The sequence below is a fragment of the Meriones unguiculatus genome, chromosome 3, assembly GCF_030254825.1.
Source record: "Meriones unguiculatus strain TT.TT164.6M chromosome 3, Bangor_MerUng_6.1, whole genome shotgun sequence".
Taxonomy (NCBI): Eukaryota; Metazoa; Chordata; class Mammalia; order Rodentia; family Muridae; genus Meriones; species Meriones unguiculatus.
The window spans coordinates 26,367,229-26,490,669 of record NC_083351.1 but is presented as its reverse complement, the minus strand read 5'-3'; the positions used below and the strand labels follow the sequence as shown (position 1 = coordinate 26,490,669).

The 123,441-nt window shown below is 46.2% G+C and overlaps 4 protein-coding genes across 16 annotated transcripts in view; 3 read left to right on the top strand and 1 right to left on the bottom strand.

Moving 5' to 3' along the window:
• Window positions 1–10,414: 10,414 nt before the first annotated feature.
• On the top strand, window positions 10,415–72,756 carry Inpp5b (inositol polyphosphate-5-phosphatase B). Of its 12 annotated transcripts, none has more exons than XM_060379575.1 (25): window positions 10,415–10,563; window positions 11,101–11,316; window positions 11,615–11,735; window positions 13,076–13,173; window positions 13,320–13,349; window positions 15,076–15,186; window positions 21,546–21,686; window positions 40,263–40,373; window positions 47,824–47,926; window positions 51,089–51,256; window positions 52,852–52,953; window positions 53,980–54,094; window positions 54,413–54,529; window positions 55,080–55,267; window positions 56,455–56,566; window positions 57,421–57,530; window positions 58,123–58,258; window positions 61,843–61,953; window positions 62,544–62,706; window positions 66,170–66,405; window positions 66,992–67,105; window positions 69,068–69,152; window positions 69,500–69,627; window positions 70,786–70,897; window positions 71,976–72,756. In XM_060379575.1, exons 2-25 carry the CDS (start codon window positions 11,193–11,195, stop codon window positions 72,089–72,091), a joined length of 2,952 nt encoding a protein of 983 aa, XP_060235558.1. In that variant the 5' UTR covers window positions 10,415–10,563; window positions 11,101–11,192; the 3' UTR covers window positions 72,092–72,756. The 12 variants fall into 12 exon arrangements, with proteins under 12 accessions (XP_060235558.1, XP_060235559.1, XP_060235560.1 ...); XM_060379577.1 differs by having other exon boundaries at window positions 10,445–10,563; window positions 11,123–11,264; XM_060379576.1 differs by lacking the exon at window positions 40,263–40,373.
• A 998-nt stretch (window positions 72,757–73,754) lies between these two features.
• On the top strand, window positions 73,755–116,281 carry Mtf1 (metal regulatory transcription factor 1). Of its 2 annotated transcripts, none has more exons than XM_060379572.1 (11): window positions 73,755–73,894; window positions 75,767–76,222; window positions 92,888–93,126; window positions 93,988–94,119; window positions 97,348–97,421; window positions 98,160–98,296; window positions 102,800–102,877; window positions 109,703–109,805; window positions 110,293–110,891; window positions 113,437–113,497; window positions 115,528–116,281. In XM_060379572.1, the coding sequence occupies exons 2-11, from the start codon at window positions 75,818–75,820 to the stop codon at window positions 115,722–115,724; spliced, it is 2,025 nt and encodes a 674-aa protein (XP_060235555.1). In that variant the 5' UTR covers window positions 73,755–73,894; window positions 75,767–75,817; the 3' UTR covers window positions 115,725–116,281. The 2 variants fall into 2 exon arrangements, with proteins under 2 accessions (XP_060235555.1, XP_021482628.1); XM_021626953.2 differs by having other exon boundaries at window positions 113,434–113,497.
• A 4,757-nt stretch (window positions 116,282–121,038) lies between these two features.
• On the bottom strand, window positions 121,039–121,979 carry C3H1orf122 (chromosome 3 C1orf122 homolog). The gene is made up of 2 exons (XM_060379574.1): window positions 121,761–121,979; window positions 121,039–121,508 (listed from the first exon to the last, which is right to left on the bottom strand). Exons 1-2 carry the CDS (start codon window positions 121,806–121,808, stop codon window positions 121,413–121,415), a joined length of 144 nt encoding a protein of 47 aa, XP_060235557.1. The 5' UTR covers window positions 121,809–121,979; the 3' UTR covers window positions 121,039–121,412.
• A 214-nt stretch (window positions 121,980–122,193) lies between these two features.
• Window positions 122,194–123,441, top strand: part of Yrdc (yrdC N6-threonylcarbamoyltransferase domain containing) — a 4,379-nt gene continuing 3,131 nt past the window's right edge. Inside the window, exons 1-3 of the mRNA XM_021626980.2 lie at window positions 122,194–122,698; window positions 123,185–123,299; window positions 123,389–123,441. The exon at window positions 123,389–123,441 is cut by the window's right edge and continues 67 nt beyond it. Of these exons, the coding sequence (XP_021482655.1) occupies window positions 122,307–122,698; window positions 123,185–123,299; window positions 123,389–123,441 (560 nt within the window). The 5' untranslated portion in view covers window positions 122,194–122,306. The remainder of the gene's footprint in view (window positions 122,699–123,184; window positions 123,300–123,388) is intronic.

Below are 123,441 nucleotides of genomic sequence, written 5' to 3'. Positions count from 1 at the left end.
CAACGTGGCCTCAGGGTTTTCCTGTTTTATTTGCATAAAGAAATTAGCTGCAGTTGGGCTTAGTGGCACTAGCCAATAGTCCCAGCACCTGAAGACAGGCAGGTCTCTGAGTCCAAAGCCAGCCAGGGTGACATGTGAGACACAGCACAGTCAGACCTGTGTTCAAAGCTTCTGGGCGGCTCAGGCAAGAGGGTGGCTGCAAGAAGGTGCCGCTCTGGTTTCTGAATCTGGTATTCCAGATGTCAGAGCTAGGAAGTCCTGTCCTACCTATGAGGATGGTCATTGAGGCTGAATAGAATTCCCCAGAGCCCTCAGCCTGGCAACCCTAAGCTGTTTTGTTTTTCAGCCGTTGCCTTGAAAAACCCCAACTCTGGCTGGCAATCTTCCTCCACATACCTGTTGTCCTTGTCATGCACGTCACAGCAAAAGTCTCATCAAGCCTACTGCATTAGCAGTACTCTGGCCAACAGGTTCTCTGTATGGCACCTTGTGCATTGGCGCTGCCAGCCCAAGGGCCAGATGAGCAGCCTCCCCTGGGCTTGTGCAGCAAGGAACCTGTAATCAGGTCTAATTGAGTCAGAAACATTACTGGGGGCCGGAAAGATGGCTCAGAGGTTGAGAGCACTGACAGTTCTTCTAAAGGCCTTGAGTTCAATTACCAGAAACTACACGTGGTGGCTCACAACCATCTATAGTAAAATCTGGTGCCCTCTTCTGGTGTGCAGGCAGAATGCTCTATAAATAATTTTAAAATTAAAAAAAAAAGAAACTGGTTACTGAAAACTAGGCCAAGGTGAAAGGAGACATTGCCATGTCAGGAGAGAGCTAAGCAAAGCTTTGAAATGGCTGCAACAGTAGCCATCAAGGAATGCCCCACTGCTTTGTAGCTGTCACAGCCCTAGGAGCAGGTGCCTGAACTCCAGGGTTAATGAGGTGCCCTATTACGGCATGGAGGGGAGGTGAGATCAGAGCCTGAGTCCTATGAAATATACCAAAAATGCCTTGCAGTGAATCTGAGCTCACCTGTTGCAGCAGAGGCTGCTTTTCCCTTAACTTATAGTTCACAAGTTAATTTTTTTTGGACGAAACTGTTAACTATCATATGACCTGGATGTACACTCCTGGGTACACACCCAGAGAACTCAAGTCAGCAAAATACAAATGTTATTTGCACATCTGTATTTATTGCTAAGACAGAGAATCAAAATTGCCAAGATAGGGAATCAGTCTGGATGTGTGGTAAAAGACAAAGTATTCCAAATGCACAGTGAAGATTTATTCAGTTGTAAAAGAAAGTGACATTCAAGGGCCAAAGAGATGGCTCAGTAGGTAAAAACAAACATGAGCTCAGTATGGTGGTGCAAGTCTTTAAAACCAGCACTTAGGAGGCAGAGGCAGATAAATCTCTGAGTTTGAGGGCAGCTTAGGTCACATAATGAGTTCCCGGACAGAATGTAGATTTAAATATCTATATGCATATATATATTATATGTATGCATATATAACAAAAGTAGGGGATGCGAATGAATGGGGGGGGTGTTTTTGTTGAGACAGGGTTTCTCTGTAGCCCTGGCTGTGCTGGAACTCACTCCATAGACCAAGCTGGTCTCAAACTCACGGAGAGCCACCTGCCTCTGCCTCTCAAGTGCTGGGATTAAAAGCATGTACCACCGCCACCTGCCCTGGGCCTTTCTGGGACTATCTTCCGGGCTCGTCTTTTCACAGGATATATATGATATAAAGGGATTTTTGAAGGGGAAGAAGGGAGGGAGTAGAGAAGGTTAGTGGAGAAGGATAAAGGAAGTATGAGTACTGCATTAGAGTGCTTGCTGCTCTTGCAGAGGACCTGGATTCAATTCCCAGCACCTACATGGTTGCTCACAACCATCCATAACTCCAGTTTTAGCACACCCAAAACTTTCTGAGCCCTGCACATACATGCATGTAGGCTAAATAGTCATAAAATAAGTCTTTTTTTTTTTTTTTTTTTAAGAATAAAGTGATCCAGGCGTAGTGTCACATGCCTTTAATCCCAGAACTCAGGAGGCAGAAACAGGTGGATCTGAATTTGAAACCCACCTGGTCTACAGAGTTCCAGGACAGTCAAGGCTACACAGAGAAACCCTGTCTTGAAAAAGAAAAATGAAGTATGAAGTGTATATGTATGAAAAGATCACAATGAATTTTTAAATTTTTTTATTTTTTGGTTTTTCGAGACAGGGCTTCTCTGTGTAGCCACGGCTGTCCTGGAACTCACTCTGTAAACCAGGCTGGACTTGAAGTCACAGAGATCCACCTGTTTCTGCCTCCCCAGGTGCTGGGATTGAAGGTGTGTGCCACCACCACCAAAAAGATTCTTTTGAAAATGAGTCCCATCTGTGCACCAGGCACTACCAGGTTTGCAGAGCTTGAATTATATGGCAGTGAAATGGTTGAAGCAGAAGCCCCAGGCAAGGAAGCTCGATGCAAACTCCACAGGGAGGTGGGAAAACCATATGGCTGATTCCATTCATCCGGCCCTAAGGGACACAGGTGTTAGCCAAGGCCAGGCAGAAGTGGCCAGGAGTCCTCAGAGGTGTCTCCCTGAAGTCTGGAACAGAGTGCTCTGTAGAAACAGAGTATTTCAGCTGAGTTCCCTGACTAAAGTAGGCTTTCTGCCTGCTGGGTGAGCTCTCTATTTTTAAGCTGCATCTCTAACCTAGACAAATTTAAGATTGTTTTTCCTCCTTTTCTACATTTTTCTTGTATTTGCTATGATAACTTAGCTCTTTCCTCATCCCTTAGATGCCACCGTCACCCTATGAACTTGGGGAGGACCCTGACTGCTCTCTTCTGAGAGTCCTCCCCAATTGTCATTGTCACATTTCCGATATTGTCAAATAGACACCTTCCCATTGCAGTGGGATCCTGGGATGTTGCTCCTCTGATCTGCCGGAACTGCCAGCTGGCTTTATTTTCTCCTGAAGACAGTATAGACGTCAGCTGTGCTTCCTCTTTTGGCTTGTAGTTTGAGTGGCCAGGGGCACCGAGTCAGAGGGCATTCCCCAAACTGACAAATGGAGGGAAGAAAAGGCCACTGGCAGCTTCCAGCAGCTGCATCGGAGCCTCCCTGAATTGTGCATAGATAAAGGCCCTCTACATCGTCGGGTGTGCAGGTAAGTCTACAGCCGGCATGGAACAGGCACTGAGAACATTCCCTCTATCCATGGAAGGGTGCATAGACCAGAGTTGGTAGGTAAGAAGCTCTGTGGACAGTCCAGGGGCTCACCAGATAGACACGGACTATGTCTGATTCTCCTAAGCACCACCCATCATACTCCTGAGAGGTCCCTACAGGCACATCTGTTCAAACTAGAGAGGCAGAAAAAACTTTACTTTGGAAAGTTGGGTCCCTTTCTTTCCTTCTTTCTCTCTCTTCCTTTCTTCTTTCCTTTCTTTCCTCCCTCCTTCCTCCTTCCTTTCCTTCCTTCCTTTTGTTTGTTTCCTTTGGTTTGGTTGGGGGGGGTTGTTTGTTTTTCAAGATAAGATTTCTCTGACTAGCCCTGGCTGTCCTGGAACTCACTCTGTAGGCCAGGCTGGCCTCAGAGATCCACCTGCTTCTGCCTCGTAAGTGCTGGGATTAAAGGCATTTGATGCATCTTTCTTTTTAAAGTCTAGACTCTAAATCATTACAGTGTGGAACTATCTTCTTTTCACAGGATCCAAAGGCGCTGGGTAGAACATTGGGCCCTGGCCTCTATTAGCCTTTGAAATCTGATGTCTCTTGGAGAGATACTGACCACATAACTATCTTGTTTTTTGAGACAGGGTGTCTGTAACCAAGGCTTCCCTTGGTTACAGAGACTCCACTTCCAAAGTGATGAAATTACAAATGTGTGCTACTGCACTCAACTAAGAACTATTTGTTAAATTGAGGAAATGAAACAGTGGGGAGGCTGAGGGTCTGGTCATGAGAGGCGAAGGTCGAGAGAAGAGCTCCATTAGCCAGGCTGCATCTTAGCACTTCTTAAATCCCGAGCATGGCTTCATCCAGGCAGGAAACAGAGGATCCTAGTGCCTGCTGTAACCCATCACCCTGGAAGATGTCCCCAACAGATAGATCTGAGGATTTAACAGAGGAACAAAAACCTTGATGGTCCTGGGAGTGGTGGGGACTAGGCTACGCTCCATTTCACAAGCATATAATAATGGAAATAATTTCTCATGCCCATCTTCTGCAGTTTTATACCCAGCACAGAAAACCCCAAGCCCAGGTTTCACGGATCCCACAGAGGCTGGGCCCCTGAACACAGGAGCAGAGATGGCTCAGTCAGATCTACCTTAGTGATGGGGAGAGTCTCCATCCTGAAAACCCTTGAATCTCGGTGTAGCTTTTGAGTCCCTCTGTGAGCTAGACTTTCCCTGGCCTGGGCACCATTCCTCCATTTTACCATCCTCCCCGCAACTTTGGATGTTGGAGGCAAATGATACCAGATCAGAAGCATCAGACTGTAGTGATATTTCTGAAAATTCTGGAATTGTATTTTTAAAACACACACACACACACACACACACACACAAAAAAAAAAAAAAAAAAAAACAACGGTCTGGAGAGATGGCTCAGAGGTTAAGAGCACAGTTCCTCTTCCAGAGGTCCTGAGTTCAATTCCCAGCAACCACATGGTGGCTCACAACCATCTATAAGGAGATCTGGTGTCCTCTTCTGGTATACAGGTGTACATGCAGACAGAACATTGTATACATAATAAATTAAAAAATAAAAATAAAATGTAAATTTAAAACAAAAACACAGAAATATAAGAATGTGTTTTCCTTTTACCTTTTATCCCAGGTGCAGGGATGAGCTGCTGCGAACTGCTTGCAGCAGCTGACCGTAATTTGTCTGGTGATTTTTCTAGCTGCAGATAATCTCTGTGATTGTGTGACATTTGGAATTCTGGGAATTTTTCAGAGGGTACATAAATTCGAGGGCCCCCAAGAGGCAGAGTTGAGGGTTGTTGGTCATTTAGGGAAATTGTGGTTTGCTCATGGCTGTGGTTAAAGAAGAAACAAAAGGAAAGAAATCAGATTCAGGGATTTTCCTAATTCCTCTCTCCCCTCTGTCCTTCTTTCTCTCCTATCTATTGTTAGTGAGTGAAACCAGGGAGATAAAGGCTGGGAAAAAGAACTCACAAAATACAAAAGACCAGCTACACTTCCTGTCCCTGTAAATGCTGTCTCTCCTCAGGCCTGAGATGCTGCTGTTGTCATGCCAACACTGATTCTCCGAGGGGCTGTTGCTAGAATGCAGGTCCCCTTAGGCTTGTCTCATACCGTTGCTTTGATAGCATGACTTTCAGGGAGGAAACAGACTTCCTGGGACCTCTTATTCCTTATAGGCTGCCCCCCTGCTCCCTCCCAGCCTCACTGTATAATACAATCACAAGAGCCACTGCAGCCTCTCCTGGGCTGCGCAGGACTAGTGCTCTACTCTCGCCAGTATTCGTAGTACCTACTCAAAATGTCCTTGGCTGATGGTCGACGGTCACCACAGGACTGTTTTGCTCCAAGGTATGTTCTCAGTCCAGAGATCCTGGCCCTTCCTGGAACCCGAGATCAATCCTAGTCTCCGGCTTGTTGCTGACCCAGATGTTCCTGTTTCTCCTGACCTTGCATAGCTTCTCCTTGACCTTTGACCTGGCTACTTCCTGCTGTGTCTCCGCTCTTCTCTACCTCATGCCAGTTCTACTGCTGGTCTTCCTGGAAGCCCAGAGTGTGACGAGAGGGCAGCTGACCCCTGTGTGCTCAGGTTCAGGTAAGCATGTGAAGAAGATACTTTCCTGACTGATGCCCTCCACTTAGAATAGGGCCACAGCACTCAAAGCCATCCGTAGACCTGCCACAGCCTCCACTGCTTTGGAGTCAGGTCCAGCCAGGAGGCGAGGGTCTCCCACCAGGCAGCAGGGTACCTGTCTGGGAACCAGGACTGCAAGGTAGGGGGCAGGGCAAGATGGGACACAAAAGGAACAGCGCCCTAAGGTGAAGGGGAGTGGGGGGAGCATTGCAAGGGCTGGGGATAGAGATTCAGAAACAGGAGAAAGAAGAGTCCCTTTTATGGTGCTGGGAGAAACGGAGACAGAGCCTAAGACTGGCACCAGCCCCACACTCCTGCCAATCTTTACTCAGCTGATTCACCTTCCTTTCTTTTTTCTTTCTCTCTTGCTCTTTCTTTCTTTCTTTCTTTCTTTCTTTCTTTCTTTCTTTCTTTCTTTCTTTCTTTCATTTTGTTTTTTCAAGACAGGGTTTCTCCGTGTGTAGCCCTGGCTGTCCTGGACTCACTTTATAGACCAGGCTGGCCTCTGTCTTCCTGAGCACTGGGATTACAGGTGTGCACTCCCAGCTCAGCTGATTCAACTTGATGCTCAGTTGTAGGTTGAGAGATGAAATGAATCCTAGCCCTTCCCAGCCATCCAAGGACTCTGTGTCGAGCCCTGAGCCCTGGCCTTTGCACAGTGCAGTGCTACAGTGGAAAGCCGCTCTGCCTAGTGCTCAAGAAACTTCAGTCTCTGGGGAGAGCTCCCGACTTCCACTGCCGCTGACCCACGCTACCCTTTGAGAGGTCTTCAAATCGCAGCCCAGTTTTCACTAGTTCCCTAATCTCTACGAACATCCTGATCTTTAAACCATCTGGCTGGCCCCTACCTTTGAGGTCTTCATCATCTCCCCGAAAACTGGATTTCCCACTCCCTCAGGACCCTAACATGTTCCTTCCCTTAGCTCAGCCCTCTTTCCTCTCCCCTGCAAGCTTCAAAGAGACATGGAGCAACCACCTGTCCCCAGGTGCTCGTCCCCAGGGTGACAGCCTAGAGGGGTGTCGGGTTGTGAGCTGCCTATACATCCTAGAGGGGCAAGGTGGGGCTGTGGCTTCGCAGAGGTGCTGCACCCCCACACGAGGGTGTCACAGCACTTCCCCAGACCAGAGTGCTTTGCTTCCTGAAGCAGGGCCTCTGAGCATCCCAGCAGACAAGTAGCTCCCCACGACACCCTGGAGCCTACACTCGAATCCATGCCCTAGAGAAATGTGAGTTGTGAGTATGCACCAGGAAGGGGAAGGGAAAGGGGAAGGTCATGGTGCAGATACAGGAGGGCCCCCACCTCATCTCCCTGTCTAGCCTCAACCCTTCAAACCTCCCATTTTCTTCCATTTTGTACCTCCTTTTCCTGCAAAGGGAATGCCTGCCTCAAAGGGCAGGTCACTCCAGCCATGTTGCCCAGGGCTCCTTGAACTCCTGTGAGGTTGGCCTGCAGTGCTCCCTCAGAGATGCAGGCCTGGAGTAGCTCAGCAGTGGATTATACAGGGAGCCACATTCGTGGAGAGCAAGCTGCCTGGGGTTGAGCAAGTCTGACCCTCTCTGCATAACACTTTAAGGCAGGGCATCAGGTGGAATTTTCCAAGTCTCCAGAACGCAGCCCCTTGTTTCTGACCTACTGGTTTTCTGGCAACTGACTGAACGACCTCATGGGGGAAGCTAAGCTCAGCTTGGTTCTAGTTTCATTAAGTTTCTCACCTTCAAGAGCTGGGGGAAAGGCAAGAGGAACATGAATGGTCTATCTCAGGCTATACTGCAGGCTGCATCGAGTCCTGCATGGCAGGAACACTCCGGTGTCATGGAGCTGGGGCTGGACCATGGAGTACTTAAGCCTTGGCCTCAGGCAGCTGTCTCTAGTGGGATAGGACTTTTCACTTTTAAAGGCCACTCTAGGAGTCACCAGGAGGCCCCTGCCCTGCATCCTGATTGTAGCTACACTGCTGTTCCTCAGTTTCGTTCTCCTCCTGTCCCCAGTGGACCTGGGTTCAGTGGAATCAGAGAGCAGCATTCAGGAAGACTGTGTGATCCCTGTGGACCTCCACTTCGCCCATTCTAAATTCCACAGCTGTGTCTTTAGTGAGCATGACTTACCAAGTCCAGCTTCTCCCTTCCCTACTCACAGGGCTAGGGCTGAACATGGGTTCTCCAAGGTCAGGGACAAGGTCACTGTCACCAATTCCAAGGAGAGGCTTATGCTTTTTGGGGGAGGGGTAATACCTGCCTGACCCACATTTTGTGGGAAGACCCCCCAAATCCTACAGGGAAAGTTTTTTCCTTTACAGAAACTGTTAAGTCTGAGAGGAAGACCTCAGACTCAGGTAGTATGCAAAAGCAAGGATCATTTATTCTGCAGACCTTTTCCAGCATGCAGGGGCCACCATTCCTTCAAAAGCTGACCACGGAGTGAGCACGTAGGCTCAATTTATAGGCAATTAGGGGGATTTCCAGAAGGAGTGAGGTAACCTTTTGTAGTGATTCAGGAGGTAGAGGGGGGTGGAATTTAGGATTGGCTAAACTTTTAGGAACTTCCCAGAGTTGCTAAGGACTCTTCCTCACATTTGCTGAATTATTATACTTAGCTCAAGCCCACACGTTAACCTTTAAGCTGATTGGCTGCCTGTGACCTACAGTTTTTTTCAGAAAGTGTTTTTCTGTGTACTGAAAAACAGAAACTCAGGCCTCAGTTAGGCAAAGTTGAAAATGAAGCTTGTCATGGAGTCACATTAGCCACATAGATTGGGGCCTTCTGGGAGTCCCTCTGAGGCTTTGGCGTTATTAGACCCCTCCTATTTTCCCAGACCCTCCTCTCCAGCTTTCGGCATTACGTGACCTCCACTCCCCTTCATCTCTACTCAATTCCCTTTCCCCTTGTCCCCCATGTGACTCTGGAATTGCACTTCAATAAACTTGAACTCCTGTTGTGCTGTGCATGTTTCTAGGAAAAGACAAGCAGGAAGACATACCTGTTTCTTGAAGGGGTTTACACATGCAAGTCGAGCTGGTTATCAGAATGCAGTTCACAACAAAAAGGAGGGGGACAGGTTAAAAGTTACAGTGGTGGAGAGAGGGATGGTTTGGCAGGTAAAAGTGTGTGCCACTAAGCCTGATGACCTGAATCTGATCATTCAGTCCCCATCCTCATGGTGGAAGGAACCAACTCCCACAAGTTATCCTCTGACCTCCACACACGTGCTGTGGTGTGTGTGTAAACCATAATCTACAAAAACATTGAAAAGCATTTTTTTTTCATTTTTATACAGAGTTTTTTTGTATAGCCTTGGCTGTCATGGACTAGCTTTGTAGAGCAGGCTGGCCTGGAACTCACCGAGATCCGCCTGCCTCTGCTGGGATTACAAGTGTGCACCACTGTGCCAGGCTTGAGCTATATTGTTGTTTTGGTCTTTTTTGGGGCAAGGGAAGAAGGGTTGAGACAGGGTTTTTCTTTCTTTTTTTTTTTTAAGATTTATTTATTTTATGTATATGAGTGTTCTATCTGCATTTACATCTGCCAGAAGAAGGAATCAGTTCACATTATAGATGGTTGTGAGCCACCATGTGGTTGCTGGGAATTGAACTCATGACCATTGGAAGAGCAGACAGTGCTCTTAACCACTGAGCCATCTCTCCAGCCCCCGAGACAGGGTTTTTCTGTAGCCTTGGCTGTCCTATATTCTTAACCTAGATGGGAACAATGAAGCCATCGGGGCAGACAGTCAATAAAATATGAGGAAGGAGCTTGAGAACAAAACCTACTCTAAGAAGGCCTGGAGGTTGGGGAGAGATGGCTCCGTGGTTAAGCGCACTTAGTGTTCCTTCTGGGACCCAGGTACAGTTCCCCCACCCCCATACCAGGCACTTCCAGGTTCCTGTATCCAGCTCTGAGGATCTGATGACCTCTGTCTGGCCTTCTTGGGCACCTGCACACACGTGGTGCAATAAACTTATGCAAGCATACACATAGACATAAATATTAAAACTAACTGAATAGATCTTTAAAGAATCAAGAGGGCCACATTCTCCTTTGCTTTAAGAATAGAGTCCTCCACACAGCCTGGGGGTAATCGTCCTCATGTCACAGATAAAGATGCCACATACTTCATATTCCATGAACAGAAGAGCTAGATGGGCCTGAAGAACATTTGGCAGTTCCCAGCTGAGAAAATGAGACAGGAATTGGAGTCAGACTTCCCTCTGAGCCCCCAGCACTGGTCGGCTGCAGATTTTGTCACACAGCTTCGTTCTTTCGCTTCTTCACCTGGGGAGTGGACTATTTTTCGTAGTCTTACATTAAGTCAGGGCAGGGTAGCTGTTACTTGGAAGAGTTTCCGGAGAATACAAAGCTGTCCCTTCCTGAATGTGAAGAGTTGAGGACGGAATTAACTCGGAAAAAAAAAAAAAAGTTAACCTCACTTTTTCCGTTAGAGTAACATGACCGTCTTTCCTTCCGCCTTGGGTAGGAGCCCTGGCGCCTTGATTTGGTGGGCTGAGAAAAGGGTCCCTCGGGAAGGCTTTCCAGAAGTATGATGGGATGCAGACTCCAGATTCTAGATTTTTAATGAGTTAAGGGCGGGAAGGCCCACCCACTCACCCATGATTGACTCGGGCATGCTGGGACTTGCAGGCTGGCTGTGGCGCCCGGGCCGCTGGGAAATGTAGTCTCTGACCTGATGTGGGACGTCGGTGTCCCGCGGGCCCAGGAGTGACAGCTAGGGAGGTAGGCTGCAATGACAAGGGTCTGAAATAGGTGTAAAGTGGGAGGGAACCTGCAAGCTGGCTGCTGGGGCTCCTGTCCTGTGGGTGCCAGAGTGGACACCCCCGTCCTGCTGCTGATGCAACGGGGCCTGTTGGGTGGGGTGAGGGCCAAGGAGCAACGGGACACTTTTCAGGGCTCCAAGGAAAGAGGACCGGGACTGGGTTATTTCTCCAGAGTAAGACCCTCCGAGCTGAGATTAAGGAGAAGTTTCCTCTCCATCCCTATTTCCACACACCACTACTAACCTTTCCCAGAGAAGCACCAGATGGATCACAACAGCTCCCTGAAGAGGGCATCAGAGCTATGTCCCGAGGCAAAGGTACTAGCAAGTATGCTGGACCCCCTGGGAACATCTGGTTGCCCTCCCGAAGGGAGATCCAGTTAGCAGCAAAGCGGTGGAAACCCATTTTTTGGAAACATAGAGAGGGCCATTGTAGGAAAGAAGGTAAGGACCGGGAAAAGCGGGATAACCAGGCTCTCTCCTTTCTCTCCACAAAGGCCTCTTCTTCCTTCCCCACAGCCTTGTGAAGCAGCTCTGTGACGGCATGGGAGCTTCCCAGCTGCCCTCTCCTAGAGTTTGACAACTTAGCATGGACCAGTCTGTGGCAATCCAGGAGACCCTGGCTGACGGGGAATACTGCATCATCATATCCTTTCGAGCTGTAGGTTGCCACCTAGCTCATGCCTGCCATGGCCTTGAGCGGTGGGATGAAGGTTGTGGAAAGTTCTGTTCTCTTTCTCTCTCTCTCTCTCTCTCTCTCTCTCTCTCTCTCTCTCTGTAAGCTATATGCGAGGGTAAACCAGCATTTGCCGAGCATTCATTTGGCTCAGGACTCTCCACCAGGTGCTTTAATGCAGCTCTCCTCCCAACCCGCTGTGAAGTGGGAACTGTTACACCCATTTTGCAGATGAGGAAGACTCAGAGAGGGAAAGTAATTTGCTTGTGGGGGGAGGGGAGGGAAGGCAGCCGTGGTGGAGTGGGCTGGATGAGAGGTTTGTTCTTGGCTTTCAGTTTCCCTTCACCCTGCGGAGCAGGCAGTACAAGGTGTGCTCTGTAAGGGAGAGAGCAGGCAGAGCCGCCTGTTGGGGCTGGTGAGGTACCGGAGGCTGGAAGATGATGTTCAGGAGCATGCGTAAGTAGGCCTCAGACTCTGCCGGTCTGGACCATGGGTCGTTCTTCAGTATCCTCCAACTCAGTCATTCTGCCTGAGTCTCCTAGAGTAATTAACATAATGATAGTATCTTTGGAACACGGAGTTCCAAGCCCCTTATAATCAGCAAGATGGTACACGGAAGCTTCCAGAGAAGAGGCAGTTATCACACTTGGCCGGATTTTGAGCTTGTGTGAGTGCCTGAGTTTAAATCCTGACAACCGTGATCCTCAGCAAAGTGCTCTTCAGAGCTCTGATAACCCAGAGTAAATATCAGAGGGAGGGGGGCTCACACCAGCAATCCCAACACTCAGGAAGCCGAGGCAGGAATGCCACAAGGTCTAGGCCATCCTGGGCTACAGAGTGAGTTCCACGACAGCCTAGGCTAACAGAGTGAGAACCTGTCTCAAAAAGAGAGGGGATGGGGCTGAAGAGATGGTTCAGTGGTTAGAATGTACACTGCTCCTTGAATTTGGTTCCCAGCACCCACTTTCAGTGGCTTACAACCCCTGTGACTCCAGTTTCAGGGGATCTGAACCCTCTCTGGACTCTGTGAGCATGTGTGCTCATACACACACACACACACACACTGAGTAAAAACTAAAATACTTAAAAAGAGGGGAAGAGATGGAGATGGTTCAGTTAGTGAGGTGCCTGCCATACAAGCAAGAGGACCTGAGTTCAGATCCCAAGAACCCATGCAAAAAGCCAGGTGTGGAGAGATGGCTAAGTGGTTAGGAATCCTTGCTTTTGTAAAGGACTTACATTTGGTTCCCAGCACCCACATCAGGCAGCGCACAGCTACCTGTAACTCCAGCTCCAGGGTTCAGATTTTTTCTTCTGGTCTCCATGGACATCCGAACACTTGATGCATCAACACACACACATAACACACCACCACTACCACCACACAGACATATACACATAACTAAACATAAAGTAAATCGTAAAGAAGCTAGGGGAGGTAGTGAGACAGGTGGATCCCTGAAACTGGTCTAGCTGAATGAATGAGTTTCAGAGTCACTGAGAGAATTTCACTCGGTGGGTCTAACTTGATAGGTGGAGAAACGGAAGTTCAGGGAGATGAAGGGACCATGTAAGGACACATGGTTCCTGTCACTCACAAGCTAGATGGCAGCAGATTGGCTTTTCTTCCAACTGTGAGGAGTTAGTTATGCTTTGATGACATCATCCACACATTATAGCTTCCTTGGGCACTGTGGATGGAAAGGGCCTGAGGCATGCTAGGGTACTGCCAGCAGAGCCTTGGGACCCACAGGTGACTGCAAGCACTTCTACTCATTTCTGCTTTCTGCCCCTAGGCTCTTTCTGTATACACACCGGAGGATGGCCATCACGGGAGACGATGTATCTCTGGACCAGATAGTCCCAATCTCAAAAGACTTTATGCTGGAAGAAGGTGCTAGTCAGGCTGGGTGGTCTAAACTCCTCTCCCCTGGGCGCCCCCCAGCCATCTCTGCCCTTCCTGTAGGGGGACGTGGCAAGAGCGGATGATGGAGGCAGGGATGTTTATTTGCTAAAGGCATTCTCATTTCCGTCCCTCAGTGACCCCAGATGGTGAACTCTACATCCTTGGTGAGTAGTCCTTTCAATCCGGGTCCCTGTTGGGGCAGTGAAACAGAATCTGAAGACAGAAAGATGTGAATAAGAACATGCCTGGGTGGCCATGATACTATGTACCTGTGATCCTAGCATGTGTGAGTCTGAGGTTGGGGGGTTGTTTTGAGTTTGAGGTCTGCCAGGACTACAGAGTGAGTTCTAGGCCAGCCAGAGCTACAGACTGACAACAAACATAAAAGGGAGACTGTTGGGTTGGTGGGATGGCGTAGCAGAGAGAGGCGCTTGCTGCCCAGTGAGCTGAGTTTGAGCCTCAGAACCCACATAGTTTAAGGAGAGAACCAGGCTGGGCATGGTGGCCTTTAATCTTTCACTCCGGACGCAGAGGCAAGTGGATCTCTGTGAATTTGAGGGCAGCCTGGTCTACAAAGTGTGGCCAGGACAGCCAGGGCTATTATACAGAGAAACCCTGTCTCAAAAACCAAGAGAGAGAGAGAAAACACCAGCTCCTGGAAGTTGTGTTCTAAATGTGGTAAACTATGTTTATTTGTTTGCACACACAAACCAATAAATAAATGCAATAAAAAAGAAAACTCTCCTGACGTGCATGCTATGGTAAATAAGAACCTGAAGAATCAGACCTGCCCCCTCCACCAGCTAGTTTCCATTATTCACCCCTTTTGTTATTGCAGTTAAGTCCTCCCGGTGGTCTCCATCACACGAGACATCATAAGTTGTCACCTTTTTTTTCTCCTCTTCTTTTAAATTTTTTAAGACAGGGTAGCCCTGGCTGTCCTAGAACTCACTCTGTAGACCAGGCTGTCCTTTATTTAGTGTATGTGTGTCTGTCTGTCTGTCAGTCAAAGGACAACTTGTTTAGGCTTTGCAGCAAACACTTACTAGATAGCTGAGCTATCTCCAATGGCCCAGAGTCCCCTCTTCTTGGAGGCTTCACACCTTTCAGCTTGGCCCTTTCCTATGCATGGTCTTCTCTCTTCACCACGGCATTCTCAATGCCTGGCTCTCCTGTGGACCAGCTGATAGACAGGGCACTCCAGTCCACTTCTGCATACTCTTCCATCTCCCAGGACAGGGAGGAGACAAGTCTGAAGAACCTACCTCTGCCAGTTCTGGTTATGGTGGTGATGAGGCTGATGGGCATTCAGAGCTTTGGACTATCCTCTCTACGACACGGGGAAGATGCTTGTTTGGATGAGGAGGCACACAGGCCTCCTTTTCTGTTCCATCAGCTTAAAGTCAAAGGAGCATGGGGAGCCTGTGCTTTCTGATTGGCCATTTTGCAGATTCCACTCCTTTATTTATTTATTTATTTATTCATTTATTTTTAATTTTGAGATATGGTTTCTTTGTGTAGGCCTGTGTGTCCTGGAACTCACTCTATAGACCAGGCTGGCCTTGAACTCAGAGATCCACTTACCTCTGCCTCCTGAGTGCTGCTACCACTGCCAGGCAGAGCCCACATTTTTTTTTAAAGATTTTATTTTAATATATTATGTATACACTGTTCTGCCTGCACGTGTGCTTGCATGCCAGAAGAAGGCACCAGATCTCATTATAGATGGTTGTGAGCCACCATGTGGTTGCTGGGAATTGAATTTAGGACCTTTGCAAGAACAGCCAGTGCTCTTAACCTCTGAGCCATCTCTCCAGCCCCAGAGTCCACTCTTAAAGTATGTTTCAGTATTAGCTCCTGGTGGCTTCATTTCTTGCCTTCTCTCTACAGGCTCTGATGTGACAGTACAACTGAATACAGCTGAGCTCAGGCTTGTATTCCAGCTACCCTTTGGTTCACACACCAGAATGTTCCTCCAGGAAGTTGCCAGAGCATGCCCAGGTAGGTAAGAACCAGGTTTCCTGGGAAGGCTGTGTTGGCTGGAGGCACTGGCCTACTCTCTCCATAGCTGACTTTCCAAACCCACTGCACCATCCCAAGGCTGTTGGCATAGAGTCAGAGTGTCTTAGCTGCCAGCCAACTACTGTGTTTGCTTTCCTTTTCTGAGATGAGGGTCTTGCTCCCAATTCCTCATCTTTCTGCCGCAGCTTCCCTCCTGTGTGTTGGGATTACAAACAACTGTCACCACACCTGGCCCGCATTTGCTTTTCTGTTTTGGTTTCTAAACCTGAGTGTTAACGGGGCTGTGACCCTCAGGAATTCAGGGCTTCTTCCAAATTAGCGTGGAGGTTCAAATTCCAGTATTGAAGGCTACAAGCAAGAGAAGTTTGTCAAGTGGATTCTGCCCTCAGATCTTGCTCTCTTCCCCACTGTAGCTGGGAAAAGAAAAAAAAAAAAAGTCTAGCTTTGGCCCAGCAGAGAGAAGTTAGCTGATAAATTAGTTTACATGGGAGGTCAGCCAGGCAAATAGAGTCGAGTCTGTATACAGAGCAGAGCCCCAGTGACAGAACATGCAAATTCATGCCATCAGGTGCTGGGGTTCAGGTGTTCACCAGCGCCATTATGGAGGAGTTCCTTCAAAGCTAATGTCTTTGTCTCTGCAGGAATGTATGGAAGGTTTGTCTCCTATGATAACTGTCTATGGTGCCTGACCTTCCAGTTCCAAGCATTTCACTAGGTGTGTCAGGAGCAATTTGGAGGCAAATTGGCTTTGGGGTAAAAGGAAATCAGGACAAGAATTACAGAGCTTTGAATGGTTAAGGAGCTTAAGTGCTATTTCATAAGCAGGGAAACTTTACCTATAAATCATAAAATAATAAAGATAATTTATGATTGTTAGTCATGGTTGTAGGCACGGGAATTACTAATTATTATTAAAGTTGGGCATCCATAACATGGAAATACCAAACTGCAAACCCTCCAAAATCCAAAGTTTTTTTGTTTGCTTTTCAAGACAGGGTTTCTCTATGTACCCCTGACTGTCCTGGAACTTTCTCTGTAGATCAGGCTAGCCCTGAGCTCACAGAGATCCACCTGTTTCTGCCTCAAGAGTGCTGGGATCAAAGGTGTGCGCCACCACCACCCAGCTTAATTTCTTTCTCTTTTCTTTTTTTAAAGATGGGATCTTATGTAATCCAGGGCTGTCTTAAACCACTGTATAGTTTGGGATGACATTGAACACTTGATCCTCTTGCCTCTCCAATGAATTCAAAGAGTACAGGGCCAAACTTATATACTTGCTTAATTTTCTTTGGGCAGGGTGTCATAAAGACCAGTTTTGAACTGTGTATTCAAGGATAACCTTCATTTCCAGATCTCTCCTCTCTACTTTTCAAGCGCTAGTGTAACAGACATGAGTGTCCAAGCTTGGGTTTTATAGTGCTGGGGTTCAAAACAGGGCCTTGTGCATGCTAGACTGGTTCTCTACTAAGCTACAGTCCCATCCCTTTCATTGTTAGTTTTATGTGAGAGTGTCTCCTATAGCTTAGCTGGCTGGGTATCTGTTTGGTACACAGCCAAGGTTGGCCTTGAACTTCTGATCCTCCTGTCTCTGCCTCAGTTGCTACAATTGCAGCTGTGTTCTACCTTGATCAGCTTCAAAAACCAGAAATTTTTTTTTGGAGTGACAATATACTGCAAATGGAAAATACCACATCATAAAATTCTGTTTTATGATCAAAATTATTAAATATCGCATATAATCAACTCAGTCTATGTGTGTAAGATATACAGGAAGAATGCATGAATTTTTCATTTAGACTTGGGTTCCCTTTCTAAGGTGTGTCAGCCTGTCCCAAATATCCCAGCATCTGAAGTCTGAATCCTTCTGGTCCAAGTAAGTGAAGAGAGATTCAATCTGTCAAGCCAAAAGCAGGGCTGTACAACTCCATAGTGCCTGGAGCCTGGCCAGTTCCTAGCAGTGTGAAAACCATCTATGAATCACTGTTTCTCCTCTTCCTCATTTTTCTTCCTCCTCCTCCTCCCACCTCCTCTCTCCCTTTCCCCCCCCCTTGTTTTTTTTTTTAATTATTTTATGTACATCAGTGTGAAGGTATCTGATCCCTTAGAGCTGGAGTTACAGACAGTGTGAGCTGCCATGTGGGTGCTGGGACTTGAACCCGGGTCCTTTGGAAGAGCAAGACAGTGCTCTTAACCACTGAACCATCTCTCCAGCCCCTCCCCCACCTTGGTTTTTCGAGACAGGGTTTCCCTGTGTAACAAGAGCCCAGCTGTCCTGGACTCACTCTGTAGCCCAGGCTGGCCTCAAAACCACAGAGCTCCACCTGCCTCTGCCTTCCAAATGCTGGGATTAAAGGCATATGCCACCATGGTCGGCTTCCTTCTCTTTTTTGGGGGAAGGGGTTTAAAACAGAGTCTCTCTATAGAACAGGCTGGCCTCAAAGTCACAGAGATTCTCCTGCCTCTGACTCCTGGTGCTAGGATTAAAAGTATATGCTACCACTTCAAGACTGTTTTTGCAGTCTAATGTATGTAAATGTATCTTCCTCATGGGGGTTGTGGGAATAAAAAGAAATAACACCCATAAAAATGGCTAGTACAAAGAAGTCCAGAAAATGCTTCCTCTTTCTATACTTGTAGAGAACCATCTAAAGGTTTTTTTTTTTTTTAAAGATTTATTTATTTATTTTATGTATATAAGTGGCAGACAAGGGCACTAGATCACTTTATAGATGGTTGTGAGCCACCATGTGGTTGCTGGGAATTGAACTCAGGACCTCTCGAAGAGCAAACAGTGCTCTTAACCACTGAGCCATCTCTCCAGCCCCATCTAAAGGTTTTTATTTTTATTTATATTTATTTCTTTATTCATTCATTCATTTGATTTTTCTTATTTATTTATTTATTTATTTATTTATTTTGCATATGTGTGCTCTATCTGTAGATCATTTGCATAACAGAAGAGGGCATCAGATTCCAGTATACATGGTTGTGAGCCACCATGTGGATGCTGGGAATTGAACTCAGGACCTCTGGAAGAACAGACAGTGCTCTTAACCTCTGAGCCATCTCTCCAGCCCCATTTGATTTTTCAAGACAGAGTTTCTCTGTGTAGCCCTGTCTGTCCTGGAACTCACTCTGTAGACCGTGCTGGCCTCAAATTCAGAGATCTTCCTGCCTCTGCCTCTGGAGTATAGGGATTAAAGAAAGGCATGTGCCACCACTGCCAGGCATCTCTAAAGTTTATTGTTGATTAATCATGCTTTAGACTCTTCCTTCCTTCCCTTCTTTGGCATTTTCGAGACAGGAAACAGGGCTCACTATATAGATCTGGATGTCCTGGAACTCACTATGTAGAACAGGCTGGCCTCGAACTCACAGAGACCCATATGCCTCTGCCTCCCAGACACGATGCCCAGGTAGACTCTTTTCTAAGACAGTTAACCCTTACCATAACCTTACAAAGTAGGTATTATCAGTATCTCTTTATCAGCGAAGGAACTCAGGCTTAGTGAGGGTAAGGGCCCTCCTGCCTGTATAGCTAGCAAATACTGGGTTGCATCCTAGCTGAAACCAGGATTTGCTAGATGTCCTCTGAACCCTGAGGCTCTGCTCCAGAGCTTCCTTAGCCTGTGCCTTTCTTTCCATGTTAACAGTTTGGAGAAATCTTCTTGGAGGAGGTGTTGAAGCTCAGACTATAAGGAAGAACAAGCATTTTTTTCCCCCTAGTCAGGCAAAAGGAGGGGAAAGGTCATTGGGACTAGGGGAGGAGTGGTTGGTGGGACTGAACTTGGATAGGTGTGGAGAGAGCTGAGCCAGAGAAGCTGGCAAAGGGCAGCTCACTAAGAGTAGCAAAGTACAGAAAAGCTTGGACTCTGCCCTGTAGCTTTCGGAGAAACCTTAAAAGAGTTTGCAAATGTTTCCAGGAAGATTTGAAAGTTTGAGAAGCTCCTCTGGCAACTGGTATGGAAGTCAGTGAGAGCCTGGAGCAGGGACAGCAGTAGAGCTCTAAGAAGGTATGTGTCACCATGGTTCAGGCATAAAGAATAAGCCTTAGGCGGCTGAAGAGTTGGCTCAGCAGTTAAGAGCACTGGCCGCTCTTGCAGAGGCTCTGGGTTCAATGCCCAGTACCCAGCTTATAACTCTCTGTAACACCAGTTCTAGGGGACTTGTCTAGCCTCCTCAGGTACCAGCAAATGCATGGTGCACATGTATAGATGCTGGCGGAACATTCATTCACATAAAATAAACTGCTTTTTAAAGACGAGGCTTTAATCCCAGCACTCGGGAGGCAGAGGCAGACAGATCTCCGACTTCAAGGCCAGCCTGGGCTACAGAGTGAGTTCCAGGACAGCCAGGGTTACACAGAGAGACCTTGTCTCAGGAAGAGAGAGAGAGAGAGAGAGAAGAGACTTAGACGAAGGATGTGGCTATGAGACTGGGGAAGAAGGAAAAGAGAGACAGTGAGATCATTTGAGAGCAAAGATACCAAGGGAGCCATGAGTTTGAGTTGTGTTGACAACTGATTTCAACTGATTAGAACAGTGCCTGTACATATCAGACATGAAAAAAAATTGCTGAGAGGATGAACGGAGTGTGGTATTGGTACCTGAGGTCAGGGGCTGGGCTGGGTGTTTCCAGGTTCTTGGCCTCTTATCCAAAGAACTGAAAAGAATGGCTCACACAGATTTGCTAAAGAAGCAAGCTAACCTCAGTGGAACAAAGCTATATTGCAAGTTATAGAGGGAGAGCAAGATTGACAGTGAACTGCCTGCGGGAGGCTACCCAAGGGTGCTGGCTACAGCCTACTGTGAGAAGGGATTTGTTACTAAGGAGTGTACTTTGGGTGGGTTCTCTATTTTGATTGGTAGGTTAAGTCATGTATCCATTTTTTTCTTCGGTGGGTACCCCTTCCCATAATGATTTTAATCATATTATACATAGACATAAATGAATTATTTATTTTATTTAATTAATTAAACTTATTTAATTATTTAATTAATTAAAGTAGTTTAATTAATTAAATCATATTACACATGGATATACTCTATAATAGCATCCAAACCAGTTTAGGCTGGGTCAGCCTTTCTATTCCTCATACATGAATCCATTGGGAATAGGATTAACTAGAAAACCGTCTAAATTTGGTTGCTATCAGAGGCAGGGAAGCTAACACTATTGTTCAAAGGTGGGAATATGTGTGGCTCAGACATACTCAGGATATGGATGGTTCTTTTACTTCTTCAGACCTTAGTTTTCTGATCTAAGAAATAGAAAGATAAACTTGCCTAGCCTACTCACCTCAGGGTGAGAGTGGGTATGGGCTAGTAGTAAGTAACATTGACAATAACTGGAGAAGCAGGGTCCTTTCATGCCACAGCCCAGGATTTGAGTTTAGGTCTCCTCAATATGACCGTCTTGCAGATCCAATTTAGTTGGATCTGGTTCATGCGGTTCTACAAGCTGAGCAAGCAGGACAAGAAGGGTTTAGCAACAAGGGTTAATGCCAGGGTTTGGGAGTCAGATCTGCCTGCGGTTGAGTGAGAAGCAGAGGTGGCTCAGGAACTTCTGGAGGGGAGGGGTGCCCACTGGGTTAGAAGTACCAGAAGGCTGTCTTTTTTTTTTTTTTGACAAGCTTTCACTATGTTGCCCAGCCTGGCCTGAAATGCTCAGTCTTGTGCCTGGGCTTCCTAAATTCTGAGATTACATGAGTGCAGCCCAGACTGATCCTGAATTTCTGGTCCTCCCACTTCCACCTCCTGAGCTCTGAGACTACAGGTGTCCCTGTCTTTCCCCATCCCCACCGCCCCTCACCCTCAGCTTTATGTGGTTGGTGCTAGGAATCCACAGCTTGGTACCATGCTAGGCAAACACTCCTAACCAGCTACATCCCCAGACCTCAGAGGGCTTGTCCTAATAGTATATTAAAGAGAATATAAAACAGAGTTTATTCCTAGTTTGTCTGGAGTGGCCAGGAAGTTGCAGGTGGAGGATGGGGTGGGCGTGGAGGGAGTTAAATCCCCCAGCCTATTCTTCAGTGCTGGCATGCTGGGCGTCTGGTTACGTCTCCTACTTTGCCATTCCACTTCGTGACCTTGCTTTTAGCCTTTCTGAACTTAGTTGCCTCCTCTATAAAATTAGGATAATAATTTCCTACCTAATAAAGTTTGCTGGATGATGAAGCGGTCCTGATTTTAGCAGAGAACTACTGTTAATTGCATTTGGATTTCAGATCCACGCCGAGCAATAGGGAAGCGGGCTCCACTACACACAACCTTACAGAAGGGCAGCTGGCTTTTCAAACCCGTGGCTCAGTCCGTCCTCCGTTGTTCCTCCCACAGGTTTCGACCCTGAGACGCGGGATCCGGAGTTTCTGTGGCTGTCTAGACATAGGTGCGCAGAGCCAGATGCCCAGTCCTGGAAACCGCGCGAGTGGAACTCAGACCCGGGTACCCGGAGCAGGTTCCCGCCCATTGGAGGAGGCAGGTATCAGTCTCGGAATGCACGGCGAGGATTGGAGAATGTCCTGCCTGAGGGGCCCTGGCTAACTTCAGATTGGGGGCAGGGCCAAGAAGGAGCCTGAGTTCCTATTGGCGGAGGAGGTGCAGGGGCGGGCCCGTGCAAAGACGGAGCGCGCGAGGCGGGCGGCGGGATGAAGCGCTTGAGGAAGCAGACTGGGAAATGTCGGCAGGCGGCGGCCCTCGGGAGCGCGACTGTGCAGGTCGGGCGGTCGCTGCGGAGCGGGGCTGCGGTGTCGGGCCTTCGGGAGGACTGGCGGGTCGGCAGATGGCTGCGCGGGGCGAAGGTCGTGGTCTTGGCCGTCGGCGAGGCGGGGATGCTGCGGCTAAGTTCTACCGCGAAGTTACTCTCCGCCAGGCGGGAGGGCAGCAGGCCGGTGACCAGCGGGTACCCGGGTATCCCGAGGCCGAGGGGTTAGGGAAGCCTCGTGGGTGACCCGCTGTGTGACCTCGGGCTGCTTGCTGCCGCTCTTGGCGTTTCGGTTTCTCTAGCCAAGGTAGTTCCTCAGTCCCTGCCTTTCGAGGGTGGTGAGTGTCTGTGGGGGTGTGCGCGGCTCTGACAGGGTTGGCCTCAGAGGAGGTGCGGTTGGGGCCGGCGCTCCCTGGGCTCCGCAGCCGCCGGGACGGAGTGGCCTGTGCACGTAGCCGGAGTGCAAGGGGGCCCTGGCTACAGTGAACACCGGAGGCCTTGGGGATGAGGTTACAGGAGAACCCAGCTAGGTTTTTGCTGCTCGTGCCTTGGATAATGTGCAGCACAGAAGGCTGATTGTTGAACACGGTGTTGTGCTTTGCAGGGGGGGGGGGGAGGAGGCGCCGGGCCGAAATTTGGGTCAGTCCCTGTGATTTAGGGCTCCCAGGCGTTTGTTTTTTCCAGGGTGTTGTCCACGAAGCACGGGGCTCCTGAGGGCTTTGGCGATCGCTAATACCCATTTGTACCATTGCTGTCCGTCCTTTGCTAGCGATGCAAGTCTTCCAAGTAGCCTTGTCAAGTATGGGCCAGGACGTTCGCATAAATTCCGAGGCTTGAAAAATATGAGGAGTGGGGCGCGGTGACCTGTTGGGCAAGAGTTTGTAAAACGAGAGGAAACTAGGCAGCAGAGGACTTCCTCAGTTTTTCCTTCCTAGAAACTACCACAAGATGCCGACGAAGCCCCCGATGGTGCAGATAGTGGGCAACTTTCTTGGACTTATCTCAAAGCTTGAAGCACAGCCGTTGCTTCAGTTTCCATGACCTTCTGGTTTGTGGTACTGGCACTGGTGAGCGTTTAAGATGAACACCTCTTCCTTGCCCTTAACACGAGGCTTTCAGAAATGCAGTTAAGTGGAGAACTGGCCCACTGGCCGCACAAAGAGGTGGGTCCCGTCTTCTGCCCACATGCCAGAGCTGGCTTTTTGGGCTGCTGGTGGAGAGATAGAGACGATGAGAAAATCAGGGCAGCCGGCTCTGAAAAGAGTTATCCGCCCCAGGGTAAGAAAAGTGCTCCGGTGGCAGAAGCATTCATTTTGCTTCACAAAGGAAAAACTGGCCACATGCTGGAGAGGAATTACTGTCAAGGTTTTGCTTTGAGTTTTAATTGAAAAGATTCATCCGCATCATAATGCCCAACAGTGGGTGAGATTACGTGGGTAACTCTGCTAAGTTGCTGCTGTTGAAATTGGAAAGAATGGCAGCCCCCCATTTTTGTTCCGGTCACCTCTGGCCTCAACAGAGTTGCTTCTTTAAGAAATGGAAGGAACCGTCTGCACCACCTCTGGACGCACCAGTTAGGTCCAGCCCTAGTGGAAACAAGTAGTGGATTTTGATTCCTCCCATGTGTGGACCCTCAAAATCCCCAGTTCTCCAAAACCTGGGGAACTAACCCAAGGCCAAACGCAGCTTCCCAGGGCTGTTTTTTTTAGCCAGGTGTGGTAGCAATTGCCTGCAATCCCAGCAGTTGGAGGAAAGTAACAGGGCTAGGGGTTTAGCAGTGTCTTTTATTTTTATTTTTTAAATATTTATTTACTATTTATACAACATTCTGCCTGCACACCAGATCTTACTATAGATGGTTATGAGCCACCATGTGGTTGCTGGGAATTGAACTCAGGACCTTTGGAAGAAGAGTGAGTGTTCTTAACCTCTGAGCCATCACTCCAGCCCCTAGCAGTGTCTTTAGGTACACCAGTGAGCCCAAGGCCAGTGGCCACTTGAGCTACATGACATGAGACACTCTCACAAAAACAACAGCAATGGATTAAAAAACAGACAGCTGACCTTGGATGGAGAAAGGTCTGCTATCGAATAAATAGAGCTGAGGGGGCACAGGGTCAGTCTAGCAGCATGATGGTCCCTGTAGGGTTAATAAGGGCATCGTGAAGGTCCAGGTGTGTGAGGGTGAAGTTAATCTCGTTTTCATCTTGTTCTTTTGCCTTGTTAGAGGAAGATCTCACTTCAGTGATTCTTTCCCCCATTTGTCTCAGCTGAATTCAAGAGTGCCAAGGTGAGGTAGGGGAGGTAGCTCAGTGAGTAAAGTACTCACCTTGCAAGTACGATGACCTGGGTTCTTATCCTTGGATCCCATGTAGAGCCAGGCACCATATTGTGGGCATCTGTAATCCCAATTCCTATCGTGGGATGGGAGGTGGGGACAGGACAACCTCTGGAAACTCGAAGGCCGCCTACCATGCTGTATTCAGGGATGAAAAAAAGACTTTGTCTCAAATGAGGTGGAAGGTGAGGATTGCAGACTCATCCCTCAGACTTGAACAAGAGAGTTCCAGGGTGATGAGGTGGGACTGTAGTGGGAAAATGAGATGGAGCTAGTTTCTGACTAAGACTGTGTCTTCAGGGTCACAGAGGTGTCAGCGCTGGGCTGTGGCATGGAATACAGTGGCAGATGCTCTTGGTCTCTGGAACATTATATAGTCTTGCTTCGGACAGTAGCTGTTCTGCTTTGTTATTTATTTTATTGTTTTTAACTTTGGGATGCTCCTTCCTTCCTTAATGAGAACAGAGTGTGGCTTGGGAGGAATGTCTCGTTATTGCTGTTAAGGGCTTCTTTTTTTTTTTTTTCAATGCAGTTTATTCAGGAACATTGAACAATCCTCGGACCCCGGGGAAAGCCAGCCCACAGCTTAAATAGCCTCTGGGTAGCCAACCCAGGCGTGCCACGGGGGCAATGCAGATAGGTCCACATACATGGAAGCAAGCCAGATCCTCGGCCTTAGCCAAATGTGGAGTTGTTCCTGACAGAGAGCACTCACCATCGGGAAGGTGGAAGGCGGAAACCAGCTCCATCTTTAAGGCATAGCATTCTGCAGCTCTCTACAGTTCCCCCTTTTTGTTTTAGACGCATCAGGCAAGAGTAGAGGTCTGATCTCTGATATTAGAAATAAATTGGGACTTTGTACAGATGTTCATTTAGGTGTCATCCACCCAAAGAGCATCGGACCCGTCCGATACCTTTTTCTCAGAGGCGGGACCTGGGGCATCAACCCGCATGCAATCAGACACGCTCTTCTCTGGGTCCAAAGCGGCTGACCCTGAGTGCAGTGCTTAGCCTCGCATCCTGAGCGTATCATTTTAGCTTTTTATGGTATCCAACCATGCTTGGGGAGAATGTCTTGCTTCAATGGCTGTAAAGGCCTGAATGATCATGGCTGCATCACACTGTTGTGAGACTCTAATCTTGCATATATACCACAGGCAAACCAAGGAGACCAACACCAGAAGGCCTGCTAACACTCCCATGCCCGCCCATTCCTTCAGATGATTCATGGCTGCAGCAATCCATGTTGATAATCCTGTGGCTAGTCCTGCGTCCACTCCGGTAGAATTTACTGTGACAATGGCCACTCTCAGCTGCTCCATCGTAGTATCGAATTCTCCAGTCCAATTACCTAAAATATAGCTCGACAATTGTTTAGACAGATTTGCAGCGCAGGAAAAATTCTCATGTTGTATGCTAGTGACACAAAGTCCAGCATACTTGTTAAGGGCTTCTTAACTCATACAGCCATACTGAGCATGGGGCTCAGTACCGTCTGAGTCATTTCGCAAAAAAGTTCACTGGCACTTCAGTCTGGGTTCACAGCAGAGACCTGGAGTTGCATTCTGGAGGGTTCTGAGCCATACACGGGAAAGGAAACGGCTCAAGCCCTGTCATTTAACTAAATGGCAAGAACAGGAGCTGGGGTCCAGGAAAATGGCTCATTGGGTAAAGGCACTTGCCACCAAGCCTGATGACCTGAGTTTGACTCCTGGAACTTATGTGAAGGAGAGAACTGACTCCCACAAGTTGCCCTCCGACTGTCACACATGCACCATGTCATTCGTGTGTGTACTCACTTCACACACCCATTCCCACACACAAATTCATAGTAAATAAAGGAGTGAATGTAATTAAAAAAAAAAAAACAACAACAACAAAGTGATAATGACATTATTTTCCAAGACAGAGTTTCTCTGTGTAGCTCTGCTGTCCTGGAACTCACTCTGTAGACCATGCTGGCCTTAAACTCACAGAGGTCTGCCTGCCTCTGTCTCCCAAGTGCTGGGATTACAGGAGTCCGCCACCAGTGCCCTACACATTTTGGTGTTTTCAAGCAGGTTCTTTTTCTTTTCTTCTAGCTGATTTGAAGTTAGGCAGCTTTTTAGTAGCTGGTGCGTGCGTGCGTGCGTGCGTATGTATGTATGTATTTGTGTATTTGGAGGCCATAGGTCACCTCAGGTATTGTTTCCTAGGAGCCATCCATCTTGTTTTTTTGAGACAGGGTTTCTCATTGGTCTAGAGTTCTGAGTAGTCTAGGCTGACTGGTTATAGAGTCCCAGGAATCTTCCTGTCTCTGCCTCTCCAGTCCTGGGATTACAGGTGAAAGCGTTTTATATGCCTGGCTTTTTATATGGGTGCTTGGGATCAAACTCAGGTCCTCCTCATGCTGATGTAGCAAGCACGACTGAGCTCTGTCTAGCCCTGCAACCCAGTTTTCACTGTAGTAGGTTTATGAATATTTTCTCCTGGACCCAGGAAGCAAGGCATTAAACTCTGGCTGGCCTGTGAAAGGAAATGACTACTATTTATATCTCAGGGTAGCATAAAGGGTAACCTAGATTACCAGAGTCAGAGCCAGAGAAAATGTTAGAAAAAATAGCCTGGGGGTTTGTTTTCTGTTTCTTTCATTGGGTTTCATGTCTGTGTTAATAAGTAAAACCTGCGTGACTGATGTATTCTTTCATTGTGGAGAAGATGAATTTGCCTTTTGTTTATCTTTGAGGTGGAAATCCTGCCCATCATGTCCGACGCTGTAGGAAGTTCTTCAGGCTCCCAAGCAAATTAATTTGAGTCATTTGTTTCTTTACACAAAACAAAACGGTATTCACTTTTCTTCCTTTTGTTGTTTCTGTCTCCATTTTTTCTTCCTTGTCCTATCCAACCTCTTGTTTCTACAACAGGCTAACCTCCTTAATGATTGTTTTCTTAAGAAAATAGTTGGTTTTGGAAGTCTGCAATGTCTTGTCTGGAACATGAAAGGTGACCCACAGACACTCAATTAGGAGTGGAGCTTTGCGCAGAAATCCTCAGGGCATTGACAGTTCAGGAAGTGGGAAACATCAATATTTATTAGAGGAAGGACAGTGTTGAGGCAGAGAAACTGTGTGTATTATTTTGTTATGTTGTTTAAAATATACAGTAACAACAATAACAACAACAACCCAAACAAAAAAGACAAATAATCCCAACAAAAACAAAAGCAGCTAGGCATGGTGGTGCATGCCGCTCATCAGGAGGGGGGCTGCATAGATCCTAGTTTGCTAGTATATGCAAGGCTCCAAATTCCCAGTACTAGAAAAAAAGTGGGGAAAAAATCAATTAATAATTGTGTAGACTTTACTGAAGATCCATGTATGAACTGAAGCTAGCAAATATAATAGAAAGAGACTCTCATTCTTGGCATTTTGATAAGGATTTAAACAAAGTGTGTATCTGAGTGGCCTGGATGTTTTAAAAATGAAAAGCTGTTGCTTCCACAACATTAGGAAGCTGTCTTGATTGTTCTTTTCTTTCTTTTTTCTTTGTGAGCATGTGTTGTACTCCTGTGTGGGTACACAGATGGCTTCTGTAGGTGTGTGGAGGCTGGCAGTGGGTGTGAGATGCCCTCCTCCATCACTCTCTGTCACATTCTTTGAGACAAGGGTGCTCACAAACCTGGAGCTTCACTGGATTTCTGCTAGTCTGGTGGCCACTGAGTCCCAGCAATCTTTTCTGGGCCCGCAACCCCTTCTTGCCAATGCTGGGCTTCTCTGTAGCCTTGGCTGTCTTGGGCTCTTTTTATGGACCATGCTGGCCTCTAACTCACAGAGATACACCTTCCTCTGCCTCCCTGAGTGCTGGAATTACAGGGGTGCGGTGCACCACTACGCCCCGCTACTTGACTAAAATAGGAGTAAAAGTTTGCTTCCTGGGAGGAGGAATTCCTTACTTAGGGGAACTTTTGCTTAGGAAACAGACATTGTATATGCCCACTCACAAGAGCTTAGACTTTGGTGGCCCCCTGAGCCTCTGCAGGAATGGTTTCTTCCCAGTGAGAGCTGCAGATCTTTTCCTCCAAGTCCTGGGATTACAAGTGGTGTAGTGTGCTGCTACGCTCAGCTACTTTTTCACCTGCTCCTCTCTCCCCTTTGTTTTTTAGAAACAGAGCTTCACACAGTCCAGGCCAGGCTTGAGCTCCTGAGGATGTCCATGAACTCCTGGTCCTCCTGCCTACACTCCCCACCTGCAGGGAGTACAGCCCTTGCCAATCTGCCTGCTGTCACAGCCTCTCCTCTTCACCCCTTCTCCTCTTTCTTTTCTTTCATTGCAGCCACTGAAAGCCATGGTCATTTTTATTGTTACAGTTCTCTCTCTCTCTCTCTCTTTCTTTTTCTTTCTCTCTTTCTTTCTTGAGACAGGGTTTCTCTGTATAGCTTTAGCTGTCCTGGAACTCACTCTGTCAACCAGGCTGGCCTTAAACTCACAAAGATCTGCCTGGCTCTGCCTCCCCGGTGTTGGGGTTAAGGAGTGCACCACCACTGCCTGGCATTCAGGTTCATCATACCTAGACAATTGCAGTGACCCCCTCCCTCACTGGTCTCTCCCTTCTTCTTCCCCCCTTTCTGGCTATCAAGCCTCGTGTCCTGCTAGACAGTTACTTTCCCACTGAGCCATACTCTCAGCCCTTGCCTTTCTTCCTGTACTTAGATTCACCCTCTCTCCCAGATCTCCTTAGAGCACACTTTGTATCACATCCTACTTGAGTGAATATTACTCCACACCCCAGTGCCTATGGGATAAAGTTCAGATCCCTAAGTGCTCCTTTCAGCCCTTACACGGCTCCACCACAGCTGGCCTCCAGTCTCACCAGCACCACAACCCACCTTTATTCACTTCAAATGATTATTGTTTCTGGATAAAGCCCTGTACTTTCTCATCTCTTCATTGATAGCAGTTTTTTGAGATAGGGTCTTCAGTATGTAACCGTGGCTGGCCTTGAAGTTACAGAGATCCACCTGCCTCTACCTCCCAGTGCTGTAATTAAAAGTCATGTTTACCATGGCCATCTAGGCTACATTTTGAGCAATTTATTTATTTGTCACACATATATACACATGTATCTGCATGTACCATGGAGCAAATGTGGGTTCTGGGGATTAAACTCAGGTTGTCAGGCTCAGCAACAAGAGCCATTTCTTCAGCCCTGGTTTCATTTTTTTATAAGCTTGAACTTGAACTTTTGGACTTGCTGTTCTTGGCATTTTGTTTAAGTAGGTGCTCAAAAAGCAAAACAAAACAAGGTCTGTCTGAGCCAGCAAGGCGTGGTTCATGCCTGTAATTGTAAACACTTGGGAAGTGGAGGCAGGTGGATCAGGAGTTTGGGTCCAACTGGGCTACTTGAGGCCCACTCTCAAAGGGGAAAAGAAAAATCTGCCTTTGGTTGAGCTGAGGAAACTGTACAAATTGTAGACTTCACAAGCAGAGGACTCCTCCCCCCCCCCCTTCCTGGCTTGTTCTTCCCACTTCTCTTTCAGCTTTATCACCAGACCACAGACAGTTCACAGAAGGACCGCTGAAGAGACAGCCTGGAGGAAAAGTGAAGTCATCTCCAGTAGCCCATCACCACTGACCTGTTGTCGAGTGACTGTACGGGAGTCTCTCTCCTTGAAAGCTTGACTGGTTGTTTTTCAGTCCTGGTTTACCTAATTAAGTTTGTACAAGGTACAAACCAGATTTTTAATTCAGGACTCAGGACAAAAAAATGTGGTTTTTAGGCTTGGGTTTCTGCCTCCTGTTCCTGCCTCCTTGAACATTTTAATCTTTATTTGTGTGTGTGTGTGTGTGTGTGTGTGTGTGTGTGTGTGTATCCCCCTCCCAAGTGCTGAGATTAGGAGCATGGTTTTGTAGTACTTTTTTTAAGGACACAAGATACTGGCCTCAATGTTAACAAAATGGACAAAATCAAACAATTGAAGCAAAGTTACTTGATTTAGGGGAACTTGCAGGAAGTGCTGCAGACCTGGCCACCTCTGCCACCTAAGGAAAGCTGAAAACAACTAAGCCACTTGTAGTGGTGCACACCTTTAATCCCAGCGCTTGGGAGGCAGAGACACTCAGACCTGTGAGTTCGAGGTAGGCCTGTTCAACAAAGCGAGTTCCAGGACAGCTGGGACTACACAGAGAAACCTTGTTTCAAAAAAAAAAAAGAGAGAGAGAGAGAGAGAGAGACAAAAACCAAGCCCAAACAAACAATGCCGAGTGCCTTCTGTTATTAAGTTCACTCACTAACGCCTAGCTTTGAGTCCTGGGTACTATGTAACACTTTGTTCTGCTTTGCTGTACGAATAAACTGAAAGCCTGGCATGGCGGTAGAAGGACTGGGAGTTCAAGCCTAGCCTGCAACTGGAAATAATCATGTGAAGTGTTATTATGTCATTCTCAGAGGAAAAAAATATTCAGGCTTGGGGAACAGCTCAGTCCTGAAAGTCCTTGCTGCATAAGCAGGAGTTTGTTCTTTGGCACCCAGTAGAGCCGGGTTGGTGGCATGCCCCTGTAATCCCAGTGCTGGGGAGGCAGCGGCAGAAGGACCCCTGGGGCTCACTGGCCAGTCTGGTCTAATCCACAAGCTCCAGGTAGTTGAGATAACCTATCTCAAAAAGCACAAACGTGAGCATGACACACACAAAGTATTACATGTTCTTTTCTTCTCAGTTGTGCTTCCTAGATTTATGTGGGTATATAAAGTCGTACGTGTGTAGATGATGTGCAAGTAGAAATGAAGCCATCTAGGGGAATGAAGAGGACTAATGGGAAGGGGAGGGGAAGAAAGAAAAAGGGGCATTGTGTGTGTGTGCTCAGAGTGTCAACTTTTATGGAAATGGCCTTATGTAACCCAGCATAATATAATAATAAAATAATTAACTAAAAAAGTCCTCTTACCCTCCAAAGGAGAAGAAGAAAAAAAGAGAGAGAGAGAAGTTCAAGGTTTATGTGAAGTTCAAAGTCTTACCATTTGGCTCAGAATGTATCACAACTATTATTAGGAGTTGCAATTTATTAAGCAATTACTGTGCTCTCTGGACCTTAATGTGCTGTAAAAGTTCTAGGAGCCAGGTGTGGTGGTACATACTTCTAAGGTAGAGGCAGGGGGAACAGGAATTCAAGGCCATCCTCAAGTATGCAGTGAATTTGTAAGTTAGAGACTATTCTACTGTCCACCATGAGACCCTATCTCAAAAAATAATAAGGGTTCTGGAAGGACATCTTTATTTTTCATTTTGGGAGTATATTAAGGTGTTTTGGTTTGCTTTGTTTTTGTTTTGATTTTTTTTGAGACAGGTTTTCTCTGTGTAGCCCTGACTGTCCTGGAACTTGCTTTGTAGACCAGGCTGGCCTCGAACTCATAGAGATCCTTCTGTCTCTGCTTCCCAAGTGCTGGGATTAAAGGCATGCGCCACCACTGCTCAGTAAGTTTTGTTTTTTTGTTTTTTTTTTTTTTAATACCATGACAAAAATACCAGAGGAAAACAACTTAAACTGGACCAGGAGATGGTTCAGTAGTTAAGAGCCCTTGGTGCTCTTATAGAGGACCTCAGTTCAGGTTCCAGCACTCACATTGGCAGCTCACAACCACCCGAAACTCCAGCTCTAGGGGACCCAATTCCTTCTAGCTGCTGAGGATACCCGCGATACCCACACACATGTACACCCCCCTCTCTACCTACCCCCACCCACCCCCACACACATACATACACACACGAATTCATTTTGGCTCATCATGCTTTCAGAGATTTAAGTTCAGGGTCATCTGCCTCTATTGCTTTCTCCCTGCCCCCTTCTTTGTTGTTTTTTCTTATTTCTGTTTGCTTGTGAAACCACCCTACTGAAAGAACATGGTAAAGGAAACTTGTTTACTCCCTGGCATCCAGGAAGCAGAGGGGTCCTGGGGCAAGATACATCCTTATGCCAGTAGAGGGTGTCTGGTCTCTTGGAGCAAGAGTTACAGGTGGTTGTGAGCTGCATCTGTACAAAACCCTGAAGCAGGTGCTCGTAAGTAAACCCAGATTCTCTGCAAGAGCAGCAAGAACCTTTGACCATTGAGCCATTTCTCCAGCCTGTAAGGAGACTAGACACTCCACTAAGCAATGTCGGGATTATTACTTCTGGAGAAGAAGGGAAAGAACAGAGCAAAATTTCCTAGTTCCAACTACATACCAGACAGTGCTTTATTTTGAGATGGGTCTTATTCTGTAGCCTCGTCTGAGTCTGGTACACACACTGCAGGGCTGGCTTTAAAGAGTCTTCCTGCATCAGTCTCCTGTGTGCTGGGGTTACAGCTATGAGCTGTGGTCATACTTTTCAAAATGAGGAAACAAACTGTCTTTTGCCTGAGGTTTCATATGATGTAATGGATGGAGCCAGGAAAATGTTCAGCTTTATTTATTTTAAAACCTGAGGTTTTCTCCAAAGTTCCTCTAATGTTTCTTAAAGTACTAGATGACGCTCTCTGGATTCACAGAGACACCTGCTGAAGGCTCATGAGGGTGAGCAGAGCTTAGTGAGAGGGCAAGCAGGAGTTGAGACTGGGTTACAGGTAAAGAACCCAGAAAGTAGGAGGGACCTCATGTGGAAGTGGGAGTGAGTGCAGCATGTGTGGGAACCTGTCCTTTTAGACTGAGATGTCTGGGTGGTGGATTAATGAGGGAGAAGAAAGCCAATATGCAAAGGGCCTTGGATGCCAGTTGAACCAGTTTTGGTCTTAACCTACAGGCATTGTCTAACCCTGAAAGTTTTGGAACAGAAAGATGAAATCAGAGTTTCATGTGGCCAAACCAGAGACTACTTTGGGTAAGGAGAAGTGGGCGGATCTCCTTGGCTCTTGTAGCAGCAAATGAGGAGGTGGCAGCAGTAGTGAAAATGAACAGACACTTGACTGATTCAGTCTGGGGCCCCCAGAAGGTGAGTGGACGGCAGGGGAGTGATGGGGGTGCTGCTGACTGCAATGAGAGCTCAGGCAAAGACCATAGTTTTACCTGGGACCCACCTGAGTATAGAACACCCTGTGGAGGCTCGCAGGAGACAGGAAGGCTGAGCTTACAGCGAACCATGATGTCTGGCCATTCCTCGAGAAGGGTCCGGGCCTGAATCATCAGAGATAGTTATGATAGCTATCACGTTTATACAAAGTGAATTTAAAAACTGAGTTGTCGGGCTGGCTCAGAGGTTAAGAGCACTGGCTGTTCTACCAAAGGTCCTGAGTTCAATTCCCAGAAACCACATGGGGGCTCACAGCCATCTATAATGAGATCCTGTGCCCTTTTCTGGCATGTAGGTGTATGTGCAGGCAGAATAATGTATAAATAATAAAGAAATATTAAAAAAAAAAACCCTGAGTTGTCACACTGTAGGTGTTTTGTGTATTTAATGGTCATAATTTTGGACAAGGCATTTGTCCTCAAAAGTCTTTTTTTTTTTTTTTTCTCCTGAGACAAGATCTCACTATATAGCCTGGGTGGCCTTAAACTCAGAGATCTACCTGCCTGTGCTTCCCAAGTGGTAGGGTTAAAGGTATGGTACCAGCATGTTCAGTTTGTTTGTTGTTATGGTTGGATTTTGTTTGTCTGTTGTTGTTTTTCGAGACAAGGTTTCTCTGTGTAGCCCTGGCCCTGGCTGTCCTGGAACTCACTCTAGAGACCAGGCTGTCCTCAAATTCACAGAGATCTGCCTGCCTCTGTGTCCCGAGTGCTGGGATTAAAGGCCTAAGCCACCATTTGCCTAGCTTTTTGTTTCAGTTTTTTTAAAAAATACTTATTCATGTGCATGAGTGGGTAGGTATGTCAGTGAGCCTTGAGAGGTCAGAGGACAATATGGAGTCAGTTCTGTCCTGATACCTGTATATGGGTTCCAGGGCTTAAACTCAGGTCATCAGGCTTGCAAGTGCTTTACCTTAATGAGCCATCTTACAAGCCCAGAAATAGGATTTTTTAATTTGAGTTTCCACTTTTACTCTCTTGTAAAAAGCCTAGACTCTACATGAGTGGTAGGCTTGGTGCTGAGAGTTTGAAGCTGAGGCCTAGTCTCCTGTCTTCATTTTGTAGGTTTTGGCCTTGTTTGACTTCTAGAGTACCTAGGCTACTGAGGTGAATGATGGCTTCCAGGTTAATTGTGGAAAAAGACATCAGCCGGAGGAGGAAGGTACGATTGATTTTCTTCAGCTGAGGGAGCAGAGACTTCAGGTCAGATAGCTTGTTCTAGGTCATGCACAGCTAGAGGCAGTAGAACAGAAGCTTCTGACTCCAAAGCTTGTGTCTTTATGTAATGCGAAAACCACAGATTAGGGCTGGGATATGGCTCAGTTGGTCGAGTGCATGTGCACAGAGCCAGAGGTTTGGTCCATAGCCCGCTACAAACTGAGTGGGCACAGTGGCTCACGCCTGTAGTCACAGCTCTCAGTAGATGAAGGCAGGATGGTCAGAAGTTCAAGTCACTCTGTTCTACATACTTGAGTTTATGACTAGCCTAGACTACCTGAGGCCCAGCTCAAAAACAAAGCCAAAAAGAAAAAGAAAAAGAAAGCAGAAATAAGCAAAAAGAACATTACCATAGAGAAATGACCACTATTAAGTATTTGCTGCATACTCTTCCAAATTTTCTTTGTTTGTAGATCTTTATTTTCTGATGCTATTAAAAGATTCCTGGTTGGGTGTGCTGTCACCAACACATCTTTAGTCCCAGCACTCAGGAGGCAGAGTTAGGCAGATATGTGATTTGGAGGCCAGCCTCGTCCATTTACTGAGCCTCAGGCCAGCCAGGGCTACATAGACCCTGTTTCAGAAAACTATAACAAAAACAAAACCCCCAAACACCGATGCTGCATAATGTATAAAGAAAAAGAGACTGTGTTTGAAAGAAAGAAAGGAGTAGAGGTGGGGGAAGGGAGGTCAGATGGAGGGTTTGGAGGGAGAAAAGGGAAGGGAGAATTATATAATTTATATATATATATATATACACACACACACACACACACATACACATATATATGTATTTCCTGGTTTTTCTTTTTTTAATTAATTTATTCACTTTACATCCCAATTGTAGCTCCCTCTCTTCTTTCCTCCTGGTGCCATACTCCCTCCTTCTTTTTCCCATACCCCCTTTCCTGTTTCTCAGAGAAGGGGAGCCTCCCTTCTTACCAACCCACCCTAGTTTATCAAGTCACATCAGGACTGAGCATGTCCTCTTTCCCTGTGGCCCGGCAAGGCGGCCCCACCAGGGTGACATAATCAAAAGGAGCTAATAGAGTCCATGTCAGAGACAGCACCCGCTCCCATTACTAGGGAACTCACATGAAGACCAAGCTGCCCGTCTACTACATCAGTGTCAGGGGGCCTAGGTGCAGTCTATGCATGGTCCTTGGTTGGTGCTTCAGTCTCTGCAAGGCCCCCATGGGCCCTGGTTAGTTGGCTCTGTTGGTCTTGTAGAGCATCTGTCACCTCCAGGTCCTTCTATCCTTCCCTCCTCCCCCCTTTTCCACGAGTCCCTATGCTTCACCCAATGTTTGGCATGAGTCTCAGTATCTGTTTTGATCCACTGCTGGATGGAGCCTCTCAGAGGACAGCTACTCTAGGATCCTGTCTATGAGCATAGCAGAACATCATTAATGGTGTCAGGGTAGGCTCTCTCCCATGGGTCTCAGGTTGGGCCAGGCGTTGGTTGCACCTTCCCTCCATCTGTTTTGTCTTTATCCTTGAACATCTTGTAGGCAGGGTAAATTTAGGATTGAAGTTTTTTGTGGGTGGGATGGTGTTCCTTTCCCTCCACTTGGAGTCCTGTCTAGTTAGTGTCCTCTTCAGTCTCTATGACCCCTCTACTAGTAGTCTCAGCTTTTCTACAGTTTTTCAAGACAGGGTTTCTCTGGGTAGCCCTGGCTGTCCTAGAACTCACTCTGTAGTCCAGGCTGGCCTCAAACTCACAGAGATCCGTCTGCCTCTGCCTCCCAAGTGCAGGGAGTGAAGGCGTGAGCCACCACTGCTGGGCTTTAGTTAATTTTTTTTTTTAATGTTTCTTTAGCTTACAGTTTTGGAGGCCAGAGGTCCAAGTTTGAGGACCCCATCTTTTGACAGTGTGGCAGTGTGTGTGGCAGAGTCACACTGTGAAGCCAGAAGGGATTAAGGGCTGGGGTTCTTTTTGGAATGACTTGCCATTGAGGGAACTAACTGGTATCCCACAAGAATAGCCTTAATCCTTTCTGAGACTGGCATCCCCAGCTGACCAGATCACCCACCTATAGCCGCCTGAGCTATAGAAGTCCCACCACCACTTGCCATTGCTAAATGAAGGCTAACCTTCCAGAAAAGCGTTGTGGGCAAGCTGCATCTAAACCAGAGCCGTGTGTGTGTGTGTGTGTGTGTGTGTGTGTGTGTGTTATACGGATGTGTGTTGCTTTATAAGGGCCGTATATGTGAACATAGATTCACAGTCCTTTCTAGCATATGGTGATGTATTCACCCTCAGCACCACCATCTTCAGGGCTTCATCAGCAGTTCTGAACTCCCATAAACTTTGAGAGCTGAAAAGCTGAAAAGAATTTTTCTTTGGCTCAAGCTAGATTTGGCAGTGAAACTTCCTTTTACCAATAAAAGTCTATTTATAGGCTTTATTTATCCAAGAGTTGCTATTCATAAGCTGTACTGCATCTCAGCCCCTACTGGGATTGTTAATGGCAATGGTGTAGGTAATGTCTTATTCTAAAGGGCCCCATTCTGAATTCCAATATACATGGGGCTTGGAGGTTTTAAAGTCAGGCTCTGTGGGTCTGTGGCTCTCTATTGCCATTCAGTCTAAGAAGAAACCTTAAAAGGCAACAGTATCTGTTAAGCAAAGTTTGTGTGGGAAGTTTTTTGTTTTTTTGTTTTTTTTTTTTTTTTAATAAGATGTGAATGCAGAGTCAGAATTTAAAAAGAAGCTCGGCAAAGTTGCAAACGCCTGTTATCTCAGCACTCGGGGAGGTAGAGGCAAGCAGATCTCTGTAAATTTGAGGTCAACCTACAAAGTGAGTCTAGGACAGCCAAGGCTTCACAAGAGAAACTCTGCCTTTAAACAAACAGACAAGAGCGAGTGAGCATTCCATACTACTCCACACCCAGAATAGGCTGCAGGTGTTAGGACTGACTGATGCTGCTCTTAGTGGGAAATGACTTCAAGTGTAGGCGTGGTAGGAAGTCACTAGGAATGCATTCAGAAATCACCCCTGAGAAATGGCCCCAATGAAGAGAAAACAGACTGTTTTGTTCAATATTCATTATTGGCTACCAAGGATGCACCACTTGTTATGGGGCCACAGGGAAAAGAATCCTCTCTGTCCCCTCTCAAGAAGCATGTGGTCTAGCTAAAGAGATAGGACATCTAAGAGCTCTGATGTGATGAGTACCTATACAGATGCAACCCCGAGAGCAGGGTGTGCTGGGATCCCAGAAACTGGAAGTCAGAAGCAGCAGGTTTGGCTAGCTTGAGTTGGTCAGCAAGTCTCTGTCTCAGAAGACAAGGGTGCTGGAGAGGTGACCCAAGTTTAGTTCCCAGCACCCACAGGTAGCTCACAGTCACCTAAAACTCTGGCTCCAGGGGATTGATGCCCTCTTGTGGACTCCTCAGGCACCTCTACTCACATATTTATATACACTCACACAGATTCTCTCTCTCTCTCTCTCTCTCTCTCTCTCTCTCTCACACACACACACACACACACACACACACACACACACACTTAAGAATAAATCTTGGTGCTAGAGAGATGGCTCATCTGTTAAAGAGTACTGGCTTCTCTTGCAGAGGACCTGGCTTCATTTTCCAGCGACCACATGATGTCTTACAGCCATTTTGTACCCCAGTTCTAGGGGATCTGATACCTTCTTTTGACCTTTTTAGGCACCAGGCATACATGTGGTGCTGGCAAACACTCATATATATAAAGTAAAAAAGAATTGAAAAAAATCTTTAAGGCTGAATGTGGTAATGGTAGTACATGCCTTTAATCTCAGCACTTGGGAGGCAGAGACAGGCAGATCTCTGTGATTTTGAGGCTAGCCTGGTCTACAAAGTGAGTCCAGGACAGTCAGGGCTGTTACACAGAGAAACCCTGTCTTAAAGTTGGGGGGGGGCAAGAAGCTGCCCAAGCAGAGAAAGCACTTACTGTATAAGCCTAGGAACCTGAATTTTACCCCAGAACTCACATAAAGGTGGAGGAAAGAACCAAGTCCGCAGAGTTGTCCTCTGACACCCTCCCAGTCATAACAGAGACCCACGGGAGTGTGCAGGAGGAGAAGTAGCAGAATAAGTGGGGCTATAAGGAGAGGACTAGAGATGGCTTGAGAAGTTGAAGGGTGATTGTAGTTTAGCAGGTGCTGATGGGATTGGTGGGTGGGATTGGATATAGACAGGGTCAGGGGTAAAGGGGTAAAGTTTTGGTGGGAGTGGGTTAAGGGCTTATAGAGAGAGGTAGGGGTGAGGGTGAGAAATGGGGCTGGAGAGGCATTTTGGGGTTATTTATAGAGAACTTTATGTGCTAACTACACAGGTTCAAGGTTCTATTTCAAAGGTCACTTAATACATAAATGAGCTATTGAGAATGATGCTATCTTTTAGCTGTTGATTGAATGGGTTGGAGGAGGCGAATGCAGGCATGAGCCTTGCAGAAATCAAGGCTGAAACTAAGGCATGGCAGGAGGAATGAAGAAGAGGTTAAATATAAAGGTATTTAAGAGAGCTTGATGTGGCACATGGCTTTAATCCTAGCAGTCCAGGGCGGAGGTCAGTGAATCTCTGAATTTCTGGTCTACGTAGGGAGTTCCAGGCCAGCCAGGATTGTATCTTTAAATAAATCAATAAGGATAATATTCCTAGACCTGGTAACTGAACAGAAGAAGGAAGGAAAAATCTTGTCACCTCTTAGACTGGGTGACAAAGGAGGACTGAGGCTGGAGAGGAGCAGAGGGGAACTGGGGAAGCTTTGGCAGAGGTGAAGGAAGGGAAGTTGTGGCCAGAGAGGGAAGAGTGGGGCTGTGGAGTAGTAAATGCAGTAAAGACCTGTTGACAACCAGCTTCCATGCCAGCTCTGGGGAGAAAAGGTTCCGAGAACTGCTCGTAGCTGGAAATCCCCCAGTGGTGCCTTAAAGTTTCCGTCCATGTCTTGAATGGAGACAGTCCATCCCACAGAGAGGGTTGGCAGGATGGAGCACTGCAAGACAGAGTCCTCAGCACACTACCCACCTGTGGGGCAGAGCACACTAAGAGGCCTTGGAACTCATAGACATTGTAGTCACAGCTTCTTAGGCTGAGAGGCTCACTCTGCTGTTACAGAGCCCCAGGCACTATACTGTTAGTGTCCCTATGTTATAAATCAAGAAAGGAAAACAAAGAAGGAAGTGACTTGTCATTTACCAGGAAGAGAGTGGTGGAGAAGGCCTTCAACTCCGGTTCCCTGCTATATCCATTCCGAGACCTCAGTACATGCCTGCTGCGTACCAGTCCCTGCATCTTGGAGTAGCCCAGGGAGAGCCAGCCCTGCCTCTCAAGGTTTATCTTGGGAATGGCATCTGGTCTGGTATACACGAGTGATTGCAAATCTTTTAGGACTTTTGTGAGACAGCATCTCCTGTAGCATAGACTGTCTTTGGTCTTGAACTTACTCTGTAGCTGAGGGTGTCCTTGAGCTTCTTGACCCTTCTGCCTCCACCTGCTGCATGCTGGATCACAGGTGTGCACTGCCATGCACAGCTTCATGCAGTGCTGGGGTGGAACCCAGGGCACAAGCTCTCAGGCTGATAGAAATAGTATATGAATAAAATGGCTTGATACTAAAAATGGTAGTACTAATCGGTAAACCTTTTTGTTTTTAGGTTTATTTAGGGTGTGTGCGGTTGTGACATAATGTATGTGTTTCTCTGTGTGTGCATGTATATGGAAGCCAGAGGTCAAGATTGGGTGGCTTTATCAATTGCTCTCTTGTTTTCTCTCTCTCTCTCTTTTGAGATAGGGTTTCTCTGTGTAACAAAGCCCTGGCTGTCCTGGACTCTCTTTGTAAATGAGGCTGGCCTCGAACTGTCAGAGATCTGCCTGCTTCTGCTCCAAAGTGCTGGGATTAAAGGTATGTCACATCCAGCTCTTTTATTTTTAAAATTTTGTTATTAGTGTGTGAGTCCATACATGTGTGTGCATCCTGGCATGTGTGTGGATGTGAAGAACAGCTTTGTGGAGTTGGTTCTCCTTCCATCTTTACTTGGGGAGCAGGGCTAGAATTTGGACTTAAATTGTGCAAGTGCCCATACTCACTGCACTGTCTCACTGGCTCTCCCCATTCTTTGGAGTCAGGTCTCTCCCTGAGCCTGGAGCTCATCAGTTGGGCTAAGCTGGATGGTGATGAACTCTAGTCCCATCCACTCCCAATGCTAATGCTAAGGTTACAGATAAATGTACCACAATGCTGAACTTGCATGTGTGCTGGGGATCTAAACTTGGATCTGCATGCTTGCTTGGCTGCACTTTACTGACTGAGCCATCTCCCCAGTGCCCAAGAGAAAAACGTTTAAAAGTTGGTTGTGTTTCTCAAACTTTTCTGAAGCATCCAAGGACTAAGTATTATAGGGACATGGTGGGAGTATAACATTTTCAATGAGACCACAGATCTGTTGAACAGATAAAACTTCTAGCTCAGGGGAGTTGGCAGTTTCAACAGTAGATGGTGCTGCATTCCTTGAGATGTGATTCTTTATGTGGGTTTGGAGACTTTGTGATTAAAAACAAGTAAACAGTGTGAGTAAGCAGCCCTTTATCAAAATGCTTGGGACCTGAAGGGTTTGGGAGTGTAGACTCTTTTTTTTTTTAGATTTGCCTTATACATAATAAGATCCCATGGAGATGATGCCCAAGTATAAACCTGACATTTATTATACACAGCTTATACATACAGCCAAAGGTATATGTTTGTGTGTGTGTTCATGTTTGTATGGGAGTGCAGGTGCATGTGTGAAATAATGTATCATGGTGGAGTTTTCCATTTCTGATCATCATATTAGCACTCAGAAAATTTGAGACTTACCATGGTGGCACAGGCTTGCAATCCCAGCACTTGGGAGGCTGAGGATGGAGGGTTGCTGGAAGTTTAAAGTTAGCCTACGCTAAATAGTGCAATTCTGTCTCAAAAGACAAAAAACGGGGGTGGAGAAGGGGAGATGGTTCAGAGGTCAAGTGCTTGCTACTCTTGCAGAGGACAGAGTTTCCTTCTGGCATCTATGTTGGGTACATTTTGGATCCAGTGCCCTCTTCTGGCCTTCATGTGCACACACACTCAAGCACGCTTATCGCCCCACAGACTCACATACAAACACACAATTAAAAGTAAAATAAGCCTTTAAAGTGTGTGTGTATTTGTGTGGGTATTTTGTTCCTGAGGAATTGAACCTACGGCTTCATACATGCTAGGCAAGTGCTCTACTGAGGACCAAACCTAGGGCCTTGCTCTTGCTAGGCAAACACTCTACCACTGAGCTAAATCCCCAACCCCTTGTTTTGTTTTAAAAACAGAATGGTCATTCTGTAGCTTAGGTTGACCTTGAATTCAGGGCAGTCCTTGCACTTGGTCCTCCAAGTGTCAGAATTATGTGTGTATGCCACCACTCATAGATAGAACTTCTGGATAATTGTTGTTTTGGTTTTTTTGTGAGACAAGGTCTCTATTATGTAGCTCTGGCTGTCCTGCAACTCACTCCTGGGTATCTTTTTGACCTAGAAGTAAAAAGATGAGGGCTCAGTGGGTGAAGATGCTTCCCCCAAAGCCTGATTACCTGAGTTTGATCCAGGACACACATGGTAGAGAAAACAAACTCCTTCAAGTTGTTTTCTGACCTCCAGAGCATACTGTGACATACATGTCCTGTTGTCCGTCTGTCTCTGCCCACACCCACCCCCTGTCCTGCAATAAAGAAATACATATTTTGATTGTAAGGGGCTGTGAGCTGAGGAAATTTCGGAGCTTCAAGAGTAGAGGTAAAGGGATATTGAGAACTTGCTTGGGGCGGTGGGGGAGTTGGCTACCACAGTGTCAGGGTGAAGCTCTAACACCTGAGCCCAGGCTTGGATGGAAGGAGGAGTGGGCAATGTGGGTGTCAGGAGGAAGTGAATCCCAGAGGGACCAGCAAGAGCAAAGCCCTTGGCATTCAATGAGCTTGACAGGTTCCAGGAACTGTGGAGAAGGAAACATGATGGGGCCAGAATGTGAGGGGTCCCAGAGGCTTGAGATGCCCAGGGCACGGCCTTCTTAACTTTTGCTTCTGAGGGTGAGTTTTATTTTCAGTGTGATGGGAAGTTATTTGGAAAATTTAAGCAGAGAAATGACCCCATCTAAAACTCTTGTGTACTTTAAGGTTTGCTGTGGCCGCTCTCTGGGAACCTAACAATAGGCCTTATGTAAGGAAGCACACAAACAGGAAGCTGCTCCCGTAGTCCTGAGACGTTCTGGGCACGGTTTTGAAGGCAGAACTTGCTTCAGTTGCCAGTGGATTAAATGTACGTGTGAGCGAGGAAATGGGCAGGGCCAGGAGAAGGCCTTGGTGTGTTTGTTTGCTGGTTTTAGGTAGTTTTGTCTATCTCAGGCTGTCCTTGAACAGCAGTGGTAGTCCATGTGTTGAGATTGTAGGCGTGCCCCATCCTGCTGGTTGTTTTGTCAGTTGGACATTGTAGCCCAGGCTGGTCTCACTTGAGGGGGTTCTGCTGCCTCAGCCTTCCAGGCCCTGGGATTACAGGCTTGTACCTCTGTGACCAGTGAGTGTGAGGTTTTGATTCTGATCAGCTGGTTGAATGCTGGCGCCATTTACTGGGATAGAGAAGATGAAGCTGGGACGTGGGTGTAGGAACTGGAGATCAGGTGGAAGGTGTAGAACAGAAATGTAAATCAGTCCTTGTTTAGTGTTGAGTTGTTTGCATGCTGTGAAGCAAGATCTATTTTCATTAATCATACTGTTTTTCCATAGCATCCCAGGGCAAACTGGAGCTGTCTGACCAGGGGCCCCCTAAAGACCCACACACAAGTCAATGGCATCGCACAGATGACCTGGGTTCACAGTGCAGCTTGTGACTTGTGGCTTTTCCTCCAGGGGGATCAGATGCTGTAGATGGAGATTCTCTCTCTATCTCTCTATCTCTCTTTTAATAATTTATTTATTTGTATTTTATATATATTGGGGTTTTGACAGTATGTATGTCTATGTGAGGGTGTCAGATCCCCTGGAACAGGAGTTACAGACAGTTGTGAGCTGCCATGTGGGTGCTGGGAGTTGAACCTGGGCCCTCTGAAAGAGCAGACAGTGTTCTTAACCGCTGAGGTGTTTAGAAAACTTCACTCTGCTTTTCCTGCTCATTAGTCTCTTTGGTGGGCAGGACATTCTCCTGTGTCTCTATTTTATTTTATTTTTATCTGTCTTTGAGGCAGGGTTTTTTTACATAGCCATAGTCCTGGCTGTCCTGTAACTCACTATATTGACTGGGTAGGCTTTGAATTCACAGAGATTTGCCTACCTCTTTTTTTTTTTTTTCCTTTTCCTTTTATTTAATTTTTTTTTTCTCTTCTTTGAGACAGGGTTTCTCTGTGTAGCCCTGGCTGTCCTGGAACTCACTCTGAAGACTAGGCTGGCCTTGAACTCAGATATTCACCTGCTTCTGATTCCAAGTGCTGGGATTAAAGGTATGCTTGCGCCACCATGCCCGGCTAAAACAAAAATTTTTGAAGCTGGATATGGTGACGTGTTTTTTTACTCTTAGCACTTGGGAGGCAGAGGTAAGTGGATCCTTATGAGTTTTTGAGGCCAGCCAAAGCCACTACTTAGGGAAACCTGTAAGTAAACATGTAGAAGTCAGAGTACAATTAGGGAGACTTAGTTCTCCCTAATTTTACCATGTGGGTGCTGGGGACTGAAATCAGATTGTCGGGCTTGGTGTTGAGTGCCTTTACCTACTGAGCTTTCTCACTGGATGGTGAATCTCCATTTTCCTTATCGAGGTCTCACCAAAGCTGACAGTTGCCCCATGTCCAACTTGTCTGCTATTTTCCTAAAGTGGTCCACAGAGTCTCGTGGCTAGCCTGGTCTCCTTGTGCCCCCATTTGCATTTACGTGGCAAGAGGCCCACGTGGAAGTGCTAGAGAGATGGCTTAGAGGTTAAGAGCACTTGCTGCTCTTGCAGAGGACCCAGGTTTACTTTCTAGCACCCATATGGTAGCTCACAACCCAAACTCTAGTTCCAGGGAATGCTCTGCTATCTTCTAATTTTCTCAGGCACACAGGTAGCGCATACACATGTAGGCAAGACCTTCACACACAAAATAAATAAATCTTCAGACAGTGGAGGGAGGGGGGAAGAGGGAGAGCCATGGGTATAGTTTTTAAAATCCTGAGATTAGGGCTGGAGAGATGGCTCAGTGGGCAAGAGTTTGTGAAGCCCAACAGCCACATTGAAAATAAAAATAAAACTCTGAGGCCAAATGAGGTTAGGAGCTGAGGAAGAGAACAGCTAGGAGGGAAGGGCTGTGCTTAGGATTTTACAAGGGAAGGAGAAAAGGAGGGACCCTCCAAGGGCTAGTTCCCAAGGAAACAGTGACATCCATCAAGTGCTCACTTCAAGGAGGTGAGAGTGGACAGAGCTGCAGCCTGCTCTGACTGGGCCTCATGTTTATCAGTTACCATAAGCAGCAGTTAGTGAAAGATTGCAGACATAGCCAAGGCCGGGCTCCAGAGGGCTGAGATGAGGCTGGACTGCCAAAGGTTGAAAAGACACAGGACAAGAGCAGAGGCTGGATAGGGATGAGCTCTTCATGGGGTTTTGATCTAAGGTTCTAGTACTAAAATCTTTTACAGTTTAGAACTTTTCCCCCCCTTTTGAGATGGGTTCTCTCTGTAGCGGTGGCTGTCTTGGAATTTGCCCTGTAGATAAGCCCAACCTCAACCTCAAGGATCTGCCTCTTGAGTACTGGGACTAAAGTGTATTATCACATATCCATCAGAACAGTTTTATTTTCCTATGAAAACAGTACAGAAAAATTTCCTAACTTTATATCAGTTTCCTGTATCACCTGTCTTGCACTAGGGATGGCACATTTGTTATCAGTATTAAACCCATGTTGATAGATTCCTATTGACCAAAGTCCACACTCAGATTTTTACCTAATGATTTTTCTCTGTCCACTCTGTCCACGGTCCCATCCAGGACCCCCATGACACTGAACTGTCATGTGTCCACTTAGTTTCCTCTGATTCTTGCCTTGTATTTGATGGCCTTGACAGGTTTTAGGAACACTTCCTTTTCTCCTTAGAGGGAGAAAACATTCTAGAAAACTCTAGAGGGAGGGAACATTCTATCTGTCAAGGCTGTAGGTTATCAATATTACTTATCACAGGTGAACCTTGACCACCTGGCTGAGGAAGTGCCTGTCACATTTCTGTCCCACAAAGCTTTGATTTTCCTCCTTTGCATACTTCACGCTTTGGAAGGAAGTCCCTCTGCACAGGCCACTCTGTGGAGTAGGGACTTGGCTCCCTCTCCGAAGGGAAAGCTGCTGTGTGAGCTTTTTGCAATTCTCCCTGGGAGAGTCATGTCTTGTTTTATCATCCCATGATTATTTATTATTATTTTTGTGTGTGTTTTTAGTACTTTCCTGCTTTCTAGCACTGTCAGAGATTTCAGGCTCATTTCGTGTGTTTCTTTTCTCAGTCCCCAGATAGCCATACTTCTCAGGAGCCCAGTATTAGAAAATTGTCCTAGACTCACATCAAGTGTGCTTTTGCTTTCAGACGACAGCAAAGCAGTATGTGTGTCTGTGTGGTGGGGGTCAGTTTTTTTTTTTTTCTTTGAGAAAGGGTCTCATGTAGTTTAGACTCAAACCCCCTATATATTTGAGGGTGAATTTGAGCTTCTGATCTTCCGGCTTCCAGCTCCCTAGTGCTGGGGTTGGTATAGATTACTGTACCCAGTTTATATGGTGCTGGGGATTGAACCCAGGGCTTCATGCATATGAGACAAGCACGCAGTCTCCCAGCTGAGCTACATCACCAGCCTTATGTGACTAGTCCTTTTTTAAAATTTATTTTAATTTTAATCATGTGTATATGTGGGAGTATATGACGTGTCGGGTCCCTGAGAGGCCAGCAGCAGAGCTGGAGCTGGAGTTGTAGGTGGTTGTTTCCATATCTAATCGCCTGTGTTAAGCTAAATGTTAATCCACATTGATAGTCCTAAGTCTCATCCATCACCACTTGGATCATTCTAGCTCTCTTTCTTTGCTCATCTGAACTCTCCTGCTTCAATAGTGGGTCACTTGTCTTACATCATTCACCATCCCTTTACTCTGTGCTCATGTGCAGTAGTTGCCCAGCTGTTAATCTGTGCCATATGGTAGGCATATTCTGAACTGGAGCACAGTGCTTGCATGGCTTCCCACTTGTCCACTTGGGCTTACAGGCTACACATTTTTTTTTAAATATTTTTTAAAGCTTTATTTATTATTTATACAACATTCTGCCTGCACACCAGATCTTACTATGGATGGTTGTGAGCCACCATGTGGTTGCTGGGAATTGAACTCAGGACCTCTGGAAGAACAGTGAGTGTTCTTAACCTCTGAGCCATCTCTCCAGCCCCAGGCTACACATTTTTAAAGTTTTGTGGTTAACACTTTTTCCCTTACCCCATGTCAGTATGGTTCCATGTTGTAATGGTTAGATGCCTTTGTCATTTTCTGTATGTCACTCCAGGAGTCCCTGAGATCTTAAGTGACCTTATTCATTTATTTTTGATGGTGTCAGGAATCAAATTCAGGGCTTCGCACATGTTTGATAAGCACCCTACCACTCAGCCTCATCCTTAACCCATGAGTTGTTTTGTTTATTTTGCTTTTCTGAATCTGGGTCTCACCATGTAGCTCTAGTTGGTCTGTAACTCACTAAGTAGACCAGGCTAGCTTCGAACTCACAGATATCTGCCTGCCTGTATTCTAAGTGCTGAGATTAAAGGCGTGTATTTGCCCTTGTTTTTTTTTTTAAAGATTTATTTATTTATTATGTATACAGTATTCTGCCTGAATGTATGTGTGCAAGCCAGAAGAGGGTACCAAATCTCATTGTAGATGGTTGTGAGCCACCATGTGGTTGCCGGGAATTGAACTCAGGACCTCTGGAAGGGCAACCAGTGCTCTTAACCTCTGAGCCATCTCTCCAGCCCCCTTGCCGTTGTTTTTTGAGGCTGAGTCTCATCATGTGTCTTAGGTGGGTCTTGATGGGTGTGTATATGCAGATCCAGGTGAATATGGAGGACAGAGTTGGGTGTTGAGGGTCTTCTGCTATTGCTGTTCCCAGAACGGGATAGAATGGCTAGAATAGCTTTGTTTTCAGTGGCAAAACCATCCAGGTGAGCTACCTTTCTGCCTCTGCACGTGCCTTGTAAGACCGTACCTGCATGCCAGCTTGGGCCGTTGATTCCTTGGCCACTGCCTGAGTAGCTATGCTCTGTGTACTCAAGCACACTAGTATGCTTTAATTCCTTCTCTTCTTTAGGTGGTTCTAACCTTGACAGCTCGAAGCCAAATGGGAGAGGCCTGCTTATGGACCAAAGCTCTGGAGCCAGGTGTGCGGATAAGCCAGAAAACTGGGTCACAAGGTACTGCAACCCTCCCTTCGTTTGTACCTGAAGACTGTCTTCATTAGAGACTCCCCCATTGTGTACTCCAAGTAACTGAAGGCAAGAACGGTTTCTACTGTGCGGGCCATGGGTGCTCCTACTGTGTATGCCAAGCTGCAGCCTCTTACAGGGACTGTTGTTTACATCAGAGTTTCGCACTTTACTGTTTTAGAGCTAAGGAGCCCCAGGTGACAAGGAATTACATAAGGGGGTGGAGAGATGGCTCAGGAGTTAAGAACACTGGCTGCTTTTACAGGGAACCCGTTTCATTTCCAGCAACCACAGGGCTCCAGGGGATTTGACACTCTCTTCTGGGAATTGCACTCATGTGTACTTTCCCTTATGGAGACACACACATAGTTAAAAACAATATAATAAATCTTAAATAAAGAAAAGAGACTTCATAGGTTGGGTAGAGAGAAGATGGCTCAGTAGATAAAGCATTGCCCCATAAACTTGAGGACCTGAATTCAGATTCCTAGAACCTGTGTTATTTATTTGCTTACTTATTTTATTATTTTATTTTTATTTAAGGCACTCAATGTCCTGCACTAGCCAGGAATCCTTTTAGAACATGGACTTGCAAGTACCCTAGCTCTCCCGTAGAGATTTAGAAAGTGGTCCGGAGAACGCTGTGCAGTTCTGAGAACCATATCCACATCCCAACACCTGAGTAACTAACAAGCTGCTCTCACACGTTCGTGACCCACTTCTCCGGGCAGGGGGTGAGGCACGGAGACAGGAAGATCCTAGCGACGTGCTGGCTTCCATCCTAGCTTAACAAGCAGGAGCCCCATGTTCAGGGAGGAAGCTAGTCCAGCTTGCCTGAAGGGCTAGACAGGAGCACAGCCAGCATCCTCTGGTGCACGCACACACCATTTGAAAAGTTAAACCTGGCAAGGTGGCACATTCCCTTAATCCTAGTGCCAGGGAGGCAGAAGCAGATAGATCTCTGACTTCAAGTGTACACAGTGAGTTCCAGGCCATTCCTCCACACAGCAAAACCCTGTTTCAAACAAATAAACAGACAAATAAGCAAAAATACAGGAAATTGAAAATGTTTAATTCCCCCCCCACATTCTTTTTATAATTTTCTGACTTGGAAAACACTTATTTTTTTTTTTAAGTCCTTTCCCCCACATTGCACAATTATTTAGTGTGTTTTCTAGTGTCTTCTAGTAGTGGTAAGTAGAATCATATGGTAAAAATAAAACACTTTTTGGTCAATAGTTTAATTACACCCTTAAGCAACAATGAGTGTATTTGAGAATCCATCATTCTTGAGAACCATTTTGGTGTCTATGTCATATATTCTTTACAAAAAAAAATTTCTTTTTAAGATTTATTTTATGTGAATGAGTGTTTGCCTGTGTGTATGTGCCACAGGTGTGTCTGATGCCCTCAGGGGTTAGACGATGGTGCCAAATACCCTGGAACTGGAGTTACAGATTGTGAACTACCATGTGGGTGCTGGGAACTGAACCTGGTTTCTCCACAAAACTGACAAGTGCTCTTAACCACTAAATCCATCTCTCCACTCACCCTTCCCCACTTCCTTATTTTATTTTGTTTGGAGATGGTATTACTATGTGGCCCTGGCTAGCCTAGAGTTTGATACATAGAGGAGAATGGCCTTGAACTTAGAGGTCTGCCTGCCTCTGCCTCCCTAGTACCGAGATTAGTGTGTGCCACTGTGGTGGTTGAAATAAAAATGGCCCCCACAGGCACGCGGGGAGTAGTACTCTTAGGAGGTGTGGCCTTGCTGGAGTAGGTATGGTACTGTTGGAAGAAGTGTATCACTGCGGGGGGGCTTTGAGGTCTCAGATCCTCAAGCCTGGCCAGTGTGTCACTGTTTCTTCCTGCTGCCTACAGAGCTGGATGTAGAACTCTCATCTACTTCTGCAGCACCATGTCTGCCCGCATGCCACCATTCTTCCTGCCATGATTATGATGGACTAACTTCTGAACTGTAAGCCAGCCCCAATTAAGTGTATTCCTTTATAAGAGCTGCCATGCTCAAAGCGTCTCTTCACAGCAGTAAAACCTTAATTAAGACAGCTGGCATGCTCTACAGTCTGACATAGCCTTACTTGATGTGTAAATACCAGTGGCGCTGTTATTACTTACGCGGTACCTTAGTCAGTGTTCTGTTGCTATGAAGAGACAGCATGACCACAGCAACAAAAGAGAGCATTTCATCGGGGGTTACTTTCTGTTTCAGAGTAATGGTGGCATGGAGGCTGGCACTGGAGCAGTAGCCGAGAGCTACATCCTGATCCACAAGCAGCAGGAAGAGAGCCTGGGCCTGGCATGGGCTTTTGAAACCTCAAAGCCCACTTATAACTTCCTCCAACCAAGCCAGACCTCCTCCAACAAGACTATACCTCCTAATCCTTCTACACCTTTTGCATAGTGGAACTAAGCATTCAAATACATAAGCCTGTGGGGGCCACTCTTCTTCAAACCACCACCAGTGTCATTAGTCACTGCTGGGATGGCTTTCACAGCCTTACGTACTTTAGTTCATTAAGGCACCTTTAACCTGTCTTTTGGGTTGTAGCATAGGACCCTGTTAGGCAAATATGTCATATTTTTCTTACATTAGCTCTTGAATAATTTCTATCCTAGCTACAGATACTACATGATAATATAGTCTAAATTTCTATGGACTTTTTATTTGGTCTTACTACAAGAGGTCTGGAGGACCTTACAGTCTTGTTCTGTGAGGCACAAAGATGCAGAAAAACGCTCACATCAGAGTCCCAGCCGCACTCCACTCCCTCCAGCAGGATGAGCACATTCCACTTTCGTAGTACTAGGGGTTGAACCGGGACCCTGTACATATGAGTCAAGTGCTCTGCCTGTTGAGCTATATGCCAAGTTTTCCTTCTTTTTTCTTTTAAGGTCCGTTTGTGACCTAAGAGTCTTTGAATGTATTATCAGAAAAATTTCTAGACCAGTTATACTGTGTAATCAACATTTCAGGTTGCTTAATCTCCCATTTGTTATTAGCAAATAAATTTAACGTGGCCTCCTTTACTCTTCTGTGATTCAGGTGCTGATGTGTGGGAACATCTAGTTTTATATTTCTTTTCCATGCCAGACTCAAAACATCATTAAAATGCTTTCATTTTTCTCTAGACAGCCTAAATCCAAGTCTGAAATTACCGACATGGTTCGCTCCTCCACAATCACGGTATCAGACAAGGCTCATATTTTATCCATGCAGAAGTTTGGACTGCGAGACACAATTGTGAAATCACAACTCTTGCAGAAGGAAGAGGATTACACCTACATCCAGAACTTCAGGTAGCTAACTAGGTTCTCCACAGTTTTATTTCTTTTGAGACAGGGTATCACTGGGTAGTTCTGGCTGGCCTGGAACTTGCCATGTTGACCATGATGACCTCAAATTTACAGTAATTCTCCTGCCTCTGCTTATGGAGTGCTGGGATTAAAAGTGTGCATCAATGGTTTTTCAAGGCAAAATGACCATTCTGCTCTCTGGAATTTCAGCATCTGTTTCATGTACCTTGGATTCGGAAGCAAATTATTCTGTTTGATGTTTTTCCTTTTCAAAAGTATCATTGCATTCACTTTTTGGGGGTTGTGTGGGGAAGGGCATAAGGTCTCTCTGTTACCCAGCTTGGTCTAGAACTTAAGGGATCAAGTCATCCTCCTGTATCAGCTGTACAGATGCCAGGGTTATAGATACATGCTACTGTGCCCACCTCTGGGTGCTCTTCATTGACAGGTGTCCAGCAGTCTGTCCTCTGGGCAGGCGCTGGTTGATAGACTGCAGTGGTCGGTGCAGCTTTCGATGGCTGCAAAATATTCACAGGGATAAATGAGTATAGAACACAGAGCAGTACCCTGAGTATCTGCCTGAGGTTTTCTGTCCCCTTAGTCATTCCAGGCCTTTGAAGAAAACCATTGAAAATGAAATTTGTTGACGTCCGGTAATCCTGTTAGCTGGCTTCACAGAACATTAAATGAATAAAGCTTTCAGAGTTCCGCTGAGCTTTAAAAATCATTGCACTGGGACTATAAGGTGAAATAATATTGTTTCTAGGCATATGGTGAAGAAATAACCTCTGACCACTGGTGCCACTTTCTTTCCAAAAGGAATTATTAAGCGCTTTTCATTTTTTTTCCCTTCAGAGCACACAGGGCAAACATTTTGTGGCTTATGACTCGTCAATAGTTATTTAATGGAAGGAGGAATGTTCAGAGCAGGCTGGCTTGCTTTTCATTCATTCATTCATTCATTCATTCATTCATTCATCTATCTATCTATGAGTCAGTCTATCTGTCATTTGTCTGTCTATCTATCTATCTATCTATCTATTGACACTCTTTTTTAAACTCTTGTTTTATTTGGGATTCCTTAAAGCCTCTCCCTTCCAACCCTCTAACCCTAAGTAGGAGAGAGAAGGTTAATGGAACCACGTCCTGCAGGAGACAATTATCAGCTGTGGACAAGCTAAAGCCCAACTAAAATCCCACACTTGGGATTAAAACAAAAAAATATTTATATAACATAACTGAATTTACAAAGTAACCAAACCTTTCTCTACATCTATCTATCTGAGACAGTCTCTCACCGTGTAGCCATGGTTGTTGTAAACTCAGCATGCAGCTTACACTGGTCTGGAACTCACAGCAGTCCTCCTGCCTCACTGTCTCAGGTGCTGGGATTACAAGCATGTACAACCACATCTGGCTCAGAGAAGACCTACACTGTTTGCAGTTATCACAAATGCAGGCTGCTGGTCCCTCCTTGGTGCTGTAGTCATTGGTCTAGGTTAAACAGGACATTTCCTTTGTCTTAAAATGCCATTCCACAGAGACTGAACCCCAGACTTACTGTTTCCAAATCACTTATTGAGTCTCTTTGGTGACAGGTTTTTTGTGGGAACATACAATGTCAATGGACAGTCCCCCAAAGAATGCCTCCGGCCCTGGCTGAGCCACAGCACCCAGGCCCCCGATGTGTACTGTGTGGGGTGAGTGCTCCTCTTCTGTTCCTCTCAGTTTTTAAAAGAAGAGAGCCATGCTGAAGGAATGGGGACATGAACTGAGCCGAGTCTCCATGGCAGGTGAAGGAATTGAAACATGAGCTCCACTCAGGGACAGCTGCTTCTCTGTTCCATGTTCTTCCTGATACACAGATGTCTGGCCACATACTGTGCTTGGTATTTAAATGCTAATATTAATTTAGTATAACCTTCTGTTTGAAATTGGTGTGTCATTACTTGACATTCAACACATTTTTGTTCACACAGCAAACAAATATTTTTGCCAGGAAAGGAAGGTTTGCTAAAGTTTCATCAGTTAGTTGGTTTTGTTTATGTGTGTGCGTGTGTGCGTGTGTGCGTGTGTGTGTGTGTGTGTGTGTGTGTGTGTGTGTGTGTGTGTGTGTGCATGCATGACTATGTAAGCCAGAGGTCAATTTGTCATTCCCCAGTAGAGAGTTTGAGTGTGTGTGTGTGTTTAAGCGAAACAGAGAGACAGCAGATAGACAGGGTCTCTCTCTTTCTAGTTTGGGGTTCATTAAGTTAGGCTAGATTGGCTGATTAGCAAGCTCCACAGATCTATCTGTTTCTGCTTCTCAGCACTGGATGTGGATCACCATGCTTGGCCTGTGTTTTTTGTTTGTCTGTTTTTGTTTTTGAGATGGGGTCTCACTGGTATAGTTCTGGCTTGCTTTGGAGTTTTGTGTAACAGGTGTGTGTGTGCGAGTGTGTGCGAGTGCGCGCGCGCGCACACACACACACACACACACACACACACGTGCTTCCAAATGATTCAGTGGCTGTTTCCTGGAGAGGAAATGAGCTTATGTTCAGAGAAGCACCCAGTAAATCCCAAAATCCCACGGCATCTTATTCTCTGGTTCTCTTTGTTTTTACCCCCAACCGCCAGGGTCCAGCTGTTCATCTAGAAAGCTGGAACCCCAGTACCTGAGCAGATCTGGGCTGTGTTAGCTTCACGCTGCCTTTCTCTGGCTAACTGGCTGCCTCTCCGCACAGGTTCCAGGAGCTTGATCTGAGTAAAGAAGCCTTCTTTTTCCTTGACACCCCAAAGGAGGAAGAGTGGTTTAAGGCTGTGTCAGAGAGCCTCCACCCAGGTGCCAAGTATGCAAAGGTAAGGGTGGGTGGGGCTGGGACTCTGTAATGATCTGTACCCTACAAGGAAAGCCTGGGATAAACGCAAGGCATTTTTGTGAACCTCGAGTGGAAGCCATTCCTGGTCAGTCCCCAGTCCTTCAGAGGGGCCTGTCTGAGTGGAAAGGTGCAGGGTCTTGGCACTTGTAAGCGGCTTAGGGTGTCATGTAGCATGCTCAGTGAGTGGGACAGACTACTCAGTACCTGGCCTGGAAGAGGTGTGTTAGTGCCTGGGCAGCTCTCACACCACATTTCCCTTGGAATACTCATCACTTGAGAATTGGGCTCTGTGTTCCAGGTGAAGCTGATCCGGCTGGTTGGGATTATGCTGCTGTTGTACATCAAACAGGAACACGCAGCCTATGTCTCGGAAGTGGAAGCTGAGACTGTGGGGACAGGAATCATGGGGAGGATGGTGAGTCCGTGTTAATATTCTGCAAATTGGGGACCTTCACCCCAGTGTTTTGACTCCACTTCTTGAGATGCAGGAGCCATATAATCCCACCTAGGATGCTGCTGCTGCAGGCGAGCTGTACCCAGGGCTGGATTGAACAGGCAGCTCTGAAATCCAGCTAGTGCATTTCTTCACGCTGATAGTTAGTCAGTGCTAGCAGAGCCTCTGGTTAATCCGCATATACAGTATGCAACAGAAATTGTTTAGGCCCAAAGAAAACAGCCCCATAGGTTTGCAATTTCTTCTTCTCTCCTGGAGTCCTGCCCTCAGATCCCTCTGCAAGAGCTGAGCTGATGCAGCTGGCTCACCAGGAATACAGACAAAAGAACAGGCGGTTGAGATAGGCAGGCTCTGGCCTGAGCTTTCTGTGGAAATGGCAAGTCATTTGCTTGGGGATTTATAGTCTTATCTATTAGATAAAGAAAATAACCCCATAAGGTCATTCTGAAGACAAAGACAAAATGTTTTAAAAGCTGGAAAGTTTAAATGACTCTGGGGGTCCTTTCAATAGGGCAACAAAGGAGGCGTGGCAATCAGGTTCCAGCTGCACAACACCAGCATCTGCGTTGTGAATTCCCACTTGGCAGCCCACACAGAGGAGTACGAGAGGAGGAACCAGGATTACAAAGACATTTGTTCTCGAATGCAGTTCTCTCAGGTGGACCCGAGCCTCCCCCCTCTCACCATTAGCAAGCATGAGTGAGTCTGGGTTTCTCCCCTTCAGTCCCCACGTGTGACTGCCAGGGTGAGTTCTCCATCTTGGCCAGGAGGTGAATTCTGGAGGCTGGGTGTTTGCCAGCTCTTATTTGTCTGTTGGAAATTTCTGGCTTCCTAAATTACTATGTGGAAGACCTCTAGAATCATTGTCAAGCATTCCTTGTTTGTGGAGAGGCATGGGGTTTATTTGCCTAGAAATCTGCTTTGATTGAGCACCAGGAGCAAAGTAGCCAGACGGCTTTCATCTCACACACAGTCTGGAGCACTGTTTAAGCTTCCACACCTGTTCTTCTAGAGTACGTGCAGCTGAAAGTTGCACCTGTGCTTGTTGCCTTCCCTTGCTCGTTCCTTCTTGATTCCACTCATCAAAATCATCGTTGCAACTGCACAGAGCATATTGTACTAGTTTTCATTCATTCTTTTTATTTCATTTATCTGCAAAGCTTTGCTTTTTGTCTGATTTCAAAACCTTAGGATTTCAGACGTTATGGTCACAGTTGAAGTTTATGGATCTTCTTTTATAAAGAGGAGGAAGCCCCTAGGATCCTGTCAGAAGCAGTAGAACTGTCTCTGGCTTGTTGGTATTCTGGGAGCTGACTGGATGGCTGTTCTCCAGGGTACCTCGTAGGGAGCATGTCTTCTCTCTATTGGGAGGCTGCAGCTGGCATGGCCCTTTGTGTGCTTTTAGCCTGAGGATGCATTTGTTGGGGGAGAGTGTACACTGCTAGGCAGATTATTTAGTGACATGGGTTCTGGCTTTAGGTAGAGTAGTGGAGTTCATGGTGTGCCTGATTTCATCAGGGAGCAGCAGTAAGTATAATGAGCCACATGATGCAGCTTTTCCCAGGAGTGAAGAGTAAGCTAGTCAGTGATGTGGTGGGTAAATCCAGGCCCCACTATTAAAGTTAAGCTTTGCTGCAGAGAATTCTGTCTAGAAACAGGCTGAGAGTGTGTTTGTGGTCTGGAATGTAACACAGGGGGGTCCCTGGGTGACTGAGCCAAGACAATTGAGGCAGCAGTGTATTAGACCTGTTAGTCAGTGGGTGGGAAGGACAATTCTGCTTCAGGTAAGTCACTGTTTCACCTTGGTGTTCTGTCTGATGCATCCTAGATGAGAGAGGGTTAAAGCCCCTCCTAAATCCTGTCATCTTTGTGCTCTGTCCTCACAGTGTGATCTTGTGGCTGGGGGACCTCAACTACAGAATAGAAGAGCTGGATGTGGAAAAGGTGAAAAAGCTCGTGGAAGAGAAGGCCTTTCAAACCCTGTATGCATATGACCAGGTACAGATGGCCACGTGTCTGCCTCAGACAGCTACTCCTCTTCTGTAAGAGCACAGACCCTAGTTTCTCCTTCCTCATCTTGAGAGGTTTCCCAAAGGACCTGATGCTGTCTGCTTGCGTCTGTATTCCCCTCTGTTGGCTCTGTCCTAGAAGCACCTTGTATCCCTTGGAGTAAGAACACACTCTTTCTCTTTCACTCAAGAGATCAGGAGTTGGGGCCAAAAGAGCTTCACATTATTGATTTTCTTTCTTCAGTAAAGAAAGTACTTGGTACATTTAAGGTGATTTAATAATAATTGTCTTTAGAATGGGTCTCTTGCTCCTGCCTCCTCTTTGTCACCGGTTTTCTCCAGTATGAGCAAATTCTCTCAGTTCCTCTCTTCACTCAGGTGAGTCAGTTCTGCAGCCTGCTGTTCCCTACCATCATTTAGCGTAACATGTCTTTCTGAGAGCAATGGCCCCTTCACAGGCTGACAGAAGCCTGCATCTGACCTTCTTGCTGCTGTCCTCAGTAGACTTGAGAGTTCTTAGGTGATCAGAACTTTCCAGGATGCTGAAGCTGTCTTTCTTTTCCATCTGAGCTCTTCTTTCCTTCTTGACAACCTTGGCATCATTAGGTCAAAATCTTTCAATTCTCCACATTCCCACTGCAGAACAATTGAAGGGGAAGAGTCTTAACTTGCTGACTCTTTTATGAAATCATGTGTGTATTGACTCATGGAATAGGAATGATTTTCTCATGGTTCCTTTCCTTTTGAGGTAGGGCTTGGAATATAGACTGATTTCGCTGTCTCCACTAATCTCAGGTTTGACCTTTTATTCTGAAGGCGTCTCTCTCCCATTCTTTTGTACAGCTGAAAATCCAAGTGGCTGCCAGGACTGTCTTTGAAGGCTTCACAGAGGGCGAGCTCACCTTCCAGCCTACCTACAAGTACGATACTGGCTCTGACGACTGGGATACCAGGTGGGTCAGAGGTCACTTCAGGGGATTAAGGACATGGAAACCCACGAGTTCTGAAAAGTGCTGGCCCTCGTGGACCTGAAGAATCTTAGATCCCTCGGCTGCATGAACATGAGGGTTCTGTCTTATGGTCCTTGCCTGAGCCATGGCACTTGTCTTAGTTAGGGTTCTGTTGCTGTGAAGAGACACCATGACCACAGCAACTCTTATAAAGGAGAACATTTAATTGGGACTGGCTGACAGGTTCAGAGCTTTAGTTCATTATCATCATGGCAGAAAGCATGGCAGCATGCAGGCAGACATGGTGCTGGAGAAGGAGCTGAGAGTTCTGTGTCTTGATGTGCAGGCAGCACAAGGAGCCTGGGCATCACACTGGGTGTAGCTTGAGCATAGGAGACCTCAAAGCCTGCGCCCACAGTGACACACCTCCTTCAACAAGGCTATACCTCCTGATCTGATAGTGCCACTCCCTAATGGCCAAGCATTCAAACACATGAATCTATGGGGGCCATACCTATTCAAACCACCACAGCACTCAGTAAGCACTAGGCCCTACTGTTTCGGTGAGTGTGCCAGTGTGGACTTTGTATTTCAGCGAGAAGTGTCGTGCTCCTGCCTGGTGTGACCGAGTCCTGTGGAAAGGAAATAACATTACTCAGCTGAGTTACCAGAGCCACATGGCCTTGAAGATCAGTGACCACAAGCCTGTCAGCTCAGTGTTTGACATCGGGGTAGGTGGTCAGCTGGTTTTCTCTCTTATCCCTTCCTTTTAGCCTTGACTGTGGGAAGCTCTTTTTAGAAACTGCTTAAGGTCCTGGAGAGATGGCTCAGATATTAAAAGCCTTTACTGTTCTTCCAGAGGATCCAAGTTTGAATCCTAACACCCATGTTGACCTGCCCAGAACCACCTGTAACTCTAGCTCCAGGGAATCCAGGCATTGCATGCATGTGGTACATAGACATACATGCAGGCAAACATCCTGTCTTAGCCAGGGTCACTATTGCTGTGATGAAACATGATCAAAGAAACTCAGGGAGGAAAAGGTTTATTTGGCTTACATCACAGTAAGTCAGGACAGAAACTCACACAGGTTAGGAACCTGGAGGCGCAAGCTGATGCAGAGACCATGGAGGGATGATGCTTAGTGGCTTACTTCTCACAGCTGGACCACCAGCCCAGGGGTGTCCTTACATCCAGTGAGCTGGGCCATCCTCCATCAATCACTATTTAGTAAAACGTCCTGTAGGCTTGCCTACAGCCCCATCTTATAGAGGCATTTTCTTAATTGAGGTTTTTTTCCTATCAGGTGACTTTAGCTTGCGTCAAGTTCACATAAAACTAGCTAGCACACACCCTTATACAAAAAATAAAAATAAATGCATCTTTAAAAAGATGTAAGTGTAAAGTTAATTACTACTTGCTTTTATATACATCTGAATATTTCTGCTTACATGGAAGTTCCCAAAACTCTGGACTTTGTTTATGTGTTTGCAGCTGAGTGTGTTGGTATTCTGCATATAACACACAGATATTTCCCTTTTTTCTTTAGTAAAAGAGCTTACATTATACATATTCTGAGAAATCTTTTCCCTTCATTGAAAAGTTTTAGGGCTGGGGAATGTAGCTCAGTATAGTGCTTGCCTAGGTTGCATGAGGTGCTAGATTCAATTCCCAGACACAAACCAGATAAGGTAACACATACTTATAATCCCAGTGTTGTATAATGATTAATTAGGCCACACAACAGGTCTGGTATGAAAGAGATTTATTGTGGGAAGGGGGGGGGAGAGAGAGAGAGAGAGAGAGGAGGGTGCCCATGAAAGAGAAAGAGGCAGGAAGAGAGAGGTGAAGAAAGAAGAGTAAGACAGTGCATGACGGCTCTCTTAAAAAGGGCTGGTCCTTTTTTATCTGCCCTACAGTTGGCAGGGGATGACAGAGGTTGCCAGGCAACCTAAAAGCAGGCTATTAGAATAACACCCAGCACTCAGAAAGTGGAGGTAGGAAGAACAGGAATTCAGGATCATCCTTGACTACACAGGGAACTCTCTGTCTTCCACCACTTCCACCCCCAAAAAGAGAGAGAATATGCAGAAGTATCTGGAGTAGTGCAGAGCAGAGAAAAAGAAGACTGAGCATGGCCTGGGCTAGGGAAACTGGAGAGAATAGTGGTAATAGTGAGACAGAAGGATAGAGAATGGAGCACAGCAAGAGAGAAAGGGAGAGAAGGAGATGGGCAGATGTGGAGGGGATAGTGGCTTAGATTGGAAGGATGAGTAGCTGTGGGGAGAGAAAGGCCAACAGACTAGTGTGGACTTTGAAATATGTTACAGGTACTTGTGACACTCAGAGAGCCCGGAGGCCATCCTGGGCTTTGGTATTGTGATAGGCAGCACAAGTAGCCATATGTCACTTCTGCCAGAGGTAAGGGAGGTGATTGCTTTTGGTAGCTGGGAACTGGAATGTTGGCTTTTATCTAACCACAAGAAATCCTATAGTCTAGCTTGAACTCATTTCTAGGTATATGGACTAACAATTAGTGCCTACTCATTGATTAGTGTCTACTCCCAACAGCTCTTACTATATATTTTGTTGTTATTTTCAAGATAGGGTTTCTCTGTGTAACAATCATGGCTGTCATAGAAATCACTTTGTAGACCAGGCTGGCTTCAAAATCACAGAAATCTACCTGCCTCTGCCTCCTGGGACTAAAAACATGCACTTATTACCACTTGGCTTCTTACTGTTTTGTTTTTTTTTTAAGATTTATATTTTGGTGACAGGGACTCACTATGTAGACCAGGCTGGTGTCAAACTCAGAGATTTGGATTAAAAGCATATACCACCACCCAGGCAAGATTTATTTCTACTCTCTGTGTATAAGTATTTTGCCTGCATATATGTGCACTGCCTGCATGCTTGGTGCCCCCAGAGTCCAAGGCAGTGCATGAATTTCCTGGAAATAACGAGTTACAGATGCTTGTTAGCTACCATGTAGGTGAGGAAAACCAGGTCCTCTGTAAGAGCATCCTATGCTCTGAACTGCTAAGCCATCTCTCCAGCCCCAGTTCTTATGATTTTATACTTCCACCAACTGCATATGAGCTTATTTTCCCATAACCTTGCCAATAATCTTGAAATCTTTTTATGCAATACAGTGAGCAAGAGATAGAGGGAAAGAGGGAAAGGAACAACTCATTGTTATATGTTGCAGCTCCCTGCTGGCTAGTGAAGTCAGACATCCCAGTACCCATTATTTGTTTGCATGTCATCACCAGCAGCTTCTGGGTTGCTTCGTACCACCTGTTCTTGAAGGTGTAGGATAGATGCAGGTCAGAATATGAAGTAAGAGAAGAACCTAAGACTGGATGTGGTGGCTCTGGCTTTCCAGCTGGGTGTTGGAGGCCAGCCTATTCTTTTTTGGTTTGTTTATTTGTTTTTGTTTTTTTGAGACAGGGTTCCTCTGTGTAACAGCCCTGGCTGTCCTGGACTCACTCTGTAGACCAGGCTGGCCTTGAACTCACAGAGATCCTCTTGCCTATGCCTCCTGAGTGCTGGGATTAAAGGTGTGTGCCAGCACTGCTCTGCCATACATAGAGACCCTTTCTAAAAAGAGGTATGTGTGTGTGTGGGGGGGGAGATGACTAAGTCATGGTGCAATCATTATTTTATTGTTGAAAAAGGAAAAATAAAGTGTATATAATTAAAGTACAGAAGGGAGTGTCTGACATATTCTTCTCTGCTGATGAGTTTGGGTTAAAAGAGCTGAGAAATATATCTTTTTATCAAAACCATAGGAAAAAAATCCCGCTGCTGGCCTTTGGGTGGCAGCAAGCAGGACAGAGATAGAAACCCTGTGTCTTTTAGTGTAGACCTGAGACCAACAGGAGCAGTAGCCAGGACACTCCAGTGTCCTTCTGCTCACCAGGAGGCAGGCAGCCCAAGTAGCTGGGGATCTTTCTGAGTCTGACACTAATTGGGTTATTTGTAATTTTTAAAAGATTTATTTATTTGTTTATTATTTATACAGTTGTCTGCCTGCATGTGTGCCTGCACGCCGGATCTCATTATAGATGGTTATGAGCCACCATGTAGTTGCTGGAAATTGAACTCAGGACCTTTGGAAGAACAGTCAGTGTTGTTAACCTCTGAGCCTTCTCTCCAGTCCTAATTTGGTTATTTGTTAATGAGCTAAATCTACTTAGGTTTCACTTTCCGAAATGCTGTCACCACTTCCTGATGCCTTAAGAATCCTCACTACTGAGAAAAAAGAATAGACGGAAGGCTCCGCACTCAGTCTCAATGTTTTCCTCTCAGGTGAGGGTTGTAAATGAAGACCTCTACCGGAAAACACTGGAGGAGATTGTCCGATCCCTGGATAAGATGGAAAATGCCAACATTCCTTCTGTGACACTGTCCAAGCGGGAGGTAGGAAAGACCCAGACCCATTAAGAATATTTGGGGCTGGGCAATGTGTTGGGTGTGGCAGCATGGCCTTTATTTTATTCCAAGAATTTGGGAATTTGGCAGGTGGATCTTTGAATTCAGGCTAGCCTTGCCTGTTGCCAGTTCCAGAGATTTCAAGCCAGGGCTATAGAGGGAAACCGTTTCAAAAAATAAGTGAGGTTTACGGGAAGACACTTTCTGCTGTAGACATGTAGTTATTTGGCAGAGTGAGCTTGATCTTCAGGTTAAGGGGGCGATTTGAGGAAGGTGTTTTGAAAGTGGTTTGGATGTAGAAGATGAAAATTTTGCTTCAGGAAACTTACTTAAAAATACAAACCTGGGCTTTGGCCTCACTAGCCTTCGGTGGCCACTGTGCCTTCTCAGCTAAGTACATTTCAAAGACTTGCTTCTTCTTCCCAAGACAAGCACTTTTCCCCAGTCAGGGTAGATACAAAGCTCGTGAAGAGAGGGTGTTTTCTTCTCTTTCTCATAGGTACTGACTAGAAAAGAAAGGTTTCTCTTTCTCTTTTTCTCTTCCTCGCTGGTTCTGACTAGACCTTCTTTGTTCCCAGTTCTGTTTTGAGAATGTGAAGTACATGCAGTTGCAAACCGAGTCCTTCACGATTCATAATGGCCAAGTGCCCTGTCAGTTTGAATTCATCAACAAGCCTGATGAGAAGTCCTACTGTAAGCAATGGCTGACTGCCAAACCCAGCAAAGGCTTCCTCCTGCCAGGTAACCCGTCTCTCCCTACGCTCTGTGCTCTGAGTGCGCTACATGTCCTTTTTATTTTTCTGGTAAGCTTTTTGCTTCTGAATGCTTTATTCTCTGCCTGAAACTCTTTTGGTTTTGTTTCTGTTTTTCAAGAAATGCTTTCTCTATGTAGCCCTGGATGGCCTGGAACTCACTCTGTGGACCCTGCTGACCTTGAACTCAGAGACCCACCTGCCTCTACCACCCGAGTGCTGGGGATAAAAGGCGTGTGCCACCACTGCTTGGCTTTGTTTTGTTTTTAAGACAAAGTCTCTCTATTATGCAGCCCTGGCTATCCTGGAACTCACTGTGTAGACCAAGGTGGTCTCACAGAGATCTACCGGCCTCTGCTGGCTCTGAAACTTTATTTTTTATTTTTTATTTAACTTTTATTAATTATACTTTATTCATTTTGTATCCCCTCATAAGCCCCTCCCTCCTCCCCTCCCGGTCCTACCCTCCCCCCCTTTCTGCATGCATGCCCCTCCCCAAGTCCACTGATAGGGGAGGTCCTCCTCTCCTTCTTTCTGATCTTAGTCTATCAGTTCTCATCAGAAGTGGCTGCATTGTCAGGGTTCTAGGTTATCTCCATGAGTAGTCCTTGGTTGGAGTATGAGTCCCTGGGAAGTTCCCTGTGTTCAAATTTTCTTGTTCTGTTGCTCTCCTTGTGGAGTTCCTGTCCTCTCCAGCTCTTACTATTTCCCACTTCTTACATAAAATTCCATTCACTCTGCCCGTCAGTTGGCCATCAGGCTCAGCATCTGCTTTCACAGTCTGCATGGCAGAGGCTTTCAGAGGCCCTCTGTGGCAGGTTCCTAGGTTGTTTCCTGTTTTCTTCTTCTGGCTTTCAGAGGCCCTCTGTGGCAGGTTCCTAGGTTGTTTCCTGTTTTCTTCTTCTGGCTTTCAGAGGCCCTCTGTAGCAGGTTCCTAGGTTGTTTGCTGTTTTCTTTTTCTTCTGATGTCCATCCTCTTTGCCTTTCAGGATGGGGATTGAACATTTTAGTTCGGGTCCTCTCTTTTGCTTAGTATGTTTAGATGTACAGATTTTAGTGGGTTTATTCTATGTTGTATGTTTATATGAGTGAGTATATACCGTGTGTGTCTTTTTGCTTCTGGGACAACTCACTCAGGATGATCCTTTCCAGGTCCCACCATTTACCTGCAAATTTCATGATTTCCTTAATTTTTCATTGCTGAGTAATACTCCATTGTATAGATGTACCATAATTTCTGCATCCATTCTTCAGTTGAGGGGCATCTGGGCTGTTTCCAGCTTCTGGCTATTACAAATAAAGCTGCTACAAACATGGTTGAGCAAATGTCCTTTTTGTGTACTTGAGTCTATTTTGGGTATATGCCTAGGAGTGGTATGGCTGGATCTTGAGGAAACGCTATTCCTAGTTGTCTGAGAAAGCGCCAGATTGATTTCCAGAGTGGTTGTACAAGTTTACACTCCCACCAGCAGTGGAGAAGGGTTCCCCTTTCTCCACAACCTCTCCAGCATGTGTTGTCACTTGAGTTTTTGATCTTGGCCATTCTGATGGGTGTAAGGTGAAATCTTAGGGTTGTTTTTATTTGCATTTCCCTAATGGCTAATGAGGTTGAGCATTTCTTTAAGTGCTTCTCTGCCATTCGATATTCCTCTACAGAGAATTCTCTGTTTAGCTCTGTTCCCCATTTTTCAAGTGGATTTCTTGGTTTGCTGCTTTTCAGCTTCTTTAGTTCTTTATATATATTGGATATATGAATCCTCTGTCAGATAAAGGGTTGGTGATGATTCTTTCCCAATCTGTAGGCAGTCGCTTTGTTTTGATGACTGTCCTTTGCTTTACAGAAGTTTTTCAATTTCATGAGGTCCCATTTATTGATTGTTGCTCTTAGAGCCTGTGCTGTTGGTGTTCTGTTCAGGAAGTTTTCTCCTGTACTAATGAGTTCTAGGGTATTCCCCACTTTTTTTTTCTAGCCAATTTAATGTGTCTGGTTTCATGTTGAGGTCTTTGATCCACTTGGACTTCAGTTTTGTGCAGGGTGATAAGCATGGATCTATTTTCATTTTTCTACATGTAGACATCCAGTTGGACCAGCACCATTTGTTGAAGATGCTATCTTTTTTCCATTCTATGGTTTTGGCATCTTTGTCAAAAATCAGGTGTCCATAAGTGTGTGGGTTTATTTCTGGGTCTTCTGTTCAGTTCCATTGATCCACCATTCTGTTTCTATGCCAGTACCATGCAGTTTTTATAACTGTTGCTCTATAGTACAGCTTGAGATCAGGGATGGAGCTACCTCCAGAAGATCTTTTATTGTAGAGGATTGTTTTAGCAATTCTTGGTTTCTTGTTATTCCATACAAAGTTGAGAATTTTTCTTTCCAGGTCTGTAAAGAATTGTGTTGGCAATTTGATAGGAATTGCATTAAATCTGAGATTGCTTTTGGTAAGATGGCCATTTTTACCATGTTAATCCTGCCAAGCCATGAGCATGGGAGATCTTTCCATTTTCTCATATCTTCTTCTAATTCTTTCTTCAGAGACTTGAAATTTTTTTCATACAAGTCTTCGACTTGCTTGGTTAGGGTTACACCAAGGTACTTTATGTCATTTGTGGCTATTGTGAAGGGTGTTGTTTCTCTAATTTCTTTCTCAGCCCTTTTGTCTTTTGTATACAGGAGTGGTACTGATTTTTTTGAGTTAATTTTGTATCCGGCCACTTTGCTGAAGGTGTTTATCAGCTGTAGGAGTTCCCTGGTAGAATTTTTGGGGTCACTCATGTATACTATCATATCATCTGCAAATAGTGATAATTTGACTTCTTCCTTTCCCATCTGTATCTGAAACTTTATTTATTTTCCCCAAATCTCTATATCTGACCTTACCCATATATAAAATGTAAAGTGTTAAGGAGCATGTGTTCAGTTTCAAGAACGTTTTACTCACTTGTGTGCTTCATAGTCTTAGGGCAGGTGCTGCTAATTTAGGGGCCATCTCTACTGCCACTCCATGATTAGTAGTTATCTAGAAATGGTAACAGGCCCCAGAGTGTAATATACCCATCATATGGCAAGAGGATTAAGGGTTTTTCCTGGCTACTTCCCAGAAGACAACTTCCCTAGATCTTCAAAGGGGCATAGGTTTTCATCTTACCTATTCCAGTGCTGGTCCTTTAATCCATGTCTTCTTATTGGACTCATTCTCCTGGGCTAAGCCACGCTACTTTGTATGTGAGTTTGCTGGCGCTGGTCTGTACAGTTTGCATGTGTTATCTTCACATTTCCAGGCTGGACTTGTGCACATTTTGTGTTTCTCCAGTGTAAAGCACACAGGTCTGTGTTGGTTGATCTTCTGTTTACCCTCTTAACTCTTCCTGTCTTACTGTCTGCCCTCCTGCCTTTCGCTCTTTCTCTTGACTGCTCCCTAGCTGATGTTACTTTTAAACTTTTTCTGCAGATTCTCACATTGAGATTGAGTTGGAACTCTTTGTAAATAAGTCTACTGCCACAAAACTCAATTCAGGCAAAGACAAAATTGAAGACATTCTGGTTTTACACTTGGATCGGGGAAAGGATTACTTTTTGTCCGTGTCTGGGAACTACCTGCCCAGCTGTTTTGGTTCTCCCATTCATACATTGTGCTACATGAGGGAGCCAATCTTGGATCTACCGCTGGAAACTGTTAGCGAGCTGGTGAGTAATAGGCCCAGAGGAAACGTGGTATAGGGCAGTGTGGGTCAAACACTGTATTTCTATATCTACCTTCCTGGACATAAGTATTTTGCAGCCTCCTAGAGCTTGCTTAGTATCAATGCAATAAGCCATCCCACAGTCAAAATGACAGTGAGACTTCACCCATGACTCTTGCTTTTTCTGCTGGTCTAGCCTAGGCTCATTTGTGCCAGGCTGTAGACCTGGAGCTTGGCCTCAGACATTTGGGCTCACAAGTGTGGACTCTTTCCTCACTGGGTCACACAGCCTCTCTGGTTCTAACAGTGGAATGCTGGAAGAACTTTTTTCAATGAAGTTAGGGCATATACTACATTCATCAAAGCTGCTTGTCATGATTCTCCCCCTTCCCCCCATCCTTAAAAATCACCTTTTGTCACCTGGGCTTTTCTTTTTCTTTTTCTTTTTTTATCCTTTGGAATGTTTGGGTAGTGGCCTGAAGAGTTTCCCTTTCTGTTGTTTGCTGTCCCCTGTCATGCATTTTCCTAAAGCCAGCCTGGTAGAAGTTCCACCTTGTCATGACTTGTCATAATTTTTTTTTTCTTTGGAGACTTTGATGCCAGTGGAGGCTGCAGATGACAGGAGCCATTTGGAAAACCCCATGGAAATCCCCAAAGAACTCTGGATGATGGTAGATTACCTCTATAGAAATGGTATCCAGCAGGTAGGTGGCTAGTCAAATCTAGCTGGGACCAGGCTGCCTTGAGAAAGATCTTGTACATTTTGTGTGGAAAGCTTTTGTCTGTGGAGCATTGTTCTGTCCGAAGGGGTTGAGTGCCTGTTTGATACTTGATCTTGACTTCCCGTGGGAAGCAAAGCATCCTTCCCAGGGGTTTGTTTCTTCCCCAGGCCTCTTCTTGGTCCCGCTAGAGGGCTTCTGAGTGCCTCCTGGGAGGTAATTTTGGTGTCTTTTGCGGGAACTCTCACCTGATTCTGAGAATGGGAGGCGCTAGCTTGTTGACAGTTCTGGCAGGGGAAAGGTGGAACCCCAGGCTATGAGTCTGGAAGGCTGATTTCTGGAGAGATTTAGGCAGGCTTTACTGGAAATTGTTGACTTAGCTAGAGGTTTGTCCAGGCGTCAAAGCCAGGAATGAAAGAGGGTCACAGGAGGCTGGCAGGCTGGGGAGAATGCAGGGATCACAGACAGGCACCCAGGCACAGGACATCACACAGTGTATACAGAGGTAGGTAGGCTGGTAAAGGCAAAGACTCTTGCCTCTGATCTCAAAGCCATGTTTTTAGAAGTTTTAATTTTGTAACAAAATACATTCATATTCTCTCCATCTCCCTCCCTTTCTGTTCTCCTGCTGCTTCTCCCTTCATTCTCCTTCCCTCTCCTCTCTCTACTCCCTTTCTCTACCCTCCAGTGCTCAGGCCTCATATATGTTAGGCAAGTGCTCTCTACTAAGCTACACTTCCAGCCCAGCAACATACATGGTTAGGATGACCTCTGTTGTAGTTCAGTTTTTCTAGGTAGAATCTAATGTACCACAGTCTGACCTTGAACTGCTGTGTAGCTGAGAATGACCGAATTTTGTATTCTTCTGCCTCTACTTTCCAAATGCTGAGGTTACAGCTGTGCACTACCTCACTTGGTTTGTGTGTTGCTAGAAACTGAACTCAGCTTTGTGCATGCTAGGCAAGTGCTCTAACAACTGAGATATATTTTCTAGTTGTTATTTATTTTATTTTATTTTATTTTTTTGAGATACTAATTCACTATGTAGCCCAAGCTAATAGCAAACTCACTAGCCCAAGACTAGCTTTGAACTCATGAACATCTTGCCTCACCCTACTGCGTGCTGGGACATGTTTCAGTATACCAAGCTGTGTTCTGTTTATCCAATTGCTTTATTTAACTTTCATAGCTACCTTTTGAGGAAACAGTTACCCAGAAAGGTGAATAACTTATTCCCAAGATGATTAATACACAAGGGTGGGGGATTAATTAATTCTTTCTTTACTTTTTAAAAATTAAATTTTAAATCATCATGTTGTATGTATATGTATACCTTATTATTATTATATTATTTTATTTTGGCCATGCTATTGCTGGAACCCTGGACCTCAGCTCTCTACCACTGAGATACATTCCTAGGCCACAGACTTCACTTTTATAAGATATCTATCTTCTGTGTAGATTTTTTCAAATGTAACTTGTGAGCAATACAAGTAATGCTGTTATTATTAATAGTTCTGTTGAATAGCTTTATGAAACATAAATTCAAAGTATCTTGAGATTAATGGAAGGTCTGAAGGTTTTTAGCTCTCCCCATCTCATTTTGTTGTTGTTTATTTTGGCTGAGCATCAAAGTAGCTTTTCCATCTTGTACATGGAAAAATAAGTATGTCTGTCGTAACACCTTAGGACACAGCTCTGTGTGAGTTTTCTCTCATACTGGATCTTGTCTTATGTAGTGTGGCCTTCGTATAGCTTTGTAACACATGCCTAATGGCATACGGTGACGCTATGCCTGGGAAGACCTGAGGATGAATTAGTCACGGTCCACAGGGGTGATTCAGAGGTCTCACTACACAGCTGCATTTTGGACTTGGGTGATATGAGTAAGTCAGGAAATCAGTTTTCTGAGAAATAATTGTTTTGTGGCTTTCTTCCCTCTTGCAGGAAGATCTGTTTCAACAGCCAGGCCTGAGGACGGAATTTGAGCATATAAGGGACTGTTTGGATACTGGAATGATTGATAACCTCTGTATCCTTCAGAAATGTGTGTGTGCATGTGAAAATATGAGCGCTGTTATAAGAGAAAGAAGACACAATCTCAAAGCGCAGAGTCTGCTCTTGTAACCTCAGCTAACAAGTCCTACTCACTCAGAACCCACTTAGAGAGGACTCACAGCTGTCAGCAGTCAGTGTAGCAGGATCTCAGGAGAGCCTGGGTCACGTGCACAAGCAATGTTGTCCCTTAGAGATGTAGGCTAGCATCCTAGTTCTGAGTAAAGCCTGACCGAGCAGGCAGCACTTTGGGCACATGCTTGTCCTTAGGCCTTCTCCTACTCATGGGCAGCCCATCACCTGTTCCTTAACAGTGGGCCAAAGTTGCTAACAACCATTCTGTAGCTGAAGCCTTGCTGCTTTTCCTAGAAAGCCTGCCAGAGCCTGTCATCTGTTACAGTGCCTACCATAACTGCTTGGAGTGTTCTGGCAATTACACAGCAAGCAAACAGGTAAGGAGGAGCACTGAGCATGCATAGTAGCTGGGTACATGAAGCCTGGCAGAACAAAATATGACAGCCTTCCGAGTGCAGTGACTTGGAAAATTAACATCTTTCCTTCTCAGATGTGTTCTTCCTAGTATGTCCCTTTTGCTTTTAATAGCATCCATCACCTTTAGTTGCAGTGACTCAACCCTGAAACCTGAATCATTTCTGATTCCTCCCTCTCCTCACCTCCCACGAGCCCAGCCCTATTGATCTATCACTTATCCACAGTCTCCCATTGTCACCCTGCTTACTTGGTGCAGCCCCTTGTGCTTGCACTCTCCCTCTATTCATTTTGCATGCTACAGCCAGATTGTGACCTTAGTGTCATACTTACCTCTTTGTTCATTGTAGTTAGTGATTCCTTCCTCCTTTCCTTCCTTCCTTCCTCCCTTCCTCCCTCCCTCCCCCCTCCCCCCCCAGACTGGGTCTCTTTGTGTGACTCAATCTGGTCTGGAACTCAGTGTGGCCCAGAATGACCTTAAATTCACTGTCCTTCTGCCTCAGTCTCTCAAGTGCTGGCACACCTCCTGTGCATCACCTTACCCAACTTGATGATCCAGGGTAATGTAGAACAGTTGTCAACATTATAGCTTCCAAAACCTTCACTCATATCCATTTAATCTGAGTATCTTCTGGAACCCACCTTTTCCCAGCTCCCCGCTGATTCTGCTGTGCAGAAATGTGGGCTATTCACTGGATTCCAGCCTGGATAACCCTTCCAGGTTTAGTGCCTGTGCAGCCAGTATATTCCTGCAGAACTGATGCCTTGTGTTCTCCTGTTTATTTTGCTTTTCTCTTCCATGCCCCCAATATACTAGTCCTCGCTGCTATAAGTCTAGTTTTGTCTTATAGTCAGGATCCAACATGTTAATTAAGAATTAACATGTCTTAATTCCCTAAGTTGTTTGAGAACATGGAATGTTTAGAGTTACATGTGTGACCTCTAAATTCATGAAGCATTTGACCTTTGTTCCCATTTGATACTTATGCCAAGTGGTGAGTGATTAGCTCTATGTGCATTCTCACATTCATAAGTCATGTTCTCGGTTCCTGGAATACAGTAGGCAACTTGTCAAGTAATTGAGTGAGTGAAGCTGAAAATCCCACCTCTCCTTCTTTCAGGTTATTTCTACTCTCCCCACATTCCACAAAAATGTCTTCAACTATTTGATGGCGTTTTTGCAAGAATTGCTGAAAAATTCAGCAAAAAATCATTTGGATGAGAATATTCTAGGTAAGTAACCAAGGGTCTAGGGCAAGCATCTCTACAGAATCACTGAGGAAGGAAGCTGAATTAAAATGCATTTTCTTTTCTCCACTCACCTCTCCTTTCTTGCATTCCTTTTGACTTTTTTACTTTTTGAAAGACAGGGTCAAGTTCTGTTGCTGAAGCTGGTCTCAGATTCACCATGTAGCTCATGCTGCCCTTGGACTCCTGAGTGCTGCACATACCATTTTGCCCTATTCTGGACAAAGTTTACGTGCAAATAGTTTGTTTGGGGCTGGAAGTCTGACTCAGTGGTGGAACACTTAGCTATCATGTGCAAGGCCCTGGAGTTCCTCTGTTTTGGCTAGACTAGCTGGCCTGTTTTCCCCAAGGCATCCACAACCGTCAGCCCCGCCTGTTTCAGCTCAAGAGATGCCTTAGGACGCTCTGAGGCCAGCTGGAAGCAAGAGTGGCAGCTACCTGTTTCTTGAGCCTAGACTTGCCTCTTACCCGTGTCATTGGCTAGCACACGCATGCTGACTCGTGAAGACATGGGGGAAATCCATGATAACAGAACGGACATTTGAGGTTCAGCTTCACTTATTTAACACAAATAGATCTCTGTTGGATTTTACTTAAGTAACTGTACTTTGGCCTTATTCAACCTCCTCCACATCACTGGAATTACAGGTGTATGCCAGTGTGCTGCCTTTTTTGTGGGTTCTGTGGATCTGCCCTCAGGCCTTCTCTTATGTTTGCACTTTACTCACTGAGGCATCTCCCCAGCCCCTATTTAGTTTTTGAGGCACAGTCCCACTACATAACTCAGGCTGGCCTGGAACTAAAAAGCAATAGGAATACAGATGTGCCAACACACCCAGCTGTTTGTTTTTTCAAGAAGAAAATACCTGGGCATAGTAGTGCATGCCTTAATCCCAGAACTCAGGAGGAAGAGACAGATGGATCTCCTGAGATTGAGGTAGCCAGGGCCTGCCTTTAAAAAAAGAAAAAAGAGGAAAAAAAAGTGCTTTGGGGTCTGTTCTCTCTCCTAGTCACCCTCATGTCCCAGTTGCTAAATAGTGTTTTCTGTTCCTGTCATGCACAGCTACCATATTTGGCAGCCTACTGCTCCGAAACCCAGCTGGTCACCAAAAACTTGACATGGTGGAGAAGAAGAAGGCCCAAGAGTTTATTCATCAGTTTCTCTGCGGTCCACTTTGAGCCTCAATGCTCCTCTCCTGTTTCCCCAAGGCATCCACAACTGTCAGCCCTACCTGTTTCAGCTCAAGAGCTGCCTTAGGATCCTCTGAGGCCAGCTGGAAGCAAGAATGGCAGCTACCTGTTTCCTTACCCGTGCCATTGGCTAACACACTCATGTGTTGTGACTTGTGAAGACATGGGGAAATCCATGATAACAGAATGGACATTCACGGTTCAACTTCAGTTATTTAACACAAATAGATCTCTATTCGATGTTAAAGTTTTTAAGTAACTGTACTTTGGCCTTATTCAATGTGCCTCCAGGACAGTCAGTGGGTTCTCTGTATCCTGTACTGAGCAACTCATGATTAGATATTTGGACTAACTGAAGTCCTTGAAGGACAGTGAGTTGGACAACAGGGATTTGGTTAGATGTTCTGGATTAACAAGTTTTAGCCATCTCAGATGCCTCCACTGTCCAATCTGAGACCATGTATATGCACAGGGCAACTGTCCCCTTTTTACTCAGCTCCAAGGCCTCTTAGTCCCTCCTAAAAGCACTGAAGAGAAGGGGTTCAGGTGAAATAAATGGGATTTTGTAGGCCATCTAGTCCTCCCAACTGTATATAATGTATCCCCTCTCATATATGTAATATATTTTAATGATAAATGTATTTTTAACAGTGGTGACTATGTTTTTCTCTCTTTTTAGTTATGTGCATGTGTGTGTGTGGGGGGGGGTGGTGGTATATACATGTATGAATGTGCCAGGAGAGGCCTGAGGCTCAGCTCCCTGTGAAGCTGGAATTACAGGTGGCTGTGAACCACCCAATGTGGGTTCTGGGGATTTGCACCCTTAGGTCTTAACTATTGAGTCTTCTCCCCATTTCTCTCAAAAGATGGTAGTTCCTGGCAGCTAGGCCCTTGTAGCTTAAGCACAGAGCAGCTAGCTGGTCTGGGACATGTTGCTGTTTGGTGAGTTACTTACTCAAGCAGAGGGAATGGCACAGCAGTTTGGGCCAGAACCCTGATCTAGCCTCTAAGGGTATTGCTCCAATCAAAATGTTCTAGAGAAGTTCATAGGGAAAATAAGCAGTAGCTTATGCGTGGGTCTAAAAGTTACATTTATAGGACCACAGGACGTGCAAAATCTCATTCTGGACTTTGAAATACTGCTACCAGCTAGTGATTTCAAGGGTGGTAGGATGAGTCCTAACAGCTGAAGAGGGGACTGGCCAGTAGGTGGCGCTGACCCTCCGGAGCGCAGAACCCCTCCTTGGGCAGGAAAGTTAGGAGCGCCAGCTCTGGCGGGCGTGTAAGAACGGGAAGCGTCTGGAGCACTCTCCTCGGCTTTCCGGTCCTGGGGTGTCAGCCACGAGAACTACGCTGCGTGACCAGGGCACTGTGGGGTGAGAAGAGGGATTCCACGGGCTGGCTAACGCGTCAGGAAGCCAGCAGCTGCCTGCGCGCTTCCCGCCGCAGCTGCGGGCGCATCCGGGGCTGAGGACACCTCGGTTGCACGGCTGTTTGTCGCGTGCGCTCTCGCGCCCGAGGCCGCCGGCTCTTCACGGTCCGCTTCCCCAAACCGCTCAGGAGCGCCAGTCTCCGCGCCCGCCCCGCCCACAGGCTGCCGGTTGGAGGCGCGGCCTCAGCCGCCGGAGAGCAGGGAGCCAATCAAAAGCAACAACGGGCGCAGGGCCCCGCCGTCCTCTCTTTCCTCCGGAAAGCGGAAGCGGAAGTGACGCTAGAGACAGGTGGGGGCAATCATGGTGCCGCTGGGGAGGGGAGAAGCTGCCGCTGCCGCCGTTGCCGGGAGCCGCCGAGGTAAAAGCAGACGCTGGACTCGGCTGGGGCTGGGACTACCCGGGGGACGCGGGACTTGGGCTCGCTGCCTAAGCCGTTCCCGGTAGAGACTTCATTCCACTCGCCAGAGGGACCCCACCCCTCCTCCGTTTCCATGGGGATGGGTATCCTGCCCCCCTTCTCTGTTTCCATGGAGACCCGGACCCTGCCCCTCTTCGCCCGGCTTGTAGCCCCCAGCCTGCCTCGGGGTTTTTCTGTGTAGCCTTGGACTGGGGTTGCTTTCCCGGTCAGGTTCCTCCTGCCAGTCTCTCAGGGGTGCTCGGTTCTCACTCTTCGGCCACCCTCACACCTCCTGGTCTTGTTTGTTACGGAAAGTTGGTCTCTGCGTTGCCGCCGAAGGTGCTGGGGCAGCCCACCGGGGCTCTCGGAATTCTTATCTTTCCACTCAGACACAGAGAAACGTGCATTTCTGGGGTTGCGTAAGCAAAGGTTCGGGCTGGTTCCTCTCAGATTAGATTCCTTGACCTGTGTCTGGTAACTAACTACCTTGCCTTGTCGCTCCTTCACGTAAAGGATCACTTGCTAACCCTGAGCAGAAGTGCAGAGCCAGGCTGAAAACTAAGTGATGTGCTAATTATTTTAAATTTTCCTTTTGTGTCTGCCAAACCCACATTTTGTAGAATCTGTGTGTTTTCGGGTGGAGGAAGAATCACCATTCCAGACCATGAAAGCTTCAAATTTGGTAACTTCCTCAAGAGACTGTATCTTCAAAAAGAGACTCTGTCTGCCTGTCTGTCATTTATTTCCTGATATTTCCTGACCTCCTTGTGTCAGTATGTTGTTAGGGACAGTCCTTGAGGGCAGAAAACCTAGTCACTCTGTACAAGCAAACTCTCTGGTCCGTATCATGTTTGGGGGATACAAATAATTAAAGTGATTGCATTAGCTATTCCTTATGAGGGATTTAACCCCTCCACTCCTCGCGTTCGAGAAATGACCGAAGGGATCCATACTCCTTCTGTATTTGACAGGGTTGTACTTTACACGCAGTTTCCCTTTCACTCCTTATGAGACAGGGACTATTAGTCCCACCGTAGAAATACAAGGCGAAAGCAGGTTGCCCAGAGCAGTAAAGGGCAAAACCAGGATTTCTAGGTGATTGTGTTAGAAGGGTGGTTTTTGCACAGTCAAATGCCTGAAGCTGTGTACCTGTGGTTGAGGGCGAGGGTGTTGGAATGGGAGTGCCTCACTTACGGTTTATAGCAGTTCTTCCTTTAAGCAGCCACCTGTTTGCTCCTTTATCCTCGTCATTAGCTGCACAGACCCATCTTTAAAGTATGTGATAGTAAGTCACAGTTAGAAGGTCTTGTGAACTGCTAACTTTAACTTTTTTTTGGGGGGGTGGTAGATATATTGCTTTTCCTTAAAAGTGACTGAGTGTGTCAAATTTTAAAATATTTCCAAGGAAGATGATGATTTTTTTTCCTTTGGTTTGCCTTTTTGGTTTTTGGTTTGGTTGGGTTTTTTTTTGTGGGTTTGGTTTGTTTGTTTGTTTATTTGATTATTGATTCACACTGTGTATCCCTGGTTCACTTGGAACTCACAGAGATCCAACTTCCTCTACTTCCCAAGTGCTGGAATTAAAGGCCTGAATCACTGCCTTTCTTTTGTTTGGGGATAGGGTCTTACTGTGTAACTCTGGTTGGCTTAGAACTTGATAAGAGAAAGTGCTGACCTTGAACTCACCGAGGTCTGCTTGCCTCTGCCTCTGCCTTCCAAAGTCTGGGATTACAGCTTTGGTTTGCTTTTAAAATGAGGAAAAATGACCCTCAGGTGGTTAGGATGTGGGTGGGTCTTGTGCTGTGGCTCTAACTCTGGTGTTGTCTGTTGCAGAAAGGCCATTACCTTTTCATTTCTCACAATTGGGCTGAGCACAACTGAACCATGGGGGAACACAGTCCAGACGACAATATCATCTTCTTCAAGGGAGAGGAAGATGACCTAACCCCGGATGACAAGATGCTCAGGTTTGTGGATGACAACGGACTGGTGCCTTCCTCATCTGGAACTGTTTATGATAGGACCACTGTTCTTATAGAGCAGGATCCTGGCACTTTGGAGGATGAAGATGATGATGGACAGTGTGGAGAACACTTGCCTTTTCTAGTGGAAGGAGAAGAGGGCTTCCTAATAGACCAGGAAGCAATGTCCCAGGGTTACGTACAACACATTATCTCACCAGATCAGATTCATTTGACTATAAACCCCGGTTCCACACCCATGCCAAGAAACATTGAAGGTGCAACTCTTACTCTGCAGTCGGAATGTCCAGAAACAAAACGGAAAGAAGTAAGTAAAGCAGCAAATGAGGGCCCGGTGTGGCTTTGGGGCAGCTCCTTCCGCAGCGTGCTGGCAGTTTTAACTGGGGTTAAAGGAGCTCCTGGGCTTAGAGCCTTCGGTAGTCTTGCCTATCAACAACACATCGCTTCCTGTTTTGTTGTGACTGCTTTCTAGAACTTTTGGATTGTATGGCCGCATTGTAATTGAGGAATACCACATTGTAATATCTGGGATTTTCCTCTCCAAATCATAAATAAAGTAGAAATTTCACCAAAGTGAATTCATGTTTATACTGCGAAAGTAACAGCATGGCTTCTCTGGTAGCAGAGTGACAGATCTGTGTGTAATGACTAGAACTGTGTCAATGATTTGTTTTGGAGATGCATACAGAGATGTGCTTCATTAATTTAGTGAGTAGTTAATGGTTATTAAGGGAAGTTTTTATAATCCAGGCAGGAGATCACAATTGAGACCAAGTTTGCTAAAAGTTGTCACATTCATGTTCAGTAGTGTGGATAGAGTGATGCCTTTCAGGATATCTTGGAAACTGTAAAGCATTTTACAAATTGTAGTAGTGAATTTGAATGAGATAAATGATATGGCTTAAAGGTAGCGAGCGGCAAACATTATCCTGCAGGTTAATTTGAAAAAGCTGATCACTGGCAGTTGCAGTGCCAAGGACTCAATGTTAGGTACTACCAGGCAAAAATAGGCTTCATTTCTTCAGGAAATATTTTCCTTTTTTGATGCAAGGAAGATTTGAAATTCCGTACAGCTTGCACAAATGCCTTATTCATGGCATTTGTGTGGGTTTTTTTTCTTCTTAACTGTAGAATCTTACATCGGTAAGGCTTTAGTTAAGGGTGGAATGCCTGCTTAGCATTTGTGAGGATTTGATCTCTGGTATCACAAATAAATGGATGAGTAAATAAATACCTCAGAGCTGTAAATACCTTAAGAGAGACCATCATCTCTACCTCCCAGTGGACACGGAAATCTTTGCAGCATCTTTGACATTTGTTCTTTGGTCTGTGCTTGACCACTTCCAGAATGGTGAGAGCATAGGCTTTCAGAGCTCAGTCCAGTACATTTGTTGGCCTGCTCTTATTGCTAAGAAGGTTTTGCTTGTACAGGGCTAAAGTGCCTGTTGCAGCCTCCAGTTCTGTCCTCCTGAGAACCCTTCTTCCATGGGGCAGCCTGCACATAGTTAAAGGTCCTGTCATATTCTTTGGTACAAGCTAGGCTACACTGAAATGATGGCATTCCCCCGACCCCAAGTCTCATCAGCTAGGTTGCCTTTAATTGAAGGAATTCCAGTTTTCCAAAGTCCTTTTAAAATCCAGAGTTGAACATACTCTTGCAAGAGTGAGTCAGCCTGGTGAGTCGTGCAGCTCTTATCTATCTCTGCATCTGGACACTGAACTACAATGACTGTGTCATCTGTGTTTTATTATCAACATCTCGCTGTTGGCTTGTACTTGGAAACCTCTAGAATAGTGGTTCTTGGCCAGGGGAGATTTTGCCCCTCAGGAGACATTTGGTTGTCACACTGGGGAGGTGCTAACTGGAATCTGTAGGTAGGGGTTAAAGATGCTGTTAGACATTTTATAAAGCACAGGACAACCTCCAGCAAATAATTGTCCCAGGTGACAGCAGAGCTCAGATGGAAAACTCTGGTCTGCATTGTCATGGGTGCCGCTGTCAAGTTTTGTGCTGGTGAAGGTAGACTTGCTTGTAAGCCTTTGGAGTGTCTCCATACTGAATGTCTCTTGTTGGTTTCAGCCCAGTATGTGAGATTGTGTTGGGGTCCATCTGCCTTCAGCAGACTCTGTTTGTCGATGCTGTTGTTCTTTTTGAGGTGTCTCATGCAACCCAAGCTGGCCTCCAGTTTGCTGCGTAGTTAAGGTTGACCTTGAACCCAGATCTCCTGCCCTTTCCCTTTCCAGTGCTCAGATTCAGGCACGAAGCCGGCTTCACAGTCAGGTGTCAAGCAAGGTGTAGTGATTGCAGGTGATGGCGATTTACAATATAGAGGTAGAGATACCTGATGGCCGTACCGGGAACCTAAGTGTGAAGCATACCAGCACTGTGTTTGGGAGCTGTGTTTTTAGGCAAGCCTTCAGGGTGGTCTTTAAAAAATGTGTTTAGTTTACGAGAAAAGAATGAGTATTTCTGAGAAATGGGGACAACGTGAACAGAGAAAGGGAAAAAGAAAGCAGAGGCCCCTTTCAGGGAATAGCCAGCTACCTTCCTAAAACAGTTAGTGTGTGTGTGTGTGGGGGGGGGGTGTTTGTTTGTTTCTATTTTGAAAGAGTCTTGCTGTGCAACCCTGCTTTTCTCAAAGTGTTGATCCTCCTGTTTCCCTAGTGCTGGAATTACAGGCATATACCACACATGGCCAGTACATTTTTCTGTAAAGGGCTAAAGAGTAAATGTACTTGTCCTTAGAGACTATGTGGTCTCTGTTGCAACCAGTCAGCTCCACCATTGTAACAAAATCAGTTAGAGATAATACACAGGTAGGCCGGGGGTGGAGCTCAGTCTGGATATCATGCCACAAGGCCCTAGGTTCTATTCCTGACACCACAGTAAAACAAAAAGATAATACGTAAATGAGCATGCTGGCCAGAATTAATTTACAGGCTGTAATGTGTCAACCCTTGGGCTAGAATCCAGAGAGTGGCAGGGATGTGGATGGAGATATAGCAGAGATCCAGATCTAGAAAGCAGTGATCGCTTGCTGAGGGTTTGTGTTGTTCTGGAAGCAATGGGAGTCTTGAGGATTTGGGAGCCAGGAGTAAGATGATTAGAGCAGTATCTTAGAGCCAGGCATGGTGGCGCACATCTTTGATTTCAGCACTCTGGAGGTAGTGGCAGCTAGAGCTCTATGAGTTTGAAGCCAGCCTGGTCTGCATAGTTCCGGGATAGCCAAAACTATGTGGGAAGACCCTATCTCAAAAAACAAAAACAGAAGTAGAGTAGCATTTTAGGAGGGGTGCTCTGGCAGCAGCAGGTAACCGGGAGGCAAAGGAAATTGAGGACTTAATGGCCTGGTAGAAAACACTTGAGTTTCATTTAACTGATGAAGGGAAGACTGAAGGAACTTGGTGTGCTGTTGGAATTTGCATAATAAGCCCAGAGTTGAATGTGAACCAAAGGTCTTTAGTCGTGTTCATTGAAAAGATTAGTCCAGGACTGCTCACGGTGGAGCACACCTTTCATCTCAGCACACAGGAGGCAGAGGCAGGTTGATCTCTGAGATCCTTTCTCAACACACAAAGATTTTTTTCTCCGTGTGTTGATTTGCTGCTGGTTGATGAGTGGGTGAAGAGTCTGCTATAGTGGATAACTTCAGTCATGGTCAGGCTGCCTGCTGAAGACAGTGGCGAGCTCTGCTTTCCACTCCCTACCTCCCCTGCCTAAATGGTGAGTGTCTTAATAAGAATTGGGATCAGACTAGGAAAGTTCGGTGGGGAAATGAGTGAGTTTGTTCAGTGTGTGCTGAATGGAAAGAAGCACAAGGTGGAATCCACTGGAAATGTGTGCCTGAGGTCAAGGAAACGACATGGCTCCTAGATCCCTGTGGGCCAGCAGTATGAACAAGGAAGAAGCTTTGGGCTGCAGAGAGAAAGGGGCCAGAGGAGATGACAGTAGGCAAGAGAGGTGGGTGGAATGTGCTGTCCTGAACTCTAGGTCAGGAAGGCGGATTTCCTGTGTGATCTGAGCAAGGCTGAGGAGCCAGAGAAGACGCTAGTTCTGTCTCTTGTTCAGTTGCCACTCACATTTTGACATGGTCTTCAGCTGAGCCCAGGGTGCAGGGTGTCTAAATGACGGAGAAGTGAGCTGGAATGAGGTAACAGGACGTAGGAAGTATGTGAAGTGTTTTTTGTTTTGTTTCGTTTTGGTGTGTTTTTAGTTTGACGCTTGGGAGGGGGAAAAAGCATTGAGACAGTGGTAACGGGGGGGGGGGCATTGAAACTTTTTTAAGTTTAGGAGGTTTGAGCTGGGTGTGGTGTCTCATGCGGTCAGTCCCAGCACTGGGGAGGTTACACAGGTGGGGTCCAGGCCAGGTGGGGCTACATAGTGAGACCCTGTCTCTAACCTAATTAATTAATTAATAAAAGTCTCAAAAGTTTGGTCATAGTTTTGGACCTAGCTTTAGGCCACCCTGGGTTAATGATTACTACCTGAGTGTTCATGAGCCTATGTCTGAGAACTGTTAAGTAGACCCATACTACTTCAGAACTTATCAGGACCTTGGCTAATAGCTAAAAGAGAAGAAAATATAGACTTTTTTTCGAAATCCTGTGAGCTTATGCTATAAACCATCTTCCCAAAGCACATTTTGGGAAATGCTGACCTAGGCAGAAGAGAAGATAGGAGGGAGGGAGAGAGTGATTATGCAATCTGATGTTAGCTGTCACTTTCCTGCTTTGTGCTCCTCACCAATTAGTTGCTTCTGTTTGCAAGCCTGGCTCACCCCAGACCATTTAATTATGGACAGGGCAGGGTCAAGGATGCTATGAGCTACTTGCCAGTGTACTGTGGGTTTATCTTCTTAAAGGTTCTTTCCTTCCTCTTCAGTTTTACCATCCTATATGTAAGATCTATGTAGAAATTTCTATAAGCTAGACTTTTTTCTTTTGAGTTGGGTCGTACACGGCGATCCAAAGCTGCCTTCAGACTCGCAGCAACCCCTTGAGGGTTAGAGACAAGAGATTAGAGACAAGAGCCACTGCCCTGGTTTGTAAACTGGTATTCGGCTTAGTAGGTTTGGGGCTGCTGTGGGGATCAGGAAAAAGCAGCAGCTGCAGTCTTTGAAGGCCAAACATTCAGGAGGCTTGCCTTCCAGAAGCACACTCTTAACTCAGTCATTGATTGACAGTGATTTTATTTTGGCTTCCAAATCCACTTAGCCTGAGGAGGCCAGTGTTTACAAATGATAAAAGCTGCATGATCTTTAACCACGGTTGTCCTGGAACCTGTTTTAAGCGTAGCTGTTTTGCTGCATGGCATTCGTAGGTAGTGCTCTGGAGAAATGGAATCACTTGATAACTACTTGGTCTTGTTGGCTCCTAAGCAGCTTAGGTTCTGAGTCAGATGCTAGCCTGATTTTCCTGTTGATCCTCGATTGTTCCTTTGTCTCTTTCAGTGTTCAGTTGGCTTATTGATTATTATTTTTTCAGCATGCTTGCCTTGCGCAAAAACAAGCCAACCAGAACCTTGCCACATATACTGTTTCTCCCTCCCACAGGACCTCTGGACATCCTGATTCTTTTTTTTGGGGGGGGGTTGTTTATTTATTTTTATTATTAGTTACATTTTATTAACTCTGTATCTATCCCGCTCCCTCATTCACTCCCAATCCCACCCTCCCTCATATCCTCCCTGCCCCTTTTTAAGTCCACTGAAAGGGGAGGCTGCCCTTTCATCTGACCCTGTTTTATCAGGTATCTTCAGGACTGGCTGCAAAGTCCTCTTCTGTGGCCCGGACATCCTGATTCTTAATGTACATGTCAGCTTCTCATCTTTACCATTTACTGCTTGCTCCCTTCTCATTGTAGCTTTGAGAGGTTCTGACAAAACATTGTCATTCTGCTCAAAAGCCGTCCATGTGCTTGAAGGCTTTCTTCTCCAGGTTGCTAAGTAGCTGTTCCTCTGGTGGGTTCGTGTAATCCATGGTTCCCAAAACCTTGTTGTGTCTCTGTTCTTCCAGAGAACCTGCCAGGGGGCGTCTACTTGCCTTCTTGCCCCCTCTGTCAGCACCACAGTGGTGAGCATAATGCATCCTCCACTGTTACCAGCCTTCCTGCTTTTCTGCCAAATAGTTGGCAGATATGAAGACAGCCAGGGCTCATAGGCCAAAGCCATTCTCCATGATGACCTAAATATTCTGGAGTGTTGGTTGGGAAAGAATGGCCTTTCTTATAAGAAACAGGTGCACTGTTCTTTGAATTTTGTTCCTAGTATATTACAAAGTAGTTGGCTCACTCTCACTCAGTGGCATTCCAGAAGGATGGAGAGAGGTCTTCTTTTCTTTCTCTTTCTCTCTTTCCTCCTCCTCATCCTTTTTTTTTTTTTTTTTTTTTTTTTTTTTTTTTTTTTTTTTTGAGACAGGATCCTTTTGTAGCCCTAGCTGTCCTGGAGCTTGTTGGTAGACCATGTTTGGCTTCAAACTTACAAAGATCCTCCTTGCGTCTCTCTCTGCCTTCCAAGTACTGGGATTAAAGGTGTGTGCCACCACACCTAGCTGAATTTACTTAGCCTGACAGATTTTAAATAAGATTACAGGGGTTAGAAGTGGCATGGCTTGTGTTTGTAATGGCAGCAGCTTGAGGCTAAAGCAGAAACTTGCTTTGAACCTAAGACTGGCCTGGGCTATGTAGTACTTTCCAGGCCAGCCTGGGTTACAGAGAACTGTCTCAAGAAAATAAAAGGAAGCAACAAAAGTAAGGGAGATTTGACTCCAGTGTCCAGTTTATCCTTTATTTTAGGAAGACTGATTTCAGACTTGTTCCTCAGTGGGAATCCCCGGGGAGCATGGCGATGTGCTCAGACACCAGGGCGGTTGGCTATGCCGGAGTGGAGCCACCCACCCTCCACTCTGCGCACCGTGATTACATTTCTTCACAGATACCCATTCACCTCCCACGGGACTGCCATTCAGAACTAGGACAGATGAGCCTGTCACTGCTTGAAAGTGTAGTGCTAAGGATCCATTCATTCCCCTCCAAGGTTTGACTTCACCAACTTCAGATGTCAGCACTGAGAACCCTCCGGCGCTTGGAGAGCAGTAGGGAAAAGCTGGTGGCCCTGGGTGTCGTCTCTGTTGGAGTCCAGAGCAGTATGTGCTTTCCATGCGCTACCAGGTGAAGCCAGTTTGTTAGCGAGTCTCTTCCATGTCTGCTTGTGTTGCTTGTCTCCCTCCCATCAATGAGGCCCTCTGGCCTGGCATAAGAACATGGCTAGTTTGATGTCACGCTGGTCTTTAAAGTTGGTACTGTGAGGAGTTCTGGTCTGAGGTTGCTATTTTACATGGGCAGTGTTAGGTACTGCTAACATTTTGTTCTTGGAGGAGCGGGAGAAAGTGCTTGAATTTTAGTGCTCTCCATTTATTCATTTGTTTATTTAGGATTTTCGAGGCACGGTTTCTCTGTGTAACCTTGGTTGTCCTGGAGTTCAGCCTGTAGACCAGGCTGACCTTGAACTCAGATCCACCTGCCTCTGCCTCCCAGAAGCTGGGATTTAAGGTGTGCACCACCACCACCACCTGGCTTCTCCCCTTATTTAAAATCAAGCTTATTCCAAAAATTGTTTCTTCTTCAAGAGATTATTTCAGCCCTGGGCTCATCTTTGTGTTCTAGTGTGTACTAGCTTTGCAGCCCTAGGCAAGCTGCTCTCTTTCTTCTTTTGTAAAATGGAAATTAAAATATCCTACTGCATCCTGTGAAAATTCAGCAAGATTTATGTAATATGAACTGTACATCACTGTATGCCTCGGATGTCAGGCACCACGTCTGGTGTATATAACAGTTGTTCAGTTGTGTGTCCTCTTGCAGCTTCGTGCTCACAGGCTCCCTTGTTTTCAAAGGTTCAGAGGTCATCTTCAGTTTCAGAAAGGTTAAACATGTTGAGACAACTTCACTAGGAACTGGTTTGGGAAGCCAGTTCTCTAGACAGGCTGTAAATTGGTGGTTGGAGGTCAGGCGTGTTTGTACATGGCTTTAATCCCAGGACCCAGGAGCCAGAGGCAGGCGGATCTATGAAAGCTAGTCTGTCTGGTCTTCAGAGTTCAAGGCTAGCTTGAGACCATCTTAAGCGTGGGTGGGTGTGATTGGGTTCCAGGAGAGCCCACAGAAATCTTGGTAGCTAGAACTAATAAGCTGAACTCTCATAGTAACGGCGCTGTGACTGATGGGCGTTTGTATTTTTTTTGTTTCTGTTTTGGGGAGCTGGGAATCGAGCCCAGGGCCAAACAATGCTAGGCCAGTGTTCTACCACTAAGCTATTTCTCCAGTCATCTTTCTTTGCTTTTTTAACTTAAGTTTATTTATATGTGTGAGTATTCTGACTGTATATCTGTGCTCCACATGTGTGCCTGGCACCTGTGGAGGCAGAAGGCACGTGACCCCCTGCAACTAGAGTTAAAGCCTGTTGAAAGTCACTGTGGAGGTACCAGGAATTGAACCTGGGTTCTCTGGAAGAGCAGTCAGTTCTTATATACATATGTTCTCCCTAAGTTGTTCAGGCTGCCTTTGAGCCCACTCTGTAGTGTGGGGAGTGGTAGACTGGCATCCCTTTTCGTATCTTCCTGAGTCATAGGTATGAGCTTTTAAATGTGATATAATGAGACTGTTGTTGGTCTCCAAGCACAGGTCAGTGAACACCAGTCCTCCCCACAGGTAATCTTTTCCCTCATTTTTGGCTTCTTGGAACTTCCTTGTTACCAGGTCACAGAAAGTCACTCCCATGATGGACATATGGGGTACTACTAAAAGTGAGGACTTAGTTCTGTATTTCACCTTTTTAACATTCATAAAATAGATACTGTTAGTCCCCATCTTCCGGAGAGGAAAAAATGAAGCATAGACATGTGTAGCTCTTATCCCGATGTGGGGAGACAGGGAGGAGGGTCCCGAGGGTTCTCTGACTGGAGAGTCTGAGAGCTGCAGATTCCCTGAGACACCCTGTCAAAGAAAATAATGTGGAGGCCTTGGTGTGGTGGCACACACCTTTAATCCTAGCACTTAGGAGGCAGAAGCAGGTAAATTTATGAGCTTGAAACCACCCTGGGATATATAGTGAGACCCTGTGTATAAATAAATAAAGTGGAAGAAGATAGAAAACAATACCTGATGAGCACACACACCTGCAAATAGAAGGGTCCACCTTTGAGGTGCTAAAATTGAAACTTGAACTTAGGACTGTCTGATGCCGAAGTCGATGGTTTTTATGGTAACACACCAGTTCACAAAGACAGTAATCAAGACATAGGTGTGTTTGCTGATAACAGGGCTGATAAAAGAAAGGGCAAGTGGGTGTCCTTAGTTACATATGGGCAGAAGGATGAAGTGTGAATACAGCTCTGGAGAGTGATGATTGTATGAATTCAGCTCTGGTGGACATTGAAGAAATGCAATTTGTTCAGAGCACTTAGACTTGTGATTCAAGAGTTTTAGCATTGTCCATTTAGATTGTGTATTTGGAATAGAAGAAATCAGTGCTAGTGTGGGGAGCAGTTTTTCTCTGGAGAGAAGGAACCAGAAGTCACTAGTGATGGGGAAGAAAAGGCAGAGTTTGGTTCCCCATCCCCTAGGGTTTTGTTTGTTTGTTTTTGTTTTTTTGAGACAGAATCTTGCTGTGTATAGCATTGCTAGCCTGGAACTTGCTATTGAGAAGAGTCTAGCTTCAAAGCAGAGGCAGTCCTCTTGCTTCTGCCTCTGCCTTCTGAGTGCTGGGATCAAAGGCTTGCACTAGCATACTCAGGAAAGTGAGTTCTGTAGCTGTAGCCAGCCAATCACTTACTTAGGAGTGTGTGTCTGCTCTGGGCTCAGAACCAGGAACTCCCTGTCTTTATTGCAGCATGTAGAATTGAGTTCTCTCCTTTTTTTTTTTTTTTTTTTTTTCCAGCAGAGGCTCAGGCTTTTTTTCTCCCTAACTTGTAAGAGTTTTGTCTCCTGAAATTCTTCCACTTCCTTTTCTGCTTGTGCTCATTTCCTCCTGCATCTGTTGTCCTCTGCTTCTGTCTCTTGATCGCTGTGATTGTCTTTGCTAAATGTTTCTGTTTTAGAACCGTTCAGAATACTCTGTAAATCTCTGAGCCCCCATGCCTCCTGGACACTATTACACTCCATGTTTAATGAAGTCGCCCAGCCTCTGTGTCCTTTAGCAGAGTCCCCCACAGGTGACTGAGGCCACATGGGGAAATTGAAGTCAGGCTTAGATTATTTTGTTTTGTTTTTTCCTGAGACAGGGTTTCTCTGAATAACAGAGTCCTGCCTGTCCTGTACTCTCTTTGTAGACCAGACAGGCCTTGAACTCACAGAGATCTGCCTGCCTCTGCCCCCCGAGTGCTGGGATTAAAGGTGTGCGCCACCATGTCTGGCTCAGGCTTAGAATTTTAAGATTCTTTGAAAAATAACTTTCTCCCAGTAAGGTGGCACAGGCCTGTAATCCCAGCACTCGGGGAGCCAGAGGCAAGTGGATTCCTGTGAGTTTGAGGTCTAGTCTACAAGAGTCCAGGACAGCCAAAGCTACACAAGAGAAAGCCTGTCTCAAAAAACAAAAAATAAAAATAAGTTTTCTTCATGTCCAGTGGAGTCTCCAATGACATTAAGTTCCCATTACAGATACTGTCATTCATTTTGACAAGCAGGCTACTTGTGTGTGACCCTTCCCTGAAGTCTTTGGATTCAGTTGGGTATCTCCTCCGTAGAAAGCTTGTCCTAACCTTGTCCTTTTCTTATGTATTGCCCCTTAGACCATGGTCCTGCCTGTCCCAATTCTCTTTTTTGCTTTTCTTGTTGAGAGCAAGGGCCTTTGTTGTTGTTGGCACTAAATATAGTATAATTCTGGAACACAGTTCCTCAAATCCATAACTGCTAAATTTTAGTCTTTTTTGTGGCCATGACACAGTGCAATTGTTTTCAACTTCCTGTTCTGATCTTGTTTGAGTAGGTTTTGTGGAATTTGTTGCTATTTTAAAATATCTCTGAAAGATACTCCGTAGTGATGTCCATTTATTGTCTCCAGATAACATGAGAAGTTGATCATTTATTCCATTTATTATTGGAAGAAAAGGCATCTAGTACTCAACACTGCATTTATTTATTTGTTTGTTTGTTTTTGAGCTAGGATTTTTGCTCTGTGGCCCAGCCTAGCCTTGAACTCCTGCCTCAGTCATTCTCCTGAGTGCCGCCATCACTGTCCTACCTTTCAGTGCCTTTCCGGTCTGGGTACTTTTCTGACTTTCTGTCTTTGGCCTGTCTCCCTTTCTAATCTGCCAAGTTTTCTTGAAAGCATAATTGGCTGACTGTTCACGAGCTGGCTGCTGCCCCACTCTTCCAGTGCTCATGCTAGGACATTGGAGACTGAGGTCTTGCCAATCAGTGGCCTTTTCCCACAGGATAAGTCTTGGGGTTTGTTGTTGTTTGCCTGTGAATGTGGGGGGATGCTGTACATGTTTATTCACACATGTGTAAATGCATATCTGAATACATGGAAGCTCAGAGGTGATGTTCAGGGTCTTCCCTGGCAATCCCATCTCTGCTTCCAGAGTCCTGAGATTACAGTGGCCCCCATGGCCATGAGGCTTTTATGTGCTTCTAGAGTCTGAGCTCTAGTCTTCACCCTTGCACAGCAAACACCTCATCCACTGAGACATGCACCCAGCCCACTACTGAAGAGTCCATTACTACTTTCTTAGCAGTAAGTCTTGCTGGTGTGTCTCATTCATTCATTCATTCATTCATTCATTCAAAATATAAGGAGTCAGTGCCACTTCTTCACAAGGCTGGTCTCTGAAGTTGTTGTCAGTGAATACGGTACTTATAGTCCTTGCTGTCATGCAGTTTAAGTTTAGATGAGAAGCAGACATTCGTTCATTTAATTCAGTAACTATTTTCTTATTTATTTGTTTGTTTCGTTGGTTGGTTGGTTGGTTTTTTGAGACAGGGTTTCTCTGTGTATTCCTGGCTCTCTTGTACTCTTTTGTAGACCAGGCTGGCCTCAGACTCACAGAGACTGCCTGCCTCTGCCTCCCTGAGTGCTGGGATTAATGGGTGCTGCCACACCTGGCTAATTATGTGCTTGTTTTAATGTTAATTGTATCTTTTCCTTTAAATAAAGGTGGTTCTCTCCATTTCTAGAAACTACTTTTTCTTAAGCGTCCACACTCCTTATGTAAAGGGATTGCCGTACTTGCATGTAGTCCATGTGCATTGTCCTGTGTACTTTAAGGATTTAAGACATTTATTTGTATGTAAGCACATGTGGAGGTCAGAAGTCAACTTTGTGCGGTTTCTTTTCTTTCACCTTCACCTGTGTCTCAAGGGCTGATCTTGACAGCGAGTGTCTGTTCACTGAGCCGTCTTCCTGCTGGCCGTCTTCTGTATAATTTACTTTGGCCTAGCTTACTTAGGAAGCACTCAGTACAATGTAGACACTCCAGAAACTGTTGTTTAGGGAATAACAGGCCGTTCTGTACATATTTAGCACAGGCTCTTATTATTTATTTATTTATTTATTTATTTTTTGGTTTCTTGAGACAGGGTTTCTCTGTGTAACCATGGCAGTCCTGGACTCACTTTGTAGACTAGGCTGGCCTCGAACTCACAGCGATCCATCTGCCTCTGTCTCCCAGAGTGCTGGGATTACAGACATGTGCCACCACCACCCAGCTTTTTTTTTTTTTTTTTTTGAATATTTTCATATTTTCAGTCCTTAAGTGGCTAAATCCAGGAATGCAGATCCCTTGGATTCAGAGGGCTGCTGACCCAGGAAGCTATGAGAGCCTAAAGCACCTGTCACAGTGGAACCTGGGACTAAGGACCAGTGAGGGAGAGGCCCTTGAGGAAGACATACCTAATGGAAGATTGAGATGGCCAAGTGCAAGAATTCAGGTGGGAGCAGGCAGGGAGAGAGGGCATTCCATTGCCTACTACAGTCACTTACAACCCTGTCAGCTGCTGTAGCAACTCAAGAATGAAATTATTTTCTTATCTCTCACCTCTGGGATGGACCTTATGATGGAGACTGGTCTCCCCGTCAGTGATAGCTTTGAAATTTCCATTTGTAAAGTTAATACACATGGGTGAGAGGATAATTACCAGTGTGAAGTTACACAATACTGGCATGTGGAGAAGGGCACTGTCATGTAGACGTGGGGTGATTATGGAGAGAGAGAGAGGCTCGAGAAAGCAGAGAAAGGAACTAGACATTTCCAGTAAAGGGGGAAAGAGCACAGGAAAGGAGGCAGGAACTGAGTCATGAGCATGAGCGTGCCGCTGCGTGTAGCTCAGGCTGACCCTTCTGTGTGCCTGGTCCTGAGTCACGAAACTAAAAGTGTTGAAAGGCCCTGGGAATACCCTTGACTATCCTGCCCAGGCACTGCCATGCGGAGCGCTGTTTTAGAATTGTTCTGGCAATGACTTCAGATCTAGGCACCAAGACATACTATGTCTGAGTGATTCAGCTCAGGGAATACAGAGCGTGACCTGTGTGGCCGTGGGAGGCTCGCCATGAATAGGTGAGCAAGCACTAGTGCAAGGTCCTTTTAGGAGTTGGAGAGGAGAGGAGAAGGGGTGGGGCAGGGGGAAGGAGGAGTCAGTGTCCCTCCCTTCCCTAACTAGCAAACTAGCTGGCAGGCTTAATCCAGTTTAAGCCCAGTTTGTTTTTGTATAGCACTAGAGGAGTGGTTCTCAATTTGTGGGCCTTGACCCCTTTGGGGGTCAGCCCACCTTTTCACAGGGGCTGCCAAAGGCCACCAGAAAACATAGATATTTGCATTATGATTCATAAAGTAGCAAAAATCACAGTTATGAAGTAGCAACAAAAATTGTGGTGGGGGGGGTCACCACAACGTGAGGGCCTGGATTAAAGGGTCACAACATTAGGAAGGTTGAGAACCACTGATCTAGAACTAAGTAGGAATGCTATGGGGGAGGCTGTTGTGGGTTTTTGTCTGTTTATTTGACGTGTGGTGGTGGGTTAAAGACAGGGTTTCTCTGTGCAGCCCTGACTGTTCTAGAACTCTGTGTAGACCAGGCTGGCCTGGAACTCAGAGATCCACCTGTCCGTACCTCCTAAGTGCTAGGATTAAGTGCTAGCCACCACATTTGGCTGTTTTTAATTTTTTTTATGTATATGTGTATGGGCGTCTGCTAAGGAGAGAGGCTTCAGCTCAGAGTCTGTGAGTGCAGGGACCTGAGCTCAGGTCCTCTACAAGAACAGTCTGTACTCTTAACCACGGAGAATCTTTTCAGCTCCCGACAGTGGTTTTTTATTTGTTGTTTTTGTAAGGATCGAAGTCAGAACCTTAAGCATGCTAGACAAACACTAAGCTACAACTGTGGCCTCAGTTTTTACTTTTTAAAGAAAGGCTCTTAGGTAGCTCACACTGGCTTCAAATATTTTGTGTAGCTAAGGATGATTGACTGACCTTGAATTTATTATTTTCTTTTTGAGGCATGATCTCACTGTATAGTCCTGACTGGCCTGGAACTCAATGTAAACCAGACTGATATCAAATTTACTGATACCCATCTGCCTCTGCCTCCGCCTCCCTAGCCCTGGAGTTAGGGTGTGTATCACCACACCTGGCCGACCTTGAACAACTGCTGCTGCAGCTGCTGCTATTTCTCTTCCTCCTCCCCTTCCTCCTTCTTGTTTTTGTCTTTCAAGACAGTGTCTCTGTATGTCCCTGTCTGTCCTGGAATTCACTCTGTAAACCAGGGTGGCCTCAAACTCGGAGATCTGCCTGCCTCTGCCTCCCAAGATCCAAAGTGCCAAGATTACTGGCACAGCCAGTTTATGCCCTACTGGGGGCAGAACCCAGGGTGTCCTGCATGCTGGGAAAGTGCTTTACCTACGGAGATGGACCCTTCTCAGTTCTTACATCTTTATTAATTTTTTCCAAATCAAAATAATATAATGTGTGAAAATTATATGAAATTCAAACTTCAGTATCTATAAATGTTTTTGGAACATGGCAGTGTTCAGTTATTTGTCTGTCGCCTCTTTAACATGCAGAGTAAGGGTTGTATAGTGACAGAACATAAAATCCAAAATATGTTTTCTTTGACAATTGACAGAAAACTGTTTGCCCTTGGCTTAAACCCATCCTTCCATCAACCCTTTCTGAGACAGAATGGCTGTCTCCTCCCTGGGGCTTTGTCCATCTACCCAGGCTTATTTTATCATCTCCATGTCAAGCTTAAATCCAGAGTTTCCACCATGTTTTGTTTTTCCTTTCTCTCTCCTTTCTTTCTTCTTTCTTCTCATTTTTTGTTTGTTTGTTTGTTTGTTTTGAGACAGGGTTTCTCTGTGTAGTCCTGATTGTCCTGGAACTCACTCTGTAGACCAGGCTGGCCTCAAACTCAGAGATCCGCCTGCCTCTGCCTCCGAGTGCTTGCGCGCCACCATGGATGCCCCTCACCATCTTTAAGCAAAGCTATCACTAAGCTGCATCCCCCACCTCCACCCGGGGCCTTCAAATACTGTCTTTTCTCTTTTGTGTGTTCTCATTCGCTTTTCTCCAGGAGTTGTTCTTTTTTGTTGGGGCCTGGGTGCGTAATAGCGCAGACAGTAAGACAGTCTTGTAATAGTCTTGGCTGGCCTCAATCTCACAGAATTCCTCCTCCCTCAGGCCCCTGGGTGCTTTGATTGCAGACATACATCACCACCCTAGCTCTTCTAGGACTTTTTCCCCTTTAGAAATAAGCGCTGGTCCTGGCTCTGCCCTCCCTCTTCATCTCACACCATCCAGACTCAGTCCTAGCACTGCAGGCTTTGTTGCTGAATCAATAGGGGATCCGTGTTGGGGGACTGGAGATATCCGCTCCTTACCTTGTTTCCCTGCTCCTTACCTTGTTTACTCTGACATTTGTCTTTTTCATCATCTTGTTTTTCATGAGACCCTTTTTGTTTTAGCTGCTGTGACGTTGCTCTGTCCCTTTCTCCCTCTCACCTGCCAAGTCTTTTACTAGTTAGTGTGGTAGGTGCTACTTGCTCTCCTGGTCTATTCTTTGTTTTTTGGTATAAGCTATTTTATTGGGTACTTTATGTGTCAGTTGCTGTATTAAAATGCCTTACACAAATTATTCCTAATCCTTTTTTGTTTTGTTTTGTTTTGTTTTTCAAGACAAGGTTTCTCTATGTAGCTTTATCCTAGAACTCACTCTTATAGACCAGGCTGGCCTTGGAACTCACAGAGCTAAGTGCTGGGGTTAAAGGCATGTGCAACCACTGCCCAGCAAATTCCTAATTATTTTTCTTTTTCTTTCTTCTTTTTTTATTTTTTATTTCTTTGGCTGTCCTCTCACTTTGTAGACCAGGCTGGCCTCAAACTCAACAGTGATCTGCCTGCCTCTGCCTCCCTGAGTCCTGGGATTAAAGGAGTGCGCCACCACACCTGACTTATTCCTAATTCTTATGACAGTGTTTATTTTGTTTGTATTATTTTTAGTTATGTGTATGTTTATGGCTGTGTGCGGGTATACGCAGGCAAGTGTAGGTGCTCCTGGAATCCATAGACCCCAGACCATACAGGTCCCCCTGCAATTGGAGTTAGAGGCAGTTGTGAGCCACCTGATATGGATTCATAGTAGAAAAGTCAAGTGCTCTGCAAAGTAGTACATGCTCTTAACTGCTGAGCCATCTCTCCAGCCTCCTACAACAGCTTTTTTAAAGATGGACTTAGGGCTTGGGTTGTTGCTCAGTTGGGCAAGTTGCCTAGAATACATCAGCCCAGAGTTCACTCCTCGGCACCTTATAGAGACCTGGGTGTGGTGATGTGTGCGCGTGGCACTCAGAAGGTAGAGCACGGCAGGGGGCTCGGGAGTTAAGGGCTCCAAGCTTGCTGTCAGCTTGTGCCTCACGAGACCCTGTCCTGGGTGGGGAGGTAAGACCTGGGCAGCTGTTTTCCCTGCTGATGAGGTGTCCCGTGTCCTCCGTCAGGTGAAGCGGTACCAGTGCACCTTTGCAGGGTGTCCTCGCACCTACAGCACAGCGGGCAACCTGCGCACCCACCAGAAGACCCACCGAGGAGAGTACACCTTCGTCTGCAACCAGGAGGGCTGTGGCAAGGCCTTCCTCACCTCCTACAGCCTCAGGATCCACGTGCGAGTGCACACAAAGGAGAAGCCATTTGAGTGTGACGTGCAGGGCTGTGAGAAGGCATTCAACACACTGTACAGGTCAGCCCCTCCCCGGCCCCGCTAGCCCCTCCACAGCCCCACCAGCCCCTCCACAGCCCGCCAGCCTCTTGGCTCTGAGCCTGAGATGGCAGAACTCTTTCCTTGCACATGACCGCTTTGGGGGCTTTGAAGAGCATAGCTGTGCTTACCTTTGGAAAGTGCATTCTCAGAAACTGCTACTTAAAGCTAGACATCCTACGGGCCGGGTGAAAATGTTGGTACACCTGTGCGTAGATTTCCATTTCAAGGAGTGACAGCGTGGCCTTTAGAGTAATCTTCCCATTGGCACAAGGCTAGGTTGGCACCAAGCCTTGCAATAACTTTCCTCTATCCGGAGAGGTAGGGAGTTGCCCACCTGATGTCTAATTTTTTTTCCACATTTGTGTCAGCAGACTTATACAAACCTTCAATATTGGGCATAAAATAGCAGAATAACAGTAGCTAAGACCATACCAGTCTGAACGTGCCTGGTCTTGTTTGGTCCTGGAAGCCAAGAGCCTGGTTAGTACTTGGTGGGAGAAATGCTAATGGGTAACACTGATACGTGCACTGTGCAAGGCACAATTCTAAGTGTTGGTTCCCAGAAAGCTGCTAAGTAAACAGAAGTACAGAGAAGCTCTGTATGGTCTGGCTAGTTCAGGGACTGCTACTATCGGGCCTACTTCAACCACTGTTTGGGGCCAGAAGCCTGTCTTTGGGTTAATGCTCACACCACTGTATTTTCATTTCCCTTTGGGTGAGTTTCAGGTGCTAATATGCCCTGGTATAGCATTCTGGTGCACTTGATCCTATGGTGTGTTTGGCTGGCGCTGGGAGGCTATGGTACATTCTGCATGGGCAGCTCTCTGGAACATTTTGCAGGTTGAAAGCACATCAGAGGCTTCACACAGGGAAAACGTTTAACTGTGAATCTCAAGGCTGCAGCAAATACTTCACCACACTCAGTGATCTGCGGAAGCACATTCGAACCCATACAGGAGAAAAGCCATTTCGGTAGGTCTTGCTGCTTTCTATTTGTCACTATTCTGTTTGTTTTCTATTTGGGTATCTTGATAGGCTCTAGGAAGTTTACACAGTAGGAAGAAAACTTCTTCACCTGTTTCCTCCTGGTAGTGTTGGCTTGTTACCAAGTGCTGCCAGTTGAGGAGTGCCGGGGGACTCAGAGCATCTTTCCCTGGGTGGGGGCCGTTCTGCCTCTTCTTGTTCTATATTCTTAAAAAGGTGTTTGTTGACCTTTACTTACGTGGTAGATGTTTTCCTTTGTCCTAGGGAAGCGCTGAGATCCGTAGTCAAGGGCTGGGGTGTAGCCTGGGCTACAGAGTAAGACCCTTTATCAGTACCTATAGTGCTCTTTCTGAAAATTCTCCTTTATTTGGGGTGTTTAGGCCTCTACCTCTCTTCCACCAACCCCCCCAATCTTAAGTAGGAGAGAGAAAAGGTTAGTGGGGAGAGGGGCCCAGACTTCTTTACTTCTCCCTGCTAGTTAGGGTCAAGGGGTTCTGTTAGTCTCTGAACCAATCTCTGTCAACTACAGACACAGTTAGCAGTCTCTTTCACACCGCTGTGCCCAGAAGCATTTCTCTCTGTTTGCTCCAAACCACCACACACCAACACCAAACACCACAGCAAACTCCACACCATCTCTTTCTTGGCCTCCTATTTATACTCTCAAGAGTCCTAGACCACACCCCTCTCTGTGCCATACAGGGAAGGTGGTTACTAGCTGGCAAAAGCCACGCTCCCATGAGACAGTTAACAGGTGTGGACAAACTATAGCTCAACTAAAATACCACACTTGGGATTAAAACAAAAGCATATTTACATAACATACAAAGGGACCAAAACTTTCATTACAAGTACCCTTCCCCCAAACAAAACAAACGTCCTGACTTGAGATCCAGAGTTGTTGAGTGTCTGAAAGTGTCAGCCAAAGTTTTGGGAGTGTCTCGAAGGGAGACTGTAAGACTGGGGAGGGAGGAAGGCAGAGCTGAGTGGTCTGCATGCTGTAAGCTGAGCTTACTCCTCTGCTGCTGCTTCTAGCATCTCATTTGTATATATGCAGGGCCACAGGCTTTTTGTGTAGATATGTCCAAATCCATATTTTATTTTATTTTTAAGTCTGTATCTGTGTGAGTGCATGTCATATATGGGCTGATGCTCAGGGGCCAGAAGAGAATATCAGATCTCGTGGAGCTTGAACAAAACCTTGGTCCTCTACGAGGGCAGTAAATGCTCTTGACTCCCCAGCCCCAACATCCACAGTAGATAAATCTGCTTTCTATAAAGCTAAGCCTTGAGCATTATGGCTAGTTCTACAAAAAGCGTGAGGCGGCTTATACCATCTCCTCTTTTCTCTAATCACCTATCACATGTGGCGTGGTTCCAGGCATGCAGTAAGTATTCATAAGCAGCCTTGGATGAGTATGTGGCAGTTTGATAGGGTAATCAGTTTGTAAGGATCCCCATAACTGTATTTTAATATTGCTGCAATTCCCCATCAACAATGTCCTTGGATTCTGACAGGGGGTACTGCTTAAAGTTACAGCATCAAATATGCCGCCCTTCCATTCTGAGCACACTTAGAGGCAGTTAGAAAGTGCGGGAACACCTAGCTCTTAAGACATCAATTAAATGAAATTGAGGTTTTAAATTACGGATTTGTTCCTGAGTCTCAGCCCCTTTAAGAACAGGAAGTTAGAGTGTAGTTAGTTACTGTGCAGATGCTTAAACACTCCTCCGCAGGTTGCTAGGAGGACTCTTATTTCTATATAGATACATGCATTTATTTTTGTAATGATTAAAACGGCTTTGTCTTAAATATTAGAGGGGACCTACTTAGGTACGGTGATGATTATATGTGAGTAAAAATCAAAAGGCTTTAAAGATACTTTCTTTTTAAAAACATAAGATATTTAGATATATAAGAAAAATTATTTGGTTGTATATGTAAGTATTAAGTTTTTGCTTCGTAAGAACTCAAACACTGTGAAGAGCTACAGAGACTCTGCCCTTGAGAAAGTAGATAAATATATATATGCACACATCTGGCATAATGGTACACACCTTTAATCTCAGCACTGGGCTACCTAGTGAGATCCTGTCTCAAACAAACAACAAACAAACAAACATTCTCACCCCAAGTGCGCACAGAGGTAAAATAAGATTGAGATGTCTTAAAGCATGTGATGAATGCATTAGTAATCCTGAGGGTGTGAAGATTGTTCCTGGCTTTTGATTATCAAAAAAATATTCGAGGGCTAGGGGTATAGCTCACCTAACATGACACCCTGGTCCTAAGCTTTAGCACTGCATAAGCCAGACATGGTCGTGCATGCCTGTAATAGAAGCTGCACAGTGAGCTGGAAGCCAGCCGGAGCTGGATGAGACCTTGTCGGAGACAGGGAGGAACTCTGCGAAGTACTGGGGATGCTGGCTGGTCCTTGGCTGCAGCCACACCAGTTCTTTGCATTTGATTTTTGTTCTTATGCTGTATTTCCAGCTCTGTGCATACCAGTTGTTTTTTTGTTGTTGTTGTTGTTGTTGTTGTTGTGTTTTGTTCTGTTTTGAGGCAAGGTGTAGCCCACACTATCTGTGAAATTGTGAGCCTTCTCCTGCCTTGGCCTCTTGGGATGCTGGGATTATAGATACAGGTCTATAGGTCTAAATCTCTTTACTCATCCTTGCTATGTATAATAATAATTCAGTGGCCATAGATTTTCCACATAATTCTCACTGTCAGCACAGTTCTATTCCGTAATTAGACTTCTATCGTTGGGATGCTCTCAACACTTGCCTTACCTACAGGCTAAAAGATACCTTTCGTAGACTCTCAGCTCCTGCTGGTTCCAGATATGCCACCTTTCCTTTCCCTTCTTGCCACATTTATTTGTTTGTTTGTTTATTGAGTGTGTGACAGTACACCTGTGGCAGTCAGATGACAATTTGCTACAGTTGTTTCTTCTCCTGTCAGTGGGTTCCAGGGATTAAACCTAGGACATCAGGCTTGGTGGTAAGCCCTCTACTTGGCCTAGCCATCTTGCCAGCCCCCATGTTTTTGGATTTTGGTTTTTCCAAGTCCTCTCGTTCCCATCTCTACACCCCTATGACTCATCTGATCCTAATGTTCCAGACATTTGCTCTAGTTTGTATGCACAGGATGTTCAGGATAAAGTTCTCTTATCTACTGACTCTTGTTTGTCTTTGTTTGAACAACTTATTTAGATGTGATCACGATGGCTGTGGAAAAGCATTTGCAGCAAGCCACCACCTTAAAACTCACGTCCGTACGCACACTGGTAAGTGTAGGCTGAGTTCTGTCTTTTCTTATCTTTTTTCTTTTTTTTTCTTCTTTCTTTCCTTTCTTTCTTTTGGTTTGCTTGTTTTGTTTTTTGTTTTTCAAGACAGGTCTCTTTGTAGCTCTGTCTGTCAAGGAACCACCTCAATTGACCAGGTTACCCTACAGCTGGAGAGATCCACCTGCCTCTGCCTCCCAGTGCTAGGATTAGAGGTGTACGCCACTATGCCCAGGGTAATCTTCATTTTTTTCTTTAAACCTCAAGCAGACCTCTATCCAGGTTCCTCTTGAGACCTGTAAAACTAAGAGAGTAAGCACAGGCATCCATGGTCTGTGTCTTTCATGACTGACCAAGTCAAGAATTCAGCATAAGCCATGAAACCAGATGTGCCCTTTAGAAAGAGCTGTGAGGAAGCAGCCTTTTCTTCAGGCCTCTAGGTACAGGCTGCTGCTTTCCTCTGCACTGTTGTGGGTTTTTTTTTAAGATTTCATTTTATTTATTTTATGCATGCTCTATCTGTGAGTACACCTGCATGCCAGAAGAGGGCATCGGATTCTAGTATAGGTGGCTGTGATCCACCATGTGGCTGTCATCTCCCCAGCCCAGCACTGGGTTTCAAGACCAAGAGTCATCAAGTAATTGGTTCAGTTTGGAGCAGCTCTTGCTCAGACCTTCCCTGTGGTAGAAGGAGAGAGCTTTGCTGGTGGTGAAACTAACATGGCTTCTTTGTTCTTGCAGGCGAAAGACCCTTCTTCTGCCCCAGTAACGGCTGTGAGAAGACATTTAGCACTCAATACAGTCTCAAAAGTCACATGAAAGGTCACGATAACAAAGGCACCGCATACAGTGCACTTCCACAACACAATGGATCAGAGGTGTGTTGTTCTGGTCTCCTGTTCTGACCGGGCACTGCAGGACAATGATTGTCTATGGCTGTTGAGTCCTTGGTTAACTGGCGGGGAAAGAAACAGGATCAGGATCTCTGTTTGCCATGGGATGGTGGAAGCCAAAAAATGCCACCAGCCTCCCTGCTCAGCCCTGCTCAGCCCTGCTGCATTCCCATCCAGCAAGCATGGAGGAGCATGGGCCATTGACTGGGTTTCCAAGGTCCAGGTAGAGTCTGTCTCTTAACCTCTTGTGTGTTCATGTACATAAGAGTACATTTAGGCAGTACATGCCCGTGTGTACCTGCTTGAGATCAGAGGATGTCCTTAAGTGTTGTTCCTCAGCAACTGTCTATCCCTCTCTTTTTTATTCTTTTGAGACAGGCTCTCACACTGGCATGGGACTCACCAAGTAGGCTAGGCTGACCATCCAGAGAGCCTCAGGGTCCTCATGTCTGTCTCCCCAGTCACAAGCATTCACCACACCCCCCAGCTTTTTGTTTGTTTGTTTTTCAAGTCAGGGTTTCTCTGTGTAGCCTTGGCTGTTCTGGACTCACTTTGTAGACCAGGCTGGCCTGGAACTCACAGAGACCCACCTGCCTCTGCTTCCCTGAGTGCTGGGACAAAAGGTGTGCACCACCATGTCCAGCCCCCCAGTTTTTATTTTTAAACATAGGTTTTGGGCTTAAAATCTACTGACTGAGCTGTGACGAGAGGCCCAGTGGTTTTGTGTTTTGTTTTGAGACAAAAATCTCACTCAACCCACAATAATTCTCCTGCCTCAGTCTTTCAGGTGCTGGGATTATGGCCATGAACTCCATGCCTGGCTCAGAACTCTTAAGATAGTGTCATTTTCCCATTCGTGATTGTAATAGGTGATAAGTCTGTACTATGTTTGGAATGGAAACATATCCATCAACATCAGAGCACCAAGCTTAGTCTAGAGGGTTCCCTTGCCCCTTGAGTTGCCTGCAAAGCGAAAGGTTTGAGGGTACCTGCTGTAACACACTGGGCCACAGAGGAGGCCTCTGTACATTTTAGGTGCTGTGGTTTTTTTCTTTTAAGATTTTCTTATTTGTATTTATGTGAATGGGTGTTTACCTTCATGAATGCATGTACATATACAGCCTGTGTACCTGGTGCTCTTGAAAGCAGAAAAGGGCATTGGATCCCGTGGAACTAGAGTTACAGCTGTTTGAGAGGGGCTGTGTGGGTGCTGGGAACTGAACTTGGATCCTCTGCAAGCGCAGCAGGTGCTCCTCACCATTGAGGTGTGTTTCTCGTAAACTCTGGGCCCCCTCGAAGTCTCTATGCATCTTGGTCTCCCGCAGCTCCATTCTGGAAAGATCTTGGGACGTTTACTGTTGCTTGTTCTTTCTTCTTTTACATTTTTTGTCTATTGAGTGCACAGTCATGGAAGTTGGTTCTTATCCTCCACTATGTGGGTCACAAGGCTTGAACTTTGGTCATCAGCTTTGGCAGCAGGAGCATTTACCCACGGAGCCATCTTGTCAACCCTTTCTACTTCTAGTTTGGTACTAGTCACTGTCCTATATGTGTTGATCCTGGAAAGTGAGTAATACCATTATCTTACTTTTTTGTGAATACAGAAATTGAAGCTGGAAGAGGCAACTGTCAGTTCTACCTTGAGAGCTGGAATTGATGTACTGTCTTTCAGGCCACTCCTGATTTTTTGTCTGGATCTTTAAAATAAGTGGCTAAATGGTTTTGTTTGGTTGGTTGGTTGATTTTGTTGTTTTTTGTTGGTTTTGTTTTCAAGTCAGGGTGTGTCTGTGTAGCCCTGGCTGTCCTGTCTCAGCTTGAAGACCGGGCTGGCCTCTAGAGCGTGCTGGGATTAAAGGCGTGCACCATAACACCTAGCTAGGCTTCAGTAGGGTTTTAGCACCTTTTCTCCTCCCTCCTCAGACTTCTTTGCTACCTCATCTGGTCTGGATCCCTCCCTATTCACTTTCCACCGGAGTATCTTGCTCTGGCCTGAGGTTGCAGGGCCCTCTCTGCTGTCTTTAGTCTGGATTCCTCCCCAGCTACAGGCTGATTCCCTTCGAAATAATGAAATTCAGTAAGTATGAAGTAAGGTTTATATTTTTGGAGCGACAGCACACTCAGGTGTCTGTGCTTTCTAATTTGTAAACAATGAAGGACCCTTTAAAAAGGCCTTCTGTGCCAATTAGAAGGCTCAGTGGGCATAGGTGCTTGCCGAACGCCTGATGGCCTGAGTTTGATTCCCTGAACCACGGTGAAGGAGAGGACCGACCCCTGCAAGTTGTTCTTTGACTTGCATGTGTGTGCTCTGACACCCTCCTCCAGCACACCAGAGTAAATACGAAAAGGACGCTTAAGTTGTTAACAGTAACACTGCAACTAGTATTTGTTGAATTTTAAAATGTACCAGAATCTGCTAGGTGCTGCCTCACTCACTCACAACTTCATGAGGTCAGTATTGTCACCATTTCCACAGTATTGATTAAGAACCTTAGAGCAAGGAGAAATTAGATAGCAGGCTGAGGTCTGCATAGCTTGTCATTCGTGTGACTTAGGCACACAGTGTGACTCCAGAGCCAGCCTCCCAGCCGGTACTGTATTGTTAGAGACAAGGTAGCATTAGTTGTGAAGAGCATGGCCTCTGGTGCTCAGCAGCTCCAGTTCAAACCATTCTTCTGTCAGTAATCACATGGCCTTAGGCAGATTGCTTCTGGGCATCTCCATTTCTTCATCTGATAAAACCAGGCAAAAACTGCTTATCATAATCAGTTTCTCATTTTGTAGCAGTGGTTGGAGACTTGAACTGCAAACGACACTGAGTGTATTAGCCAGGGTATTCTAGAGAGAGTAACAGAACTTATAGAATGGGCTCACACATTTACGAATACATATATCTTGGAAGGTTCAAGAATCTTGTAATTGTTCAGTCCACAAGGCTGGATATCTCAGCTGGTCTTCAGAATATATCAGGATCCTGAAGAGGTAGGTCCTAATGCCAGTGACGGAATGGACTTGGTAGCAAGGGCAGGAAGAAACAGGCAAAGGAGAGAGAGCTTCCATCTTCCATGCCCTTTATATAGACTTCCAGCAGAAGATGTGGCCCAGATTAGAAGTGAGTCTTCCCACCTCAAAGGTTGTGATTACAAGTGGATCACGTCACACTTCAAATGATCCAGTTAAATAAAAAGTCCCTCACAGGTGTGCAATCAAGAATAGCCGTCACACTGAGCCTTTAGTCCAGTATGTTCAGTGTCAAGGGCGCTTGTCTGCATCCCTGTGTGCTGTTCAGCAGAGGGATGAGCCCTGGTCTGGGGGCTGTAGGGTCCCATCTGCGGTGCCCAGAGTCCAGCATTGACAGTGCCAGCCCCCCCCCCGACATCTTCACCCAGATAAGATAGAGCTTCGGCAACATGGCCTGCCCCTACGTGTTTCTCCTGCAGCATTCATGGCGTGGCACAAGCAGGGTTTCTCTAATGGAGGGTCAAGGCTTGATAGTTAAAACTGGAAAGCAGAATATGGATAAGTGAAGTCTGTGTGTGTTGTATGCATGGGTGGGAGTGTTTGACCCACTGGAGTGTAAGCAGAGTCCCCACTAGAGAGGGTCAGAATTGGGACTCATGTTCAGGAATCCAGAGTTCAGAATTGCTGTCAGTATGACTCCAGGATGAACTTGGGAAGCCCGTGTGGAGACACTAATGGGAGGAGAACCGACTTCTCAGTCAGAAGCTCTACATGTGTCTTCTCTTACTTAGCTGTAGATTGGGACACATTGCTCCCTTGTCATAGCATCGGTCTTGTGTTTTTGAGGAAGAGTATAAAATAATACTTGTCCAGGTTACATGAATAGCAGATGAGTCACGTGAAATCACTTTATACTGATGAGAGGCATTATATGAATACTAGTAATTTCATGTTAGTCCAGCTTTTGCTTTTTGTTTTTGTTTCTGCAACTTGAGTCAAAAGATAATTTAAAAATTATTAACCACTGGATAGAGATGGCTTAGAGGTTTAGAGCACTGGCTGCTCTTGCGGAGGACTTGGGCTCAAATTCCTAGCACCCTCATGGAGGCTTGCTGCAGTCTGTAGCTCAAGTTCCAAGGGACCCAAAGCTCTCTTCTGGCCTCCTTGAACACCAAGCACACATGTAGTACACAGGCATACATGCAGACAAAACACGGACATAAAATTAAGCTTAAAAGAACAACAACAACTACTAACTGCTTTGAGAGACAGTCCCAGGATTTAGACGGTGGAGGCAGGATGGTCACAACCTCAAGGTCGTCTTTGGCTGTATAGAGAATTTGAGGCTGTGCTGGGCTGTGACATCGTGCCTCAGAAGAAGCGGAGTTGGGGAGGAGATGTTCTAATAAGAATATGAGGGGTTTTCTTTTTAAGTTCATTTGGTAATCAAGTATTTTATTATGTGTGATGTGCTGTTGTAATTTCATTTATGGTTTTTGTTGCTCAATTAGGATTTTTTTTCTTTTGCAGGATACAAATCACTCACTTTATCTCAGTGAGTTGGGCCTTCTGTCCACGGATTCAGAATTGCAAGAAAATTCCAGTACAGTAAGTTCCTGAGAGAGGGTGTTAGGGTACTTCCTCTTTGAAACACGGTAGGCCAGTGTGAAGCCTCCTGGGTTTAGTTGTGTTCAGTCAGTGAGAGGGAGGATTCTTTTTCTGTACCCTGGCCATGCTGTTGGCCTAGCCCGTTCTGATGGCTGTCGGTCTCAGATTTGTATTTTACTAATTTAGGCAAATACAAATTGAGTACTATTCCAGCACCCCCGTGCAGCACACAGTGCAATCTGGAACATCTGGTTTGGTCTCAAGGAACTTGAGGTCTAGTTAGATTTCAGAGTTCCCAGGCTTTTCTCAACCCTGCCTGCCTCGCCTGCCTTGGGCTCTTTCCTTTTTCGAGCTCACCTGACTGGGCATTTGAAGGAGGCTTCCTGTGCAGGCCTCCACTAAGGGGTGAGCCCACTCCATCTTGGCACTGTGGCTCCATGACCTGCCGACAGATCACTGCATGGAGTCTGAGCATCAACAGTCTAGTGGTTCTCATGTTTTCTCAACACTAATTTTGAGGTTTGTGCTCAGGCTAGATGTTCTGTCATTCTTCATAATGAATAAATGTAATTGAATATGTTTAAACACTGACTGAGTGACTTACAAATGCTATGGGGGAAATGCTCCTTTTTTTTTTTTTTTATTGTCTTGTAGATTGAGACAGTCTCACTTAGTGTAGCCCAGGTTGTCCTCAAAATCAGAACGATGTTTCTGCTTTAGCCTTCCAGATGCTGGGACTACAGATGTGAGCCACCATGCTGAACTGGAAAACTATTTCTTAAAATGTGGAGGTTATAGAGTCAACAGTAGTGCTGTGAGGCTGTAGGTTCTTACCTGGGTGTGACCTCCCATTGGTAGTGGACTGGAGGGTCACTGGAGCCTAGAAGCCTGAGGCCATTCTGAGTAAGCTGAGACCTGTCTCTAAACAACAAGAAATAAGTTAAAGTATATGCTCCTGTGCTTTCCTTACAACCACGGAATCAGCATTGCTGCGAGCCATATTAAAAAGTATATTTGGGTGATGTTTGGTGGCTGGGAATTTAGGCAAGCACAACACCCTGAGTTCCACCCTCCTCTGGTGTGTGTGTGTGTACACCTATGTTTGTATGAGACATGTTTTAGAAGTCAGAGCACAACTTGTGGGAGCACTCGCGTGTTGTGGTACTGGGGACTTTAACCTAGGGTGTGATATATGCCAGGCAAGTATTCTACCCCTGAGCTAAATCCTCAGCCCAGACAGAAAGTTTTCATAGCTAACATTTGCTTGTGGACATAAATGAATGTGTTGATGCAGATAGGAAGTTTCAGTGAGAAACAAATTATTAAAAATGAAACCAGGCAAACTGGGCAGTGGTGGCACATGCCTTCAGTCCCAGCACTGGGGCAGTAGAGGCAGGTGCATCTCCATGATTTCAGGGCCAGGCTGGTCTACTAAGTGAGCTTCAGGGCTGAAACCCTGGTCTACTAAGTCAAGGCTGAAAACATGAGAAAAACTGTGTCTCAAAAAACAAAACATAACAGAAAACCAGGCATGGTGGTATATGCTTTTAATTCTAGTTATTTGGGAGGCTGAGGCAGGAGGATTGCTAGAAATTTGTGGTCAGCCTATATATGTGTGAGATCGTCTCCCAATAAATAAATAAAATAAACCAAGCCAGGCTTGGTACATGGGCATTAAAATGACTACCTGAAATCCTAACACTTGTGAGGTACAGCAAGATTACAGATTCAAGGAGCTCTGCTACAAAAAACAAACAAACAAACAAAACAACAACAACAACAAAAACGAACAGAGGCTGTCAAGGCAGTTCAGTGGGTAAAGCGCTTGCCACTCAAGCCTGGTAAGGTAGGTGCAGTCTCTGGAGTGTCATGAAAGTAATAAGGTAAGTTAGGTGCAGTCTGGAGTCTCATGAAAGTAACAAGAGTTGGCTTCACAGAATTGTCCTCTGGTCTCCAGAACAGCCATATGTGGCTCCTGTCAAGTGCAACTTAAAAGAATGGGAAGAAACAGCACATGAAAGAGCCTTAGGTTAGACTTAACAATGAATAAACAGAAAAGAATCATTTGTTAAGTTGGAGGTAACTTAATCTGGAGGACAAATGTGGAAACATTTTAAATATTCCAGATGTTTGTCATTCATATTACAGAGCAAACTTTCTAAAGTTTATACTCATGATAGTCTAGGATGCCCTCTGAGTTACCTAAGTACAGTACTCCTTTTACTCCCAAGTGTGCACACAGATGTTGCACCTGTGTATAAAATGCATGGAGGTCAGAGGACAATTTTTGAGCTCTGAAGATTGAAGTAAGAACATTAGACTCTTGCATGAGCAGCTTCCTTTAACCACAGAGCCACCTTGAAGCCCAACATTTAACTGTATTACATAGCAGAGAAGTCTCTGCTGGCCAGGACTATGGCATAAGACAGAAATTTTCGGGAGCTGGGAGGCCATTAGGAAAAATAACTGATAAATGGGAACTGTAAGAAGTTTGTGAAAGCGTGGTGGCTCTTGTTATCCCATCATTTGAGAAATAAAGGCAGGAAAGCTAGGAGTTCAAGAAGTTTATGGAAAGTGACACCATTGCCAACAGAGTGATCTTTGTAAAGAGAGGAATACTACCCTCTTGTCTGTGTTATGCTCCTGGCACCCAGTGTTTAGCCCAGATTTGGAGTTTTAGTCTTTGTTGTTGTTGTTTCGAGGCAGGTTTTCTCTGTGTAGCCTTGGCTGTCCTGGAACTAGCTCTGTAGACCAGGCTGGCCTCGAACTCACAGAGATCTGCCTGCCTCTGCCTCCTGAGTGCTGCATTAAAGGTGTGTGCTACCACTGCCTGGTGTTTTTTTAAGTCTTTGAAACCAAAATCACAGTTACTTAAAGCAATAGGACTAATGCGATGTTTTGTAATAACGGGGACTTGGTAGTATCAAGTGATAAATTTGTATGAGATTGTTGTCCTAAAGGTGTCTGTGTCTGTGTGCCCTATAAATGAACTTGGCCTGCTCCAAGTTTGTTTTTTTTTTTTTTTTTTTTTTTTTTGCGAAGGGCTGGATCTATCAGGCAGTGGCCGCTGGCCCTTTTGGCTACTCAACAGTTGTTGGGCTGGACCCGGACAGCTCATGCTGTTTTTCTTGCTCTGACCCAGAGCTCAGCCCACCCTCACTCTACCCTCCCCCGCCAGATGGAGTTTCTCTGTGTAGCCTTGGCTGTCCTGGACTCGCTTTGTAGACCCGGCTAGCCTCAAACTCACAGAGATGTGCCTGCCTCTGCCTCCCCACCCCGAATGCTGGGATTACAGGCCTTTGCTACCATGCCCAGCTCTCACCTCTGTTTTGAAGAATTAATTCCCAATAATTTTGTAGCCAAGGGTTTTGCTCTGAAATTGGCAGGAACTTCAGTGCCCACCTTTGTTCCTCGCTCCTTTCTTCCTCTTCCTGCCACCCTCTCTCTTGCTCTCTGTTTTGGAACCTTTATTGAGGTGCATTGTGCATGCACAGAGGGGCAGGAGCCATAAATGTGCTCCTGGCCAGTCATCACACCATGGCACCAGCACAGACAGTTTAATTTCTCCTGGTTTGGCCTTTATGCCAGGGATCACATGCTGGCTTCCTTTTTTTTTTTTTTTTTTTTTTTCTCTCGAAACACTCAGTTTAAGAAATTAATTGTAGCCCTGCATGGTATTGCACACCTGTAATCCCAGCTCTTGGGAGGCAGAGGCAGGAGGATTGCTGCAAGTTTGAGGTTGTTTTACCTAGCGGCCAGCTGTAGCTGCACAATAAAGTCCTCTAGAAAAAAAAAGAACAGAACAGAAAACTTGATTTATAATACAGTGCCTTCTTCTGATACAGGATTAGGCTGTATAGTTAGTCTGTGCTGGCCTCAAACTCGCAGCCATCCTCCCGTCAGAGTGCTGGAATTACAGGATTAAGCCACAAAACAACCCTTCTTATAACCTCTCTCTCCCCCTCCCTCTCTTTCTCTCTCCCTCTTCTCCCCTTCTTCCTCACCTTTTCTCCCTATCCCTCCACATGTGTTTCTGAGAGAGAATACATGGTGCCACTGCCACTTAGGTGTTGGTGCTCACCTTCGGTGTTGTTTTGAGGCAGAGCCTCTTAGTTGGTTTCCACCAGGCATGCTAGCCCCTGAGCTGGGGACTCGGCTCCCATCTCTCTGGCTGTGGAAAGCTGGGGTTGCGTAGCTCGTGCTGCTGTCTAGCCTTTTCTGTGTCTTCTGGGTACTTAAACTTAGGTCTTCACACTTATGTGGCAAATACCTTTACCCACTAAGCTGCCCTCAGATTTCTTCTTTTGTGTCCTTCCCTCCTTTTTAAAATTACTTTAAAAATTTATTTATTTTTTTATTAATTACAGTTTATTCACTTTGTATCCCAGTCTTTTTTTTTTCCCCCTCATTTTAAAATTTGTTCTTTTGTGACAAGATCTCACTCTGTAGCCCAGGCCAGGTTTAACAGGTTTGTTCATCCTCAGCCAGGCTCCTGTGATCACAGGCAAGAGAGGCCATGACTGGATGGAATGCTTTCAATTACTTTTATTTGCAGTTCACATAAAATCTTTATTTTAGCCAACAGTTGTGGTGCACACCTTTAATCTCAGCACTTGGGAGGCAGAGGCAGATGAATCTCTAGTTCGAGGCCAGTCTGGTCCATACAGAGTGAGTTCCAGGACAGCCAGGACTACACTACACAGAGAAACCTTCTCTTGAAAATAAAAAAACAACATCTTTATTTTTAACCCTGACTTAAGCTTTGGAAGTTCCTGGCTTACTCTGTCCCAGGATGCATTTGACTGAAGCCTTTAGACAACTTGGGTGCATCCGCTCCAGGGTATCACTGCCCTGCTGTCAACTTGAATCCTCTTGCTTTCCTAGACTTTTGTGGACTTGATGCCTTTGCCATGTAGAATTCTGAGATGGAAGTGTGTGTGTGTGTGTGTGTGTGATGTGAGGTTCCCATGAAGGCCAGAAGCATCGGATTCCTCTGGAGTTCCAACTGGTTGTTACACATGGGTACTCGGGACTGAGCTCTGTAAGAGCAGTGTGTGGTCTTAACCACTGAGCCATCCCTCCAGCCCCACCTTTTAGTTTTTGAGATGTCTTTAGCCCGTGGCATATTGTTAAGTATAAGGCTTTCAGTGATTTTGGCACTGAGGTTTTTAGGTTGGTTTGATTTCTTACTGTGGTACATATTAGAATGTTACAGAAACTATGTAATGACCTTGGAAGATAATATGTCACTGGGATGTAAGAGGAGCAAATTGTTGGGAATTAATTTTCTCAGTCTGTTTTTACACGCCATTGAGATTCTTCAATAATAAAAATGCCCATGTTGTCCTACAACCAGACCTCTGGGCACAGAAGTCAGCATCTGAATACACAGTGCACAAAATCATGTCACAATACTTTTCTTCTTTTCTTTAATTTTTAAGACAGGCTTGCCTGGAACTTAATATCTAGACCAGATTGGCCTGGAACTGACAGTGATTTACCCACTTCTGCTTCCCAAGTGCTTGGATTAAAGGCTTGTGCTGCTAGGCCTGGCCTCTTCCCTTATTATGAAGCCAGTAGCATCCAGTGTTAAACTTCTCCATGATGGCCTTATCTGACCCTCAATGGCCTAAGCGTTATGGGGATTAAGCGCTTGCATGAGTTTCTTTCATTCTCTCTCTCTCGTTTTTTTTTTTTTTTTTTTTGATGGAAGGGTTTCTCTGTGTAGCCTTGACTGACCTGGACTCTTTGATAGACCAGGCTGGACTCAAACTCACAAAGATCCACCTGCTTCTGCCTCCCAGAGTGCTGGGATTAAGGCTTGCACTATCACACCAGCTTCTTTGTCTTTTTAAAGAAGGAATCATTTTGGCTTAATTAACAGGAGTTTCCATACAGCAAATCACAGCAGTAATGTACAGACTATAGTCTCATATGTATGTAGGACGAAGTCTTTTAAAGCAGGGTTTAGGTGGCTGGAGAGATGGCTCAGTGGTTAGGAGCACTGCTGTTCTTCCAGAGGTCCCAAGCTCAATTCTAAGCACCTTACATGGCAGTTCGCAACTGTCTGTAACTCCATTTCCAAAGAATCCAACATCCTCACATAGATACATATAGAGGCAAAACACCACTGCACACTAAACAAACAAACAAAACGGCTTTTATAAGATTATATTTATTTTTATGTGCATGAGTGTTTTGCTTGCACACTGCATGGCTATTGCCCGCAGAGGTCAGAAGAGGGTGTTGAATTCCCTAGAACTAGAGTTATAGATGACTGTTAGCACCACATCGTGTGTCCAGGGTGCTCCCCACCCCCTCCCATCCCCCAGTCCCCTCCACCTAAACACCATAGAGTAAACATTTTAGGCTTTGTGAGTTCATAGTCTCTGCCACAACTACTAGTCTGTTGATGTATTGTGAAAATACCACCCCTGTGTTGTGCATTCCAGCAAAACTTAAAAAACAAAAACCTGCTGGTCAGAGCTGCAGGGAAACGTGTTTCTTTGCAGAAGGTGGAGGTGATGCTGGCCATGATGGCTCGCACCTTTGATCCCAGTGCACAAAGACCAAGGCAGTTCAGGACCAGCCTGAGCAATTTAATGAGCCCCTGTTTTAAAACAAAACAAAACAAAACAAAGCTGAGTATGTGGATGTATCTTGGTATGGAATGCAGGGCCCTGGGTCAGTCTCCAGAACCTACAAAAAAAGAGGATTGAAACAGGAGTCCTATCAAAAGATCATTCTAGTTCCTCTGCTTTGTGTTTGTTCATCAAGGGGAAGACTTTCTCAGGATAGCAAGTCTCACCCCTTTCTCCCTGTCAGACACAGGACCAGGACCTCAGCACAATTTCACCAGCAATCATCTTTGAGTCGATGTTCCAGAACTCAGATGACCCTGCAATTCAGGATGATCCTCTGCAGACAGGTAAGTTTCACTTTTCATTCCACCCTTTTCCACCTTCCCTGTGGTGCTCGAGGAAGAAGGTCGTCTTTTCAGTCTCTCGTTGGTTTTAAAAACGGCAGGAGCTGTGGACATTTTTCCTTCTAGTGTGTTGCTTTGTTCATGAGTGTGTGAGACCCACAAACGAGGCTTCTTACATGTTGGTAACACTGGTGGAATAGAAGTGTCTATGCAATACAGCGTTCTGTTGCCAAATGTCTCATGACTAATTATGCCAAAAAAGCTTGCTTCTCTTTGTAGAAGAACCACAGGACATGTTTGTTCTAGTTAAATTGCTTAGTGCCCTTGTCTGTGAAGTGTGCTTGAACAGAAAGCCCACTTGGACCTAAGGCAGAAAAGAAAGCAGGAGGCTAGACTAGCTAGCAGTGATAGCTAGCAAATGACAAACTGTTTCTGTGTGCCTCTGAGTCTTGGGATTGGGATCCATGTTTCTTCTTCTTTTCCTCGCCAGCTGCCTTGATTGAAAGTTTTAATGGCGATGCAGAGTCGGTCAGTGATGTCCCTCCACCTGCAGGAAATGCGGCGTCTTTATCTCTTCCACTCGTACTGCAGCCTGGCATCTCCGAGCCACCCCAGCCTCTGCTACCAGCCTCCAATCCGTCCGTTCCTCCACCTGCTCCCTCCCTAGGACCTGGTTCCCAGCCAGCTGCCTTTGGCAGCCCCCCTGCTCTCTTACAACCTCCAGAAGTGCCTGTTCCCCACAGCACACAGTTTGCTGCTAATCATCAAGAGTTTCTTCCGCACCCCCAGGCGCCACCCCAGACCATCGTACCAGGACTTTCTGTTGTTGCTGGGGCTCCTGCATCTGCAGCAGCAGTGGCATCGGCTGTGGCAGCAGCAGCCCCACCACAAAGTACTACTGAGCCCCTGCCTGCTATGGTCCAGACTCTGCCCCTGGGTGCCAACTCTGTCCTAACTAATAATCCTACCATAACCATCACCCCAACTCCCAACACCGCAATCCTGCAGTCCAGCCTAGTCGTGGGAGAGCAGAACTTACAGTGGATATTGAACGGCGCCACCAGTTCGCCACAAAACCAAGAACAAATTGTAAGTTTTCCCCATCAGCACACACAGTCGAGTGAAGTGCCTATGAAGAGCATGTTCCTTCCTTCCTTCCTTTTTTCTAGTAGGACTGGGGATTGAACCTAGGGCTTCACACAAGGAAGGTAGAACAGGCAAGTGTTCTACCACCGAGTAGATCCCCAGCCTTCAGTGTTTTATTTCAAGGGAGGAATGGCTAGCATGTCTAGTGATGTGTTTCCTTGTTGCTGTTTCCCCCAGTAAAGTGCTGTAGCTCCAGGGGAGTGGATGGTATCTAAGATAAAGATGAAGAAAACAACTTTAAAGTTTACCAAGTGAGGACACCTGAACCTTTAAAGTTTACCTGGTGAAGACATCTGAACGAATAATCACATCATCTAGTGTCACATGACATGCCCAGCCTGTGGGTTGTGCGTGTCCCAGGATAGCAATGAATTTGGCTCAACATTAGCAGACCACAAAGTTCACCTTGTAACATCAAAAGGTTGGGTTCTCTAGTGAAGGAAAAAAAAATTCAGCAGACTCAAGAGGTCCAGGAATGTTTCAGAAATATTGTGGCTAGGAGTTGGGTGGAAAGTAGGAGGGACTACAGAGGGAAATTTGTGCATGGATATAAACAACCTGGAAAGGCAGTTTAGAAATGTCTTGGCAGCCACCTGCAGAGGCAGCCTGTTTGCATGTTGGATGTTCAGGGTCATTGGAATGGCCTTTCCAGTATTCTGTCCCAGTCTGCCTGCTTAAAGTATTGCTTTTCTGGATCTGCCCTTGGGGAGCTGTTAAAACAAATGTCATTCTTTTTCCATGTGACTCATTTGCATATGCTTAAATATGGGCCTCATGCCTATAATCCCTTTGATCAGGAGGTATGGGCAGGAGAACTAAGTTGAAGGCCAGCCTGGGCTATAAAGCCAGATCCTATGTGTCCCCCCGACCCCCACCCCTACATACAGAAAGAAAAAAAGAGGTGATGAGGAAGACCAGACCCCTGTGTTGGGGACTGAAGCTGAGCAAGTGTTCTGCTACTACATTGCATTTCGAAGCCTCTGTCCTTTCCTTTTATAGTTCTATCTGTATCTTAGCCAGAAATCCAAAGTCTTCCTAGACTGGCTGAAGCACATTTTGTTGTGTTTTAGAATAGGATAAAAAGAAAACAAAAAGCTCCAAGCCTGGCAGTGGTGGTGCACGCCTTTACTGCAGCCTTGGGAGGCGGAGAGAGGTGGGTCTCTGACTTAGAGGCCAGCCTGGTCTACAGGTCTAGGTCCAGGACAGCTAAAGCTACACAGAGAAACCCTGTCTCTAAAGTAAATTTGGAAAGAAGAAAGAGAGAGAGAAAGAAAAGAGAGAGAGGATGCTTCTTTAAGACAAGACTTGAAGAATACAAAAACCCTTAGTTTTTTAATAGGTATGGCTGTTTTGCTTGCACATATGTCTGTGTACCACATGTATGCAGTGCCTGTGGAGGAGAGAGAACATTGAGATTCCTCAAACTAGAGATAGAATCTGCCATGTAAGATGCTGGGAATTGAATTCTGGTCCTCTGGAAGATCAATTAATGTTCTTAACTGCTGAACCATCTCTCCAGCCCCCAGAAACCCTAATATAATAGGGAGTAAAGTGGAATTCTAGTACAGGTTTTTGTTTGTTTGTTTGTTTGGAGACAAGGGTATCTTGCATTAGGTCTGGTCCCATACTCACTATAGACAAGGCTGGCCTTGTGCTCCTGACCTTATAGCCTTACCCCCCTGTGTGCTTTGTGCCTGTGCACAATTAGGGTCTTCATGGTAACAATGCAAAGGCTGATGTTCACTGGCTGCTCTGAGCCTCTATGCTGAGTGTTCTTATGTACCACCTCACTCATCTTCAGAGTTGTCACCCAACTCGTATAGGAATAGAGGCTCTAATAAGTCCCTTGGCTACAATCTCAGCTTGGGAGGTAGAAGCAGGTGTATCAGAAGTTCATGGCTACATTGTGAGAACTTGACTGATAAAATAAAAACAAAAACAAATGAAAAAATCCAGTCGCTTACCTGACAGGTGGCAGGGCCTGGACATGAATCTGGTTTAATCAAGTCTAAGACCTACAGTAGGACTCTCCTGAGCCTGGAGTGCTGTGTGCTCATGATAGAGAGCCTTAGGCTGCCCTGGGTGGTCAGTCTAGACCCTGAGGGGAGGAAAAGAGGAACTTTCCAGCTTTCACAAGAGAATGGGATGGACAGAGCTAGCTTAGGACTCCCTCTGAGAAGGCCATCGCTTGAGAAAAACAACCTTGGAGGAGTGTCTGGACACATACAATCCACTGGACTAGGCAAATGGGAGACAGCCAAGTAATGGGACAAAGCTTGCTATAATGTCAGCACGGAATGTCAAACAGTGCAGTGACCTCAGCAGTGCACAAACAAAACACCCTTCAGTACAAAAATGCCTGAACACTGAGTGTTTTCTGTCTTCTTGGTGACCACTACAATCGGGGAGGCTTTGGAGCCTTGGATGTCTGCCGTATAGGCGTAGCCATGAGTGTGATTTTAATGTGTTGTTTTGCTTTCCTCAGCAGCCAGCATCGAAAGTCGAGCAGGTGTATTTTACCACTGCAGTACCAGTAGCCAGTAGCACAGGTATGTAGTTCTGTGTTAGCTTTAAAAGAAAGTTCTTTGAGCTCTTTGACCTTGCCACAATTTTGAAAATTATTTAGATTGATATTCCATTGTTTACTGAGTAGCCCATGCTCTCATGGTAACCAGAAGCCAGGGTGCTGCTAGTGAAAACATGGGCTTCACTCTTCACGTAGTCCAGGTGTTTTCCCCTTGATAGAGTGTGTGTATGTGGAACCAAGAGAAAGACGGTTAAATCACAGTTACTGCTAAAGAGAGCTGTCGTTAACTCACAGGGCTCTTTCTAATTACAGTAAGAAGCAGCTGCATCCGGGTCAGAGACACACAGAGCTGAAAGGCCCTTTCATTTGAGTGTGTTTTCTTTTCTTTTTCTTTTTTTTTTTTTTTTTTGCTAGTACTGAGGATGGAACCCAGAAGCTCGTGCATGCTATTCAAACTTTCTACCACTGAGCTATATTCCCCAGCCAGAACTTTCTCTTGAAACTTTCTTTTTATGTGCTAAGCCCGGAACCCCTTTGGTGGTGCATGGCTATAAGGCCAGGAGGATTCAGAAAATTCAGCTCTTGAGTTCCAGGTTAGCCTGGGCTGCACAGTGAATTCTAGGCCAGTCTGGAAAACTCCTGCAGTGGCAGACTGACTAGGGGAGCTGGGTCGTGGTGGCACAGGCCTTTGATACCAGCACTCAGGAGGCAGAGGCAGGTGGATCTCTTGAGTTCAAAGTCAGCCTAGTCTACAGAGTAAGTTCCAGGGCTACACAGAGAAACCCTGTCTAAAAAACCAAAACCAACTAACCAAACAAACAAACAAAAACCCCACAAAACAACAACAAAATTAAGGGGGTGAAATGAGTGAAGGGAAGGAAAGATAAAATTTGGGGCCCATCCACGCATAGTGGTGCACACCTTTAATTGCAGTGCTTGGGCAGCAGAGGCAGGTGGATTTCTGTGAGTCTGAGGCCAGCCTGATCTACCGAGAAAGTTCCTGGACAGCCAGGGCTACACAGAGAAATGCTGTCTTGGAAGAAAAGATAATTCATTGACTCTCAAAGGTCATAAATGAACTTGTAGGGAGTTCTCTGGCCACCTCATTCCCACCCTGTGTCTTCTTATTGGCTTTCAGCTCTGCTGTACACGGAACCTGGCCGAGTACAGAGCTTATGTGTGCAGAATATATGGAAGTGTGATATGAGAATGGATTTGAGCATGTTCATAATTAATGCATATGAGAGTGAAATGGGAATGGAAATGAATGTGTACACGTCACAGGCTGGCTGTGTAAGGGGAGATCATTTCACATCTCCATGTGTCAAGTGTCAAGCATGGGTCACATAGAGAAGCTCGGTGTTTTGAGGAGCTGGGGATCTGAGCAGGTCCTGTGTAGTGTGGAAAGGGGAGCAGAAGGCAAGCAGCAAAGCTGTGTGCATGTTGTCTGGTGCTCAGTATTGGCTGCCTGTGGTCAGTCATTTGGTCAGCCTGCAGGGACCACCATCTGGGGCAGGAAGAGAGCAGGGACTCAGCTGGATCTTGGAAGAAGAGAGTAATTCTCCCCAAGAACAGCACTGGCTGCCCACAAAAGGAAGAGCCGAGAGGAGAAGGAGGCATCTGCTATGGCCTGCACAGACAGGCAGCAGAGACAGGGCACATCTAGATTGTGTGGGTGGCTCTTCTAAGAAGGAAGCATGATCTTAGAGGGATGGGAGAACCCTGACAGGCTTTTTCCCTGAGAAAGAACCTGGTCCAATTTTTCTTTTCTTTTTTTTGGCTTTTGGTTTTTCAAGACAGGGTTTCTCTATGTAGCCTTGGCTGTTCTGTCACTTTGTAGACCAGGCTGGCTTTGAACTCACAGAGATCTGCCTGTCTCTGTCTCCCGAGTGCTGGAACCTAGTCCAATTTAAAGCATAGCAAAACCCAAAGGCTCTCATGCCTATCAGGCCTACCTCCCTGGCATTCAGTTCTCCCCAGTTCCTACTCCCCTGCCCATCATGCCTCTGTTTTCGGCCACTTGAAGAGCAGTCTCTCTCGCCTCTCTCACAGGGAGCTCTGTTCAGCAGATTGGCCTCAGTGTTCCTGTGATCATCATCAAACAAGAGGAGGCCTGTCAGTGTCAGTGTGCGTGCCGGGACTCTGCAAAGGAGCGGGCGGCAGGCCGGAGAAAGGGATGCTCTTCCCCACCCCCTCCAGAGCCAAACCCCCAGCCTCCTGATGGGCCCAGCCTGCAGCTGCCACCCTAGACTTCTCCCTCATCCCCGCTCCCCTTCATCCTCCACCGGACCCTCTTCCTGTGAGCAAAACAGACAGGCTGAGGCCCCTCAGACCCTCCAACATGTTAAGTGCCATGGATGCGTCAGAGTTCCTGTCCCTCCAGAGCCTGGACACCCCGTCCAATCCAGTTCACCGTGAAGCACTACTGCAGGGTAGAGGAGCCGAGCCTGTCCAGCAGCTTCTCTAGGGGAAGGGCTTGTGTTCATGCCCCTCCAGAAACAGGGTGAGCAGGAAGTACCGGGTGTGATGCTGCCATCATGGGGTCAGAAATTGGAAGGATGAAGAAATCTGCCATCTGAAAGCCTCACCTTTCAGGCGTATTTTCTTTACTCGTATCCCAGGAACATCCATTTTAAGGAACTGATCTTTTGAGGAAAAAAAAAAAAAAAGGAGAAAAAAAAAGCTAAGTTATAAGTGAACTGTCTGGCTGCACTGTATGTCACTTTGCTTATTGTTATGTGAACTTGGAAATTAAGGTTACTCGTATGCATAAAAGTTCTAAATGAAAGGGTGTGGTTTTCATCAATTTGGTACTGCCCATCATTTGCACTGGGGTCATTGTGGATTGGGCAGGAGAGTTCACTGTGCCAGGTGTTGCTCCTCCCTCTGTGTCTTTTTAAATCTGAGGCAACACTTGAAGGGCCAGACCACTGCTCTGTGGAAGTGGGTAGTGGCAAGGGCAGGTGAGAGGTGTGAGTTGGACAGGGTGAGATTGCTCTGTTGTTGATGCTTGGTTTCTGTGGAGCTTGGAGTAGGTGCAGAGGGGCCTTCCTGTTTCCTGCTCAATGCTAAGGGGCAGCTCCAGGCCTCCTAGCCATAGTGAAGATGTGGTTCTGCAGGGCCCTGAGGCAATTGTTAACAGCTCTGTTGATAATGTGCTAGGGCTGGCTCTAGCATAGCCATGGTCTCTGACTTTTTGGCTCTTTCCATTTCTCGGTGCTTGTCAGGACCTGGAGCTTGGAGTTCATCTCTCCTTAGGAAGCGCCCTATTTTACCCTAAAGTGAACAGGAGGCTGATGGCCAGTGGCTGTCAGGGTCTGCCTGCCTTCCGTGGTGTTTGTTTTCTCAGAGTGGAAAGGCTACTTTTCCAGAGAAGGTATGGATCTAAGGGAGTTGCATGATGTAGCAGGTGACTGGCAGGCATTCTGGTACCCAGGTCTAGCCAGGCTTTTGGTTATCCCCTCTCATCTGCATCCCTCCCATCTGTAGATTTTGCATACAGCCTCATGTAGTGCAAACAAGGATGTGATTTCTAAACAAAAAGGAATAGAAACCTAAAACGATGATCTTCTACTCAGGGTAAAACAAAAAAATTCCCCTTCCACCAAAAAGCCTGAAGCTTGCAGTCAGTTACCTCATTTGGAATGTTTCATTAAGTGTGTTATAGGACTTTTTTTTTTTTTTTTTTTTTTTTTTGGTGTATAGAATTATATCCATCTGTCTGCCTTTGGCTCCAGGTTCCTGCCTCTTCAAGCCTAAGTACAATCCATAGGAGAATGGGAGTTATTGTCCTTGGGCTATTTACTGTGGTCATCGGTGTTTGGCAAGCCTAGAAAGTAGCTGCGTCCAGAGACTGGAGGAGGCCTCTGCCTCCTGCAAGAAGCAAGGTCTGGCCCTCAGACAAGATAACCAGAGAGAGAGCTGTGTAGGTTGCCCTCCTGCTCTCTGGGCCTTTGCTCAGAGCCAGCCAGGATGGTGTCCTTGGAGAAGGCCCTTCTCTTCAGGCAAGATATTTGGGGACAGTTGGCCAAGAATGTCATGGCGGTTATAACGAGGAGAAATGGGCATAGGGACAGCAGCTGATCTCCCATCCCAGGATTTGACACCCCTCCCCAAAAGGCTGGTGGGTTTGGGCCACCAAAGGCCTCGGCAGGTAGGGAAGAGCCTTTGGTGGCACAGTGGTCAGTCCTTCTGGGGAACCAGCTGCTTGGGTGCAGGCTGTGCTTGCCTGTTTCTAAGACTTGCAGATATCCACAGGAAGCTTTGTATTCGGGTCCTTGCTGAGGAGAGCACTGAATGTGACACCACCACCACAGTGGCCTTGTATCAAAGGCCAATAATGGTCCTTCCACGTACTCTGCCTTCTCATGACCTGGGATTCTGGTTCCCTGAGAGCTGACATAGGAAACAGGAGCCTAGGGAGGATATATGGAAGGTTTTAATGGTTTGATGGCTTCTTGGTTGGCTAGGGCTGTGCTCTTAATGGTCCCTTCTTGGGTGATTGGCTTTTCATTCTCCACCGTCGAGTGGTGAAGAAACATTTGAGCAGTGTTGAGGCTGAAGTGTTTTTAGGTAAAGGAGTTAAGTATTTGCCTTTGCGGGTGATTTTAGAACACAAGAGACTCAGATCCAAATGGCTTCTGGAAAGTGAGGAATATGCCTGGAATCAGCGGTTCTGCATGGCCGGGTGCATTACACAGGGTAGGCAGGCTTTCCTGCCATGCTATGCTAGCACTCCTCTCCTCCCATCCTTCTCCCACAAACCCAGCCTCTAATGACAAGGACCTTGGAGAAGAGGGAGCCTCCTGGCCAACGCAGAGCCAGAAAAACCCTTCATGGAGACAGTGGTTTCTCAAGGGAATGAACTTAGGGTAAGGCCAAGAAGATTGAATTCTGACAGGTGGATTTAAGCCTTTTCTTTCTCCCATGGCAGCCTTCACCACTGTCACCATACTTGGGTAGCGCATACTTGGATTAGGACTAGCATCTCCAGTTTAGCCCCTTCCTAGAGACTAATCCACACCAAGAGGAGAGAGGGGAACTAGTGGACTGAGGGGTGGTCAGGTAATCTTGGTTCCACCAAACTGCCTTACAAATGTGGCCCTTCCCAGGCAGGAGGGTGAGACTGAGGGAAGGAGGCTCAGTCTCCTTGACAGGTCTAGCCAACCTCATGGGGCAGCACTAGGTAGGTGACAGTGGTGTTCTTTATTCTTACTCCAGTTTAGATGACCCTGGTACAGTGGCAAGGAGAGACCTCCCTAGGTAGAAGGCAGCGGGGCTTCCCTTCCAGACAGTCAGTAGATGGGAAGAGGTTTTCCAGGTCAAGGCAGTGGACTGACGGGGTAATACAGGTACCTGAGGGCCCGATAAGCTTTTCCAGAGGCTTTGTATGATGCTGAATGTGTCCAGAGGGACAAATTTGCAGAACCTCATATTGATATATTAAAGAAATAATAAAAAAGCACTTTAGGTTACTTTATGTTTAACCCAATTGCTGCAATTCTGTTGTGTATATGTGTGTGTGTGTATATATACACACACATACACATACATACACACACACACACACATATATATATATATATACTTTCTGCAAAGTTTTATTTTTTTGCTGAAAATAAGAAGTTGAGGTTTGAGAAGAGCACTTACTTCAGTGCAATATATGTGTAGCTTGGCAGTCCTTATCCCATGTGGCCCTGGCCTGGCCTGTTTTCCTGCTCCATCAGCCCTGTGCTGAAGCTGTCCATAGGGAAACACTGTTGTGTGTCTCTGCAGCTGCTCAATCTATGCAAGCCTTCCCTGTGTGTCCCAGGCGCCCCCTCAGGCCCTCCGAGGAACTGCTACAGCTGTTTTCTTCTGACTTGTTGAGGTCCCTTTTCACCACTTTTCTTGGTCCCCCGGCTATCTCTCTTTCACCTCTTCACCATGACAAAATGATTCCTGAAGGGAAGGGACAGGTTGTTCCTAGGTGGAAACCTGGCACCTTCTAGACTTTCATCTTTGTAATCACATCCATTGAAGGTAAAGGCTTCTCCATTATCACTGAGACTATGGATTTGTGGAACTGCACCATTATGGCTCCTTTACAGCTTCTTCACACCCTAATCAGAAATATGTTGGAAGAAAGGCAATACAAACCATTTCTCTATGCTCACTGCACCACCTGTGTTGGTTCAAAACAGAAAGACTTCTATGCTTCATCAAATCCAGTAACAACGCCACTAATAATCTCCCTCACTGGTTATCACTTACTCGCAAACTCCCAGCTGTACAAGCAGTTTAAATACACTTCAGCCAAAGCAAGATTTTCACAGATGCAGTTTGCAGGTGGTTCTGCTGTAACATGCATGGGAATTGTCCATGTCTTATTTGAGGTGGAAGGGCATCTGCCACGAGGCTGGATGACGCATATTTCTGATTGGTCAATCTATCTGGCCTGTTTCTTGCATATTCTTGAGACAAAGATAGTAGGGTCTTGTTTGTTTCTTATGCCCCTGCTCTTGGAGAGGTAGCCTGGGCATTTCTTACTGTTACTCCTAGTGGCATGAGGGCTCCTGAATCTGCACTGAAAATGCAAGTTAAATTGGGTCTATCAAGGCATAGAGTACAAGCTTTTTCTAAAACGGGTTCAAAACCGTTCACAGCTCCTCTGGTTGTGGCCTACTGGGCCAAAAGTAGGTGATAATGTCTTGTCACTTTCTCAATTCAAGACAGCTTCTACTTTTTTTTTTTTTTTTTAAGGAAATTTTTTGTAAAACTTTTCTTCACCAAAACCTGGGGTGATTTTGCAATATCCTCATTGCCCTTGTGGTGCCAAGTCAGAGGTTTGACTGCCCTTGCCTCCTGTGTTCTCAGGCCTCCCAAGGGCTGTGTGAGTCAACAGTCTGCATCTTCTGTTGTGCTTTGGAGAAAATGTCCCTGAGGTTGGACTTCCAAGCAGCTGTTCCCGTACCTGCGGGCTCCCCGTAGCCCCAGTTTGGGGAAGGTGGCCGGAAAACAGGCTCTTTTTTTTTTTTTTTTTTCCTGGTTATCTGGCTCAGATCTAGCCAGAAAAGGCCACAGACTCTTTCTTTTCTAACACACACTAATCATTGGCTGGTGGTCTCAGTGACAAGTTTTTAAGTCCCAAATACTTGTATTTGGATTATGTATCAAATTTATTTTAAATGTAAAACATGGGAACAACAGACTTCCACTGAGCGATATGAAAACGTTACAGGTTCAGTACTTCCAAAGGAAGAAACCTCCAACTAAAAAAAAAAAAAAAAATTAATACGAATTTGTATTTTTGAAGAATGTGAAATAATGGTGTTTGCTTAATTGCTCATTTTGTATAAACTTAATATTGTACTTTAAAATATCTGCTATGAAGTGAAATTTTAACTTTTTGGAATTGAGAAAGCAATATTAAATACTAATGAAATCTTAATTAAATGCTTATTTAAATCTGGTAGTACTTGTGGCATTACTTCCCATCCCTGACCCTGGTTGACACTATCTCCCACTGCCCAGCCATCAAGTCTTGGGGTTGAGGGAACAGAAAGGAAAGTCGGTAAACAGGGGTCTGCAGGTTTCCTTTTAATCAAGACTCTGCTGAAGTGTTTTGTGGGGCCGAGGGCCCCCAAAGCATGAAATGAACATGTAATACCACCTGGAACCCCCAAAGCAGGCCAGACCACACTGGCCAGCACTGCTGGTCTTCCCGAATCCGAGTATTCAGAACTGGATATTCGTTGGCTACATTTCAAAGCACAGTACTGCCTTCAGCCAAGACGATGTGGGAGTGAACCCAGCTGCTAGCAGAGTTGCCATCCCAGGCTGAGGGCCAAGTACCAGCAACTGCCAATGAAGACTGGCCCCTTTAGTAAAGGGAGTTGGTCAGTCTAGCCACCGGCCCTGGGAAGGGACAGAAGTCAGGGTGCCCGGCTAGGGAATTATCAAGGCTCCGCAGCTCCATCGCCAGAATCCTTTGGAAGGCCACCTCTGGCGGATACAGCTGGCTGGGGCGGCGCTCCGGACTTGGCTGAACCGTTCTAATTGGAACAGAAAGGGGGGAAAAATGAGCCGGGAGGGGAAGCCTCAGGTTAGGCCCCACAAGGCTAAGGCCACTTGGCATCTCGACAGTGACATACTTTTTAAAAACCTCGCCCAGATCAAAGAAGGTTTAAGTGTAAAGCGGTGGTCATGCTCTTCCACCCGCCTCCTTTGGGGCGGGGGCAAGTTTGGCCAGTGCAGTCAGTGGGCAGACCCCACCTCCCCAGGCCCAGCCCGGAGTGGGCACTGACCCCGCCACCAGCCGGCTCCGGGCGCCGGCGGCCCAGCTGCCGCAGCATCTCCTCGCAGGCGGCGATGGTGTCCAGGAGCTGCCGCTGCCGCTGCTCCACGGCGTCCAGCAGCTGCTGGGCGCGTTCATCCCGGGGCGGCAGCGGGGGTGGCCTCCCGCCGAGCCCCAGCCCCGCCTTCCCACGGTCCACGCCGGCAGCCTCCCTGCTCGGGAGAGAGACGGCGTCAGGGCCGGCGCTGCGCGGCGCGAGGTCGTGGCCCCTGCCCCCGCCCCGCGGGCCCGCTCTCACCCCCGTGACCAGCCTGCGCCCAGGCCCCACTCCATCGCCGCCCGCGCCGCCCGCCCACCACCCTCTTGCTGTCTGCCCCCGCCCCGGCGCCGCGCGAGAGCTCCGCTAAGCTGCGCCCCGCCCCGTCCCCACCGGTCTCCTTCAAGTCGCCTGGGGGTCGCTGTCCCTTTAAGCTGCCCGGCACGGAGGCGGGGCCGAGCCTCGCGGGCCGGATGCTGGGAGCGTGCGTCACTTCCTCCCGGAAGCGGGTCTGGATGGATGTCTACTGCGCGTTCGTGTGCGGGGCTGAGGGCCGCGGTGGCGACCGGCATGGGGCTGAGCGACGGGCCAGCGGGGTCTGGCCGCAGCTGCCGCCTTCTACGCCCTCCCGCGCCCGCTCCGGTGGTGCCAGGGGCTCGGCTGCTGCGGCTTCCGGAGAGCGGGGCCGTGCAGGCCGCAAGCCCCGAGCGCTCCGGTTGGACCGAGGCGCTGCGGGCCGCCGTGGCCGAGCTGCGTGCCGGCGCCGTGGTGGCGGTCCCAACTGACACGCTCTATGGTCTGGCCTGCTCGGCGAGTTGCTCGGCGGCCCTGGGCCGCGTGTATCGCCTCAAGGGCCGCAGTGAGGTTAAGCCGCTGGCCGTGTGCCTGGGCCGCGTGGCCGACGTCTACAGGTGAGGCCTCCCCGACCCGGCCCCGCTGAGGGCGGCACCGCGGGAGGGGTTTCCGGTGACAGGCTTGGGAGACTGAGGTGGCGAGTGCGGGAGGGGCTTGTCCTGGCTCACCGAGGAATCCGGAACTGGAAATACATTGGGAGCGCTTAACGCGTGCCAGGCTCCGCTTTAGGCAAGCATGGCACTGTTTCTCTTGGTGGTCTTGTGATGTACGGAAGAGAAGCCCGCGGGAAAAAGGAGAGTCTTCAGGATAATAAAACAGTTTGTCACGGCGCTGTGATTTTTTTTTTCCCCCAAGACAGGCCTGTAGATGTCAAGCCCGGGGTTCTTTGGAGTCAGCCTTCTGCTAGAGCTCAGAGGAAGAAGAAGTAGAAAGGCAGGCAGATCTCCCTGTACACGCAAAGGACCCCTTCCCTGTATCTGCCTTCAGTCCAGGAAGGGTCCATCAAGGTGATTTAGAGTGGATTTATGCTCCTTTGCCTCCAGGTACTGTCAGGTGAGGGTACCCAAGGAGCTCCTGGAAGACCTCTTACCTGGACCAGTGACTCTGGTGATGGAACGCGCAGAGAAGCTCAACAAAGACCTCAACCCCTTTACTCCTGTGAGTCATGGTTTGGCATTTTCTGTGATCTGAATCACAGTCTTTCAAGCCCTTGACGCCTTTCTCACATTCCCCATTCCTCTTCACAGCTTGTTGGCATCCGGATTCCTGACCATGCCTTCATGCAGAACTTGGCCCAAAT

Bases quoted from the DNA above. Each gene is read 5' to 3' on its own strand.
- C3H1orf122 (XM_060379574.1), bottom strand. From the start codon at position 121,808: ATGCTGCGGCAGCTGGGCCGCCGGCGCCCGGAGCCGGCTGGTGGCGGG. The intron at 121,509-121,760 runs GTCAGTGCCCAC...TGTTCCAATTAG, and splicing joins CGGAGCCGGCTGGTGGCGGG to AACGGTTCAGCCAAGTCCGG.
- Inpp5b (XM_060379575.1), top strand. From the start codon at position 11,193: ATGGACCAGTCTGTGGCAATCCAGGAGACCCTGGCTGACGGGGAATAC. The intron at 11,317-11,614 runs GTTGTGGAAAGT...CTTGGCTTTCAG, and splicing joins CCTTGAGCGGTGGGATGAAG to TTTCCCTTCACCCTGCGGAG. The intron at 69,153-69,499 runs GTATCCTTCAGA...AGTGGGCCAAAG, and splicing joins TGGAATGATTGATAACCTCT to TTGCTAACAACCATTCTGTA.
- Mtf1 (XM_021626953.2), top strand. From the start codon at position 75,818: ATGGGGGAACACAGTCCAGACGACAATATCATCTTCTTCAAGGGAGAG. The intron at 94,120-97,347 runs GTAGGTCTTGCT...CAACTTATTTAG, and splicing joins ACAGGAGAAAAGCCATTTCG to ATGTGATCACGATGGCTGTG. The intron at 98,297-102,799 runs GTGTGTTGTTCT...TTTCTTTTGCAG, and splicing joins CACAACACAATGGATCAGAG to GATACAAATCACTCACTTTA.